Source organism: Eumetopias jubatus, unplaced genomic scaffold (assembly GCF_037043125.1).
Source record: "Eumetopias jubatus isolate StellerSeaLion01/CBP00866 unplaced genomic scaffold, mEumJub1_p1.0 scaffold_11, whole genome shotgun sequence".
Taxonomy (NCBI): Eukaryota; Metazoa; Chordata; class Mammalia; order Carnivora; family Otariidae; genus Eumetopias; species Eumetopias jubatus.
The window spans coordinates 125,043,388-125,187,566 of NW_028274817.1; the positions used below are offsets into that span (position 1 = coordinate 125,043,388).

Genomic DNA, 144,179 nt, shown 5'->3' on the forward strand with positions numbered 1-144,179 from the left:
CTCAAGGGCGTGGGGTGTCTTTTTGAGGCTGTAAAAAACATTGTAGATTGGGCTGTGCTGATGGTTGCTCACATCCTTGCAAGTACTAAAAACCATTCCATGGTACACTTTGAACAGGTGCATCATAGGATACGTGAAATATATCTCAATAAAGCTGTTTTTTTAAGAAAGCTTAAAGATAGCATGGGACAAACCAGAATAGGGCAGAAAGGTGCCTTTCATGATGCTTCTAACATGACGGTTTCCCCCCGAATTCACGCACTCATTTCTGGACTTTTGTCCTCATTGATTTTTATTTGTGTTCAGATCAATAGCTACTAAGCGCTACCAGGTGACAAGCTAGGCTGGATTATGGTTCCCAATCCTTGACTCGCTTCATTTTATAGAATTTGCAAGGGTGTAACTTCGCTGTGGGTGGGACTCTGCAGGAGCTCCCACAAAAGCAGGTGTGATGTTGTGATTTATGAGAACTGTATATATTTTGGTCTTCATTCCATCCCTCCACCCCCCCACTTTCTGGTGCAGAGTTCCTAAAACCCTTGGAATTTCTAAGTGATAAGATAGGAAGGTGTCTTTTGTTATGTGAATAAGGTGACTTTTGGAATGCCCCAAAGGATGGGGCTGGTTGCCAGGGAAACCAACTGTAGGATTAAAGGGATGGAAATTTCTGTCCCATGGCTGGGGGTTGACTCCATTACCAATGGCCAACGATTTAATCCATTCTACTTACACGATGAAACCTCCATAAAATCCCAAAAGGATGGGGTTCGGAGAGCTTCCTGGCTGGGGAAACAGAAGACTTCCACCTGCCTCTGTGCCCGATCCCCAAGCTCCAAAAGGACAGAAACTCCTTTGCTCCAGACCTCAGCCTATACGAGTCTCTTCATCCAGGAGTTGATTCATTATCCTAATATCCTTTGTTCCTTTGTAATAAACCAGTGGGTAATCTACTGAGTCAACGAGGTTCCCTCTGCAAGATTAATGGAACCCAAAGAGGGGGTCATGGGAACCTCCAACCTAGAGCGGATTCAGGTGCCGACGTGGACTGGAGATTGGCCTCTAAGTTGGAGAAGCAACCTTGCAGGACTGAACCCTCACCCTGCGGGATCTGATTCCATCTCCAGGCAGACACTTGTCGGAAATGAGGTGCCCCGCAGACACCCAGCTGCTGTCTGAGAACCGGTCGTCTGGGGAAGCCCCCACCCAGCACACGTTGCAAATGGCACCAGAATTCTTTGAGCAGGTATAGTCGATACTCCTGAGCCATGATACTGGGTTTGAACACGTTCCTGGCCACGGCCAAAGTAGCACAAACAGGTGACACGGTGCAGGTTATCGTTGTGGCCTCCTGGTTGGCTGTCTCCTTTGCCCCCTTTCACTGCCCCAAGCGAAGGCTTAAAGAACACAGATTCAATGGAGCAAACGTTGGCTTTATGAAGCTACTCACCAAAGGGGCAGCATCCCACCTAGCAAGTAGAGGGAGGCCCGAGACAGAAGGTTTTTGTAGGGAGGAGGGTGGGCAAGGACGTTATTAGCAAAATAAAGGAAAGGCCTGGGTTGGCAAGGTCACCTTCCCTTAGGGGTAAGGGCAGGGGGCTTAATTAGGGACAGTAACTCATCTTCCCTGGGGAGGAGGGATGGAGATGGTCCCTGTGACAGATGGCCTCATTGTTATTTATCAGAAAATTCTTACCTAACTAACCAGTTCAGACTTAATCCCCCTTTTTCTTTTTTGAAGTTTTTTTTATTTATTTGAGAGAGTGAGCGAGCAAGCGAGAGCACAAGCCAGGGGAGGGGCAGAGGGAGAGGGAAAAGCAGACTCTGCACTGAGCAGGGAGCCCGATGTGGGGCTTGATCCCAGGACCCCAGGTTCATGACCCGAACTGAAAGCAGATGCCTAACCCACTGAGCCACCTAGGTGCCCCCAGACTTAATCTCTGGGACAGGTTGAAACTGTGTCAGCTTAGGTATTAAGCCCCAGTTGGTTTGGTGACTTGGCCTAAGTGGCAGGATTTGGGGCTTGTGGTTTTCTTTTGAACAGAAGCATGCCCCTTTACCAGCTTGGAGATGCATTCAGGAGACGGGAGCTCAACTAGAAACTTGGAAACCCACACCCTGCAGAGACGAGGTAGCCCAGCTAAGAGCAGAGTTGATGATTTCCAGATACTTTGCATCCAGTCCTCCTGACTCCAGAGCAATTATTCACAACCCCAGGCCATTTTGCCCCCAGGGACACTGGCAAGGTCTGGAGAGACTTTGGTGGTCACAGCTATGGGGGAGGGAGTGTTTCTGGCCCCCCGGTGAGTACAGACCAGAGACACTGCTCAGCACTCTACTGTGCACAGGACACCCCACAGCAGTGTCCTCCGGCCCCTGCTGTTCATAGCGCTGAGGCTAGCAGTGATTTCACATGCAATAAAATTAGTGTCATTTCTGGGGAAATGAGCCATCTGCAATTTACTTGCGCTCACTTCTGGCTAAGTGCTGTGCCTTACATCTTCTCATCCAGAGATAAAATGTTCGTGCAGTTTTCTCTACCACTTGCCAGAGAACAAAGACCACACGGCACTCATAAGATGCCTTCCAAATGGAGCGTACAAAAATACTTAAAATGTTTAATGCTTAAGCATGCACAATTTAGACTTTTTTTCCCCCTTGTCACTTGATTTGTTGGAAACATTTGATTCCACTCAAACATCCAAACTGTATTTTAGGAAATGCATTTGCGTTTGCAAATATGTTTTTGTAATATGGCTAAGTGCGTCTGAGCAGAGCTCACGAATGTATTTCTCCATGTAAAAATAGATAGTCATGCCTCTTTGTGAAATCTTGGAATTTTTCCCTAAATAGTCTTTTGTCTATTAAATAATTTGAATGAGCTTTGAAAATTCCCAGAAATAAAATATTAGATCCAGACAGTGTCATAGAAGAGAGCAAATACACTTTCAAGAAAAAGGTATTTCAATATGTGGAGAATATTTTCATAAAAGTCAAAATTATTTTATGAATATCATTCTTAGCAAGCTCAGAATGGGAAGGACTCTCTTAATCTGGTAATTTAGTTTTTAAAAACGCAATCATTTTCCTTAATAGGAGAGCCATTAATATTGGTTCTGTTTAACCAATACTTAACTGGAGGGCTGGGCTGGAAACATATCTCCGTATCACCTGGTGATGTCCACGTGACCTAGAACACATTCTGCATGGGGCTACTAACGTTTCTTCAAGTTAACAAAAAAAGAGAGAGTGTCTTAAGAATATTTAAGAAATGGTAGAATGAATACTGACATCCCAATAATTTCAGAAAACTTGAGAGGATAAAGCCTCAACACGGGGTTAAAATTACAGTACGTTTCAGTCAAGGCAGGCGTGTTAATTTTAGAGGTTAATTCCACAGTGACACCACCACACACCTCACCTACCCACGTCTTAATAAAAGTCCACTTAAATAGCACAGACTTCAATTATACACTGTTTTACAATCGAAAAGTGCTTTATTACAATTATCAACATAATAACCATTATTCAGTGCTGAACTTGAAAGCCTTATGCTTCTTCCTTTTAAAAAAATATGTTTAAGCAAAATATTAAATGAATATAAGCAGCAATGTCACTTTGCTCATGGAATTTGGGGATGCTTTTTCAGTTTGTTTCATGTCCATGTGTTAGAAGGACCTTCAGGGTCAATAAAAGGCAGACGAATGAGAATGAATCAATGTTTCCACTCTGTGTCACATTGAGGTAAGTAATCCCGTTAGTAACAGTCAAGGCTGCAGACACAAACTACCTCAATGACCAGGATGTATGCCCTGGACACATGATCCAACTGGAGTCTGTGTCTACAGACAAGCCCAGAATTCCATGGGATGAACTTGACTTTCCCTCTCAATGAAGTCCCTCCACTCATACCCATCCAATCATACATTCATCTATCATATCTGTCTATATATCTCCTATCCATCCATCCATCCATCCATCCATCCATCCATCCATCCATCCACTAACCCATCCATCCATTAACCCATCCATCCACTTATCCATCCACCCACCCATCCATGCATCCATCCATCCATCCATCCATCCATCCATCCATCCATCCATCCACTAACCCATCCATCCACTTATCCACCCATCTATCCATATCTGTCTATCTTCCATCCATCCATCCATCCATCCATCCATCCATCCGTCCATTAACCCATCCATCCATTAACCCATCCATCCACTTATCCATCCATCCATCCATCCATCATGTCTACCTATCATCTATCTATCTAAATATCTATCTATCATCTATCCACATCTATCATCTATCCAGCCATCATAACTATCTAAATATCTATCTATCCACCTACCTACCTATTGATCCATCCATCCATCCCTACACCTATTATGCTTATATCTATGTATCTATTTATCTACCTATCATCTATCCAAAAATATATATACACACACCCACACATATAAATTATGTCTATAATCTGTGTTGAATATAAATTATACATTGCGCTTAGACAGTGGTCCTCAGTTTATAAACACACACGCACGCACACACACACACACACATGCTGAAGAACATGGATGTGTCCATGGGTGCAACAGGGTGATCAGGTCACACATTTTTAAACGTTAAGCACACAATCTCAGCTTCAACGTCTAAATAGTCTAAAGACTATTCATTATCTTGCCTCCATTTAATGTTAAGATGTTCATTTATACAAAGCAATTTCACCACAGAGGCAACATGTATTTGTAGCAAATTGTTATGTTGGAAAGAGGACTTTCAGGGTTTTCTACCTGCTAGTCCTGGAGCAAAACCACACTTGGGGATTCCTTTCAAAGATGTGTTCTTAGATCTGCGTTGCTCTACTGACATTGTAAGGAATTACTGATATGAGCTTGAGATCATAGAGGAACAAATCATACAAGATCATTGAGGAACTAGCCCCTGAAGTTTGTCTACCTTCTCTAAGAACACCAGGAAATGCAAGAAATTCCCACAGACGCAATGTTGTAATCATGCTACCTACATGTATAGGTTTAAGTAGCATGATTAAAACATGTATGTATCAATGAAAATAGCTTAAAATAAAAACAACTCCTTATGCTTACAGAGCTTTTATGGCTTAAAACAATACTAATGTGACACAATTTTTTTTTTTTTTTTTTGGGTCATCACTGTGATGTCTGCATTGGACTTCTCGTTATCCTATTTTCTATACAAATATAATCTCAACTTCCCAGAATGGAGTTTTCTTCACGGAGTCACAAGGCCAACAAGAGTCTCACAACTCATACTAGTCTGCGTTATCAACTATACACTTTAACTGTAAATTGCTTAATTAGGTATTTTGTCATAGGACAGATACCTGGCTACTTGCTAACTTTGTAAGATTATTATTTCTTTTAAGATTAAATGGAAACTAATCAACCTTAGGGGTGTTTTCTTTCAATGGAAATTGTGGCCAAATTCAAAAAAATAAATTTGACCCTCTCTACCTATGAAGATATGTCTAATATATAATTAGATCAGAATTTTCTATCTATTATCTGTCTTATCTATCTATATGTCTGTCATCCCTCTACCTATCAATTATCTATCACCTATCCATGCATTCATCCATCCCTCCCTCCCTCCATACATTTGTCATATCTATCTCCCTATCTATGTATCTATTTCTCTATGTATCAATCATATGTATCTATCATCTATCTATCCAAACACATAGTATGCTCAGCCACACATATAAATTATGTGTATGATCTGTGTCGAATATAATTTACAAATTATGCTAAGACAGTGGTCCTCAAGCAGGGACCATCTCCTTTCTGTTCAGAGGCCGTTTGGTAATGTGGAGAGACATTTTCGGTTGCACAACTGGGGGTGGGGAGATGCTACCACCGTCTGCTGAGTGGACACGGAGGATGCTGCTCAAAACCCTGCGATGCACAGGACAGCCCCCTACAGCAAAGAATTATCTGCCCCCAAATGTCAATAGTGTCAGGGTTGAGGGACCCTGGGCTAAAGATTAGGAACTATTCAGCAAGATTCATTAAACAAACATGGATCATAAGCTCATCTACCACCTACCCTACATGAGAACTAACAGAGAAAGTCCCTAAATAACTTTTAATGAATTTTTAAAATAGATGAATGTGTAGTCTTTAAAACTGTGTTTGTAATGCCTAAACACAAGGAATCCCCTCCCAAACCCATAAACCTTAAACCACGCCTTGTTTACACATCAAGGTCGGGTCAAACATGCATCTGGCTTTGTCTGCAGTCCTAAGCAGGAAGTGTTAGGGGTGGGGTGGGCCACTGGTGGGCAGAAGGCTGGGTGTCGGTGGCTTTCAGAAGTCTAGGAGGTGACGTTCAGGAAAGTGGATGAGGTGAAGTTTCTTCTTGCTTCCCTTGTGCAGACTTCATGCGTATTCACTGACTGAATGCATTTTGGGGTACAGTCAGAGTACTTCAAAGAAAGTGAGACCCATCTTTCCACTGTCCCCTGGAAAAGGGCCTGTGAAAGACAGAACAGCTGACCCTATTTCCCAGAGAGGACCTGACATGTCCCAGGCACACACTCTTACTCTGTTGCTCCTCCATTAAGAAGGGGTCTACATGCCTTCCCCTGGGAGTTGAGATGGACTTACCCTGACCCCATGTCTTAGTTTGCTACGGCTGCTGAAACAGAGCACCAAGGGCCAGAGGCTTCAACACCAGAAAGTGATTGTCTCCTAGTTCTGGAGGCCAGAAGTCCAAAATGAGGGTGTGGGCAGGGCTGGTTCCTCCTGGACACTCTGAGGGTGAATCTTCCCATGCCTCCCCGAGTTTCTGGTGGCTTCCGGAGATGCTGGGTGGCGCTGGGCTTGCAGATGTTCCGTCTCTGCCTCCTCCTTCACAGTCTCTTCCTCTGTGTGCATTTCCCGTTTTTTTTTTTTTTTCCCATATAAGGACATGCATCGCTGCATTTAGGGCCCACTTGGTTAATGCACGATGATCTCATTTCAAGATCGCTATTGACATCTACAAAGACCCCTTTTCCAAGTAAGGTCCTATTACCATGTCCCAGGTGGGCATATCTTTTTTTGGGGGGAGGGGGTGGGCTAAGGGTGTGTCACCCTTCAACCAAGTACATGGTCCATGAAACACAAGATCCAGACCTCACGTCCACTGGCCTTGTAGCAATATGGCAGAATCTCAACGTTTTGCCCAAGGATTGGTGAATCCCCGTCCCGGGAATGCAGATTTATCCAGACGTCTTCAGATTCCTTCGTGGTGACATCTTAGGAATTGTAGACCTCCCAGACACATTTGCAAATCCCGCTACTTAGATCTTCACCCCTTGGCCAAGATGGAAGCATGGTCTGCATTGAAATGTCCCCTGTCCTCCCACGGAAGGGTGGATCCATTGACAGACGAGTTTCCCCTAAACTCTGCAGCTCACTTCACCGAACACTGTTGTCCATCTTTGGGAAATCTGAGTCTCTTTTCACATTTTTCTGGACAAACCCACAGAGACCCCTCACTTTTAATAGCTAAAGCTCTGCCATAGGGTGTATAGTGAACTTCGGTTCCACGCATCTCTGTACAGCACCCTAAATTCATTCCTAAATGTGTTTTGAGGTCTGTATTCCTCAGGGATTTCACACCACAGAACGTCCCTATCCCATGAAGGTCTTTTCTCTTTGTATTTACCCAAGCTTATCTGCAACACTTACCTCATCCTGCTTCCAACACACTCAGCAAAACACCAACCAAACGATACCCAACACTTGTCTTGTATAAAGAGCTGCTGTTTATTATGTATGTGCATCATCTTGCTGGGGGTGCTGGTGGCCCCAGGTAAACCCAACTGAGAGGTGTATGAAGCATCCTTCGTGGTTCCATATCTGGGTCTGATTCCAGGCATGAGCTTACAGATGGTCTCCTTCCTCCGGCTATGTGGGATCGCTCTATTCTTGAACAGTGTCTGCATCTTCTCAGGACTATGACCGTATCGCCTAAGGCTGTTCTGAACTGGACTTCTTGGGTCTGATGCTGATTGACTCATTATGGCCCACAGCTGTACCTCAAACAAAAACAAAGCAAACCTCTTCTGTATCTTCTTCCCAAGGACACTCTGTACTCTTCTGAGTAGAACATTATTTCAGACACAGGGACATCTTCCAAGATGCAATCAGGGTCTCAGCCTCCCACCGGGGGCTTAGTCTGGACCCCTGTAGGAACGGTGACCCACACAAGTCACCTCATGCAACCGCGTGCATACAGTTGGAAGGGTCTCCGTGCTGGGCATGGAGCTCCTTACTCTTGGGGTCGTTGGGCTATGGGATCACCTTCTTCATCTTGGACAGCTGAGCTCTTCCTTCAGGCTCTCAAAACAAAATCATATGTTTTATTCCCTCTTCCCAGACCAATTTCTCGTGGGAACTTGGCACCCAACGGACAGCTCCAGAGTTACATTTCTACAGTCCCAAAGCAGCTGTGACTTGCCCACTTCAACCGAACAATCCCGGCTCCAGAATTAAGCAACAAAACCTCCATGCATCAAAGGATGCCAGGCGACCTTTGTGTCCCTAGCTTCAGCCCCAGATCCAATCTGGCAGAAACCAAGTGTTACGTCCTTCGCGCTCTTGCCCAACAGCCAAGCTGGGCATGATCTTTAAAACCAGCCAAGTACATTCCTTAGGAATACATCACGGTTTCTTTTTCCTCTTCCTTACATATCTCAAGGCATTGTAGAGTGAGAACTGTTCTTATAAATTCAAAAATAAATAAACAGTAGTTAGTGGCATGAGAGATTCATAGCCCATAATTTTTAGCCCCACGTGGGTTGGTCTAATTATACCCAAGAAGCCATAAAAAATTGGAGTGGGGAGATCCTTCCCTCTGTCGAATGTGGGGATATACAATTTTCTCAGAGGTTTCATTTTTGGATTTAGTTTTCCCTTTGTCTGTTCGGCCTCCATCAGCTTCTTAAATACGGATTGAACCGTAGGAGCTATTTGTGCTGGGATGTTGTGTCAGCTCTGTTGGGCATCGATGACCTGGATTGCATCTCTCCCGGTAAACAGGTTGTTATAGGATTTGTGTCCCTTAGAGCCCACGGTTCTTGCTCACACCGCTTGGAAGAACGAAGAGGTAGACCAGACCGAGAGTGGTGGGCAGCAAAGCAATGTTTATTGAGCAAAAGTACAAAGCTCCCAGAAAGGGAGCGAGACCCCAGTGGGTTTCCTCCCAAGTTTCTAAGTTTAGGGTTTTTATGAGCTCTTTTGTGGAACTATCTTAAGCAATCAGGGTGTGCTGAGTCGTGCCAATCAGGGCTTTGGTCATGTATCTGTCTATTAGGTTCATGTCCACATGCTGACGTTTGTTTTTTGTTTTTTGTTTTCTGACATCTGGGGGCTTGGGTCTTAACTGCCCCTTGCCCGTGATATTGACAAATGCTTTTATGGTTCATTGTCTTATTTTAGGACATTTTGCAGAAGTCATTGCTGCAAAGGCGGCAAAGCAGAATGTCAGTGTGGTCCTGTCTAAGCTGCAAAATAGGACGTCAGTGCTGTTTGGTCTTAGCTGTCCTGACTCTATATTTTCTTTTTGGGGACCCTGGCGCTGACTCCCTAACTGTCCAACTCGCTGCCAACAAGGTGACTGCCCCAGCTGCCGGGGTGGGATGGCTTCTGAGCTGCTTTTCCACTGAGGGTGGTGTGTTCCTTCTTCCTCAGCGCACTGGGCCCTCAACGACCATATGACCTTCAGCACGTCTTGGAGATGGCCACAGAGGGGGTTCCACGTACCCAACTCATGACCTTCACTCTCCTGGCGGCCAACACAATTAATGTATTCTACTTTTTTATTTTGTTTTGTTTTGTTTGATTTTGTTTTGTTTTGTTTGATTTTATTTTGTTTCGTTTGACTTTATTTCGTTTTGTGTTATTTGATTTTATTTCCTTTTGTGTTGTTTTATTTTGTTTTGCTTGATTTTATTTTGTTTGATTTTGTTTGATTTTATTTCGTCTTGTGTTATTTGATTTTATTTTGTTTTGTGTTGTTCTGTTTTTTGTTTTGTTTTATTGTATTATATTGTATTGTATGGTATGTTTTCAATCAACATGTTTTAATACCTGATATCAAGGAACATCTCCTGTTCAGAAAGTCAAACTGCACACAAGGGATGTAATATGATCCCTCCCATCATCCTGAATTGATTTACCCTCTTCATCGCAAAGCCCTGTGTTTCGGGGATCCCTTCTGGAAGGTCCGCGCAGAGCGTCCATGAGCCCCCAGAATGGCATATGGTTTCACATCGCACAAATACATCCTATGAGGCAAGGTGTTCCTTATCACATTACTCTGAGATCTTTCCCACAAATATACATGTACAGATCACCTTCCTTTATTGTTTTTTTGTGGCTATGACATAGTCTGTTGGAAGGGCATGCCTTGATTTATTTTTTTATTTTGTAGAATAAATAGACGTCATTGCTTGGAGCCGTTTCAGGTTCACAGAAGCATACAACACAACGTGCAGACGGTTCCCACGTCTGCCTGCCCTGCAACCCGTTTCCCCTCTTACAAACATCTCCCAGAGCTGTGGTACATGCCTCACCGTTCTGAACCAATATCAGCCCATTAGCACCCCAAACCCACAGCGTCCATCAGGGTTCACTCTGCTGGTGCACAGCCTCTGGGTTTTGCAAAACTCGTCGATCCCCCAAGAGGGCATTCCGCAGAGGTGCCCCACCGCCCTACCAGACATTAATTCATCGTGTCACTGCTATTTGCCGCTGCAGAACCCCAGAAGCCTCCACTCCCCACCCCCACCCCCAGGGCTCTCGGTCCTCAGCAGAATCCCTTGAGGAAATAGGAAAGGTGTCTGTGCCTGGGTGTTTGAGCCCCCACCCCGAGACATGCATCAGTGGGCCTCAGCTGGAGCCCACACTCTGCAGGGTTTTCCAATGTTTCATGGACTTCTCCCCGAGTCTGGGCTTCTGAAGCTTATTGCCCACTCAGCAGGTACACGGATCCTTTTATTTATTCTTATTTATTTATTTAAAAAAATATTTTATTTATTTATTTATTTAAAATTTTATTTATTTATTTAAGAGAGAGAGAGCACAAGAGGGAGGGGCAGAGGGAGGGAGAGAGAGAGAGAATCTCCAGCAGACTCCATGCTGAGTGTGGAGCCCGATGTGGGGCTCGATCCCAGGACCCTGAGGTCATGACCTGAGCCTAAGCCAAGAGTCGGATGTTTAACCAACTGAGCCACCCAGGCGCCCCAAAAGCATTTTATTTATTTAGAGAGTGAGTGCAAGCTAGGAGAGGGGCAGAAAGAGAGAGAATCCCAAGCAGATGCCACACTAAGTGCCAAGCCCAACGCGGGGCTTGATCTCACGACCCTGAGATCATGCATGACCTGAGCCGAAATCAAGAGTCGGAGGCTCAACCAACTGGGCCATCCAGGCACTCCTGCAAGGATCCTTTTAATATTGAGCCTGGCAGGTGACTTTCCTGCTTACAATTTGACATCAGTGCTGCATTTTGCTCGGAGTTTGGGTTGCCAAATAAAATACAGGATACTGGCGGAACTCAAATTGCAGATAAACCGTGAGTGATGTTTTTAGCGTAAGGACGCCCAAATATTGCATGGGACATATTTATCCTGTCAGAATTATTTGTGTTTTATGTGAAATTCAAATTCATCTGTGCCTTTAATATACGTACATCCCAAATTGTGCATGGGATATACTTATAATAACAGAATTATTCATTATTTATTTGAAATTCAGATTCACTAGTTGATTAGTGTAAGTATATCCCAAATATTACACAGGACTTATATATTTTATATATACTTATTATAAAAGGATTTGTTGTTTATCTGAAACTCAAATCCATCTCCACATTTAGTAAAATTATGTCCCAAAGATTGCATGGGCCATACACTCAAATTCAAATTCAACCAGTGGCCTAGTCTGAGTATGTCCCAAATATTACATGGGACATACTTAGAATAAAAGAATTATTCATTATTTGAAATTCAAATTCAACTGGGTGTTGAGTGTAAGTACATCCCCAATACAGAATGGGACATACTTATGCTAAAACAATTACGTATTCTTTATCTGAAATTCAAATTCATCTTGGCGTTTAGCCTAAGTATGTCCAAATATTACATGGGGACATATTTTATACTAATATATAATATATATATATTAAATTTATGCATATATATACTACCCATATATTTTATGGATGTATGTATTTTATATATATATATCTGTGTGTATATATACACACACACAGACATTGTTTATCTGAAATTCAAATTTCACTGGGCATCCTGCATTTTTTTTAAAGATTTTATTTTTAAGTAAAAATAAAATTAAAAGATTTTATATTTTAAGTAATCAGTAATCCCTACACCCAGCGTGGGGCTGGAACTCACAGCCCCGCGATTAAGCCCCCCACTGACCGAGCCAGCCGGGCACCCCTCATCCTGCATTTTTATTTGCTCAATCTGGCAATCCTACCTGGAGGAAGGGGCAAACTCATCATAAGGGCTGCTAGGGCCCTACCCTCTGCAGCTGGGCCTGCTACACTCAGGCCACGCTGTCCCCGTCCCTTCCCCAGACACGCGCTCCCTGGCTCCGACCCTCCTTCAGGTCATTGTTCAAATCCCACCCCCTCTGAAAGCCCTGCTAGACAGGCACAGACGCGCCCATATCTATATGTAAATCATCCTATATCTCCGCATGTACATGTATATGGTAAGGTATAAAATATTAACGTATACTCACACCCATGTAATTATATGTATAGAGTGAAAACAGATAATTACTGCATTCCAAACGCACCCCTCCCTCCAGCCCTCCCACTTTGCTATTTCTGTTTTTCCAGCCAGCACGTCACATCCTCTCAACAACCTGTAATGCTCATTGCCCATTGTTCCCCAGTGGGATCCGAGCCCCAGGAGATGGGGATCTGGGTCTGCTTACCCCTGTTTCATCGAAATGCCCACGTCACGAGTGCCTGGCACTTGGTAGGGTCTCCACCAGTCTTGGCTCTTTCAAACTCTGCTGCAACGAGCTGTCTTCCCCAAATGCCTTCACACGCCAGGGCACATTTCCCCAAACACACCCAGATCGAGCAGGTGCATGTGACCATCATGACGGTCACTTCCTGATAATCCTCCATAATGTTTGCAGGCACTGACATTCTCACTTTTGGGGTCCTGCAGTGCCCGTGGCCCGGAAAGCCAACCTACGTGGGGTGCTGTGTATGGTGCCCATCATGTGGGGTACTGGACACCCAGCTTGGAGCTAAGCTGCCTTCCTCCACGGGGAGAGGCTGAGTAACTTTTCTCAGGGGGTGGCACAGACCCTACAGCCCTACCCCGAGGACTGGCTGGGGCACAGACTCAAGCCCCTGATGACAACCTTCCAAGGTAGCAGAAATAGGAGCATCAGGCCCTAGACGACTATCAAGATCCAGGGCAGAAAGGCCAGATACATATTTTGCACGCTAACATTTGCCTTTAAAATTAGCTTATGTAGTTGTAAATTTTGCATGCTTTAAATGATTATAAATGCACACATCAATATATATATATATATATACACACACATAAATATGCACAAGTGTGTGGCTTAATACATATTTAAGTTTGTATACATATGTATATATGTTTATACACTTAGGTTGATATTTGTATATATGTTTATATATGTCTACTATGTATACATATATATTATATTGTAACATATATATTCTGTATAGAGACACACATATGTCTATATAAAAACGTGTATATATTTTTCCTAGACAATACAAACACAAATATGCCTTTCCTTTATGGTTTCATGGTTTCTTAGAAAATTTTCCCTGCCCCCAAATGATGTGTATATATATATATCTCATTATATATATATTTATATATATTTAAAGATTTTATTTATTTGACAGAGAGAGACACAACGAGAGAGGGAACACAAGCAGGCGGAGTGGGAGAGGGAGAGGCAGGCTCCCCGCGGAGCAGGGAGCCCGATGTGGGACTTGATCCCAGGACCCCGGGACCATGACCTGAGCCGAGGGCAGACGCTTAACCAACTGAGCCACCGAGGCGCCCCTAAATTATATATATATATTTTATAAATGCAGTTATTATGATATGTTTTTTATTATTACCCTTTTAAAGTCCGTATTTGCATTTCATACTCCACGATTTTATTTTAACACACGCATCTTGACATGTGGAGAACTGATTCTGGCATGAAGGAGCCAAGAGGGAATCCTCCTTTTTAGAAACTAAATCACCATCCAGTTATCTGCATAACATTTCCTGGGTAAGCCGTGCTCTCTCCATCCATGCAGATGGCAGGTGCGCTCTGGACTCCAGAGAAATGCACCTCTCGAGGTCTTTTCTGCTGCAATACCAAACTATTTTTTAAAGTGCGGGCTTTATCATAGGAAAACCAAGTTCCCATGTGATGAGAAGTCTCCTTTTCTCAGCATTCTGGAATCCCAGCTCTCATGCGGGCTCTCCCACATCAACCATTCGCCTCGCAGGGTCAGGCTGTGACGTGCGCTTTGGTGGGCTGATGCTGACCCATTCCCGAGGAATCCTACTCGCCAAGCTCTTTCCTCCAAGGTCAGGGCATGACTCTGCTTTTGCTCACAACTCCCTCACTCATGCTTCACGTCTCCAAAAGTTTTCTCTTTACAAGTCTTGCCACGATAAATACCGATGCCTCACTGAAAATTATCTGGTTCGCAGATAAGACTCCGTAGATGTTCTCGTTCCCCTGTCCTGGAAATGAAGATTAAATGCACAACCACCGGCTTTCTAGCAAGACCTGACAGAACTCTCAATCCAATCTGTCACGTCACAGAAACGGGTTTCCAAACCTCTTCATCTGTATCTCCTAGGAAATCATTTCTTGTGCTCTGAAGTCAGCTTCCTCATTACAAGAAAATGTATGAAACACCGAAAAAAAAGTATAAGGATTCTCAGAATCCACACAGAACCTTTTTGGCATTTTCCTACCAATTTTTTTTGTTGTTGTTGTTATGTCATTTTGTTAGATGATGAAGATCAGAGTGTGTGATAACACTTGGATTACTGCCTATATTACTTAAAATGTAATCATAACACCCCCCCTTTTTTTTTACTATTTATGATGAGTGCAAACATTTCTGCACACGAACAAAAAAGTAGACACACCCCTCTATCTGGATGTTGAATGTATTTCTATGTTTTTCTCTATCATAAAAACTGCCTTGAATAATGGGTATATTACTTTGCTAGGGTCACTGTAACAGTATTCACAGGACACACATTTACTCTCTGATAGTCCTGGAGGCTGGGAGTCTGAGATCCAGGCGGGGCTGAAGGCTGGGAGTCCGAGATCCAGGCGGGGCTGAGGCTGGTTCCTCCTGAGGCCTTTCTCCTGGGCGTGTAGAACCTGTGTCCTTCCTGTGTCCTCACGTGGTCGTCCCTCTGTGCAGATCTGTGTCCCCATCCCCTCTTCTTATAAGGACCCCAGCCTATGGGATCAGGATCCACCCTACTGACCTCATTTTACCTTAATCCCCTCTTTAAAGACCCCATATCCCAATACAGTCCCATTCCAAGGTCCTGGGGGTTAGGGCCCCAACCTGCAAATTTTGGGGGACACTATTCAGCCCCTAACGATGGTTAACCTTGATAACAAAGCCGTGGATACTCTCCAAAATTTAATTTTGAAAAATAAATTCACAGACATAAAATGAGACTGAAAAGTATGATCACTTCTAACACTGTGAGGCTTCCACTAATGGACATTACCACTAAATGTGTGTTAAGAATTCTCTGGTCTGCATGGGAATAGCTCATCTTTCTTTCTTTTTTTTTTTTAAGATTTTATTTATTTATTTGAGTGAGAGAGAGATCACGAGCAGGGGGGAAGGGTAGAGGGAGAAGCAGACTCCCCACTGAGCAGGGAGCCTGATGTGGGACTCGATCCCAGGACCCTGGGATCATGACCTGAGCCCAAGGCAGATGCCCAAACGACTGAGCCACCCAGGCGCACCCATAGCTCATCTTTCTAATGTTAGCTGGGTTAAAAAAAAAAAACAAAAACAAAAAACGAGTGGCCACTTTTGTTCTTTGATACATTTCTTTGTTACTTATTAGCAACATTTTTTTCTATGTGAATGAAATGTATGCCTTTTTGGCGGGGGGGGGGGGGGGGGGGGGGGGGGTTATTAGTGCATTAATGCCCTTTGACCAGTTATCAGTTTGGCGTTATGTACCATGCACACTGCCCGTCAATGTATTTTAATTTTGTTTATATTTCCGTAACCTTCTCACATTTTTGGGTAGTGGGATCTGTTCATCTATTTACCCCCGTGGTTCTATTTCTGACAAGTTTAGAACATCCTTCCACGACCACACGGGGATTTGAAAACCCGCCCTGGGATTTTCTTCTAGTTTTATTGTTTTGATTTTATCCCCCCTGGACACCTGATATTCCTGGAATTTATTTTTCTCTTCTTGCGACGTCTTCCCGGTATTTTTAAAGACAATACAAGGTGAGTATCTAAGTAGCATTTAATCCCAAACAGGTAACAGTTTGGTAACTAGTGTATCATTTACGATGGCTGGAGAAACACACAACCTGATTTGAGACAATTTTTCTCATGTTACTTTGTCAACCTCTTTAGTCACTTAAAAGCTTGAGAGCCTAGCCCAGGAGACAAAAGGAGTGGAAAAGCTTATCTGACCCCAGTGATAAGGTCAGGGCACTTGTTTGCATTTTGCAAAGTGTGATGCAACCGTGTGCATTCAATATCAGGGCTTAGATTTCCCATAAACCTCTCCAGCATCTGAGAAGCACCACCTCTTGGGCATCTCTTGGATGAAGAGTAAACTCAGCAAAGTCTAATTATAGGCTCGTCTGACCCAGAAAATGCTACCCCCATCAATGCTTCCCATATGGTTTTCTTTGAAATCAAAGAAAGCCTCCGAGTAAATAGGCACGTTTTGAAGCATTATTTTTAGAAGTCAGCGCTCCATGCACAAATAAGCATGTCCGTCTGCCTTGGGGGATGTTTTCAGATTTTCAAAACTTTAACTCGGCGAGACAAGGGAGCCTCAGGGTTTTGCTTGATTTTAGTGATTGATGACTCATTGATCTTACTTCAATCTGCAATTATTTGAGGACTCCTGTTTCTACCCTGGGATGACTTAATTGTTCTGAGCCCATTGGAATTTATGACCTCCCCACCCAGGGCGCTGTGTGTGGTGTCTCTGTGGTGAAAACTTCCTTTGCATCACTGGACACGGCATTTAGAGGTCAGCCTCACCTGGTTTGAACATGTGCTGGGTTTTGTTTTTTTTTTTTTAATTGGGGTCTTTTTTGAGGGGGAGATCAGGGCATTTCTAAAACAAGTGGGGTTGGAGCAGTTTGGAACCCGGATCCCATTTGCATGAAAATATGGCACCTGGTGCCCACATACACTGCTGTGCATGGGGGTGACTCAGCGGGGCTCACACTGGAGCAAGGCACGGACTTGTGTGGCTACACGTATAATTATAAAATAAGTTTCATCACCTCCGATTACTCACGATGGGCCTGGCTCCATCCGCAAAGGCCCAAGCGCCCAGCATTGTCCAGAACGTAACCCACGAACTAGGTGACCATGAATTCCCTAACACACTAAACCCACGGGGCCGTCCCGTGACCAAGAAGAAATGGAAACCACAAGCCTGCAAAGCTGGGAACAGTGTGCGCTGCTCAATCTTGGAATCACTCCTCGCTAAGAAAATGTGCATCGGTGATCAACGAAAACACCCAAGCCCCGATAACTGCCCTTGAAACAGCTCGTCTGAGAAACTGGGAGCAAACACACTAACCACGGAAAACCACCCTGTTCTATTCCTATTACACAGGGGGCACCCAGTAGGGAGCTTTGTATTACGGGGAGATCTAAAGAGTGAAGTCTGAAACCCTTATCCTGTAGCTAAACACCTACCAGAATTTTCTGCCTGCCTCCAAAGACCAAATCCTAAGTGGACAGATCATCTAGCATGCAGTGATTAAAAAAAAAAACTCCCATCCCTGGCTGAGTCCAGATTCAACGCATTGCTGCATTGTTTGAAGGATCGCTTTCCAGAAGCCCTGGGAAGGCCTCTTCTAACAAAGTATGGAAACCCACCCATGTATATTTCCAAAGTATGGGTTTATCTCACTGAGGGACAATACACAGGGATATATTTAACTAAAAATATATAGGGGTGCCCGGGGGGCTCAGTCTGTAAAGTGTCTGCCTTCGGCTCAGGTCATGATCTCAGGGTCTTGGGATGGAGTCCCGGGTGGGGCTCCCTGCTCAGCGGGGAGCCTGCTTCTCCCCCTGCTTATACTCTCTCTTTCATAAATAAAGAAAATCTTTAAAATATATACTTATATTTTTTCATATATAAACATATGGTTATAAATATAAATTGTAATGTCTGCAAAGGCAGCTGAACATGTCTTTTAGAATATATATATTAGAATTTATAATAACATATATTAGAATATACATTACAGAATGTTGGAATATACTATATATGCCTAAAAATATATATATATATAAGTTGTAAAGTCTGAAGGCAGCTGAACACCTCTTTTAGGCTATACATGTTACAATTTATAATAAAATATATTAAAATATATTAGAATATATTATGTCACATATCATAAAATGATATGTCAGATATAATCTACATATCATTTTATGTATATATAAGTTGTAAAGTCTGTGAAAGCACTCTTTTAGAATATAGAAAGTAAGGGGCACCTGGGTGGCTCAGATGGTTAGGCCTTCGGCTCGGGTCATGATCCCAGGGTCCTGGGATCGAGCCCCACATGGGGCTCCTGGCTCGGCGGGGACCCTGCTTCTCCCTCTCCCTCTGCCTCTCTCCCTGCTCATGTTCTCTCTCTCTCTGTGTCTCAAATGAATAAATAAAAAATTTAAAAAAATTAAAAAGAATATAGATAAAATATTTTAGAAGATATATTCTAGAATAGAGTAGAATATAATGTATATAATATATAATATGTACACATTGTAAAGCCTGTGAAGGTAACAGTATATTTTTTAATTTTAACTCAGTATCTATACGCTTACATATACACACACATATACATTTATGTGCACATACATTTGTATATATTTTTGTATGTGTGCATATATATTTGCTTGTATAATATATACACACATATGCACGCATATATACAAAATACATATGTATTCGAAATGAAGAATTCGTATACCGGGATTGTTGTGTGTTGTTTCGCGAGTCACAGGCTGTGGTTTCTGAAGAATTTTTATGATCCTTCCAGATGAAAGCTGCTTTGTACACCAAGGTGTTGCAAAACCTGCCCAAGATATTTATAGGAAGAGGTAGGTATGTGGTCAGTCTCGGGGGCCGGAGAGGAAGGAGTCGCATCAACTCCGCAACCCAGAGTTTAATTCTGAAAGTTTGTCCCTAACCCTTTTCTGCGTAGGTGCCACTGGAAGGAAAAAGCATGTCCTAATTGACCTAGTCCCGACCACTAACGTTAGCTACCTAAGAGCGTCACAGTGGCAAGGGAGACGGGGACGTGCCCCCGAGGACAGCCCTGGGTCCCCCCAATTGCTCAGCAAGGCCTGTCGGTCCGAGCGCCTCCCTGTTCCAACCCGGTGCACGCGGCCTGCTCAGGGCACGCATTTTTTGCATTCCAGCTCAAGATTTGGCAACAAGCAGACAGCCAGGGGCCAGAAAGCCGCACCCCGAGCCCGCATCTGATTTCCTGGGGCCCCCTCCCAGTTGGCCAAGCCAGGCAGACGGGGCCTGGGGTCTGTAAAAATACAGCCCCCGCCCAAGGGCGGAAGGGCTAAGAGGCCTCCAAACGAGGTGGGAGGCGGTATGTCCTCTCTTTGGAAGCTCAAAGTGTGGTCCGCGAGGCCGCAGCTGGGAACAGCCCTTCCCAGCCCCGCGTTTTAGCCGGATGCCCGGGGACAGGGTGGCCAGATAAAAGAGAGAACGTCCAGTTACATTACAGTTTCAGATACGCACTAGTCATCTCTTGTGTATAAAAGTATATCCAAATACGGCCTGGGACCTACCCTGCGGGGGTAGGGGTGGGGGTGGGACTCTCCTTGGGTATCTGAAATTCAAATGGATCTGGGGCGCCCTGCATTTCTTTTCCAAAATTATGCCAGGCGTGTTTAAAACAGCGACCCATCCAGGGGCACGCGTGGCGTTTTGGTTTTTTTTGGGGGGGTTCTCTCTCTTAAACCTGTGTCTCCCTGTTTTTCTTTAAAAGATGGTTCTCTGGAAACAGTCATGGATCCGTAAGAAGGTGCCCAGAAACTGGAGGGAAGGGGGAGCCCGGCGCACTCGCGCGCCCGCCCCCCACGCCCCTCCTCCCTTAGCAAGCATTTTGCATCACCATGGTCCCCCCGAGAAACCAGGAAGCTGACACAGGCCGGGTTTTTATTCGCTAGACCCGGCAGCCGCCTTCGAGAACGCGCGGGCACCGAGTAGCAGCCACCCGAGCGTCCCATTAGCCTTCAGCTCCGGTTCAGTTTGATTTTTTAACTTTTGTTGGAGCCACGCCCTCCCCGTGCCCAGCGCGCCCCGCCTCCCGCCCTTCCCGGCTGGGGCGCAAGGAGCGCGGTGGCCGGCCCGCGCGTCCCCCGGGGAAGCGGGGCTGGGCTGGGCTGGGCTGGGGACCCCACCCCCGGGGCGCCCCCGGCGGCGCAGGGGGCACGGCCACCTCCCCAACGCCGCCCGCCCCCGCGCGCCGGCCTCTCGGATCCGGGCCTGGGGCGCGGCGGGGGCGGGGCGCGGGGGCCCCAGCGACACCCCGGTCGGCGGGCCGAGCCCGGGCGGGCGCCGGGGCGGGCTGGAGAGCGCGCAGCCCCGCCCAGGCCGCTTCCGCCCGGCCCCCCAGCAGCGCGCACGCAGCGCGGGCGCGGGCCACGAGGAATGAACAGGGAGCCGGGCGCTCGCGGCCGGGACCCCGCCTCGTCCCCGCCAGCCCCGGCCGCGCCCCCCGCCCCGGCCGCGCCGCCGCCGCCCCCCGCGCCCCCGCCGCCCCCGCCCCCGCCCGGGCCCCCGGGCCCGCCCCCCGAGGCCGCCGGCTACTCCCACCGGCTGTTACTGCTACTGCTGCAGTGAGCGCCGCCCCGCGCCCCGCCATTGTCCCCGCCGCTCCGCCAGTCGCGCCGGGCCGCGGACCGGGAGGCGGGGAACGCGCATGGCTGGGCGTCGCTGATGCCGCCGCCGCCGCCGCGCCGCCCTCCGAGGCTGCGTCCCGGGAAGCCCGGACCTCCGCGCTCCCCGGCCCGGCCCGGCGCCCCGGACTGGAGCGCGCGCCCATGGAGGCGCCCGGGCTGGCCAAGGCGGCCAAGGCGGCCGCGACGGACCCCGAGCCTCAGGAGAGCCGTGGGGAGACCCCCGACGGGGCGCCCGCGCTCTGCCCCAGCCCCGAGGCGCCCTCGCCCGAGCCGCCAGCCTACCGCCTGCAGGACTTCGACACGCTGGCCACCGTGGGTGAGTAGGGAGCGCGGGGACCCGGCCCGCAGGGTTCCTCGGCGCCGCCCGGGACGCTGGCGTCAGACAAAGGGCCGGTGTGCCGTCGCCCGGCCGCCTCCCTGAGCCGGCCCTGCCCGGTCCCGTCGGCTCAGGGCGTCCGCGCGGGCCGGCCGTGCGCCCCTGGACGCTCGGGCGCTCCCAGAGTTGGAAGGGTGTTCCCCCCACCCAAGCTCCCGAGAGCCTCCCCAAGTGCCCGCGCTCTGCCCCGCGCCCCAGGAGGCTCCTTATTCAGAACTCACCCCCCCTCCTCCCTCGATCCCCCTGGTGTCTGTGCCACCGGACGTCACAAAACTTCCTGGGGGTCACCTCATACGGGGGACCTGGCCCGCCCTCCCAGCCAGGGGCCCCTAGGGACAGAAGCGGCGGCCCAGAGGCACCTGCGGAACTCTGCTTGGCCAGCCTCCCTCTGCCCAGAGGCAGGATGCTCCCGCGTAGACTTTAGACCTCGCCAGGGTCTTGGCGGGGACAGGTGTCTTGGGGCGCAACGGGGGCGGGAGTGGGTGGGGGGGGAACAGCCGGCGCTGCAGATGAATTACCCTTCCCCGACACGGCGCGAGCTTTTCATCTCGTGCATCTAAGTTGGCAGTGTTGATCAGACACGGATTTGCTTTTGTCCTCTCCCCTTTGAGTGTGGTCGCAGTTGGGCGTCCAGAAATAGTTTCCAGTCTCCCCCCCAACCCCATCGCGCCTGAATTCCGAAAGGCGCTGGGGTATTAGGGCCCCGCCCCGACGGGGCTGGAGAATCCCCACCCCAGGTCGGAGCTGGGTTCGAGTGCTGGGCGAAACCCGCTCTAGCTTCTTAGCAAGTCTTTGTTGCACCCGGGGCGTTTCGGACACGGGTTGCTTTTCGCCGAGATAAATGGGGCCGGGGACAAGCCACATGTCATCGAGGGGTTGTGGTGCTGACGGACTTTTCCTGGGTCCCCTGCCCCTCTTCTGGAAAGGAGGAAGCTGCGCAGGGAATCAGGAAGCCGGGGCTCAGGGTCACGGCCTAGGGTTGAATCAGACCGAGAGGCACGGCCAGATTGGCATTGTAACCAACCGTCAGCAGAGAGGGACACTTCTCTTTTCGGTTCCTGGTCTCCCTGTGCTTGGGAGGGAGGGGTCTTCAGGAAACCTGATGCGGGAAGGAAGGCATGCATAGCAGGGCACCTTCTCTACCTCTGTGCTTCTCTCTCTCCCTGTGAACCACCTCCTTTCCCTTCTGTTTGTCTATGTGTCCCTCCCTCCTTCCCTCCCCCTGGGAAGCTGGGGCTGATGGAAAAGCAGGCAGTGTTTTGCGGGGCTGCAAGGTGGGACAGAAACCCAGCCCGTGCGGCGACACTGGGAGTAGATGGAGACGCGAGTGAACAATGGAAAGTTGGTAGAAGACCCGCCATGCCTTGGCACACAGAACCTCCAGTTGTATTTCTTTTGGGCGCACACATGGGTCTATTGTCAAAGGTGCCAGGGCTGGAGGCCAGGGTGGTCAGCAGGGTGTGGGCAGGCTGGTGGGCCGTCGCCGTGACCTGATCTGGTGCCTGCAGTCACGTGGGGCCCTGTGGGCGCTGCCAAGTGGGCACGGGGTGGCCAGCCACTCATCTTGTCCTTAAAAATAGAATGCCACCGCCTCTGGGGACTGAGAGGGGCGTGCAGGGGAGGGCGACTTCTTCCACTGGTCTTTGCCTCTTGATGAAGAGGATGTTTGTTCTCCAAGGATAACTTCCTGTGGGCTGTAACGGGAGAGCCAGACTGTGGACGTTCACCTTGTTGCAACAGCAGGGTGTAGACGTGTGTGTGTGTGTGAGAGAGAGAGAGAGAGAGAGAGAGAGAGAGAGGGAGAGACACACACACACACACACCCAGGTGTGTATGCAAGAGACAGAGACTAAGCCTTAAGGAATCCCCAGCCTTCCCGAACCGTCCCAATCCTGTGTCTGAGCCACAGTGCCCACCAGCTGCAGGTCACTTCCTAAGGTGCAGTGGGTCCCAGAGAGGGGCCAGGCTGAGCTCTGCCCCTGCAGTTAGAACCTGGCCTCCTTGCTGTCCCCCGTGCCGGCCAGGCACCCATGGGTCCCGCGTGGTCCAGGGACTCCTGTATGCGCTTTTCCAGTTGAGCAATGCAGCTCTCCTTGACAGGAACCCAACCCTCACGCAGAGCAAACCCACAACATGCGAACACCCTGAACCTCTCTTGGCTTTTCTTTAGTAGCACCTGCGCCTCGGAACCTTCGATCCAGGAGGGGTGAGGGTGGAAGGAGGCCCCTGGGCTTCGTCCTTGCTGCACACAGTCCTACCCGTGTGTTTTGCTGTTGCCCTCGCCCACTGGTGCACTTTTGTGGTTTTCATTCCGCACTTCTGCCTGTGAGCTGGGCACGGAGGGGAGGCTCCCGAGGGGCAGACATGCTGAGTCACAATCGCAGACACACGGTTTGTGGTGATGTGGGTATTTCAGCGCAGGTAGGACGGAGCCGGTGAAGACGCTTGGGCTTCTGCCGGATTTACCCATGCCCGCAGTGGCTCTTAGACAGCCCACCTGTTGGGGAGGGACCCTCCGCTCAAGACCCAGCTGCAAAGGGGCGGCCGAGTCCCCGGGGCGGCCCCTGGAGATAGGAGGAGGGGGAAAGTTGCACACTGGGCGTCTCTGAGCATTCTAGATCAACCGATTGCCCAGAAATCCGGATAGTTAGGAAGAAATCTCAGCTTAGCGTTGCTGCAAAATCTTCCAGAGCAGGGAAGCCACGTTGGGGGGTGTCTGGGCTGAACTGTGATTTCCTAGCTTGAGAAACACGGGCTCAGAGCAACCGGACGGCTCCCCGGACGGGAAATGGTGTACAAGCCCATTCTCCGCACTTCTGGTCCACACGACCATGCTTGGTTTATTCCCGTGATGACGGACAACGTGCTGCTAAAACAAAGCAATAGGTTTTGAGATAATTATAGACTCCCAGGGCATTCCAGAATCTGTGCCCAGCGTCCCGTGCACCCTTCACGGAGCTTCCCTCCGTGGCGACATCCTTGGTGACAGTGTCAGAACCAGGACGTCGGTGTCGGTACCATCCTGCTGAGAGGCCACAGACTGTGTTCGGTGCCCCTTGGTTTTTGCAGGCTCTGCTCTGAGTGTGTGTGGGGGGCTATAGCTGCCGTTCTGTGCAGTTTTATCTTGTGCCTTTATTTGGCAGCCAGCACCCCCAAATCGAGGGCACAACTAATTCCCTCAACACAGACTAGTGGCTTCGGCTTCTCACCTGTTATTTACTATTGCATAGAATGCGTTGGGCAAGTTGCATTTCCCTCAAGACCCATGACACCTTCCTTCACGAATGACTAATTATAGATGGTTCTCTCTCAAGTACTCGTAATCGGTTTCCTCCACAGTGATAGGGTTTTCTCCTGTGTTGTCCCCCTCCAAATTGGCCGTGGGTTCGCTCCCTCTGACCTGGGCTCTTATTTGCCCCCAAATATCACACCAGCACACCTCCAGAAGGAGTGGACTTGGGAACCAGTGTGGTTTTGCCGGGCACATAAATGAGCGGTCGGTCATACGGGCGGTGTTGACATAAGCCATTTTATAAGGAAGTGCTTGTTGCTTAACAATACACAGAAAATTGAGATTACCCTTTAATCTGTCCGTCCATCAGGGGCGCGGCAGGGTAACTTGAGAACGCACGCAAGCGGTGGTTTCCATTTGACAGCATTACGGGAACTTCAAAAATGAGATGACATATTAGGAAAGAGAGTCTTCCCAAGGACAGAAGTCGTACACGTTGTTGCCCTCCATTTTTAAAAAATTGAGATAAAATTTACCCAACATAAAACAGACCCTTTTTCAGTGAGCCATCCGTGTGAGTTTCGTATGTTCAAAAAGTTGCGCGACCAGCACCTCTGTCTACTTCCGAAACATTCTTGTCACGTCCCCACAGGAGACTCCATCCCCATGAGCTGTCACTCCTCGACCCATTCCCCCCAGCGTCCGGTGACCAGGAATCTGCTGTCTCCATGGACTTACCAGTTCTGTGTACTTCATTCTACGAGTGCTTTTTCTTTCTCCCTTGCCATCTCCAAGGGCATGAGGGTCCAGTGGGAAGAGAAAAGAGAACATGGGGAGATGCAGAGCTCAAATTTCCCTGATCAAGAGGTAAGAGAAAAACTCACCCAAAAGATCAGATGGACAAACCGGGAATAAAAAAATGTGCAGCGGGAATGATGAGCAAACACATGCACATAACCTCTACTGTCCTGGGGTGAGTAGAGTCCCCCCCCGCCCCGCGAATTCACGTCCTCCCTCTCAGAACTCAAATGGGACCTTACTTAGAAGTAGGCTCCTTGCGGTTGCAGTTAGTTAAGGATTGAGATGAAGTCCATTGTACTAGGGTGGCCCTAAATCCAATGACAGGTGTCATTGTAAGAGACAGAAGAGGAGACATAGATACAGAAGAGAAGTCACGTGAGGACAGACACAGAGTCGCGGACGGGGTCACAAGCCCAGGGACGCCTGGAGCCCCAGAAGCTGGAAGAGGCAGGAAGGACCCTCCCCTGGAGCCTCAGGAGGGAGCATAGCGCCGCCCCGCCTGGATCTCAGCGGCCCTGCCCCGTCTGGATCTCAGACTTCTGGTCTCCAGAGCTGGGAGGAGGGCATCAATTCTTGTTGTTTTAAGCCACCGGGTGGTGGCAGCCCTAAGACACCTAATTAGAAAACTAATACACCTGCCAGAGAGGATTGCAGAGCTGACATCTAGGCTGCTTTAGACCATGGTGTCTTAGGTCCACGAATTGGTTTCCCCAAATCCTTGGAGGTGCACAACATCCAACTACAAGTTGGACGATGCTTTCCATGGGCGGCCTAATCCTAGAGATAGCGTGCGGATGTGGTTAATACAGGGGATCCATGTGTTTATTTTCAAAGACGGGGCATCCGGAACTCACTGCTTGAGGATGGTCATCCCCGGAGCTAGATGGAATAGAGCCAGGAACTTGCTCTTCTTCTGCCTCTACTTCTGCTCCATTGCAACCATCCCCTTCCCCCCAGAGAGTAGCCAGGTGAGGCTTGCACACGGTGTCTACTTCATCTCATCACTCCCTTTTGCAAATGCATGGCTTTCCCGCATGGCCAGACCAAGGGGTGCCATCTTGAATCAGTTTTGACCTTGGGCAGCCATAACAAAATACCATCAACCAGGTGGCTCATAACACAACTTTATTTTTCAGAGCTCTGGAGGCCAGAAGTCTTGAGGTCAGGTTGGCAGAGCGTGGATGGGTTCTGGTGAGCACTCTCCCTGGCTTATAGGTGCTTTCCACCTTGCACTGTGTGCTCATACGGTGGGAAGGGAGATAGGAGAAGCAAGCTTCCTTGTGTCTACTGTAAGGGAACTAAGTTCATCATAAGGGACCCCATTCTCGTGGCCTCATCTAATCTTAATTACGTCCTAAAGACCCGCTTGCACGTGTAAATACTATTATATTGGGAGTTAGTGCTTCATTGTATGAAACCGGGGAGGGGGGCGATGGCACAAACATTCAGTCCACAATACTCGGTTTTACTCCTCGTTATGTGTTGTCCTGACTTCCTTCTCCTGGTCTCCTACCTTTGGGGTGCAGGTGGCTGCCCCAGCAGCAGACTTCCCTCGTCTCATCCTGGAATCTGCGGGGGAGGATGCCTCCCTCCCCGTGTCTGTCAGCCAACCCTCCTTGTCCCTGCTTGTGTCACCCCCGTGGGTGGGGGCATGGCACCCTGATGGTGGTCTCAGATCTGCTTCCTGGGTGAGTTCCTCCTCAGCTGGGGACAACCTGGGAGGCTGCCTTTGTCACTGGGAGACGTGGACACGTCCTGGGTGCCAGCAAGCCTTGCCGCCTGGTTTCACCGGTGATGACGCTTCTGACCACAGTGTTCTTTCTGAGAGATTAACATGTTACGATTTCTCTGAAAATGACTTTCAGTCTCTGGGAGGGACACCGTGGGGCTCTCTCTATATTTCCCCCAAGGTTTTTTTTCAGATGACCACAATGTCATGACCTTCACCACCCTTGGGAGACTCATCTTTTCCTTTTTTTCTTTTTCTTTTCTTTTTTTTTTTAAGATTTTATTTGACAGAGACACAGCGAGAGAGGGAACACAAGCAGGGGGAGTGGGAGAGGGAGAAGCAGGCGCCCCCCTGCTCCGAGCACGGAGCCCGATGTGGGGCTCGATCCCAGGACCCTGGGACCATGACCTGAGCCGAAGGCAGATGCTCAACGACTGAGCCACCCAGGCGCCCCTCTTTTTTTTCTTTGGAACTCTATACCCGCTGTTTCTTGCTGGGAAGGGGAGTAAAGTACTGGATAACCAAGGTTGGCGGCGTTGTGATTGTAGATGGGGTGGGGGCCAGGCAGAGTACTGTCCTCTCCCTTGATCTCACAAGGATGTGCACGAGGGGAGCTGGCTGCTGCGTTTGGGGGTTTCTGCACCCCCTTCTCGGCACTGTCCGCTAACTGTCGGCAGCACGGTGGTCCCCTGCCCTGTGTGGTCCTCTGCGCAGCAGGGTGGGGGCGGAGACGTCTCCGGGGCTGTTTGCTAGCTGGTGTCTTCTGGCAGGGGTCGTCCCTTTCCCCAGGATCACGTGGCTCGCGATGACATCGCAGTGCCTCGCTGCGGAGCTAATGGGTTGTATTGTGTTCGGCATGGCCCGTGTGCCATAGAGGGCGGCTGCCTGTAATGCCATCATCCATTCATTTATTCACTCATACACAGGCCAGTTGGCGTGTCCCCACTGGGCCGGGACCTTCCTGGAAAGCCTGAAAGTCCCCCGTGTTGGGAAATCCCTAGGCCCAGGCACCTCAGGATGGTAGTCCCTGCTCACACTGGATATTGGGGAGCAGCTACTGAACGCCAGCCTGCTCTCTGGACGTGGTAGGTCATGGGGAGCTCAACACAGGGGTTCCTGCTTCTTGAGTTTATGTTAGGCTGAGAGAGGTGGACGGTGGGTTCGGGATGTGACACATGCATTTGGTGGTGGCTTCGAAGGCTGTCAGAAGTCTGGGGGAGCACGGAGCAGCGCCATGGGGATTGGAGCAACAGAGAGCCGAGGAGGGGTCAGGGGACACGCAGAGGGTGCGGGGTCTACACTTCCCAGAAGGAGAGGTTTGGTCAAGTCCTGGAAGATGAGGAGGGGGCTAGCCGTGGGGACACCCGGGGAAGACTGTGGGCACAGTGGCTGCTCCTCAGCCTTGAGTGGCAGCAGTATCCCCTGAAGGGCGTGTGTGAACATAGATGGCCGGCCCACCCTGTCAGACTTTCTGACACCCCAAGATGGAGGGGGGCCTGAGACTCTGCATTTCTAACCAGCCCCCATGCTGCTCCTATTCTGCAACGTGCTTTGGAGCTACGGGGTGACCTCAGAGCCCACCGGGCATGTGCTAGCAGCTCTCAGAAGGTTACTGTGGCTGGTGTGGGATGGAGCAAGCAGAGATGTGAAGACGCAGAGCTTCCCTGCGGGGCCTGTGGGGTGTGTGTCCTCCGGTCGGCTTTCCTGGAATCGGGTGCAAGGAGAAAGTAGGTGGGCAGGGGGAGGGTATGTTCTGTGGTGTGTCTCCTTACAAGGACACTTAGAGGTGGTCTGTAGGATGAGGGCCCCACCCTGATGACCTCATTTCACCTTTATTCCTTCCTTGGAGGCTCATCTCCCTTCCAAATACAGTCACACGGGGATTTAGGCCTTCAAGGCATGACCTTCAAGGCATGAATTTTTTTGCAGGGGGCTGGGGGCAGATGGACACAGACATGCAGTCTGTAACGGTGATGTATTGAACAGTCATGTATAACTCCCAGGTTTTTGGGTTAAATAATTAGGAAACCAGCACTGCCATCAGGCAACATAAGGGGGGCTCTGGATGGAGCAGTGTTTGGGAGAGAAGATCCCCACATCATCACCGTCACCTTTATCCATGTCTCTCTCTTCCACCTGCCCACATTCTACCTCCTCTACCGTATTGATCATCTTAACCATCGTCATCATGACCATCATCATCATTATCAATCACCAAGGTCGTCGTCATCAGGACCATTGTGACCACCTTCATCACTACCTTCCATTCAACGCCCGCCCACATCCTACCACTCTACCATCTTCAGCATTATTTCTACCATCATCATCACCTCTGACACTCACTTTTTCTTTGAAATTCACATAACATAAAATTGTTATACAGTGAACAATTCAGGGGCAGTTAGCACATCCACAATGTGCAAGCATCCCTTCCATCTAGTTCTTTTTTTAAAAAATTTTTTATTATGTTAATCACCATACATTACATCATTAGTTTTTGATGCAGTGTTCCCTGATTCATTGTTTGTGCATAACACCCAGTGCTCCGTGCAGAACGTGCCCTCTTTAATACCCATCACCAGGCCAACCCATCCCCCACCCCCCTCCCCTCTAGAACCCTCAGTTTGTTTTTCAGAGTCCTTCGTCTCTCATGGTTCGTCTCCCCCTCCGACTTACTCCCCTTCATTCTTCCCCTCCTGCTATCTTCTTCTTTTTCTTTTTTCTTAACCTTCCATCTAGTTCTCAAACACTTCCATCAGCCCCAAAAGAACACCCTGTACACATTACACCTGTGAAACTTTTAATGCATCAGAGATACTTCTGTCCCCTTGGAGCTCCCATGATGCGGTAGTCTAGCGTCACCCCAGCTGGATTTGACTCATCAGCTCGGAGGATCCTTTTATGACAAAGGACAGAAGACTACGGTAATAGTGTGAAGACCATCTCTCTGCTCATCCTGGCAATACCTCTCCCTCCCATCGTCTTGTGCATCACCACCCACCCATCACTCTTTTCTTTCTCTCCGGTCAGTTGTAACTGTCACAAAAAGGTGTTGGGACTTAGATTTAAGCAATGCCCACCAGAACCCATCAACTCAAAAGTTTCTTTGTTAATTCAAGTAGCACCTTTCCCAGACCTCTGCATGGGCGGTGGGCATTTCTTCCTTCCTTGAAAAGGGAGAGCCCCTGCAGATGAGAGGTGTTGCTCATTCCTGGGGATGCTGTGTGCAGCTCCTGGTGCCCGGATGCATCTGGTGGATTACCTGGGGCGCTGCGCGGGTCTCCTTCATGCTCCATTGAGAAGGGAGACCTTCCATCCCATCTGCTGTGATGCCTGTGTGACTGGGTGTATGCAGCCGGGTCCCTCCGTGTCTCGGGAAGTCACCTTTGGTGACCATTCTGGGGGGTCAGGGAGCCCCACCAACTTTCTAATTCTGTTTATTTTTTTTAAGAATTTTTTAATGGTGGTGATAATGACATAAAATTCACCATTCTAATCAATTTTAAGTGTACACTTCAGTGGCATTAAATAATTCACACTTTTGTGTGACCATCACAACTGCCTACCTCCAACACTTTTCCGTCACCCCAAACCGAAACTCCACACCCATTTGGAAGTCACTCCCCGAGGCTCTAGTGTCCTCAGCTTTTTTCTCTCCCTATAGCTCATCCCTGTTTCATGACCTGCCTTTCTTATTCTTTTGCTTCTGGAGGCTGGTCCCCCCATCACAGCTCAGGAACAGGGTCTGAGCATTGAAGAACCAACATAGTGTATGAGGTTGGCACTCAGGTTCCTGGATTGAGTGACTGGGACAGAAACCCTGCCTCTTGGCCATCTCTGTGTTCACGAAATGGGGCAGGGCTTCATGATGCATGTGGACCTGGCTTTCCATCCCGCCATTTTCCCCACACAGTCCTTGAGGAGGCATCCGTGAAGGGCTCACACCCACAGTGGTGGAGGTGGTCCTTCGCCACGATGTGCTTCTCCACGTACCTTGGCAGGTGTGTGTTGTGTTTTATTCCGTCCTTTGAGGATGAGTGGGGAGCTTCAGCCCTGAGCACCTGTGCCTCCTGTCCTCAGTGCATCAACCAGGAAGTAAGCACGCCTCACCAAAGCAAGCTTCGCCATCATCATCAGCATGATGACCATCCAGTCCCAAGCATAGTGGAGGTTTCATCACTCCAGGGATGGATGGTGGTGTTAATTGCTTGGATTTGGAGCTTATTCCATTCAGTAGACCTAGAGTCTCCTGGCTAGGCTTGTCTTGAGGCTGCTGAGAGCCTTCATCGTGCACTCCACCCCTGCATAGGACACCTCCTTCTGCTAGCTCCGGGGTTAGGGAGTCGGGGCGCAGGGCAGGGTCCCAGAGGCACTCCACTGCAAGGTCACCTTCACTTGTTCTCCTGCTGTGATCTCCCTCATGGACTTTTTCCCCACATTACTCTCCTATGGCTGCTCTAACAAATGACCCCAGGCCTAGTGGCGTAAAACAACGTGCATTTTTTAAATCCTGCAGCTCTGCAGGTTAGGGCAGTGGGTGTTCGTGGGTTAACATCAAGGGTCAGCAGGGCTTCGTTCCCTTCCAGAGGCTTTGGGGGTCCTTTCTTCCTACAGCTGCTAGATGCCGTCTGCCTTCTTCGGCTTAGGATGCCTTCATCCTTCTGTGGGGACAGCAGAGTTGGGTCAGAACCTTCTCATGCTGCCATGTCTCTATCTGTGGTTCTTTAACCCCTCCCTCTCGTAACACTTGTAAGGACTCACCCACCTCACCGAGGATCATCCCCCTATTTCAAGTCAACTACTTAGCATTTGTGAGTAGCACCTGGAACGTTGGTTCTCCCTTAAACTAACATTCACAGGATCTGGGGGTTGGGATGTCGACGCCTTTTGGGGGGGAGGCGTTATTCTGTCCATGGCACCTGCTTCCTGTGTGTGCTGTGCGTGCCTCACCTTAGAAGTGGCTTCTAAGAGTCGGCTTCAGAGAGTGGGCTTGGGTGGGGTGGGGTGGGGAGGGCGGCTGCACCCGGCTGTGCCCCGTCCAACTACACTGGCTTCCGTCAACGGACAAACCACATTAACGATAAAAAGCTCTTCCATTAGGAGGGGAGGTGCTAGCTCTGACTAGCTATGCATACCGCTGTAAGTGTGTGTGTGTGTGAGAGAGAGACGGAGACGGAGACGGAGACGGAGAGAGGTGGGAAGACAAGTGATTCGTTGAGTTAACTGAGCAGCTCACACCTGTCCCCTCCTCTGCCTGGCCGGAACCCTGTACAAGGACTCATTGCCCCCTCTCTGGGACCCGTCCGCTGCAGTGGGCAAGCAGAACCAGTTCTCATGTAACAAGGAGCCCCGGACATGGGATGGCTCAAAGCTGGGAAGACACAGCTTTACCTTCTGGAAGCTTGAGTCTGGGCCCAAATGCACGGTCAGAGGGGAGGCTCTGAACCGGCCTCAGGGTGCTCTGTCCAGGTCACCACATGGCATCCCAGAAGAAGAACTTGTATCCACCTGGAGGATCGAGATAAGGAACACAGACACAGGATTGTTTGCAAGGAGTCTTGAGCTTGTTGATTAATTCGATAACACATATGCTTTTTTTTTTTTTTTTTTTTGTAAACTTGGCAGGCTCTTTTTTCCGAGAGAGCTCCTACAAGAATAATAAAACCAACACAATGAAAGCTTCTAAGCAGCTCATTCGGGGAGCGTTCTCCCTTGCTTCTCATGGGTAGGGATCTCTGATTGTATGCTGGGCGGGGTGGACCAGAGAATACACTTTGGCTTCACCATTAGGGCACTTAGATAGGAGTCCAGTTGGCATTTGGAGTACATCTGAATAGCACAAAACATGATAGATACGTCACCACCGATGCATTTGAAGTTGTCCAGTGAGTTCTCCACTGAAGCATCCTGAGTTTCCAAGGCAGAGCGCCCCGTATTGAGGTTGGAAGTGGATGCATGTTCCGGGGGTAGAGTCCTTCCTCCTGCTCCCCATGTGCCCTGAGGAGGCCAAGTGGAGATTCTTCAGGGTGGGAGGCCCCCACAGCCCTGAGCATCCTGTGTCCCTGTGTAGGAGTTTCCTGTAGGACACGTCTGGGTAGTCGTTCCGGCCCCTTAGCTCAGCCCAGGTGTCCAGTGGCCACCCCCCCCAACACCGGTTTGCACCTTCCCACCCTGTTTGGTGTAGGCAGCCTGCCAAGGCTAGACCCCAGGCGTCCTGGGACTCTGCCTAACTGGGCAGTTCCGTGTTTGAGAGAAACATGCACCTTGGGCACAGTGTCTTCCGTGTTGACCTTGCTTATCCCCCCTTCCACACTAGGAAATCCATACTGGTTTTTTCAGCAGGTAACAGGAGAAGGGGACTGTCCCACAGACTCCTTGCTGAAATGCACAAGGTCCCACCAGGTAATCACACCCAATGTCACGTGAGCAGGTGTTGTGGGCAGGCGTTGAAAGTCCTTGTCTTGAGGTGGTTGGTTTGCAAACAGTTCTGATGAAGCAGCTCATCAAGGATGTTTGCAGGGCAACCTCTAGAGAGTTTTTTAAAGTGGTTGACAATTAATTTGGTGGATGATTTCATCCCGCTGGATCATTATCTTGGGAGCCACTCCACAGAACAAAGGACTGTGCAGATGTGGGGCTGGGTGTGGCTGGGCAACAGCCCGGGCTCTGGAGAAAGAAGGTCTTTGTCATGCCTGGGCCCCCCAGGATCTGAGGGGGGAGGGCAGCCAGAAGCGGGGCTGGGTGTGTTCCCAAGTGTGCATGTGTGTGGCTGTGCGTGCTCATGTTGAGGGATTGTCACTGGGCAGTCCCCCAGGAGGATACTGAGCCAGCTGAATGTTTGGGGACAACTCCAGAGGAGGAAATCATTCTGCAGAGATCCGAAAATCCAGGAAGGGCATTAAGAAGGCAAACTGCCTGGAATGTTCTCTTCTCGGGCATTGGACTCCATTATCATTCCACCTTAAGAAAAAAGCGATGTGTGTAGAAAAATAAAATCAGTAATAATTCCTATTCCCTGCACACTCAAGCATAGTTGTTGTCAAGTGATTTGACTTAGGAAGACTTCTCTTTGCTCGATCCTTAAACAGTTCAGTATTTTATTTTGATGACAGAATCTGGAGTGTCCATTGTATTGATCTTTTCAAGGAACCAGAGTCTTCTTTCTTTGATTTTTTTTTTTTTCTTTTCTTTCTCCTCTGTCGATTTCCTGTTCTTCATTTCACTGATTTCTGCTTCCATTTTTGGTCTTTCTTCCACTTGCTGGTCTGGTCTTTCCCAGATTTTTCTTCCTACAGTGTGTGAAGAACACAGGTCACCAGTCACCTGCTCCAGACGTGTGTCTCCAGAATGCACTGCATTTCAGGATGGCTGCTCTGAGTTCTGGGGGCTTGTCTTCCTTCAAAAGGAAAATTTGGGGATGCCTGGGTGGTTCAGTGGGTTAAGCATCTGCCTTCAGCTCAGGTCATGATCCCAGGATCCTGGGATCGAGTCCTGCATCAGGCTCCCTGCTCAGTGGGGAGTTTGCTTCTCCCTCTCTGCTGCTCCCCCTGCTTGTGCTCTCTTTCTGTCTGACAAATTAATAAAAACTTAAAAAAAAATAAAAAAGGAAAAGTTGAGTGACATTGCAATGCAGATTGAGTGCAGTCTGGGCGTTAACTAGAGAATGCCACACAGGAGTTGGGATGCTCTCGGCAAAGCCATCAGTGGCTGCGTGGTCTGGATTCTTCACTTCCTGTATCATCAGGTGGGGGTTCCCGACCTTTGTGAGGGTGAAAACCTACTTCTTTTTTTTTAAATTTTTTATTGTTATGTTAATCACCATATATTACATCATTAGTTTTTGATGTAGTGTTCCATGATTCATTGTTTGTTCATAACACCCAGTGCTCCACGCAGAATGTGCCCTCTTTAATACCCATCACCAGGCTAACCCATCCCCCCACCCTCCTCCCCTCTAGAACCCTCAGTTTGTTTTTCAGAGTCCATCATCTCTCATGGTTCCTCTCCCCCTCTGACTTACTCCCCTTCATTCTTCCTCTCCTGTTATCTTCTTCTTTTTCTTTTTTTCTTAAAATATGTTGCGTTATTTGTTTCAGAAGTACAGATCTGTGATTCAACAGTCTTGCACAATTCACAGCGCTCACCATAGAACATACCCTCCCCAATGTCTATCACCCAGCCACCCCATCCCTCCCACCCCCAACCACTCCAGTAACACTCAGTTTGTTTCCTGAGATTAAGAATTCTTCATATCAGTGAGGTCATATGATACATGTCTTTCTCTGATTGACTTATTTCACTAAGCATAACACCCTCCAGTTCCATCCACGTCGAAAACCTACTTCTTTATTTACTGGATCACTTACTCTGTGGCATGCTTTTCTCCTTGCCTTCATTAGTGCATGGGACGGGTGCACGCAGTAGTGAACGGAACATACACAGGTGTGCACACACCCATATACAGTGAAAGGTGTTTTGGCTGTTTGGGTGGCAACCCTTGAAAACACTTGCAAACACTATGATTCTTCAGATTTTGGCACACAGTGTGCTTAAACCTGAGACTGGCTGCCATGTTGTATGGGAAAACAACCTCTTCTTCCAAAGCTTGCTGCCCGCCCGGTGTTCTTGATGAGTGCGTGAAACTGCTAATCCCCAGCTCTGCTCCAAAAGCTGGTTTGTCGATTATTCCTCTGGAACGTCATTGTTCCAGAAACAGCGTCACACACCACACTTGGGGTTCCAGGCTCCTTAATTTGTTAGCATAGAAAAGATGCCTTACCTGTAAGGAGCATCACGTGGTCCTAGGAAAACGTAAAACACGATTCTTGTGAAAGTAGCGATTCGGCAAAGGGATAACTCAGTTGTGGGAAAAGCAGCAGTGTTGGATGTGGATGGTTGACAGAAGGCAGATTTCCCACAGAGGAGGCGATAAGACAGGGGGAGCGGTTCATCAGGACTCTTGAGGAATCTGGATAGTGTCTCTTTATTGACTTTATTTTTTCTGGCGTTGAACTTCACGTCCCAAAGGGGTGGCGTGTAGTGGTTGCTTGATACGGGTCTGACTTTTCACGGACCCACCGTGATCAGGCTTGTGTGGAACTGTGCCTTGGGTCAAGAACATGCTGTGTGGCTCCAGCCAGGTGAGAGTCAGGCACGGGACGTAGCAGATGGACCCTTTCCTTGTTTTCTTGGTTTGTGTTGGGATCCCAACGCGCTTGCCCCGTACCTGGCTCCCCTGCATGATGAGAAGATGAAGGATGGATTCTTACCCTAATGTAGGGACATGGGGGATAGTTTCCGATTCCTCTCTTGGACCCTCAGGCCCCTTCCCTCCCAAAGCCTCCTGGGGGATGATGCAGGAGCGCGTAGTCATTGGGGAAGGAGGATTGAGCGATGGGAACTGGATATCCCTGGGGATGGGGAGGGAAGGGTGGAGGGAGATGGTTAGAGGGAGGCACATTTTCATCATGTTGTCCAGGGGTGCCTTGGCTCCTAGAGGAAAGGTTGTGGCTTAACGTGGGAACCCTTAGGAACACGGAAAGGAAGGCTTTCTACATCTGACTGATATATCTGGGAACATGTTCTTCACTCAAGACTTCATGATGCCTGGATTTAGTACATGGTGCTGTGACATGATCACAGAGTAAGCACCATACGGGAATGAAAAAGGCACATCGTACAACCTTACAAACTAAGTGGTTGTGTCCTTTGCAGAGCAGAAACTACAAACACGCTAAGCCGTTTTCGTCGTGTTTGCAGAATGGTGCCATGTGCAAAACACTCCATTTAACGCCTCTTGAAAGACCTTGTTGGTTGCCTGATGGGTTGAGACAGTGAGCTCATCGCTGAGATCCAAGTAGTTCTCCAGGTGGGGACCGGGGACCCACGGCATTCCCGGGGAACCTTCTGGGGTCAAGTGTCCTTTTGTAGTACTATGGAGATATTATTTGTCTTTCTCTCTCTCTCTCTCTCTCTCCCTCTCTCGCCCTCTCTCGCCTGGGCGTGTGGTGGTTTCCGGAGGCTCCCTGAGCTGGGACGGTATCACCTCTGACCATCAGTGGAGTGTCCTTGCTCGCTGTTGGGTTTTAGACATTTCTGCTTTCCTTGCTAATATGGTTACTATCTCCAGAGAGTGACGCCCACAAGCAAACAGACATTGGTTACGATCCTCCATCTGTGTCTGAAGATCTGTGCCAAAGAATCTTGAGATCAGGGAGTTTGAGAACTGCTGTTTTAAACCAATGACCTGGTCTAAGAGGGTCTTGATTGAGCACCGACAGTGACTGATTCATGGTGATTCCTGTATCCAGAGGGTCTTCAGAGAATGAACTGCCTCATTGTGCCCTGAGAACGAGGCTTGAATTCTCATTTTTCATCTTACTCCACCCAAGTGAAGTGGTCACTTTGTTCAAAATTGAATCCTACTAATTGCATTGCTTCTTTGGAACTCTGGATGTCCCCATCGCAGTGGGGGTTTGGGTTAGCTTCGCAAAGGCATCATTTAGGCTGTTCTGAAAGTGGTTATTAGCACGTCCCATGTGCAAGGAGCTGCAGAGTTTATTTGGGGGACATAAAAAGATAGGATGCAGTTTACATTTCCAAGAATCTTAGTGATACAAATAACTAAGAAAAGGTCAGTGTGTTAAAGATTGTAATCAAGGTGCCAAGAAGGAACTAAGATCTGATAGCAGATGTTCCAGGCTGAGTAGGGTTTGGGTAAAAACAACTGGGGAGGAAGCATGCAGCTTCTGGGCGTTCCAGGACCTGGTTCTCCTAATGCTTTTGCTGTCAGAACCCCCAGCCTCACTCACATACGGAAACTTTCTCAGTCATTCTTTCTGGTATCCGTCTCATTCTTAAATGGGAAGAGACCACAAACCCGGTGTTTATCAGGAGGTTACACTGTGTGAGGCATCGAGATAAGTAAAGACATGTGATCCCAGGAAAAGCAGATAATTCAAGGTGCCTAAGAAAAGACTGATTAAAACAAAAAGAGGAACACAGGAGACATTTAAAAAATAAGTCTTGCTTTGAGTCCTGTTTTCAGGGAAGTTTGAGAAGATACCGTTCCCATCGACAAAAATAGAATGTGACAGCGAAAGAGAAACAGTTTTAAATGGGTTTGCTGAAAATGTAAATAATTAAAAAAGAAAATTCCCCCAAATCAAAGGGTTCCCTTGTTCATGCTTGTGCCTTCAGTTATCACCGTGGAGGTATTGGCTCCCAGATGCACAGCTCAGATCTAGACCTTTCTCTTGAGTGAGCGCTGGAGGGCATGTCTCCAAAGCAATGCCTGTTGGGAGGTCCATGTCTCCCTGAAAGCTAGGAGGCCCGTTGTCATACCTTCCTGTGGCTGTCCTGACAAATCTCTGCAAATCTAGTGGCTTACAAGAACAGAAATTTATGCTCCTACAGCTGTGGAGACCAGAGTTTGAGATCCAGATGGGGCAGGACCACTGAGATCCGGGTGGGGCAGGGCCATCCTACCTTCCCAAGGCTCCAGGGGAGGGTCCTTCCTGCCTCTTCCAGCTTTTGGGCTCCAGGCGTCCCTGGGCTGGTGATCATTGTCCCTCCCATCTCTGCCTCTGTCTTCATGTGGCTTCTCCTCTGTGTCCGTGTCTCTTCTGTCTCTTACAAGGACCCTTGTCATTGAATTTAGGGCCACCCTGATCCAGGATGACCTCTTCTTGAGTCTTTGACTTCATTACATTCTGCAAAGATGCTGTTTCCAAATAACACCACATTCACGGTACTAGGGTTCAGGACATGGACATACCTTTCTGGGGGGACACAATTCAACCCCCTACACCCTTCATCCTCAACACGCCCACAGGGTGCCACATAGAACTGTTGAACCTTCTTCCCCCAAACCAAACAACTCAGCAGATCCCTTGCACACCTGCCAGGGTTTCTGGTCACTAACTGCTCAGATGCTGAGTACCCGCCCCACCCCCCGCATTCTTGTCCACCCTCCCTCTCCTGGTCTCACCCCACTCATCTTCTTGGCTCTGCCTCTCCCTGTCGCCACCCACTCTTCACCCTTGGCTCTAGCCTCCGTCCTGATTGGTACCACAGCCCCCACACTGCCCTGGCTATTCCTTGCACTGGCTTCTCCCATGACACGGACATCTTTAAAGAAAAACAAAAGCATGCAGAACCCAAAGCCACGCACACAGGCATTTCCTGGTGTCATTGTGTGATTTCCTGCTGCCCTTGGCATGAAGAGCTCACTCAAAGGGTTTCACAGTGCCTCCCTTCTCTTGCTCTGCTCCCTAGTATTTTCTCCCCGCTCCAAAATCCCAGTGGTCTGTGTGGCTCCTGCCTCATATCCTTTACTTCTTCCAATCACCCTACAAAGTAGCCTTCAGTCTGCCCCACTCTCCAGTGTCCATTTGAAACTTCCTCAAAAGGAAATGTCTTGGTCACCTGGGTGGCTCCATAGGTGAAGCATCTGCCTTAGGCTCAGGTCATGATCCCAGTGTCCTGGGATCAAGTCCCACATCGGGGAGTCTGCTTCTCCCTCTGCCCCTCCCCTCCGTTCATGATCTCTCTCTCACATAAATAAAATCCTAAAAAAAAATGTCTTTTCTGACCCTTAACATACTCGTTTCTTCCTCTATACACCTGTCTTACGAAGTCATCAAACCTGAGCAAGCTCATGAAACCCAGATGAGCTCATCAATGTTGTTAGAGCTATTATAATTAATGCTTACCTATAATTAATGTCTACCTTTCCGGCCCGATTGTAACTAACCACAGGGAATGCGAGAACCAGCCTTATGTTGTTCATTGCTGCTTTGGAGCCATACAAAACACCTGACACACAGTCAGATACCAATAGCGGGGGGAAAGAACGCCGAACCTCATTAGATTGACTGGGTCTTCGTTCAGAGAGTGAGATCATACTCATTCCACCAACTGCCTAACTCATTTGTGGTCAAAGATGGAGTTTTCTAAATATTTCTAACCTGGCAGTTGACCCTGATAACAAGAACTGAGTGTGAGCTGAATGGTAGAACTTAAAAGCTGTCCAATATGGTAACCCCTAGCCCCATGGAATACAATAAGGGTATTGTCTCAGGAGCTGCACTTCAGATCCTTAGGAGCCCCCTGTGAGCGTGTGCCTACTGTAGAGGACAGCAGGATGTAGAAGGTTCCTGCCCCATGGGAAGTTCTCCTGGGCATTGGGTCCTAACTGGGGGTGATTCTACCCCCACTGGACACTTGGCAATGTCTGGGCCTTATTGATGCTCATAACTGGGGTTTGGGAGGCCGGGATGAGGGCATTTGGTGGAGTAAACTCTGCCTTAGCAAGAGAGATTCTCTCACTTGTCTGTCCATCCATCCGTCGATCCGTCCCTCCATCCCTCCACTCATCCCTCCATCCACCCACCCATCCATCCATCCATCCATCCACCCATCCATCCATCCATCCATCCACCCATCCATCCATCCATCCATCCATCCATCCATCCATCCATCCATCGGTCATCCCTCCACCCACCCATCCATCCATCCATCCATCCATCCATCCATCCCTCCATCCACCCATCCATCCATCCATCCATCCATCCATCCATCCATCCACTCATCCCTCCATCCACCCACCCATCCCTCCATCCATCCATCCATCCATCCATCCATCCATCCATCATCCATCGGTCATCCCTCCACCCACCCATCCATCCCTCCATCCATCCATCCATCCATCCATCCATCCACTCATCCCTCCATCCATCCATCCATCCATCCATCCATCCACCCACCCATCCATCCATCCATCCATCCATCCATCCATCCATCCATCCATCCACTCATCCCTCCATCCATCCATCCATCCATCCATCCACCCATCCATCCATCCATCCATCCATCCATCCATCCATCCATCCACTCATCCCTCCATCCACCCACCCATCCATCCATCCATCCATCCATCCATCCATCCATCCGTCCATTCATTTATCCATCCATCCATCCATCCATCCATCCTTCCATCCATCCTTCCTTCCTTACTTCCTTCCCTCCATCCATCCATCCATCCATCCATCCATCATCCATCGGTCATCCCTCCACCCACCCATCCATCCATCCATGACAGATGTCAATCATCTGTCATCTATCATCTGGCTGTGTATCTATGTTCTAGCAATCACTTGGCAGTGGTTTTCAACCAGTGGTATTTCTGCTGCTCAGTGGACACCTGACAAGGTCAGGGGACATTTTTGGTTGTCACAACTGGGTATAGGGTTGCTTCTGGCATGTGGTGGGTGGAGACCAGAGACGTTGCTCAGCGCCCTAGATTGCTCAGGATGCCCCGCCCTGGAGAGTCATCCAGCCCCAAATGTCTGCAGCACTGAGGTTGAGACACCCTGATCTAAAGGGCAATACATTCTGGGGCATTTCGAGGGTGACTGTGACATTCCATCCCATCCTGGATGCAGTGTAGGGCTTCATCTTTAACCTGGCCAGCGTTTCTTGGGAACGTTTGAAGACCCACCTTTGTTCTTGGTGAAGCCTCACGGGAGTGACATTCAGAGCTGCAGATATCGTGCTTATAGGAACACCAGAGCTGAGCCAGGAATTCCAGGCATTTCCCTTGTGGGACATCTGCTTGTGCTGGGGGCGGGCGGGAACTTCCTGTGTTTCTTTATTCCTTCGTGATTATCCATTCTGTATCTTTGATAGGGGACGGGATAATTCAGTAAATAACTTGTAAATAGGAGAATTGTGCTTCCAAAATGTCTCTTCTATTTTTATCTTTTAAAACAGGACAATGTGAAATCGAATGTTGCTTGACTCAGCGAAATTTTGAGGGAGTTATTTGTTTAAAAAAAACAAAAAGCCATCTAGATGAGGAAACTCACAAAACAGCCCCCCTCCCACCCAGGGCTGAGTTGAATTAGGACCAGTTTTTTTAGCTGATCTTTGAAGTAAATATTCCAAGTTAAAAAAAGAATCTTAATGAGATTATCCAAACCTTCTCTTCTGTAACTTTTGCATATTGAGATATAATTCACGGGTCATAGGATTCACCCTTTCAAAATGTCCAGTTCTGTGTTTTAAGTTCAATCACAGAATTGGCACACATTTTTTTTTTTAAGGGCCTTTTTCCCATAAAACAGAACTTGTGTGCAACAAGAATTTTAAAAACTGGCTTTTGGAAGGAGGATTGCATGCATTAGATATTTATTATTTCATACATTGTAGCTCATAATCTTTTCTGACATTACCAGGATGGGGAAATACAAACGAAAACAAGTGAGTTTTACAAAGATATATTCATGCATTGTGGTATAGTGACGACAGTCGAGTCTTGAACAACACGGGTTTGAACTGCGAGGGGTCGCTTATACACGATTTTATTTTTTTTACAATAAATGCAGTACGGTACTGTAAATCTATTTTCCCTAGAATTTTATTAATCACCTTTTCTCCTCTGTAGCTCACTTTATTGTAAGAATACAGTAAATAATACATAGAATATACAAACTGTGGGAATCAATTGTTATAAGTAAGGCTTCTGGTCAACAGTAGGCTGTTAGTAGTTAAGTTTGGGGGGAGTCAAAACGGATTTTCGACTGCATGGGGGTTCGGCACCCCTAACCCCCGCGTTATTCAAGCGTCAGCCGTATTTTGCCGTAATTCCTTAATGCATCAATTTCATTTACTAGATCACATAAATTTCGCTATTATATAGATAAAACCCTTCTATATAGTTCACAGATTTAAAAAAAATTGTGAAAATTATGCTGTGAAATGCATCTCTGTTTTTGTCTCCTGTCTTGTCCCATGACCCCGCCCCCCCCCAGTATCCATTTTAGCATTCTGTATCTTTTTGCAGAACATCCTTTCAACACAGAGGAACGACTCTCGCTATGAAGAGGGGACAGATACTGTAATGACCAACAGAGCGCATACTTTTGGCCTCCTTAGGAATTGCATGTTTTTCAGTTGCCTTAAACATTTCCAAGCTAATTTCACCTGTCCAGACAGTGCAGGAGATAGAAACCCTTGGCCTTGGTTGGATGGGGGGGAGAACGGATTCCGGAGAGCTTACAGCCGGGGGGCTCCAGGTAAAGGAGGGTGCTTGCGAACACTTGGACCCCCCCTTCACGTCTCCCCCTAGATTTCTCAGGATGTCCAGGTGACTCACCTGAGTCCTAGAGCCTTCCCGCTGTGTAGCAGCCTCCCGTTAGGAGTCCGCTGAATTCTTTCAGACCACATCGAGCACCTGGTGAATGCAGGTCGTGTCATTTTCCACCAAGTCATGCACAGTTGCTGCATCCGGGGCCACGGGGGGGGCGGTGAGGACGGGGGTGTACGATCCTCAGGCAATCTTGGGTCCGAAGCACAGTCCAGATCCCTTGGTAGGTAGCTTCTTGGGTGGGGGGTGTCACCCAAGAAGGGTTGTGGTCAATAACTCCTCGCTACAGACCCCCTGTAGCACCTTCTGCATCTTAATATGCCACGCCATGTGGAAGGAGGAGGAAGGAACATGTTCCCTGGAAACCCAGTACAGACCACAGTGGCTGGCCAAGCAGCAGGCCGGAGGGGGCTCTGCTCACTTCTGGGGGTGCCCCCTTTGGTGTGTGGTTCTCTACAGTCCCGGCACGCATCGAGAAGGCATGCACCACGCCGTTCCTTTCCCACTTCTCTGTAGCCCTGCTAGGAAGCTCTCCCGGAGATTTCCCGTGCACCGTTGGCCTGATGGCTGTCCCCTCTCCTGCATTTCAGGGGGGACAGGGTCTCCTGCACCCTCCGTCCCTCCCCTGGACCTGGCCTGCCCTGTTTCCTTAACATCTGGGATGCCCATGGGATAGCACAGGGAGCATCCTAATTCAGGAGACACTGCAGGTTCGGAAGAGGTGCAGGACGGGGGTGACGACCAACTGCATGGGTCTTTAACTCAGACATGGCTGTGCCGTCCTTGCATGTCAGGAGGGATTCTCACTTCCCTTTGTAGCAGTAGCAGTGGTATTTTTAACTGCTGTTGTTTGCATGTTACGATTCTACACACACATGCGGTACTGGGCTCAGGCTCTTGCAGGATGGGAGGTGCACACGGGCTCAGTCTTGCTCTGCTTTCTTGTTTTTTTCTCGGTGAGCCGTAACTCAGGAGTAGTTTTGACGGTCCCAGTGTTGTGTGGGCTGTTACTACATGAAGCAGGAAATTAATGTTACTGCCAAGTGGGTTTTGATGAAGTTTTACTTTCGGTTTGGGAAATAGGCTTAAAAAGTAAATTAGTCTCTGTCTCTCTGTTTATAAGCTAGTATCTTTCTGTCCATCTCTCCATCCAGCCATCTGTCCATCTCTCTCTTACCTGTCTCATTTATCTTCTCTATCATCCATCAATGTATGTACCAACCACCTATTTATTTCTCTGTATTTGTATCGGTTTATCTGCTGGCTGTCTTATCTTTCTATCCATTCGCCGACCCTATCCATGCATTGTTTATGCCATCTATCATACTTATATCAACCGTTTATCTGTCAGTCATCTGCCTGTGATCTCTGTGTCGGTCTGTCTCTGTCTCCGAGCTACCTATTATCTTTCCCTCCATGCATCCGTCCATCTATTATCTGTTTTATTTATGTTATCAATCCATCCATCCCTCCATCCATCCCTCCCTCCCTCCATCCCTGCCTCCCTCCATCCCTGCCTCCATCCATCCATCCATCCAGCCATCTGTCCTTCCATCCATCCATCCATCCATCCATCCCTCCGTCCATGCGTCCATCTGTCCATCCATTCCTCCATCCATCCATCCATCCAGCCAGCCATCCAAACATCCCTCCATCCATCCATCCATCCATCCATCCACCCACCCATCCATCCATCCATCCATCCATCCATTCATCCATCCATCCATCATCTATCTATGGATCTGTGTAGCTATCATCTGACTGTGCATCAGTCTGTCTTTAACTCCTTTTGCCCTGGAATCAGAAACACAGTTTCTCTGTTACCCAATCAGAGTCCATTCTGTGGCACAGAATAAAGCCCTAGTGTCATATCTGGATTAAATAAATAAATGAAGTGGGATTTTATATTTTGGGTATGCCTTTGGGGAGGAGGTGGGAGTTCTGAATACAGACACATTCAAATCAAACGCAGTATCCATGTCTGTCTTTGTGTTTACTTTTTCATTTTTTTTTTTTACACAAGCACCACACCCAGCGTGGAGCCAATGTAAGGCCAAGCCTGAACCTAAATCAAGAGTCAGTCATACATACGCCTAACCGACTCAACCATCCAGGCCTCCTCCGCCTTTGTCTTTGTTTAAATAGAAATGCCTTCGTAATTATTTGTTTACATGTGAATACTTTTATATAAGGCTGATCTGCCAGGGGTTCTTTAGTTGGGATCTGTTACTACCTTTTCCTTATTCTTCTCTTGTTCTTTTCCATTCCACGACATGTAAACGGGGAGGTCGTGGATTAGGTATTTAAAATCCTGTGCTAGGTTTGAATGCACTTTTGGACCTGGGGTGTGTTGTGGTTCTTGTGTGTCCATTTGATTATGAGCGTCTTAGGAAACGAGAGACTCCCCCGTTTGTAGTTAGTTGTACGTTTATAGCGGAAGACATTGTGGGGTGCCCATCTGTGGGGAAACTGCGTGAAGGGAGGCTGGTGAGAGGCACCGTTCTGTTTCCGGGAGTGTGTGGTGTGAGTGGGGATGGGAGACAGAATTTCATTTCGTTCTAGTTTCTTCATTTTCGCAGTTCCCTGCAGTCAGTCAGGCTCAGGGGCACCAGCTAGGATGGACCCATCAATAAGTGGCACTTGCTTAAAAAACTTACAGGGACAGCAGGAAGGACATCATGAGGAGTCTTTTACAGGAAAGTACAGGAAATGCCTCTTTTCGCCACTGTCAAAAAACGGTGAAGTTATTGAACTAAATTTAGCAGTAGACTGAATGTGTGGTGAAAAAAAAAAAAAACAAGGAAAATAAAAGTTAAAAAAGAAAAAAATTAAAGTAACCTAAAAGAAACTATCCAGGAGGGAAAGAGTCATAGCAGCTGACTCAGAATCTTGTCCCTCCTTTTTTTTTTTTTTTTTTTTGTGGTAGCAAAGGGAAGGTACACTCAGATAAGAGAAAAGGAGGCAGGTGACTTGCTCCAATCACCTCTGACAATCACTGGACTTCCAACTCATCAGACTGAACAGGTGATCTCGGAGCAAGAGACGTTTTTTACAGATGCCTTTAGCAGAATATCTGTGGTCAAATCCTGCATCTGTGGACTTAGGCGATACGGCTTCTTCTTCTTCTTTTTTTTTTTTTTAAGACTTTATTTATTTATTTTTAGAGAGAGAGTGTGCACGGGCTGGGGGGGAAGGGCAGAGGGAGAGGGAGAGAGAATCCCAAGCAGACTGCATGCTAAGCACAAAGCCAGATGCAGGGCGTGACACGGGGTGTGATCCCATGACCCTGAGATCATGACCTGAGCCAAAACCAAGAGTCGGATACTTAACAGACTGCGCCACCCAGGTGCCCTGTGGTAGGGCTTCTTGAAGATGATAACATAGGATACTCGACTAGGGTGTAAGATAGAGGTGATTTTTCCTAAAATTGTTTATGTGAAATAATGTGACTATTAATAATTTAAGACTCACAAGACGTTGTAAAATACTACACAGGAGAGTCCCCATGTGCCCTCATCCCCAGAGATAATAACTTCCGTAATCAGAGGACATCCATACAACCAGGAACTGGCTTCTCTGTGATCCTGTTAACACCTGTGTGGGCCTTATTTGGATTACACTGGAGGTCCTTTATGTATTATTATTATTATTATTTTTTTTTACAAATATATGGAGGTGCTTTAAATGCTCTGTGTTGCATTCCCTTTGAAATCTGAGATATTTAGGGCCAGAGGTGTTTATGCCAGGCAGGAACATAGGACCGAGATGCCACCCTGGGATCCAGCCTTCTCCTCACTCCTGCTTCTCAGTCTGTGTGGGTTTCTCTGACTGTGCCCACATTTACAAAAGGACCTCCATTGGCTTAGGCAAGAGATACTCTGCTTGCTACTTCTATTACATGGATCTGTCCATTGGTGTATCCATGAATTCATTCATCCGCCAATTTATCCAACTGACACGTGCCCAGGAATTAATCACAAAGGTATGTTAAACATACTTGATCTACAGAACCTACTGCCACAAGTTACAAACCAATCCCAATGTGGACCAAAAAAAAAAAAAAAAAATGGCAGTCTCTGATACTTTGGAAGTTGGTGTGTTGACTGGAGCACTTTTGTCAGCCCTAAACTTACAGAAACATTTTTCCCATGGTTCTCTAAGCAAGAGCACTTGGTGCACCCTGGGCATTTCTAGTTCTCCTTGGTCCTTCCAGTGCCACCTGTAGTCTTTTGTGACTTAATTTGCCAGGTGGAGTTCCATTCCCTGATATTACAGACATGGTGTAGGGAATCTGCCTCAGAACATGGTCGACCTCATAGCATCTCTTTTCAGATGACGTTTCTTCAACTGCATGTTTGCGGAAACTTCTTCATACATACTTTTTGCACACGTCAGACTTTGGAATAACGGTGATAAAGTGGGAGTGGAGGCCTCGGCCCTTCTCTGTGCGCCTGTAGCAGTAGATGTGTCCCGAGCCCCCACAGTCCCTTGGGGATACTTTCCCCATTGGGGTATGTTCTGCCTTTCAGTCAATGGTTGATAGATGTCTGCATCCAGTACCCCAAAGAATAAGGAGTAGAATCAAATGCCAACTCCGTTTAATAGAGCTTACTTAAAAAAAATCTATCTCACCCTAAATTTTTTTGGGGGGCAGTTAATGTTCTTGATATAATACACATGCAACAAAATCCATGCATTTTACGTGTTCCCACTGATGACTTGTTGACAAATGCAGCGTTGTGTAACCACCATCACACAGAACATTTATGAAGCTGACTTTCATTTTACGCTGATGGAAAATTCATTTATTACCTCAGCTGAGATGCCGTGCGATGGGCTTTGCATGTGTTATTTTATTTAAACCCTGTTGGGGTTTAAAGATTTCCTCTTTTCAGTTTTAGTGAGATATTATTGACACCATTGTGTACGTGTAAAGTGTACAGCATAAAGACTTGACAAATACTTAAATATTTTGAGATAATTACCACAATGTAGTTAACATCCATCTCCTTAATATAGTTAAAAGAAAGGTTCTTTTTCTTGTTAGGACCTGTAGGCTACTCTTTGAGCATATAGCAGTGTTAACTGTGGTTGTCAGGTTGTATGGTAGTGCATCCAAAGGGCTTAGAACTATCTTAAATCTGGAACTTTGTACCTTTTGACCATCTTCATCCAGTTGCTCTACTCCTGTACTCCACCTCTGGTAACCACAAATCTGAACTCTTTTTCTATGAGTTGTTTTTTCCTTTTTAGATTCCACATATAAGTGAGATCCTACTTTGCCTTTGTCTGACTTACTTTACTGAGCATAATGCCCTCAAGTTCCATCCATGTTATTGCAAATGGCAGGAACCTTTCCTTTTTTTTTAATGGCTGAATACTATTCCATTGTGTGTCTTATTGGGCAGAGGTGGATCCTCTGGTCATCCTTACCTGCAACAAAGCTAAAAATGGACTTTTCTGCTTTCCGAAGGGAGTTATTCAGAGCTGGGGGTGTACATTGGTGAGCCTCCCGACACCAAGCGGGGAAATCTCTGCCCATTTTCCTTCCACCGTCTCGATGCCTTACGACCAACACCATGAATGTTGTCTTGTGTTCTGTGCATTTAAGCTGGCTGAGCTGAAAATTGCAGCGTGCTGGTTTCGTCCACCTTGAACGAGACCGTGTGGTCCTGTCATCTGACTGTGGCGTCCAGGGACTCCCCGCATCCCCCAGGGTAGCTCAGGCTCCAGCTGCCGTGCATAAGTAACCCGTTTTGAGTTCTGCATGCTTAACAGCTGACGCTGCTCAGAGAGAGCTTGAAAGACATTGCTGACAGAAACGTGGAAAAATCTGAGTCATGGTTGGTGCTGTCTTTCACGTAGGCACAGGGAACATCCAGTTGTAGGTCAAACACTAGGGCTGAAAAGACAAACTATGATGTAGTAAATGCAACCTGGTGATGAAGGGGCTCCTTCTGGGGGGCGGTGGAGAAAGATGATCAGGAGGAACGGTACCCGAGAGAGAAAGAAGGAGGAAGGCATATGGCCTTCCTTCTGTCTCGAGAATCTGACGACGTGGGCGCCTGGGTGGCTCAGTTGGTTAAGCGACTGCCTTCGGCTCAGGTCATGATCCTGGAGTCCCGGGCTCGAGTCCCACATCGGGCTCCCTGCTTGGCAGGGAGTCTGCTTCTCCCTCTGACCCTCTTCCCTCTCGTGCTATCTCTCATTCTCTCTCTCTCAAATAAATAAATAAAATCTTTAAAAAAAAAAAAGAATCTGACGACGTGGCAGGACTTATATGTTGCACTTCATTCTGTCCTCTCAGAGAGAGGACTCATGTGTTTGCCCCAGTTCACAGATCAAATAAAAAGCAAAACCTTTCACCAGATGCTGGTGTCCCCGTTGTGTGCGCCTGACCCTATGGAAACATCAGTGTCTGCATAAAGACACCTAAACTTTGCCAGTTCACCCTCCTTACAGCCTTGCCCCCCTCCATGCCTCCTGGTTGGGATTTGATGCCATAGCATCTCGCCAACACGCGACTGCCTTACCCCGTTACAATTCTGTGTTTGCTTCCCAGTGACCTTCCGATGAGACTATCCCTCATCGTTTGCTTCTTCTTACACAACACTTGCTTTTCTGGGTTTTGGCCGCTCCCTCTCTGCTCCTCTTAGGGTAAAATATTCATGATCGGAAACTCCACTTAAAAGCCAAGGTTACTCATCGTTGCCCCGCCCCTACCACTGCCCGAGGAGGTGAGATTTATTTCACAGCTCAGCAATTCTCATTTATGGAAGACACTAAAACAAAATGTTTTTGCTCGAGTGCGACTCTGTGCTCCTCTTTCTCATGTTACCGAGCGTAGGTCCAAACCCTGCACAAGAAGAAAGGACACCCGTGGCTGTGTGGTTGTGTTGGGAGGGAGGAGAGCGTCCTTTGTCTTCTCCAGCGCTCCCTGATTCCTCTCTCCCTCTTGTTAAAGTTAATTCCCATTTTTCCAACCAGAGAGCCCTAACTGTTCACCGTTTTCCATGCTTTCTTGCCCAGCAAGACCCCTTCACGTGCATCACTGGTTAGACACACAGTGATGGAAAACACAGCCGCCATTTATGAGCCCACTGGGCGCCAGGTACCGCGAGGCTCGCACGTACAGATTTCCATTTTTCTGCCCCCCTACTTTACCTCTTCTCTAGCCACAGATAAAATTCCTTTGGATCTTTGATCTCACATTTGCATTAAGTGGTTGCCAGCCTGTGTGAGGGGTGGAAGGTGGACACCATGCCCCACGCGGAGGCTCAGAACAATAGGACCGCCCGGTGGCGGAGGGAGAGGATGCATTTGGGTTGGAAATGTGCCACCAGGGTACAAACAAGGGTTGGATTTCCTTGCATATGTATAGTGGTTGCAGTTTTTTTTTTTTTTAATTTTTAAATTTTTTTCCAGGCTCTTTTTGTTTTATTGATTTTTCCATCACCGAAATTTCTAGTGGAAACGAAACAGGTGGTTCCACATTGTCCTCTGAGTTACTACAGTTCATTGATTCCAGGACAAGGGCCTTTCTCCATTCTAACATCTCTCCATTTGGAATGCGTATTACAATAAATGTCATGGCACAGTAAATTGGTAACATTTATTTTCCTTCTCAGTGGTGCATAAAGTAATGGTATGTCTTAAAAGTGTTGGCATCTTAGAACTGATAAAATTTGAGAAACTTGTAGTGGTTGCAATTTTTAAACTTCACCCCAGTCTCAGCCCTCTGTCCCTTTATATCCTACCCGAATAGGTATCTATTCCCATATCATATTGGGGTATATCCCATTTTCCAATCCTTAGCAAATTTTAAAATACAGACCCAAGTGCTTTGAGCAGGCATTAGCACGTTAAAGAGTCTTTTTCATGAGCATCTCATGCCTGATACCTTCGTCTTTATCTAGAAACCCCAAAGAGAAAAGCCACATTGAAGAAACGTCTGCCATACTTTCCCATTCTAGCTGTCCTTGGATGCATGCGTGCGTATGCGTGTGGTCTCTACGATGCCTCCTGTGTACAAATGATGGCCAGCCCTCCCTCCAGTTAAACGTTGCAGAGGCAGGTGATTGTCTTTGTTGACGTGTGCATTGTATGTGCCCTCACCTGAAACTTCCAGAACAGAGCTTCTCGCAAATACTGTCCCCGGCCATATACCAGGCCTGGGAGCTGCTGAAGCTGAGAGTTTCTCTTAAGGTCCTGATACAGCCTCATGTGCTGTCTCCCCTCTAGGCACCGGGACGTTCGGACGGGTGCAGCTGGTCAAGGACAAGACGGCCAAGCATTTCTTTGCCCTGAAGGTGATGAGCATCCCCGATGTCATCCGCCTAAAGCAGGAACAGCATGTACACAATGAGAAGTCGGTGCTGAAGGAAGTCAGCCACCCATTCCTGGTCAAGCTGTGAGTCCCTCCCCACTGTCTCCTCCTGGTCCTCATCCCCTCTTGAGACCCCAGGCGGGGTGGAGTGAGCTCACTGCTGACCCTCAGGCTGGCTGGGTCCAGGGAGAAAGGTGCTGTTGGGACCAGCGCCTCCCCCGGGGCCTTGCTTCCCTCCTGGCTGAGCAGAACGTACGTAAGGACGGGGGTGGTCCCACCAGACACTCTGTTCTTCCCCTCGTCCCCTTCAGGGTCACCATCACCGGCTCCTGTTCAGTCATCAGCTCAGCCTCACTCATGCAGGCCACTCCTTGGGTTTCTCGCGCATGACTATGTGTCTCCATTTAGATGCACCACAGATGTGTCTGGTTGAGGGTGCCCCGCACTGAACAAATACATCCCTGTCCTCCCACACTATTTGCTGGTAGAGGGAAGACCATTCTGCACCCAGGTGCCAGAGACAGGATGCCCAGATAGGGCTCTCTTTCCCTGTCCACGGTGTGGGTGCCTTCCAACCAGGGTCCCTGTCTCCCCTCCGCCATCTTCTTCTCGTTCTTTCTCATTCCCACCCCACAGCTCATGGCCTGATCTGGGGCCCCCTCTCTCTGCCCTCATGTTTGACCCTGGCCTCCCACCTGGTGTTCCCCTCCCAGCCTTGCTTCCTTCCGAGGCATTCTTCACCTTCCAGTGGTGGTGGTCCTCCCGAAATGCCTGTCTGGTGAGCTTCATCTGTACCTACAGATCCGCAGGGAATTGTGAGGTACCCAGAACCCAGCCCCAGCCACGTGGGGATCGTTGTGAACGGACCCCTGGGTTTACCTTCTGTTCGCTCTCTCTTTCCCTACACCCCGACGCCCGTTGTCCCACATCAGGGAAAGCCGCCTGTGGCAGGAGGGGGCAGGTGCTGCCTCATGATCCCCTGCCTCTCGTGGGCCACCCCTCCCCTGCAATGCCTCCTTCCTCTGTGTCTCTGCACCAGCCACCCCTCCCACCAGACCACCTCCAGCCCTTCTTCTCTGATACACCTGTCCACACGCAGAGACGGGAGCCCTTTGTCACAGCTCTGGAACATCTGCCGCGCACACGGACTCTGTGAAGGACGCCTCTAAATGCAAAGCTGCCAGAGGAGCCCTCCCGTCCTCCAAGCCCGAAAGGGCGTCTCACCCAGAGTCCCTACTCTGTTGCATGTTTAACGAGGAGGGGAAAGGCACAGGCTGCATTTTTTGTGGTTTTCCTTTCCTCTTATGGAGCTGCAGGTGATCTTGTGCCGATAAGGAGGGGTCAGGTGCATCTCAGGGTTTCAAGTCATGGAAACAAAAGTAGCTGGTGATTTGGGACTCCACGCTGCTCACTCACCACATGTGATTCTCCCATTTGGTCCACGGTGGAACAACACTTATGAAAATGAGTGCATTAGATCTTCCTCTGGAATTCAGGAAAGCTTCTAGTTATATCTCTTGGAGGAACTAAAATAGTGATTCTGGGGAGGATCTTTAGCTCTCTAGGGTTTTAAATAAATACTGTCTACGGGAGACCTGGACTCCTTTATGATATTGCCAAATTGTGGTGACATGTCTCTGGCTTCCTTCCAAAGGCAGGCAGTCTCAGGCCAACGATTTTGTGGTTGAGAAGACAGAGCCGACCATGTGTCGACGCATGATGGGCTTTGTGATTCAAAAATTGGAGTGCAGGTCACAGTCGAATGTAGTCTTTTTTACATGTCAGGTTCACCGAAGGGTGTGGATGAGAAGTAGGAGTGTTTCCTCATCATTAAATCTACACGGAATTTGAGGAACAATTTGATAGCCTTCTCAAAGGGGGGATTATACTCACAGGTTTTGAGAAAACGTGGCAGGACCTCATTTAAAAATCTGTACTAATTTTGAGCAATTTTTGGTTTTTCCCCCACAGTACTGAGCGCACGAAACGAGGCACGTTGTTGTGTCTGTTCTCCTGAAATGCTCAGGATCTAGGGAAATTATTATCAACAACAGATCCTCTGAAGACTATAAATTTCCAGGTGACCTTTGTCCAAAAATTATGGGAAATAAGTTTTTCCACTGGGGATGCCATAACCCAGTACCATGGAGTAGGGGACTTAAACAACACACATTCATTTCCCATAGTCCTGGAGGCTGGGAGTGTGAGATCCAGGCGGGGCCGAGGCTGGTTCCTCCTGAGGCCTCTCTCCTGGGCGTGTAGAGCCCGTGTTCTCCCCGTGTCCTCACGTGGTCGTCCCTCTGTGCGTATCTGTGTCCTCAACCCCTCTTCTTCCTCTTTTTCTTTTTCTTCTTTTTTTTAAGATTTTATTTATTTTTTTGGAGAGAGAGAGACAGAGATAGCACAAGCAGGGGGAGAGGCAGAGAGTCCTATGGGATCAGGGTGTACTCTACTGACCACATTATACCTTACTCCCCTCGTTAAAGACCCCGTCTGCAAACACAGTCCCCGTTCTGAGGCCCTGGGGTTAGGGCTTCAACATGTGAATTTTGGGGGGATATAATTCAGCTGTAACAGCTACTTAGTGACTTGCCCAGAGTAGATCTCTCAGAGCACGTGGATCTTACTATAATATATTTCTAGCACTTGGGTTTTTTTCTGTGCATTCTCACTTCAGTGACCAGGTGTGTCTAAACACTGGGTATAAGTTGAGCTAGCGAAATCAGGCTCTGGAAGTTCTCCGAACATCGCACGGAGAGCACACTGTATGCGGATGGGAGCCACAGGGTGTCCAGGGCCACATGATGAAGGGCACGCATTAATGGGAAAGACCATCAGTGAAGAATGTATTTAATCCCCCAGCTGTGCAGTTTGTCTTGTGAATGGAGGTCGCTTCACCCAACATCTGCTTCCCATACTATGTGGAAACAGGGAGCTTCCCATACTATTTGGAAACATGGCCCAGGTTTTGCTTGTGTTTCTTGAGGCCACGTGGAACACTGATGGTTCCAGGTGTCAAGCTGAACCACCATTACTTGGAGTTTGAAGTTGGAGTTGAGTGACTTGGCAAGTCCGCCGGTACCATTACCCGAGTTCAACATGTGAAGTGCTCCTGTTGTATTTTTGTGAAGATGCCAGGGCATTCATTAAATGCGCATTTGAGTGCACGTTCTGTTCGGGGATAAAGCCGTTCCGGAGGCCAGCTCACCCCGTGGAGATAATTTTAGAAGAGTTGGGTGGCTTACTATCTGGGGTGCAAAATCAGGATTTCTGTGGGGCAAAGGCTTGGGGTCTGCCCAAACCCCAGCTTCCCACGTCTGTTCGTTGCCCTTTGGGCATATATAGAAATTGCTGGTGTCCTAGAGTTGTCTGACCCCAGAACAGGGGTTCTCCACCTTGGCACTATTGGCCTCGGGGAACCAGATCATTCTCTGTGGTGGGGTGGCTCTGTGTAATGTAAGAAAGTTAACAGCATCCCCGTGCTCCCCCTGATCGGGGCCAGTAGCACACTATCCCCAGTGCTGACAACCAAAAATGTCCCTAGACATTGACAAAAAAACCCCCTAGGGGGTGAAATACTCCATAGTTGCAGACCACTGCTAAAGAGCAATAGACAGATGATCGATAGTAATACATTGATAGATTTGATGGAAGGATGGAGAGGTACGTGTATAGTGGATTTGATGGTGGGATGGATGGATGGAAGGAGCAAAGGAAGGAGGGCAGAGAAGGTAGATCCATAGAACAGATAGATGACACATAGATAAATGATGTGTAGAGATCTGATACAGATGATAGAGACCCGATAGATAACAGATACACAGATGGTAGATATGATAGATGTATGGATGGATAGGTAAATACGGATGGATGGATGATGGATAGACGGACTGGATGGATGGATGGATGGATGGATAAGTAGATAGGTAACAGATGGGTAGGTAGATAACAAACATACATACATAAACAGATAGATCGATATAGAGAGAGAATCTCCTATGCTAAGGCAAGTCTTCCCCACTTCAGCACTGTTAACATCTGAGGCTGGAAGACCCTGATACGGGGCATCCTGGGCACTGTAAGGTGCTGAGCAGCATCTCTGGTCTCCACCCATCACGTGCCAGTAGTGCTCATTAGGACAACCAAAAATATCTCCACATTGCTGAGTGTCTCCCGGGGGTTACCATCACCCTGTTGAGAACCGCTGCCCTTGGGAGATTGACTGCCACGAGCCCAGGTCACCACAAGGTGATGGGTAAACCAGAAGTCTGGTTAGTCAGCATCCAGGAAGACAGAATTCTGGGGAGGGTTGATTTCCCTGCACCGTAAGTGGCATCAGCAGATCTAATGGGAGCCGCAGTTTGTACGGGGCAGCCAGCCTGGTGAGACGCAACTCAAGGACATTAGCTTCATGCTGACCGGCTCCGTGCCACCATGTCTGCTTGGGGAGGCACCTCGTGAGGGCCAGACAGTGCGGCCAGGCTGGCCTGAGGCTGCCGCCTGGTCCTGCATGTGCAGGGAGCATGGGTCGTCCACTCCTGTGCTGACTCTCCCAGGCCCCCCACGTATCCTTCTCCTCCACCCTGGCTCAGGGCGGACTCCGTTGGGGCCGTGAAAATGGCTTCCCGTATGGTGTCTATAAGTGCCCTTTCTGCAGTGCCGTGACACTACTCTAAAAGTAAGACATGATCGTGTGTCTCAGCCCAGAACTCTTCTGGGACTCTCGATGACCAACCGAGGCAGGTCAGGGACTGTAGGACCCTCGTCCCCTGCCTGTTGCCCGCTTCGGCATGAGCAACTGTTGCAGCTCCCCGCTCGCCATGTTCCCAGGGTGCGCTCACCATCCTCACCGTCCTTCCTGCCCCTTCCCTCTGGCCAGTGCCAGTGCTTGCTTCCAGAGTTCTCAAGTCTCCGGAGCAGAGCAGCCTCATCAGACCTTCCTCCTCGCTCACGTGCTTGCTCCACCAAGAAGCTTCCAGCCCCAACTGGCCTGGGTGGACCCCCAGTGGGGGCCTTTCGTATCCCTACTGTGTACCACCTGCAACAATATGCCCCGGTGCCTGTATTTCAAATAGAATTCTAGTGAAATCGTTAATTCTGAGAAACCAGGTTAAACCAGGGAGAAACCCAAGTTAAACCTGGGACTAGCTTAAAAAGAGAAATAACTTGAGAGAAGTCAATGGTTATATAAGAAATGCAGGGGGAAACTGCATATTCCCTGCTTGGGTGGTGGGCAGACTCCTCAAACATGTGTGATCCTATAGAGAATTCAGCGTTATTAAGTAGTTCACGGCTAGCTACCCACCTCCCATGTGCTGGGCTTCTTGCTGGGAGGTGAGGTTGCTGATGTCTGGCTCTCTTAAAGCTATCGAGGGAGCTGACCTACATGCAAACAGGCGTAAGTGGTGGAGTTCCCATAGGGTGGTGTGTAGGGACACTGGAGCAAGGCTTGGTCATCCTCCTGAGGAGCCCAGGGAAGTCCTGCACACTGACACGTGGAGGGGAGCCTTCCCCAGACCCTCTTCTTCATCTCTCCTGTGAACATCCATCCTGCTTGCCTGTGTACTGCTAGAACACAAACCCACAGAGGTCGGATCCCACTGTGCATAGAAAGGTGTCTGGCATATGGTAGGTGTTCAAACTCAAGGATGTCAAGTCCGGGGATGGGGAGGGAGCATCCTGGGTACATTACACACCACGCTCCAGACAAGGAGAACAAAGAGAGTTTCAGGAGCAGACTTCCGTGATTGTAGGGGCTGCCAAGTCTGAAGTCTGTGGGATGGGCCAGGTGGTTCGAAGCTCAGGTAAGAGCTGATGTTTCAGTCTTGAATCTGAACTCTGCAGAACCACCGGGCAAGCTGCTGACTCAGGCACAATTTCTATATGGCAGTCAAATCCAGAGGCAAAATTCCCTCTTCCTTGGGAAACCTCACGTTTTGTTTTGTTTTGTTTTTTTCCCCCAAAGATTTTATTTATTGAGAGAGAGTGGGAGCAGCAGAGCACACGCTGGGATGGGGGAAGAGGGGAACGAAGAAGCAGACTCGTCACTGAGCAGGGAGTCAGACGCGGGGCTCAATTCTAGCACCCCGGGATCACGACCTGAGCCGAAGGCAGGGAGTCAGACGCGGGGCTCAATTCTAGCACCCCGGGATCATGACCTGAGCCGAAGGCAGGGAGTCAGACGCGGGGCTCAATTCTAGCACCCCGGGATCATGACCTGAGCCGAAGGCAGGGAGTCAGACGCGGGGCTCAATTCTAGCACCCCGGGATCATGACCTGAGCCGAAGGCAGGGAGTCAGACGCGGGGCTCAATTCTAGCACCCTGGGATCATGACCTGAGCCGAAGGCAGGGAGTCAGACGTGGGGCTCAATTCTAGCACCCCGGGATCATGACCTGAGCCGAAGGCAGGGAGTCAGACGCGGGGCTCAATTCTAGCACCCCGGGATCATGACCTGAGCTGAAGGCAGGGAGTCAGACGCGGGGCTCAATTCTAGCACCCCGGGATCATGACCTGAGCCGAAGGCAGGGAGTCAGACGCGGGGCTCAATTCTAGCACCCCGGGATCATGACCTGAGCCGAAGGCAGACGCTCAACCGACTGAGCCGCCCAGGCTCCCACATTTTTTTCCTCGTTAAGCTGTCAACTGATGAGATGAGGCCCACCCATATCATGGAGGGTCATGTACTTCTAAAGTCAATCGATGGTAGATGTTAATCACATCAAAAAAAAAAAAAATGTCTTCACGGCAACATCGAGACTCCTGTTAGATCACATGTCTGGGCACCTCGCGGAGTTGATCCATAAAACTAGCCATCACAAGGGACAAAAGCAAGAAAGCTTGAGCAGAACACCAGAGCCATTCCTTCATAGGGCACTGGGGGCACTGGGATGGGGGTGGGGGGCAGCTCACCGAGGCTGGATAATGACGCGGGGCGTATTACCTGCAGCCACGGAATGCAGGTCCTGAGCAGCATCGTGGCCAGAAACCTCACTGCACACTCCTGCTCCTGTCGCCAGCCTTCAGGAGCTGTGTTCTCACGGAAGCTCGTGTAGATTCCCAGACCTTTGCTTGCACTTTATCCCAGGACTGGGGAGTTTTATCGCTCTGTTCTCCCGGCGGTTCCCCCGTCTTCCCTCCCCGGGGGTGGCGTCTTTCAGGCCCCCTTTCATGCACCTCCAGGTGACAAGGGCTCATTCTTGTCGCTGCCTTGTCTTGGACAGCCTGTGCTCAGCTATGTCCGCGGCCACCGCAGTCTTCCTCAAACCCTCTCTGTGCTGTCGGCGGGTCGTTCCCCATGGGCTCAGAGGGCCTGCGGGAGGCCAAGGACAGGTTCACCCTGGCATCCCCCCGCACCTCTGCCCACGTCCCCCCCTGCACGTCTGCCCACGTCCCCCTGCACCTCTGCCCACGTCCCCCCCCGCACCTCTGCCCACGTCCCCCCCTGCACGTCTGCCCACGTCCCCCCCTGCACGTCTGCCCACGTCCCCCCGCACCTCTGCCCACGTCCCCCCCCGCACCTCTGCCCACGTCCCCCTGCACGTCTGCCCACGTCCCCCCCCGCACCTCTGCCCACGTCCCCCCCCTGCACGTCTGCCCACGTCCCCCCCCGCACGTCTGCCCACGTCCCCCCCCGCACGTCTGCCCACGTCCCCCCCCTGCACCTCTGCCCACGTCCCCCCCCGCACGTCTGCCCACGTCCCCCCCCGCACGTCTGCCCACGTCCCCCCCCCGCGTCTGCCCACGTCCCCCCCGCACGTCTGCCCACGTCCCCCCCGCACGTCTGCCCACGTCCCCCCCTGCACCTCTGCCCACGTCCCCCCCCTGCACCTCTGCCCACGTCCCCCCCTGCACCTCTGCCCACGTCCCCCTCCTGCACGTCTGCCCACGTCCCCCCCCGCACCTCTGCCCACGTCCCCCTCCCGCACCTCTGCCCACGTCCCCCTCCTGCACGTCTGCCCACGTCCCCCCCCGCACCTCTGCCCACGTCCCCCCCCGCACCTCTGCCCACGTCCCCCCCCCGCACGTCTGCCCACGTCCCCCCCCCGCACCTCTGCCCACGTCCCCCTCCCGCACCTCTGCCCACGTCTCCCCCCGCACGTCTGCCCACGTCCCCCCCCGCACGTCTGCCCACGTCTCCCCCCTGCACGTCTGCCTCCAGTCCCTCCCCCATCTCAGCCCTGTCTTATTTCTCGTTTCTCCTAACCATGCTGGGTTGGTTTTTGTTTATTTTTCCAAGATGAGAAAATACCACGTGTCCTCGGGATGCTTCTGGCTGGTTGTTGCCATTGTTCTGAAGGACCGAGGGTGGTGGTTCTTCACCAGCAGCTTATTCCCCTTCTTCGGTGTTCGGGTGCGCGCTTGCAAACTTTGGAGATGGAGTTGGTTTTCCTTAGAAGCAGCCATTCCCACGTGGCAGCCGCTCTTCGGGAAACGGGCGAGGTGACCGTTTCGCTAGGGTGACCCCCGCCCACCGTCCCGCCCACGGTGTGACCACAGGTGATGGATTTTCCAAGCAGAGCCCAGTGACTTTACCTTGCGTCTTGCCGGGTTGGTGGTGGCTCCTTTCTCTGAGCGGGGAGGACGTGGGACCACTATCCCTGGTCACTGAGCAGCGACATTTTGGATGGCACCTCTTGGCATGTTCCAGGTGTGTTGTTCTGCCTGCTGCGGGGCGGAATCAGTCAGGCTTCCAGTGCAGGTAATGACAGTCACAGGCGGTGATCATGCTTTATCAGGGCCATTCCGGAAGCCTGCTTGTCATGCTGACATGATCTCCACGGGGGCGGGGGGGGGGGGGGTAGGAATGCATCGCACACCTGCACGGCTCCGTCCACCTTTACCTCTTCTTACTGTGAACTTTGCCTGATGAAGTTGCTCCTTCTGGGTTTCTCAGCCTGGGCACTGCTGACGTCTGGGGCTGGATGCCTCGGTGACGTGGGGCGTCCTGGGCGCTGTAGGATGCTGAGCAGCATGTCTGGTCGCCACCCTTAGATGCCAGGATCTCGATCCTTTCTCAGTGTGACCACCGACATAGCTCTGAGCATTTCCAGCTGTCCCCTAGGGGGACGGAACTGCCCTGGCTGAAAAACCCAGCAGTGAAGACAGAGTCACACACAGTAAGTGGGTGTGCGTGGGGTCCCGCTCTCTCTTTCTGGACCCAGCCTTTGAGCCAGGAGCTCCATTTCTGTGTCACTGATGACCGGCCCGTGGACCCCACCACGGTCCCTAACCCCGTGCGCCTCATTGCATGCGAGCAGAGCCAAGCTAGCGCTGCTGTGGCCTCAAGCAAAGATGTCTCCGTGTCCACCGGCTTGGGTCTGCTCTCCGCAGTTGGGTAGTTGGCAAAGCTGTTCCTTCGTTGCCCTCGTAGTCAAGGGGGAAAGAACACTGTGTTCTGACTTTCTCTGCACTTCTGTCCATTTGAAGCTTAAAAGCAAAAATGCTGACAATGTGTCTTTGAGTTTTGGGGCTCAGGGAGTGGCTGGGGTGCCGGCATCCATGCTGGTGGGCAGTGGGGAGAAGTGGGTGGGAAACAGGGCAGCCAGGGTGCCGTGGGGTGTGGGGCTGGGAATGCGAGAGCCCGGGCACATGTTTGCTGGGCTCCCTGTGCATTCACCAGGTGCAGGGGTTCCAGGAAGCATGAGGAGGAGGTCATGCTGTTCCCGCCTGGCACAGCAGTGTATTTGGGGTGGTACATGCCCCCAGCAGGTGGGTGGGAGGTGAGGTGGATGCCCTGAGACGGCTGTTTCTGGAGGGAATGGGTGCACAGCCACCAGCTAGGGGCCGTCAGAGAGAGCCACTGAGGGTAGGCATGGGACCCTTGGGGGCAGGAACCGGAGAACACCCTGGGGTGGGGGATGGAACAAACCAAGCGCACCTTAGGGCGGATCTGGCTGTCACAGAGCCAAGTCGCAAAGTAGAAGGAATGTTCCAGAGCCTCAGGTTGCACCAAGAGGTGAGCAAGAACAGCTAGGGTGACATCCACGGAAGGTCTCTCGTTCTCTTGTTTTAAGGGCAGAAGCCCTTCACTGCAGCATCGGGAGAAATTATGACGGACTCTTTAAATGAACGAGGCTTGATTTTTGAGTTAATTCCCCACACGTTCGGGTAGGAGCCCTGCCACAGACTTTGCAAACAGAAAGACAGCGGTCACAGTGTTAATGGCAGAAAGCACTGCTCTGAGCTGAGGTCAGGGACAGGTGGGGCCCAGAGTTGGAACGTCCTGTGTGTTCCTTGTCGCTGAAACCTGCAGCCCATTTGTTTGCTCTTCGTAGGTTCACAACTCGAACACATTTAAAAATGTTAATTTTCTTATTGCAGTAAAATGCACCTGAACATACAGTTGGCCATTTTACCTATTTTTAAGTGCATAGCTCAGTGGCATTGGGCACATTCATGCTATTGTGCAACCGTCCCCACCACCATCTCCAGAACTTTCCATCTTTCCAAACTGAAGCTCTGTCCCCATGAAGCAGTAACTCCCCGTCCCTGTCCCCCAGCCCCTGGCCCCACCATCTACTCTCTGTCTGTATGGACGTGACTCCTAGGGACCCCGTGTATGTGAAATCAGGCAGGATTTGTCCTTCTGTCTCTGGCTCATGTTCTCAGCACCATGTCTTCAGGGTCCATCCATGTTGTAGCAGGTGCAGAACATCCTTCCTATTCAAGGCTGAGTCTTATTCCATTCTATGCATGGTCTACATGCTGTTTATCCATCCATCCATCCATCCAACCACTTATCCATCCATCCATCCATCCATCCATCCATCTGTCCATCCATCCACCCACCCACCCATCCATCCAACCACCCACCCACCCATCCATCCATCCATCCATCCATCCATCCATGGACACTTGGATAGTTTCCACGTTCTGGTTCTCGTAAATAATGCTGCTAGGAACCTGCAGTGTACGGGTGTCTGTTCGAGTCCCTGCCCCCCTTAACTGCTTGAGTGCATTTTCAGTCTTGAATTATATCTCCCTCCTATTCGTGGAGGGACTTTAGATTTTCTCTTCTTGGTTTTTCTTTTCTTCAGGTTGTCTCATTCAGGGCTTTCCGATCTTCTTCTCACCCTCCCTCATCACCGGGTCATCCCATAGACAGTCTGATATGGATCTGTGTGTCCTTAAAAGTGTGCATGAACACAGACACACAGACACACACACACACACACACACACACACACACACAGGGTTTGGGCATCGTTGCAGTATGTTATACATACCCTTCCCTCTATTTCTGTCTTAGCTGCATGGGGATCCCTCATGGGGGGTTTTGGGAGGACGCATTGGGGATGTTGCTCTTGGGACAGGTGTGTGTGCGGGTCTGCATGTGCTCCAGAAACCCTGCTCTCCTCCACCAGTCCCACTTGCTCCTGGTCCGTCCTGCTCAGATGCCTCCCCGACAGTTCAGAGTCCTTCTGTCCAAACACGAGTTCTTGACCTCCCTCTTGGCCTCCTATGCCCAATCAGCTCTTCCTTCCGACTTCCCCAAATGGCCCTTCAAGCCCCCCGGGTGCCATTTTTGATCTGCTTTTCTTTGCCTCTGTGTACACTCCAGCCCGGGATCCCGCCCTTTCCTGTTCTAAACCACGTCACCAGATCCGTCAAGATCCGTCCAGTTCAGTGCCATCTTCAGAGAAGCTACTGCAGCTCACCCACATCCCTGGCTTTCTTCGGAGCGTCCGCTCCGGATACCAGGCTAGGGCTTCCTTCTGATGGGGACACTGGCCTGCGCCATTCTTTGCTGTCAAATCCCATGGTAGGGGGAGGTTTCCTGTGTGCATACGATAGAATGCAAGCTCTTTGGTGTCTCAGTTTCCAGCCTTCTTGGATGTCCCACATCTCTGAGGTCCCAGTGTTGGCCTGGTCTCTCGGTTTCCAGCTTTCTTGGATGTCGCACCTCCAGCCTCCTTTGACCAGAGGTGCATCCTGCCTGTGGGTCCCGCCTTCCCCCTGCTCTTGACTCCCCCCGGCCATCCTGTGTTCCCTATTTATGCTCAGCTCCCCAACTAGCCCGCAAGGCTCAAGACCATCAGCAAAAGAACTGCCCTTTCCATTGTTGTGTATCCAGCTCGTTGCCTGGCATACAGTGGGTCCTTGGTCAAAATTTACCCAGTAAGGGCACCTGCGTGGCTCAGTCGGTTAAGCGTCTGCTTTTGGCTGAGGTCATAATCCCAGGATCCTCAACGGGGAGTCTGCTTCTCCCTGTACCTGCCCCCCACCACTCGTGATCTCTCTCTCTCTCTCTCTCTCAGATAAATAAAACCTTAAAAAAGAATTTACCCAGTAAATGAAGCAAAGAGCAACTTGAGTATGGATGTGGATAGATTGTGTTTCATGAGTCGTTGACCCGTGGTGCTTGAGCAAGACTCCTAATACATACTGATCCAGAAATGCCTCTCTTTCTCATACCACTGGTGGCAAACCCGCGTACGTCCTTTTGCCCTTGCGTTTTGTTGTTTATAGACTCCAGGCAAGGGACGGAGTCCTGCAAGGAATGGGAATGAATTAACCAATGCATTGGCTGATGCCATTAGTCCTGTTTCTCATTTTCTAAACTCAGATTTTAATTCTATGGCCATCCAGACCCCTCCCCTCCACCCACAAGCCCCAAGCGATGACTTACTGCTTATAAATGTTTTTGTAATAGTAACGTCAGCATCTCCTCGAATATTTTGGTGCTTATTAATAACGCCCAGCACGTTACACATTCTCTCCATATAAGAGAAGTCTTATTCATGTAAATTTGAAGGAAAGATGTGTCCGTGGAATTTTTTTTCATAGGATATTTATTTGACTTGCAGACGGACAGGGAAACCTGGGCCCTCACGAGTTTTTTTTTTTCATAGTCTCGGTTTTTGAGTCCTCGTGGAGTACCTTTATTTGGAAAGCCGTTACTTCTCAAGGGTGCTAGTGACCGACGGCACCTGAGTGTGCTGTTGTTAGGTAGGATTGACAGCCCACTTGATAGTGTTCTTTTTAGGTTGTTGTTGACGCTCTGTTGGATTTTATTGAGAGATTTGTGCAACAAATGTGCTACAAATGTATATCGGTCTAGTTCTTCCCACTCAGTCATTTGTGTGTGACAAATATTTGTCACTTGATAATGTGATTTTTAAGAAGAAATAGATGTTTCGTCTTTGTCCTTGGCACTGAGCTCTTAAAATCCTTGGAATTTCCTCAGTGATAGGAGTGACAAAGGTGGCTTTTGTTATGTGAATGAGGTGACTTTGGAAAACACCCTAGGGCAGGGGCTGGTTGCCTGGGGAACCAATCCCGTAATTGGAGGGTTGGTATTCTCGGTCCCACCCCAGATCTGCCAGGAGACCAGAGGGGCTGGAGGCTGAGTTAATCCCTAATTGCCAGTGGTTTAATCAACCTTGCCTTCATGAAGAGCTTCCGTGCAATCACAGAAGGGCCCGGTTTGGGCGCTTCCAGGGTGGTGAGTTTGGGCAGATTTGGGGAGAGTGGCTCACTTGGAGAAGGCACGGAAGCTTCCCCACACCCGGTCCTATGTGTCTCTGCCATCTGGCTGTTCCTGAGTTTTATCTCTTTACAATAAACCAGTGATCCAGTGAGTAACATGTTTCCCTGAGCTCTGTGAGTACCTCCGGCAGATTAATGGAACCCAAGGAGGAGAGTTTGGAACCTCTGACCTACAGTGGCTCTGCCAGAAGCACGGGACCTAGACTTGTGATTGGCATCAAAAGTGCGTGTGTTGGGGGGGTGTTGTAGGATTGCACCCTTAAGTGCGGGGTCTCCTGCTGTAGACAGTGTCAGAATTGAGTTGAATTGTAGGACACGCAGCTGGTGTCACAGAATTGCTTGGTGGTGTGGGGAAAAGAACAACAACACATGTTGGAATTGGGAGCAGAACGGTAGACACTAAGTCCCAATTTTTATATATATATAAACCTAACCGTGGGCGGAATTTAACTCACCTGGAACCCAGGTGACAGACTCTGAGATCTTGACCCATTCCTTCTGCCCGGATCTCCTGGTGTCCACCCTTCCGGTCTTGGGGGTTGACACATTCCACTTGGTCGATTAATCCCAAAAGTTCCCTTTCATTCCTTACAGGCTGACTCGCTTGGCCCCGTTGTAATCTCCCCCGTTGTGAATTATCTCCCCTGCCTTTGAAGGGTGAGACTAAGTTGCATTGCAACATGGTGGATGCATTGTTCTCAAGAGCTAAGAGAGAATCTGTGTAGATTATTATCCTGGCTGTGGATCAATAGGAGTGCCTATAGAATATATCCAAAGAATGAGTGCCTACCATTGGTGAGTGTGTACGTGTGTGTACGTGTGTGTGTGTGTGCGCGCGCATGCATGCACGTACTTAGGCATCTGAGTGGTAGGGAGACAGGATATTGCATATTTCCTACCTTTTCACTGAAATTCAACAACAAAACTGTGGAAAATGGTAGTGCTATGAGTTGGATAGTTTTGGCCATCTGGGGTCGATTCAAGAGCTCCGTGCTACCCCCAAATTCTGGAACACCAGGCGTTTTCTGGTGAGTTCTACCTAAATTGGGCACTCATCTTCTTCTGGAGAAATCTGGAATGTCGCCAGCCTACATAGAGGTTCATTCTACAAGTTCACCACTCCAGTGTTATTTGGATCCTAGACCATCATATTTCCCCACCAGAATGGTGAAGTCATTCTTGGATTCCAAGCTCCCCCATGAAAGCAGAGTGTGGCCGCCATATACATTTGAAATACGAAGCGATTATATTGAAACGTCATGGGAAGGCATGTTCTTAACCATACTAATCACGAAGTAGAGCATGTGGCCGAAAGGAAACACTCCTCTGTGCTTTAAATGGTGGAAAGAATGTGGCTGGTTGGGGAGTCCGTGTAACTGTAAAAGACTTTTCCAGGAAGTGACAATAGCAGCCCAAACCCCCAAAACACTGTTCCTGCTTCCTGTATCCGTTTGTGCCTTCGTACCGCAAATCTTGAGCCTTCTGAGCTGTGAGAAGTGGGAAGGGGAAGCAGGACACAGATGCACAGCCTTCAGTAACTGAAAACAGGGACCTCCGGCAAGTCCCCGTGGTCTCATTGCTGGTCGCAGCTCGGAGACAGGATAGCATTTGTGCAAAGCCCATTTGTGGGTACGTGTTGTCGGGAATGGCACCCTCACTGCAAAGGGTCTGCATGTTTCCCCCGTGTATTTTGTGAAAGCTTTTTGTACACATGACCTGTGTTTTGCTAATACCTGGAAACACCATGAGTAGCAAACCAAACATTCTTTTTTAAATGCTAGCGGAGTTTTTCATTTCTGTGATTGGGATTTTTTTTCCTCTCTTCTGTCACATGTTTTTCTTTCTTTGCCTTAACTCATACTCTCCTGACCCGCTGTATATGCTTATCCCTTTGTGATTTTCCTTCGAGTTAATCTTCACGTCATGGCAATCTGTCCCCCCCCATTTTACTTTATTTCACTGGAATGGCCCATCCCGGCAGGTGAGACCCTCTGGTAGAGCAGGTGTGCTGAGCGTCCTCCCGAAGGGATGGCCAGTTTTCCGGGTGTGATTGTATCTTTGGCGAAGCCCAGTTGGATGCAGCTCATGGGGAGACCGCTCTGCAGGGAAGCACCGTATTGTCCTGATCACAGAAGATGCAAGCGGGAGCCTTGCGGTATTGACACCCTAGCGTGGCCGTGGTTAACATCGTCCTGTACGTCTCCCATCCCGGCAGGGTGGCTTTTACTGGGGGACTACTCTTACTGCTGATTATGTCATACACATCCTTGTACTTCCTACGTCCTCGCAGAAATGCAGAGCGTAGTTCCAAAGCTCGTTTCTCTTCTTCCCACGTCTCCTCTATGAGAAAATAGTCTTCGTCCATCACTGCTGATCTCCCTACAATGTGTTTTTTATTGTTTCCTTTTGTCAAGACTTCTCCTCGGAAACAGACAGGACCTGGCGTCTTCTGTCATCGCTCCTCCCCCACCTCTCCTTCCAGTAGTAGAATGCCCTTGTAAGGAGGGCGCGCCTCTTCTGACTCTCTCCGACATTTTTAATGGCCACCTTACCCCGGCAGGTGTTTGGGAGGCAGCCAGTTCATTTACTGTCACATTTCCAGTCTCGATTACAGGGCCAGCTGGCCGAACCAGGTGTGATCCCCGAAAATGTGTCCACTGTGCATGAATTTGCTTTGGGCTGTCAGAACAAATCCCACAGACTGAAGGGCTTGAACAACACACATTTATTTCCCATAGTCCTGGAGGCTGGGAGTCTGAGATCCAGGCGGGGCCGAGGGCCGCTTCCTCCTGAGACCTTCATCCCTGGTGTGTAGATCCCATGTTCTCCCCATGTCCTCACGTGGTCGTCTGTGTGTGTCTGTGTCCTCAGCTCCTCTTCTTATAAGGACCCCAGTCTTATGGGATCAGAGCCCACTCTCGTGACCTCATTATACCTTAACCCCCTCTTCAAAGAGCTTATTCCCTCACATGTTCCCATTCTGAAGTCCTGGGGGCTAGGGCTTCCACATGTAATTTTGGGGGGCACAATTCAGCCTGTTGGCCAAGATTTTTTTTTAAGATTTTATTTATTTGAGAGAGAGAGAGAGAGAGCATGAGCTGGGTGGGTGGGGCAGAGGGAGAAGCAGGCTCCCCGCCGAGCAGGGAGCCCAACACGGGGCTCCATCCCAGGACCCTGAGATCATGACCTGAGCCGAAGGCAGTCGCTTCACCGACAGAGCCCCCCCAGGCGCCCGCTACATTTTATTGGTGCCACATCTTAACATCCATCTCTAACAGATTTCCACACCTGCCCACCTGCATATTGTAGCATCCATTCCTCGGCATGAATACCCTCCCGTCGACGTAGAGGGCATCCTGCATGTCCGTCCCCCGCAGCACAGCAGGTGTCTGGGGCTGACGTTCGTCGGCGGGGACCCGCGGCACCGCGCCCCGCGCTCACTCCCGCGCTGCCCTCCCGCAGGTTCTGGACGTGTCACGACGAGCGCTTCCTCTACATGCTGATGGAGTTCGTGCCGGGCGGCGAGCTGTTCAGCTACCTGCGCAACCGGGGCCGCTTCTCCAGCACCACGGGGCTGTTCTACTCTGCGGAGATCGTCTGCGCCATCGAGTACCTGCACTCCAAGGAGATCGTCTACAGGGACTTGAAGCCGGAAAACATACTGCTGGACCGGGAGGGTCACATCAAGCTCACCGACTTCGGCTTCGCCAAGAAGCTGGTGGACAAGTAAGTGGCCGCGGTCACCCGTGGCCGCGTCCGGCAGCCGCCATGCTCCTCCCCGCTCCCGCGAGTTTGGTTGTGTTGGGATTCCACGTGTAAGGGACCCCGCGTGCCGTGGTTGTGTTTCTTCTGTGCCCGACTTACCTTCCTCGGCATAGTGGCCTCAGGGTCCATCCACGTTGTCGCCAGTGGCAGGATGTCCTTTTTAAGGGCGAATCGTAGCCCATTGTGTGTGGAGACCACATTTCCTTTGTCCGTTCATGTGTGGCTGGACACTTAGGTTGCTTCCATGTCGTGCCGCTGTAAATAATACTGCAGGGAGCAGGAGGGTGCAAGTATGTCTTTAAGGCACTGTTCTCATTTTCTTCACATAAATACCCACGTGTGCAGTTGCTGGGTCGTAGGGTAGCTCCATTTTTACCTTTCTGAGGACCCTCCGTGCTCTTCTTCACAGTGGCTGCCCCGGCTTCCATTCCCACCAACAGTGCATGACCATTCCCCTTTCTGGGCATCCTCACCAACGCCTGTCTTGCTTGTTTGATATTAGCCATCGGCAGGTGTGCGGTGCTATATCTCAAATGACTCATTCTTTTTATCAGAATTATAGGGTTGCACTTCCTGTGTGTCAAGGAGCTCCCTCCTCCCCCCCCCCACCAGCTCATTTCCACTCTCAGCAGAAGACTGCTTTCAACACTCGGGTTGGCTTGTTCCGTTTTTGTGGTCCAACTCCTGGGACAGCTTCCAAAATTTTGATCCTGCTCTCTGCTTGTCCCTTCTGAAACCTCATGTATTATGCTTTCTTTTTTTTTTTTTTAAGATTTTATTTATTGGAGAGAGAGAGAGACAGCACGAGCTGGGCAGGGAGGGACACAGGTGGAGGGAGAAGCAGGCTCCCCGCTGAGCTGGGAGCCCGATGTGGGGCTCCATCCCGGGACCCTGAAATCATGACCTGAGCCGAAGGCAGACGCTTAACCCACTGAACCACCCAGGCGCCCCATGCTCTACACTTTTTAAAAACTTCTTCCTGTCATTCCTCATTGCCTTTTGGGAGGGAGCAGAGGTGGATATGATCAGTTCACCATCTTTGACAAGAAGAGATTATGCACGAGGTCATCTTGGGGTTGTTTTAAAGTAATTTTCTATCTTGCTTCTTATTTCTGAAGACTAATGAAACACTGAAAAGGTCCTCTTGCCGAACAAGCAGATTATCCGTTTCAGTATTTTTCTGTGTAAATGAAAGCCCACGGATTTGTATGTCCGCTGAATTCTCTTACGTCGATTTCTAACACCGGGCTCACCGGAACAAACGTTTTCAGCATCATTGGCACTGACGTTGATCTCATCACGAATAGTCCTATAAAATGAAACCTTAACGTGGTCAGGCATAAAATGGCTTCTTCACGTGCTTCGCCCAATGATCCAGACTGCCCCATGCTGCTGGGAAAACATTTACAGCGCATGTGTGCAATTACAGAGTACGTAACATAAACAAGTACAACATTCTGCTTCAGTGAGGCTGATGTACTTGCAAAGCTGGTTATTTTTGCTGTTTATCCCCCCTACTAAAAATGTGAGCTTTCTTTCCTATATTCCCCGGTTGGCTCATTGGTCGCTTGGTACAGTTAGGCATGGAAGAGAGTCACACACCCAGACAGAGACGGAGGGAGACAGGGCTGTCTTTTGCTGATACCATCACACCTACAGTCCTAAAATATTCCATGGAGAAGGATCAAGGTGTATGTTTCGTTCCCCTGGACACATTTAGTAATTTATGCTCCTAAAATTTCTCTCTAGTGCAGCCCTGTCCAGTACAAATACAACACACACCTCATGTGTGATTTAAACTCTTCAAGAAGCCTTGTTTTTAAGAAAGTAAAAATTTTGGGGTGCCTGCCTGGCTCATTCGGTAGAGCGTGCGACTCATCATGGGGTTGTGAGTTCGAGTCCCACGTTGGGCATACAGCTTACCGAAAAATAAAATCTTTAGAAAAGAAAGTAGAAATTTAGTAAGATAGCCTATGTAATTCAGTATATCTCAAATCCCAGTATTTCAACATATAATCAGTGCAGAAGTTGAGAGGATTTACATGAATTTCTGTTGCTAAGTTTTTGAAATCCCTTGTGCATCTTATCAGTGTGGTGCATCCCAATTAGGGTACTATATTTTCATCAGAAATACTTGATCTTTATTTAACGTCCAAAACGTTTACAGTTGGAAAAATAAGACTCACATGCCCAGGCTTTCCAAAAACACTGGGAACTTTCTCAGTAACTGCATCGAGTATTGGTTTTTAGATTTAATTTCAAATTAAAAGTAGATTAACATCTTAATTCCTTAGTACATTTTAAGTGCTCCTGAAGTACATGTGGCTGGTGGCTCCCATACTGCACAGGCCAATCTAGAAAACACACCTCTTAGGGGTACCAGCCTGGCTCAGTCCGTGGAGCTTGGGACTCTTGAACTCGGGGCTGTGAGTTCGAGCCCCACACTGGGTGTAGAGATTATTTAAATAAAAATAAAACTTTGAGGGGTTCCTGGGTGACTCAATGGGTTAAGCATCTGACTCTTGATCTCAGCGTGGGTCTTGCTCTCAGGGTTGTGAGTTCGAGCCCCACACTGGGTGTAGAGATTACTTAAAAATAAAAACTTAGGAAAAAATACATCGATGACGTGGGGTTGGCTAAGGTGATAATTATATTTCTTCGTATTGTGGAAACAGCTGCATTTATGAGAAACTTGATTGTGCGGGGGAGCAGCTTTACATTAAATGACTCATCTCTGACGGTTCTTAAGAAAGCGGCCATCCTGGGAACACTTTGTGATGCAGTTAAATTCAATCTGATTTTCCCCTATAGGATTTCATCTATTACCTTTCTAAGAGGAAAGCACATAAAAATGAAGTGCTTTTCCATAACCTTAATGAACAAAGACCTTCTTAACACAGGATAATTTGTTTATAACATTGAGGCTGCCCCCTATTGGCAGCACGTGGTATATGGTATATACTTCTCTCTCTTTTTTTTTTTTATAGTCATTTTCTTTGGAAGTCTGATTCAAACCCACCAGATGTAAAATATTTCACAAATTCACTTGATGATAAGTTTGGAGAGCCATGTTCCTCTGCAGTAAATCTAATATGTGCATTTAAGGGTAAATGGATGATGGTGGCTTTGTACATAACATCAAACAATTAATTTACTTAAGACGTTGAACTTTGGGGCGCCTGGGTGGCTTAGTCGGTTAAGCATCTGCTTTTGGCTTGGGTCATGATCCCGGGGTCCTGGAATTGAGTCCTGCATGAGGCTCCCTCATCAGCGGGGAGCCTGCTTCCCCCTCTGCCTCTCCCCCTGCTTGTGCTTTCTCTCTCTCTCTCTCTCTCTCTCAAATAAAAAAAATCTTGGGGGAAAAAAAGACATTGAATTTGGAAGATAAGGCTTCATTACCATCTTGATATATCGGTTTTTAAAATAAATTTTCATTTTATTTTATTTTTTGATATATTGCTTTTACAAAGAACTTAATTTTTTAGCCATGGACTTTGTCGATTGCAAAAACACTTTCCTCCCTTCTTTCTGTGTGTTTTTCTCGGTTTGCTTGATGAGGTCTCTCCCTTCTGGGCCAGCTCTGGAGATGTGATGCTCATGGGCGTGTGTGCACGGCCTCCCTTCCCGTTCAGGATTCTGACAAGTGACGGTACTTTTGCATAAACATGGAGAGAAACGTCCCCAGGGATCACTACAAAAGACATGGAACCAAACAGAGCTTCATCTCCAATAATATTTTTGAACACGTAATTGAGAAAAGCGTGTTTCTCCTATTTTTTTTTTTTTACAGCACGGCATACAACATGGTTAAACGTGTTGTAATTCGATATTCTTCCCTCTACCCATTGTATTCTCATTTGTTCATGGAAACTCCGAGTCTCAGACTTTCCCTAGGTTCTCAATAATGGATGGATTTTTCCTCTTCTACCGTAATCTTACAGAACTCTTGTTTAATTATAGTGATAGTTCTTTTTCTGTACAAAAGTCTTTGGCATACACACTTGCTGTTATGCAGGTAGGCTGCCTAAGAGAATAAGGGACACACTAGGATTATTTTTCATTCTCTAAAATGATTAAAACAAAAGTGCTGATACATTTAATTTAGTTATTCTGTTGTAGTTTTTAAAATTTAGATGTGACATTGAGCGCTATCCTTTGGGTTTTCATGCCCTGCCTCTTGGCTAGGGATAAATAATATCGTACCCAATCTTTGACAAATGTTACTTAATGTTCTCAAACATCCACAAAAGCAGAGAGAGCAGTTAACCTTAAATCCTGTGTGCCCATCACCCAGATTCAGTAGGCATCAAAACCTTGCCACCTTATTTGACTTTTTACCTCTCTCACGTTTTCATGCCTTGTATTATTTTAAAGCAAGTGTTCACCATGCTCTCTGCAATGGATAATGACTTAAAAAGAAAAAATAGCATCAGTGCCATGATCACATCTTAGAGAATAAAAGAAAAAATTCCTTAGGAGCATCTAACTCCCAGTCAATATTCAGATTTCCTCCACATCTCAAAAATGTCTTTTTCTTACCCGTAAACAAGGATCTGACCAAGGTTTCTACATTGCATTTGGCTGTTTTGTCTCTTAGCTCCATTAAATCCATAAGTTTCCCATTTCACCTCCCCCCTCCCCCCAGCTGTTACCATTTATCTGTGAAATAACCTGGGTTAAGCCCCGTAAGGAAGCCCTGTGATCTACATTGGGAGGGTTGTTTCTTCATGGTGTCATTTGCCTTGTTCCTCTGTCCCCTTTGTTTCTTGTGAGCTGGTGGTTACATCTTTGAACTGGATTAAATTCAGGCTCATTGGATCCTCCCTTCTGTTCCTTGCTTTCTTTTTGTCTTTTGAGGAACAGATGGTGCTGGATTTTTTGTTATTGTTCCTTTTGCCTGGTAGCAAGAAGCATACAGTAGGTGCTTGTCCTTGCATATGTGGGTCCAAGGGTTCCCTGCCCGGCCTCCCTTCCCACTGTCCACTCTGTCACCATCACCGTGTAACCTGTGGGCTTAGGGCCCACCAGGGGCGCTGCTTGCTCCCCCATTCCGTGAGAAATGACAAAATGCTGATGCACTCTCTCGGTCAGTCTTTCTGCATTTCTCAGGTGGAATTCTTCTATAAAGAGCCTCTTTCCCTCATCAGCCATCGGGTGACCTTCAAGTACCATCCTTCATGAGAGCAGGGAGGCAGTCCTTCATTCAATCAGTTCATTTAAGGGTTTCCAGAATCATGACCTGGGCCCTTAGTGACCTCAAATGGGGCCATTGCATTTTTTAAAAAAACTTATTGCTACCACTCAGAAAACACATGATCTCATGTGTTTTTAATGCAAAGCAGTTTTTTTTTTCCCTCGGTGCTTGAATTGCCCTCCTCTTAATAGGGAGTGACCACATAATGGGCTCAGACTCTCCTTTTGAGTTGATGAAAATGTTTTCGATCTAGACAGGTGGTGGTCGCTCAACATTCTGAATGTACCAAATGCCACAAAATGGCTTGCTTTAAAATGGCAAATTTTGGGGGGCCTGGCTGGCTCAGTCGGAAGGGCGCAACTCTTGATCTCAGGGTTTGTGAGTTTGAGCCCCACGTTGGATGTAGAGATTACTAAAAAAATAAACTTAAAAAAATTAATAAAATGGCAGATTCTATGTTCCGTGAATTTTGCCTCAATTAAAAAAGCAACAACAGCCCCATATTTGTAGGAGCCCCTTGAAGCTGCCACCTGTATCTTTTTGTCAGCATCCCATTGGCTTTGAGAACGTCCTTGCTTTCATTGACTAGAGGAAGCCCTAGGTCCCTATACGTGTCTTCTCTCTACCCTGGAGTCAGCCACTTCTTTAAGGAAATCTGGACCCTGTTGGTGGGGAAATAGTACTTAAAGACCCCTTGAGGGGTGCCCTTTGCTGTGGGGGTTTCATTGCTTCTAAGAATTCTTGGGGGACAGAATTAAAGAACGTGTTTTTATTTTAAAGAGAAAAGCAAACGATGAGTCCAAACTTGACTAGTTATATTTAAGACCACGGGTTTTTACTTAGTTTTTATGAGTTATTCTTGTACCTCTTTGCTTACCCTGAAACTCTCACCTACCCACTGCATTTGTTCACAGAACCAAGACCTTGCAGTACCGCACACAGCTGACCTTGGTATGTGACCCTGTAGTTGAAATGTTCGGGCCCAAGATATGGGTTGAAATGTTTTAATCCCTTTATTAGGCAACTAGGGCCAGAGAACCAAGCCAAGTTAAGTTGTGAAACTGGTGAGGGCCTTTGATTCATGGAAACGAAAACCAAAGCTATAAAAGATTGAGGGTTAGATGAGAACCAGGCTTTGAAATCCATCCCTCTCTCTAATTCTTTCCTCTACAACAGGGCTCGGCAAACAACAGCCTGTGGGATCTGGCCCACCACTTGTGTTTTCTAAATAAAGTTTTATTAGAACACACTCACCTAGTTTGTTTACATTTTGTCTACAGCAGCTCTCATGCTACAGGAGGAGAGTTCTGTGTCTGCCACAGAGACTAGATGGCCAGAGACAATATGTAAACGAATGCATGTGGCTGTGTCCAGTAAAACTTTATTTATAAACTAATTGAGGGGCTTGGGAGTAAATAGAGCAAGAGAGTGACACTTGACAATGCATACCATTTAAAAAATTTTTTAATTTCAATTCAATTTAGTTAACATATAGTGATTATTAGTTTCAGAGGTAGAATTTAGTGATTCATCCATTGCATATAACACCCGGTGCTCATCACATGTGCCCTCCAAATGTTGATCACCCAGTTACCCCATCCCCCACCCATCTCCACTCCAGCAGCCCTCAGTTTGTGTCCTAGAGTTAAGAATCTCTTATGATTTGTCTCCCTCTCTGATCTCATCTTACTTTATTTTTCCTTCCCTTCCCCTGTGTTCATCTGTTTTGCTTCTTAAATTCTACATACAAGGGAAATCATATGGTATTTGTCTTTCTCAGATTGATGTATTTTGCTTAGCATAATACCCTCTAGTTCCATCTACATTGTTGCAGATGGCAAGATTTCATTCTTTCTGATGGCTGAGTAATACTGCATTGTGTGCGTATATATCACATCTTCTTTATCCATTCATCTGTTGATGGACATCTTGCCATAGTTTGGCTCTTATGGACAGCAGTGCATACCTTTTATTTTTATTTATTTTATTTATTTGTTAGAGAGAGAGCACACGAGCAGGGGGAGTGGCAGGCAGAGGGAGAAGCAGGCTCCCTGCTGAGCACGGGGCAGGATGGGGGACTCGATCCCAGGATCCTGGGATCATGACCTGAGCCGAAGGCAGACCCCAACCGACCAAGCCACCTAGGCATCCCAATGCATCCCTTTTAATACCGATTTAGTTTCTGTGCAATGAAAATATGTTACCTATTCAGTATATTCACCATCTGGCCATTTCCAGGCACAGTTTGTGACGCCCCCAAACTAGACCGTCTGCTGTGTGAACTGGTTAAAACCGACCAGAAGGTATATTCATACCATGGATGGTCATTCAGCCACGAAAAGTAACAAAACCCCATCAGTGAACCTTGAAAGCAATTATCCCAAGGGGAAGCCAGACGCAAAAGGCCACATATTGTATGAGTTCACATATATGAGGTACCTCATGGTGTCATATTGTAGAGCCCGAAGGTAGAGTGATAGATGGAGCCGGGTCCGTGTCACCATACCGTCCTGAGCCCAGCCTGTCTGCTTGTGCTGCACAGTGTTGTTCTTGTCTCCCCTGGCACTGGTGTGTCAGAAAACCCCAGTTTACTCCCAGATGCTGTATAGACACAGCAGGGGTGGGAAATGCTAAGGATCCTGGAAGCGGTCACAGACTGTCTGCCTCTCTCTTTCATACAAACACACACACACGATATTTTAGAGTTTATCCACCCCACATCTTCTTGTACAGATGAGAAATCAGCAGCACTGAGCGGGAGATGACTTGCCCACATTCCCACAACTGCCGAGTGATGGTACCTTGTGACTTCCAGGTCACGTTTCTTTCTCTTACCATCAGCCTCTGTTAATGGGTGCATCACAGAGAGCAGGGATGAGGAGTGAAGAGGGGAGGTGTGGGGGTACTTGCTGCTGTTGGACCATGATACTGTTAGGCTGGTCAGCTTGGGCGTGTTAATTGCCTCTGTATGCCTTGCTTTGCTCGTCTGAGAAGTGAGAATTGTTCTTACTCTAGCATTGTTGCTAAGAATGGGTGGGTCTGCTAATTGGAAAGTACATCCTTAAAACAGTTCCTGGCACATAGTAAGCATTGGGTAGACATAAGGTGCTTCTGACTTTATTATCTCCATCATCAGTATCCCCATCATCACCACCATCACCACCTTCACCACCATCACCACCTTCACCACCATCACCACCTTCACCACCTTCACCACCTTCACCACCTTCACCACCATCACCACCTTCACCACCATCACCACCTTCACCACCTTCACCACCATCACCACCTTCACCACCTTCACCACCTTCACCACCACCATCATATCACTGTCACCACCGTTGCTATGGACTGAATTATGTCCATCCAAAATTCATGTGTTGAAGCTTTAACCCTCCCAAGGCAACTGTATTTAGAGATAGTGCTTTTAGGAGGTAATTGATGTTCACTGAGGTCAGGAGAGTGGGGTCTTAATCTGATAGCATTGACAACCTTATAGGAAATTGATTTGTCACAGTTCTGGAGGCTGGAAGTCCAAGCTCAGGGTGCTGGGCAACTTGGTTGCTAGTGAGGACTCTTGCTGGCTTTTACATGGCTGCCTACTCACTGTGTCCTCACATGGTGGAGCGAGATCTCTCAGTCTCTCCCTCTTACAAGGACACCGGTTACTGAATTAGTTCATCTTGATCCAACAATAGGACATCATCTTAACTTGATTACATCTGCAAGACCCTATTTCCAAATAAGATCACATTCACAGGCTCTGGGGTTTAGGACTTTTGGGGGGAACACAAAAAGCCCCTGTACAGATGCCCTGGCAGGCGATGAGAGTTTTAAGAACACATGAGCAATTAGAATACCATCTTTCTTTCATTAACACGGTCTCCTGCCCCTGCTGCGGTGGAAGTGATAACAGTGAGCACACTGAGAACGTCAGGTGTCACCTTGCCTGCTCTCCAAGAGCTGGGTGAGCAGGAAAGAAGACCGGGGGCATGGATAATTCACAGCCTGGACCAGCGGTCTCTGAATAACATCCAGGGCTCTTTGTCTCATCTTTACATGTTTACTGCTGTCTGAAGCTCCCTAGCAGTTTATGCCTCTGTGTATGTCCACAAAGCACTGGGGCCGTTTGCAGGAAGGTCGTCTTCTAAAGAAGTGTCGGGCTACCCAGGGCAACTTAGAAACTGGAAATTTATACAGCCTTCCACCTGTGCCTCTTACCCTAGAACGGAGCCAGAAAGAGACTCACCTTTCCAAATGCAAGTGGAGACACTGTCCCTGATGCATATATAATGACCTGCGGCCACCTCCACCTGGTCTCAGTAAGAGCTGAGAGCTCTATTTCCAGCTAGCTTCAGGCAGCCTTGGGCGTGCTACCAGCCTGGGAGTCCAGCACAAAGGGCCCCATAAGTTGGCAAGACGGGCACGGGTGGCCTGGAGGTGTGCTCAAGGTCTCAGTCGTTAAGTGGAGAACCCCACACGACATCATCCCTGGTGGTAGAGCACCAGCCGGACACCGCTGTCTCTCTAGGGTTACAAATTCCCAAGCCCTTTCCAAACCCAGGCTATGTCGAGCCTCTGCCGAGGTCCTGCTTGCCTTACCTTGACTTTGTTTCTCAGACACTTGTTTTGGCTTCCTCCCTCCTTGGAGGACACCCTGCTCCACCTGGCCTCTTCAGTCTCTGCATGTTTTATAAAGATTGTGGCAAAATATACTTAGGATAAAATTGACCATCTTCCCCATTTTTAAGGACACGGCTCAGTGGGATTAGGTGCATTTGTCATGTCCCACAACCGTCCCCACCATCCATCTGCAGAACTCTGCCTCCTCCCCAAATGGAGCTCTGTCCCCGTGAAACACTTACTCTCCAATCCCCTCCCCCAGCCCCTGGCACCACCATCTACTTCCTGTCTCTCTGCATTTCCCTGCTCTGGGGAACCCATACACGTGACATCCTACAGTATTTGTCTTTCTGTGTCTGGCTGATGTCACTCAGCATCATGTCCTCGTGGTTCGTCCACGTCATTAGCAGGTGTCAGAGTGTCATGCCTTTTTAAGGCTGAATCCTATTCCATTGTGTGAATGGACCCCATTTTCTTTATCCATTCATCCATTGATGGGCGCTTGGGCTGGCACCTGCCTTTTGGCCATCGTGAGTCACGCTGGTCGGAACATGGGTGTGCAAGTATGTCGTCAACACCCTGCCTTCCGTTTCCTTTGGGTATATACTGGGAGGCATAGTGGCTGGATCATACGGTGATGCTAGGTTTCCCTTTTCAAGCACCCGCCATACTGTTTCCCACAGTGGCTGCACCCGCTTGTGTCCCCACCAGCAGTGCACGAGGGATCCCTGTTCTCCACATCCTCGCCGACACTTCTGTGTTTTTCACAGCCATCCCGATGGGTGTGAAGTGGTCTGCACTTTCGACTCTTTCCTTCCTGCGAACCAGGGAGCAAAGCCACAAGGAGGACCTGAACTTCGTACTCACGGAAGCCCCGTAGCATGCTCTTTCTGAGCCGCCGCTCCCCGCCTTAGAGACGTGCTCTCATCTGTCAGAGTCTTAGTGGGCGAGGGGTGGTCAGCCATCTAGAGAGACAGACGTGGAAATCAGTATGGCTATCTTCTTGACCTCCAAAGTTGTATTTTCAGATGTCTGCCATTCCCCACTGTCAATTAGCTTCCATTCCATTAGACAACAGTGTGCCATACAGAATGTGCGGGGCCGAGCCTGCAGGTGCTTTAGAAGGAAGGTGAAGAGTGTGCGTGGCCGGTGTGGGGAGCACGTGCCTTTCCCGGGGCTGCCGTAACAGCACCCCGACCAAGGGGCTTCAGACAACGGTATTCTCCCGCGGTTCTGGAAGTTGGAGCCCTGGAATGAAGGTGTTTGCAGGGCTGTGGTCCCACAGTAGCTCCCGAGAGAAGGATCTGTTCTGACCGTCTGTCCTGGCTTCAGGTCACCTCATGTGGTTCCTAGAGTCCTCTAAGACAACATTGGCATCTCTCTCCAACACCTTTGGAGTGTCCAGGGGGTGGGGATGGGGCATCGTCGTGATCACCGACGTCATCGTCGCATTTAGTCCTGAGACGCATGCATTTGCCCAACACCGCTAACTTCTCTTATGCCCTTCTCTGTCCCCAGGACGTGGACCCTTTGTGGAACACCCGAGTACCTGGCCCCTGAAGTTATCCAGAGCAAAGGCCACGGGAGAGCCGTGGACTGGTGGGCGCTCGGCATCCTGATATTTGAGATGCACTCGGGGTGAGTACGGCTCCCGTGGAGAATCAACACATACTCTCCGGTACTTCCCTTCCCTGCTTCTAGAACGGTGATTTTTGGTGGCAAATACCCATGATGTCCTCCCGTGCCAGTTTCCCCATGCCAACATGGTAATGGGGACCCACAGTTAAGTGTGCTTTCATAAGAGCAAAAGCACATGGGAAGCACCAGCATTTGGGACCTTCTCCTGTTTAAGTATCCCTGTCTCCCATGAATATAATATTCAGTCTTCTGCATGGACTCTTTTGGAGCAAGGCAGAGAGCTAAGGCCATGACCGTACATGTTGGATAAAGATAAATAAATCGCAATCGCATACGGTTTAGGACTTTATGAATGAGTTGCATGCCAGGAAGGAGAGTGTGTGCCCATACTTGCTTGTCATGAGGCTTGCAAGGTTCCATTTTCCCCGCATCCAGATACCAGAGGTGTTGAACAGGTACCGAGGTATCACCGTGAGTGAATACTCTAGCCTCGCGGAGGCACGAGACAGGTGTGATGTTCCTCTACCAGAAATGTAAAGCAAGCATCCCCGCTTAGAAATCATAGACATGGGGATTCCTCCTGGTCCTACAGAGGACCTCTTCTCTGATGGTGTAGCTGACAGGCAGCTGGTCTGTGAGGTGCCCGGACACTGGCCGGGGGGCCCTCGGACGTGCGGCCCCTCTACCTCCTTCCACCCTCCCTGCCCCGTCCTTTGCCCTCCTTCTTCGGGCCTCTTTCCCGCTGGGGAGCTTGGCAGGTGCTCAGAGGTTACTCCCAGTTGAACCCCGAGCCCGATGCAGTTCCACAACTGATTCCCTGCAGGGCAAGTCTAGAGCTTTTTGCCTGGAAGCCTTCCCTTTCAGTTGGAAAGAATGATGGAAAAGAGGTGTATTTCTGCACTGAGGGTGTGGCCAGAGTGGAGTCTTGTGAAAACCTGTATTTATTTGTCTGCATGTCTATTACCTATTTATCAACTATCTACCCGTGTATCTGTCATCTATGTGCGTGTCCTCCCATCACTTACCTCTCTTTATCGGTCTATCCTATCCATCCATCACCTGTCCATCCATTTGTCCATCCATCCATCTATCCATCCATCACCTGTCCATTCTACCTACCTGTCTTTCCATCCATCCATCCATCCATCCATCCGTCCGTCCATCCGTCCGTCTGCCCATCCATCCATCCATCCATCCATCATATCTCTCAATCTCTCCATCCATCCATCCATTCATGCATCCCTATGTCTGTCTATCTGTCCATCCATCCGTCCGTCCGTCCGTCCGCCCATCCATCCATCCATCCATCATATCTCTCAATCTCTCCATCCATCCATTCATCCATCCATCCATCCATCCATCCATCCATCTGTCCATCCATCCATCCATCCATCCATCCATCATATCTGTCAATCTCTCCATTCATCCATCCATCCATCCATGCATCCCTATATCTATCTCTCTATCTATCTATCTATCTATCTATCATCCTATCTCCTGGGCTATCCATCTATCCATCATCCATCCATGCATCATACCTCTCGATCCATCCATCCATCCATCAGTCCATCCCTGTATCTATGTATCTATATATCCATACATCCATCATCCATCCATCCATCACTTTATCCACCCGCCCACCCATCTATCTATCATCTATCTATTCTCTTTACCTGTCTGCCTATGTATCTCTTCATCCATCCATCCATCCATCCAACCATCCATCCATCCATCCATCCATCCATCCATCATCTATCTGGTCTCTTGTATTTTTCCATTACTCTTCACCCAGACGGGTCTGGCAAATCAAACAGAACCGAATTTCTTAATAGACACCCCAGCCCATGAAGTCCCAAGCAGAGCAGAAGATTAACATGAATCACGCATAGGTCCCATCCATTGAGAAGATACCACAGTTGTGAATATTTATGTGCCCATATTCGTCCGATTCCCCTCAGATGCCCTGCCGCACATTTCCGTTCCTTAACACTACTGACCACTAGAGGTCAGCATTGTTTAACGATAAATGAACCCTGGCGGCCAGGGCTTAATAGATGAGGTTCACAAGCTCTGTTTTCTCTGTATTACTACAGTACGTTCTAGGAGGACATATTCTATATATAGAATATAGTACTATGAGATATTATTAATAGATAACAAGTTTGGAAAATAATATTGGTGGAATATAAGAAAATTATTGGAATTAGAATAAAATTGAATAAAATTAGAATATATTAGTACGTATTAGAGTGAATATATTAGGATTATTGTGTTAAAAATAACTATTAGAATGATTAGAATATTATTAGGATATAATCCATTCAAATATTAGAATATGCTGTTTTAGGATATTAGAAAATACAATGTTTTTAATATTCTCATAGAATATTAGCAATAATGTATTTCCACTATAATATACTAGAATATGTATGAGTAGTATAGAAAATAATGAAAGAGGATCTAATATGTTATGAGGCTCTTATTAGAATAATTGATGATGAATCATTAAAACCCACTCCCAACCAAAACACTCCGAGTTGACCTTTGCATTTCATACGAGGCAGGACCTATGTGTTCATTGTAATGTGTTTTCATTTACACATTTGTAGTTGGAGGGGGTCCAGGCTTTCTGGAGGGATATCTTGAGAGACACGAGTCCATGTTGTTGCCACAAGCCTCACCGATCCCTCCTGCGCATTCCTGGGCTCCCTCTGCAGTTCTGCCAGACTTGAGCCTTCCCCTGGACCACTTCTGAATTTCCTCATTGTCCCCTGCACCTGCTTCCTCTCCTGCCCATGTTTCCCTGGTAGCAGCTGGAGATGTCCCGCGGCATCCATGTTCAGATCTGTGGTCGGGGTGGAGGGGGGGGAAGCGCACCTTCCCAAAGCTCCCCGATGAGACTTACGGAAACCTAGGGTTCCGTGGGAGCCCACATTGAGAATCATGGCCATCACACTTCAGACAGGGTGTCCCTGGCACTCTTTCCTACTCTACACTCTGCCCTCCTCCTGTTGCACAGCCCGTCCCTTTGTCCTTGCCACTTTCTCAGAAGAATACAGGCTTTATGTTTTCTACGCACGTAACCAGAGGAGGGGGTCTTTGAGGAAGACGTCAAAAACGGTGACCTGGTAGCACCTCCCCGTTCTGTTTTCTTTACAAAAACTCTTCCTTCTTTTCCTTGAACCCATGTCCAAAGTGCCCGCCTTCCAAGGCCAGCCCCTCCTATGGTTGTGCAAGAGGGTGATCAGGAGCATGACGTTACCACCACAGTGGTGCCTGTTTCTGGACAGTCCGTTCTCCTGGTAGCTGTAGGTGGGGAGAACAGATATGTCCAAGTCATCATGGCGAGATGATGGAAACAGTAGCAAAGTTGGCGTGACCTTGGGAGAGGAAGCTCTTGAGCTTCCTCCATGCCCACGAGCGGGTCGTCCTTTGGAGCGCCACTGGGTCCCTTGATACCTTTAGCTCACTTACATAACGAGCTCTCAGTGCTTGTTTAAGAACTGTAACTATTCTGTTGGATTAAAGAGAGATTTGAAGATTTCTTAGGGTACTTTCCACATGCGAGGGCAGGGCTCGTTCTCAGATTCCCGTTCTCTCTGCTTCTTCCTTCGGGCAAGATCTGGTACTGCTCATTTATTATCATTTTTTTCCGCTCGTTAAACTACTACTAACATACCTTCCCCATGATATAGTCATATAACGCCTGCTTCCTGAGAACACTTTATTTAATAATTATTGTCCATAAATGTTGTTAGGTATGTATGACACATTTTCTCCTGGTGTTTAACGCGCTGTTCGTGAACGTGCGCATTTCCCCCGATGAAATCATACAGCCAGTTGTCCTCAGATGGGGCCGCCACCCAAGAAAGGAGACCTCCCCAGCCATTGTTAGACAAAGCATCTGGCCGACCAGAAACGGTTGACTTGGGAGCTATTAACTTGAAGGCGTAGTCGGCTGGCGCGGACCCGTTGAGTGTCTGTGTGCATATAGACCTTTCCTCCCGGGCCTGCCCTGAACAGTGGTAGCTCGTAACTCTAGAAGTAACAGTGGGCCAAAGTACTTGTAGTTATGAAACCCGAATAACCAGTGGCTCAGAGATTCCGCTGAGCATTGAGTCTCAGCTCACTCCAAAGTGTATCTGAAATGTCACGTAAGAATAAAAGCTGTTTTATGCCTTTATCACACATGGCTACCCTTTCACGTTTACTGAGTGTCTTCCATTTTCCTTGTTCGCCTACCTCTTCTCCCTCAACTTTCCCATTAATTTCCTTTTCTTTTGTATTTTATATTCTATTCTTTAGTTTTTCAGCTTTTCACTTCTCTATAATGTATGTGCAGAGTTAAATGTGTCTGTTCTGTATGTTAGTAGCTGTCAGGACAAATGGCTAAAAACATGGTGGCTTACAACCCATTTTCTCTCAGGCCTGGAGGCCAGAAGTGGAGATCTAGGCTGGGCAGGGCTGCGGAGATCCAGGCGGGGCAAGGGAGGGTTCTCCCTGCCTCTTCCAGCTTCTGGGCTCCAGGCGTCCCTGGGCTTGTGGCTGTGTCCCTCCCATCTCTGCCTCCGTCTTCATGTGGCTTCTCCTCTGGGTCTATGTCTCCTCTTCTGTCTCTTACCAGAACACCTGTTGTTGGATTTAGGGTCACCCTGATCCAGGATTAGATCATGTCAGCATCTTTCACTTAATCCCATATGCAAAGACTCTTTCTCCAAATAAGCTCCCATTCACAGATTGTCAGGGTAAGAACATGGATATATCTTTTTGGAGAACACCATTGCACTCAGTGTATTCTGGTTTTTTATTCGTTTATTTTTTTAAACGTCAGAAATTGATTTGAAATCAACAGGAAGTTTTTTTGCCTATCGAAAGTTGTCATCTTCCATCAGGATATCATTTGAAAACTCCATTTTTTTTTTAAGATTTTATTTATTTATTTATGTAGAGAGAAAGATCACAAGTGGAGGGTAGGGCCAAAGGGAGAGAGGCAGAGAGAGAATCTCAAGCAGACTCTGCGCCGAGCATGGAGCCCAGTGCGCGGCTCGATCTTATGACCCTGAGGTCATGACCTGAGCTGAAATCAAGAGTCGGACACTTAACTGACTGAGCCACCCCATGAAAACTTCATTTTCTAAGATATTTCCAGTGCTTATTTTAGTGAATTAGAAGTCCTATTTCTTTTTTTAAATTTTTATTGTTATGTTAATCACCATACATTACATCATTAGTTTTTGGTGTAGTGTTCCATGATTCATTGTTTGTGCATAACACCCAGTGCCCCACGCAGAACGTGCCCTCTTTAATACCCATCACCAGGCTAACCCAGCCCCCCACCCCCTCCCCTCTAGAACCCTCAGTTTGTTGTTCAGAGTCCATCGTCTCTCATGGTTCATCTCCCCCTCCGACTTACTCCCCTTCATTCTTCCTCTCCTGCTATCTTCTTCTTTTTTTTTTTCTTAACATATATTGCATTATTAGTTTCAGAAATACAGATCCGTGATTCATCAGTCTTGCACAATTCACAGCGCTCACCATAGCACATACCCTCCCCAATGTCTATCACCCAGCCACCCCATCCCTCCCACCCCCCACCAGTCCAGCAACCCTCAGTTTGTTTCCTGAGATTAAGAATTCCTCATATCCGTGAGGTCATATGATACATGTCTTTGATTGACTTATTTCACTCAGCATAACACCCTCCAGTTCCATCCACGTCGTTGCAAATGGCAAGATCTCATTCCTTTGGATGGCTGCATAATATTCCATTGTGTATATAGACCACATCATCTTTATCCATTCATCTGTCGATGGACATCTGGGCTCTTTCCACAGTTTGGCTATTGTGGACATTGCTGCTGTAACATTGGGGTGCATGTACCCCTTTGGATCCCTACATTTGTATCTTTGGGGTAAATACCCAGTAGTGCAATTGCTGGATCGTAGGGTAGCTCTATTTTCAACTGTTTGAGGAACCTCCATACTGTTTTCCAGAGTGGTTGCACCAGCTTGCATTCCCACCAACAGTGTAGGAGGGTTCCCCTTTCTCCGCATCCCCGCCAACATCTGTCGTTCCCTGACTTGTTAATTTTAGTCATTCTGACGGGTGTGAGGTGGTATCTCATGGAGGTTTTGATTTGGATTTCCCTGATGCCGAGCGATGTTGAGCACTTTTTCATGTGTCTGTTGCCATTTGGATGTCTTCTTTGGAAAAATGTCTGTTCATGTCTTCTCCCCATTTCTTGATTGGATTATTTGTTCTTTGGGTGTTGAGTTTCATAAGTTCTTTATAGATTTTGGATACTAGCCCTTTATCTGCTATGTCATTTGCAAATATTTTCTCCCATTCTGTTGGTTGTCTTTTGGTTTTGTGGACTGTTTCTTTTGCTGTGCAAAAGCTTTTTATCTTGATGAAATCCCAATAGTTCATTTTTGCCCTTGCTTCCCTTGCCTTTGGCGATGTTTCTAGGAAGAAGTTGCTGCGGCTGAGGTCGAAGGGGTTGCTGCCTGTGTTCTCCTTTAGGATTTTGATGGACTCCTGTCTCACGTTTAGGTCTTTCAACCATTGGGAGTCTATTTTTGTGTGTGGTGTAAGGAAATGGTCCAGTTTCATTCTTCTGCACGTGGCTGTCCAATTTAGAAGTCCTATTTCCAAAGGATCCAATTAGCGGTACCCTTTTGAGTTCAGGGTCTTTGCCTTCAGCACTGCGAGCAAATACCAAAATTACAACTTGTGCCTCAGGGCATATAGGAGGTATCTGGCATATATTTATTAACTTTTCTATTTTCTTGGATTTTTCTAGCTCTTTGCAGTTTTAAGTATATTTCCTATTTAGCTTATTTCAGATTTTTTTTTTTTTCTATTTCAAGGTATTAGAGAAGACACATCTGTTGGTTTCTCTGCTAGGACTACAATCTTTACTTCTGATAACTATGCCATAGACAATAATACATAAGTAAGTGAGGATGGCCACGTTGCCAATAAAACTTTATTTATAAAAATGGGCTGCTGGCTGTAATGTGCTAGATCTTTGTGGCCTAAAGGTACAAGTTAGGAACCAGCCTTGCTCTCACCCACCTCCCTAAGTGTGACCTATGTGAATTCATCTACTATGGAGATTCAAATACTGGCTGCTTATAGAGGTATAGTCTACTCGAACCAAAAAAGAAAAACAGGACACAGTGTTACCCATCCTCTTGCATGTGCCCAGCTCACATTTATCAAACACCTACTATGTGCCACACAGTGCCGTAAATGTGAAGAATACAGAGAACTTCGCTCATGGTCTGAAAGGGAGGTGACATTTTGAATGTCCTGCTTGCATCGAGCAGAAACAGTGTACTCACTACAAAGCAGGGATTTTTTTCCGTGCTTGCTCTCTGCTAAAAATAGATGTTTATTTTTCTTACAGGTTTCCTCCGTTTTTTGATGACAACCCATTTGGCATTTATCAAAAAATCCTTGCAGGCAAAATAGATTTCCCGAGACATTTGGATTTCAGTGTAAAGTAAGTAAACCGTTTCCCTGATCGTCGGGGGTGTTTATTTTTAAAATCACAGACAAGAAATCACAGAGCAGGCAGCTTACTGCCGTTCTTCCTGCTCTGTGTTTCACGTGTTCTGGTCGGTCAGCTTTTCCACAAGATGGGAGAAGGTGGTCGTTATTCTACTGTAATGAGACTTAGCCTTTTCATGACTCTTGGCCAGATTTTATGCGTCTCGAGAGAAATGACATTTACAGTTAGCCAGTAAAGGCACTTGTGAATCACACTGAGTAAGAGAGCCGTTTGGGTATTTGACGAAAAGGGTCCCTCCCAACCCCCTACCTCCTTTAGCTGGTTTTGCAGTTGGTGGGCATGTTGATGGCTTTAGCAGGCTGTCTCTTTTTCCTCCTGCTTAAATTATTTTCATTCTTAAATTCCTTTTTCATGCTAAAATTGAGGCTGATGAACACCTGCTATGAGAACTTTTCTCCGGCTTCAGTGTTAGTAACTTTGGGTATGCAGTTCGTTAAATTTGGGGTAACAGTGGGGAGAAAAGTTTTTAAAAATCTCAGAATGCTTTTGGCAGTCCAGTTACCTTTGTCTATCTGGTCACCTTATAGACATTTTTGTACCATGATTTCTTGTTCTTTCCCTGCATTTCCCAGGTGAGGTGCTGCGTGCACCAAGCCCTGCTGATCACAAGGTGGTTAACTGCATTTAGTCAAGAATTAAACTTTTCTCTCTCTTTGCTATTTTTTTAAAGTAGCCCATGGGCAGCGAGTTCAGAGAAAACTGGTTTCATGACACTGGGTCAGCTGCTGGGACTGCTGGCTGCATCCAGTTGCTTTTCTGACTGGTGAAGGTCATCTCACTCCCCCCAGAGGCTCTCCGTCCAAGTAGAAGACAGTGTTTCTCTGGGCTGGTTGGGCCAGAGGTGGTGTGTTTGACACACCAGACAAGTTTAGAAGACTAGCAAAAAAACTAAGTTCCATTAAAAATAATCACCCAGAAGGTGGGTACTCTGTCCCGTGAATGGTAAGACAGGGAGGTGCAGAGGGAGATCGAGCAGTCAAAAGTTTATTTACCCTAGAAAGAAATGAAAACTATCACATAGAATTTCTCCTCCAGGGTCCAGATCCCATTGGACTTGAGTGACATTTTGTCACATGGACTTTTAAAAAAATTTACCTGGGTATATGCCAACAGTTTACCAGTGGTTTACTTGGATTAAAATCTACTCACACCCATTGGCAGCTTGGCCAATGGCTGACTTTAGACCATTGACATTCTGGGTAAATCTAGGGGGTGTGAACATCTGCTGCCTTGCTCTGGATGCACACTGGTGGAATCCAGCCTGAGGTATATGTGGCTTAGCTGTTGCTGTTGGTGTGCTTGGTCCAGGTAAAATGAGCATGGACTGTCTCTTGCATTCTCAAAATCAGCCCCTTGTGGAGACCCCCTGAAGGTCTTAGGCTAGGCAAAACCTCAGAGAATGTATTCACTTCCTCTTGCAAGGAATGACTTCAGCTCTTCCTAGAGACGTTTCCCCAGAGAAGGGACGATGCATAAATTCGGAGATCATTTCTTCCATCATTGGTGGCAAGGGCTCTTGTCAGTCATATGAAATATTGAGTAAGTTTACACCGTTCCATGGAAAAGAATGGAATACAACAAACGTAAGTTTAATCTATGTCTGGTGTCTTGCTACCTCCGCCTTTTTTCCTTGTAGTCAGTTCTGAAGAGAGAACCAGCAGTGTCAGCGCTCCTATCCTTTGGTCTAGAATGTTCCTCATTTTAGCAGCCCCAGGCTCCTCTTCTCTCTTACCCTGGGACCCCCGTGTTCCCAACGTGAGGGCTTAGCCAGAGCAGGAACCTGGGATCTTTGGATGCGGTTGCTGATGGCAGATGGTGGTTGAGAAGAACCTCACTTCTTCCCAGTGTTGCCTAGATCTTCCTGAGTTGGCTGAGAAGCAGGACCCTCGTGAGGCTTGCATATCCAAATCACTGCCGTTGGGTGCCGTCTGGTGGTGGAATTTTGACTTTCAGGTTCTCAAGGTCTTCTGTTGTTGGTTCTTACAACCTCGGCATTTGGCTGTGTCACCTTCCTGCCTGAGCACTTGTGTCTTTGGATTGACACTGAGATTCCTTACAGGAGCTTAGACAGCTGACAGGACATCAGCGCTTTGGGGCTTGTTGCCAACTTGGTAGACCAAATACCTAATCAGGGTTTCTTCCTGTCTCAGTGGTCAGAGAGAAGCCAGGCAAGATAGTGAGTAAGATCTAGAATTTCGCGTGCTGTGAATAAAGGAATTGCCCACAGCTGCAGAGCCCGTCCTAGGATTTCAGGTCCATCCAGAGTTCAGACACGTCCAGAGATCCTACACGGCTTTGCCATACCGGATGGTCCCTTTACATCCGTACCCTTTGCTTTTGGGGCTTGTGTTTTGTAAGAGTTTGAGTTTATATTTTAAATAAAATGTCACTGATTTAGAACCCCAGAAGAGACAGCTCTAAGTATATGCACTAACAGGGCTGACAGGGCTGTAAATAGTAGGGAAAGAGAAGGAAAAAAAAAAACACATTTATTTGGGATTGTTTGAGGAGTGTGGTGTTTGGTGATTCACAGTCTAGACATAAGGCACCGGGGATCTTGGGACCCTGGACCTTCACATACATCACCACGGGCCTTGGGATCTCAACTTTCCCAGCTGGTCACAGACCCCACGCTGTGGTGTGAGTCTGGGGGTGGGCATAAGGTACATTGTAGTCTTGTAAAGTTGTGTCATGGCTTTCTTGAAGCTGGGCCATGGGTCTTTTGATTGGTCTGGGGGATTTCAATTTATATTTGAAGTCTCTAGATACTACTATACATAAGGTATTCTTTTTATTATGTGCAAAGACATACACACACACACAATTTTTACTTCTTTACCTTTTACTCTTAGAACTAGCCTGTCTTCTGAGTGTCTTGACACTCCTCTTAACTGTCAGATCCTAATTGGCCTGGCCTAATCCTAAGGGGCCTGTCTGTATTCTGACACAGCCTGCTATTTAGGAGGAAGGAATGAGCGGAGCAGCAGGGTTTAAGGGACTCACAGAAGTTTGTATGTTATAGGAGAGCAACCAGCATACGGCCAGAATCCCATAAATAAGTAGACCCTTAGGGCAAAGCGTGGCCATTCATTTTGGTAAAAGCAGATGTCTTCTCTTTGGCAAGGACAGCCTCGTGGGTATATTTTAAGTGAAATATCGCTATACTTGGGGCAGGCACGTAATCTTTTCGCATGTTCTCTTGAAAGGCTCGTTTTCTGCACAGTGATTTAATGAACCTTTTCCCCTTCGCTCTGTCGCTCTGTGTAGCCAACCCCGCTTTGCATAAATTATTTAGAAATGAATATCGGTGAAGAAACAATTGAGAGAAAATGTTGAGGCAAAATGAAAATTGATCCTCTCTCCCGATACATAACGTGATGGGCAGATTTTATTGCTGTTGACATGCTGTGTTTGCTTGGGTCCGTATCAAGATGCATCTTTTTGTCTCTTTCCCGCAAATAGAGACCTCATTAGGAAATTGCTTGTTGTTGACAGAACCAGACGCCTCGGAAACATGAAGGTCAGTGTTCGTTTTCATATGTATCATCCATTAGACACTCCCGTCACTTGGCACCATACGTTTCTATTAATAGAAACAAAGGCACGGCGATCGTGTTTAATTGTTGGCTACATTTCAAATCTGGGTGTCTGGGCATGCGAAATCCACCTGGGTCTATACTGCATCCGTTCTTCTCTGCAAACGTTTAGACGACTCACCCATCATCAATAAGATGTTGGTATTTTGCTTATTTATTTCGACTGTTCAAATAACATGATTGACCTGTAAATCACAAACCGTACATGCCTCCCCATTGAAAGTGTGCAGTCCAAGAGCTTTTAATAGGTTTCCAGAGTTGTGCGGCCATCCCCACAGTCAGTGTTAAAGAACGTTTCCTTCATCTCAGAAAGAAACCCCAAACCCTATGCTATTGTTACCCGATCCTTCCATCTCTCCTGCCCTGAGCAACCACTAATCTGGCTTCTGTCTCTGTAGAATTCCTTGTTCTGGGCTTTCATGTAAATGAATCACACCATAAGTGATGTTTTGTGTCTGGCTCCTCCCACTGAGCATCATGTTTTCAGGGTCCGTCCACATGCTAGCAGCTGTCAGTGCTTTGTTCCTTTTTATGGCCGAGTCACGCTCATGGGTAGACCCCATTGTGCTTACTCACCCATCCATCGATGGACATTTGGGTTGTTTCCCCCTTTTGACTGTTGTGAATATTGCCATAACCATGGGTGTGCACATTTGTGTGTGAATTAATCATTTGAGAATGTGTACATAGTGTATGATTTATCCAAACTTTTCAGGTGGAGGGGAATACATTTAAGAGATTGTTGCATAAATGGTATGATATCTTATATGCATGTTTTGGTTCTGTTGTGGCACCACTGAATCTAAGAGAATCTGGGAACGTCATCTTAGCTATTTCCAGTTCTGGACATCCATGGAGGAACTTAAACATGGGCAGTGCATTGGTCTTGTCTGCTGTAGTCTTGGGAGACACAGTAGACCTGTGTGTGAGGTTTGGTTCCCACCAAGCTCTCAGGACCCTCTGTTGATTTGGGTATATTTGTGTCCTGTGGCTGCTCTAACAAAGGACCAGAGTCTAAGATCCAGGCGGGGCAGGGCCATGCTCCCTCCAGAGGCTCCGGGGAAGGGTCCTTCTTCCTCTTCCAGCTTCTGGGGCTCCAGGCATCCCTGGGTTTGTGGCTGCATCCCTCCCATCTCTGCCTCCGTCTTCACGTGGCTTCTCCTCTGTGTCTCCTCTTCTGTCTCTTACAAGGACACCTGTCCTTGGATTTAGGGCCACCCGGATCCAGGATAAGCTCTTCTAAGATCCTTCGCTTAATCGTATCTGCAAAGACCCTATTTCCAAATAAGTTCTTCTGCACAGGTTCCAGGTGACATTTCACAAACTTTGTTATATTCGGATCCATTGGCTTCTTCCTGTGTCGCAGAATTCATGTGTTTTCTATCTTAACAACTCCCAACATTAATAGACTAAAAAAGTTGCTCCAAGGGCCATTAAAACGGAGAAAAAGGGTAGGGTCAAAGGCTGAACACCTGGGAGGGATTTTCAAAGACCATGATGCCATTGGCATCTGCAAGTTGGCCGTTGGCATCACCCTTGAGAAGGAAGCAGACAGACCTTAACACACCGTTACTATTACATGAACACACTGGTACTATAATTGGAGGGTTCTGCTGGGTAGCTGCTCAGATCTCTGAAGTTGGACATCATGGGTTCGAGTCCTAGTTGTGTGATTTACTAACATCACAATAATTAGCCAGTTACACCATTTAGTGAACCTTGGTTTCCAGGTCTGTATGATGAGTATGCTAAATACCAAAGAAAACTGTCAAGATGAAAACAGGTGGCAGACTCAGGAATGACCGTGTATCTGTCTTGTTTTATCTCAGGAGCCTGAGCCATAGTCTTACTTTTATGTGTGGTCCAGAGTAGTAATGACGGGATTTGTTTCTACTATGAATTAAAGTGAACAGAACAAACACCTTCATTTATACGTTTCCCCTCCTAGCTCGCGGTCCAGGGACCATTACTCAGAACATAGCACATTGTCTAAATTTGATTTAATTTTTTTAATTCTATGCTGAGTAGAGATTCTCTAGAATATTTTCTTCCCTGTCCTGTCAAAATTCTGTCTACTGATGATGCCTGTTTCTTTTGAAGAATGGAGCGGATGACGTGAAGCGACACCGGTGGTTCCGAACTGTGGATTGGGAGGCGGTCCCGCAAAGGAAACTGAAGGTACAACATACGTACGCAGGCGACTGTCAGCTCAGCATCCTTTACCTGTCTTCGGCAAGGGGCAGAGTCTGAGTCTGACTTGTTTATTTATGGCTGATACATAATTAATTTGTGTAATACAGCTGATCATCTCAAATCGTTAATAAGCCAAGATCCCTTTACAGTGGAAATCTTAGTGCTACAGAGACACCTAGAGGTAATGGGTTAAGACCCCACATTTTACCGTTGGATTTTTTGAGACCTGGCTCTGTCCCTCACTGGGACTATGACCAGGATGAGTCCCGTCCCACCAATTTCTAATCGGGAATGGTAAATGGTGTAACACAGATCAGGTGTTTGTCCAGCACTTATGGATATTGTGCAGTGATGGTGGTAGATTAGATGGAGAATATTTTCTAGATCACCTTTCTTTGAACTGAATATATATACATATATTGCATATATATATATATATATATATATATTTAAAGATTTGGAGAGAGAGAGAGAGAGAGCATGCGTATGTGAGCAGGGGAGGGGGAGAGGGGGGAGGAAAAATCTCAAGCCAACTCCCCACTGAGACCTGCTGGGGGACTTGATCTCATGACCCTGAGGTCATGACCTCAGCCGAAATCAACAGTCGGACTAAGCCACCCAAGCGACCCAGAATTGAAATGTATTTTTGACATGAGTCTTCCTAATGACACTCTCAACTTCGGCCTTTTTAAAGTCAATGGAAAGACTTTAAAAATGCTTATACCTGGCCCCCAGCCCAGAAACTAGGGTCCGGCCCAGACCACCAGTGTCTCAATGAGCTGCTTTTAAGTGTTTTATTGTATTAAATGACTTACTTTTTAATTGACTAAACAATATATTTTCATTGTTCAAAAACCAAATCAGTATTAGAAGGTTATGCATTACCGTGTGTTACTCTCTTGCTCCATTTCCTCCTGAAGGCCCTTGCTTTTTTTTATAAATATTTTTTTATAAATTTTATAAATTTTTATATATATTTATAAATGTTTTTATAAGTTTTATAAGTTTTATAAATTTATGAGCACACGGCCACCTGCATTGATTTACATGTTGTCTGTGGCTGCTTTCGCCCTGCCGGGGCAGAGGCTGAGTTGTCAGCACAGCAATTCTACAGCCTGCACAACCAAAAATATTTACTGGCTGGCCCTCTACAGGAACCTTTGGCTGACCTCCTTTTCAGTGCCAGTGACCTCATTTTATCGATGCGGGATTGAGGCTTGGCTTCGGTGATACTAACACTGGAGCTTTTTCTTGACATCTTTCTGGGACTTTCCAAACTCTGGCCACTGGACCAGCTACCGCAGAATCACTCAGACCTGGGCAGGCCTTGGAATCTGCATTAACAAGGAATCTGGGTGGTTCTCCACTCTAGAATTTAAGAAGCAAGGGCTGGCTACCATCCTTCCTCCCTTCATTCCCCTTACTGCACCATTGGTGGAGAGCTTATTGGCAGTATCTCCAATTCAAAGCTTTCCACGTTCATAAACAAAGGAAGGACAACTTCACTGTTTTGTGCTTTTTCCCCCCAAATCATCTCCATTTGTATGCAAAGTCGTAGATATAAAATGATGCACGTCCCATCCAGGTACACACCATTCCCTTCTGACTGTGCCTTTGTGTCTTGCCCTGGCCCTGCAGCCCCCCATCGTGCCCAAGCTATGCGGCGAGGGTGATACCTCCAACTTTGAAGCGTATCCCGAGAATGACTGGAACACGGCCCCTCCAGTGTCACCGAAAGATTTGGAAGTCTTCAAGAATTTCTGAGGACAGGAATCCTCATCTGGAAGGTATATCTTTAGTTTTAGTAATTACGCATTAGTGAGGTTGACGTGTCCTTACCTCAAGGGGATGTTGCGTTGTTGGAGTGGGGCTTCCCTCATCCGCTGGAACTCGAGCAGTGGGGCGGAGCTAGATGGAGTCCTTCCTAGCATCAGCTTCATCAGTGCCCGGGGGTGTGTTACTCAAGACATGTAATGTGGCCCAGAGACAGCACTGCCCCCAACATCCCACTCCCCAGACACACCTGCTGGGGGCGGGTCTAGGGCTTAAGTAAGACCCCTGTGAGAGGCGTGTGTGCCTACACATTCCAGGGACACAGCCCCTTTCGTAAAAATTCCTGACTTCTTGTGTTTTGGAAACCCTGAGTTCCACACCAGCTTCTTCTTAGATACCTACCAAATATTTTCGGAAGGGTTTTTTTTAGGTCCCCTTTTCACTAAAAACTGATGACAGCAGTGAACACCTCCTATGGAATTTGCTAAGCTCCATTTGACATTTAAAAGAATGGATTTTTGAGTCTCTCATTTCTTGGAACCTTTGAAGGTCTGTGACTCTGTGTTTGTGGAATCTATGACTTGATGACTTTGAAGGATTTTTGAATGTGCATAGTAAAGACCTTTCAGTTACTCTAGTTCTGTGAGGAGCTCAGTGACATAACACCACTTAAATCAGGTTTTTCTTCTCACGACAGCCAGGCAAGAAAAATTGCAGGAAGAGAAGCGCAAGATATTGCCGATGATATGTCTACTCCTTGACTTTTCTTGTTTTTTTGCCTCTGTCTCCCCAACAGTACTTTTGAGGAATGGGAGAAATAATTGCCTGGTCAATACCATGTGCAAATTGACACCATTATAGAGCCCTTGAAGGGAGGGAGTCGTGGTATACCAGAAACCTCTACTCTCGGCTGGTATTGCCATGCAGATAACGAGAGGAAACCTGCCTAAAAGTTAAAACATGGAAACAAAAATTCAGTAAGAGAAACAGGTGGCTGTGTGGATGAGAACGGAACATGTCTGCTTGATGGGTTTTAGTCTTTTCAACACATAATGATCGTTCTCCTCAGGTTTTCTTAAAGACTCTCTTTAGCTTTTCCAGCTTCTGCAAACCTAGTGAAGGCCAGTTAAAGAGTTTTAAAAATAGAAGGGGTTTCTAAATTCGGGTTTTATTTTCCGTTCTCTTCATTTGCTTCAATTTTGAATGATTTGCCCATAATATTTTATGCGCTGTTTTTATCCAGTCATCTTTAAATGATGGAAGACATGGTATGTTTTCTAGTGAAGGACACTTCGTTGATAAGTCAGAGGACTGGGGCCTTTTTGTAACAGAGATACCGTTAAATTTACTTAAGGAAACACAAATCTGCCGTCCGATGGGGTTTGTTGCGTACTTAGTGGATAGTTTTCTATTCACGGTTAGGAGTTGTACCCCCAGCTGCCCCAGCTACCTTTTTAGCAGATTCTGCAGGTAGGAATAGCTTTTTCAAGGCGGTGTGTATCCTTGGGAACCGACTGAGCCAACCTGGCATCTCACTGCTTAATTATTTTATTAAGCATTTCCCACCCCTTAGAATTCATGCTTGTGGGTCTTTGCAAGAGGAATTTCAATGGAAAGTTGGTTTTCCTGTGTGTATTATTGAGTAATTTTTGAATTATTAGTATGATTATTACAAAACTTACCCAGTTATTCTGAAAACTAACAAAATTCTTTATTTCGTGTTGCAAACAGGATGATTTGAACCTGCACATCAGAGTGGCATATCAGCCCTGAAGAAGGGTTGTGTCCACAGAATAAGGACATTCCATATTCTATAAGTCTGGGTGTATATAAAGAGATTGGATATCCGTACAAAGTCATGGACCTGGCATTATTTAAGCAACTGGAAATTAAGCATCAATAAGCAACTGGAAATCTACTGCACAGTAGGACCTCTTGGAAAATTGTTTGGTTGTAGATTTTATCTTATCTCTTAGTGTGATGAACCTACTGTGATATCTTGGTTTTCCTCATAGACTTAACTTTATAAGTTTGAACTGAACGTGTTCGGTTATAACCACAGATGGTGTGTGTGTGTGTGTGTGTGTGTGTGTGTGTGTGTGGGTGCGCGCACGCACGCACGTGTGTGTGTATAAAAAGACCATATGTCTGGTGCACAGGAATTGTACCATGATGTAAATCTTCATACTTGGCAGAGCCTATGATTTTTATTTTCCAAATTGCTCTTTCAAGAATCTGTTTTTCTTGGGGACAAAAGCTAAGACAAATATGATGTGTGCATTTTTTATCGTCTGATGTGCATTTTGTAGCTTGTGAAGAAAACATCATGTGATGGTCCACATCCCGTGTCTTTAGTGCTTCATGTCTGGTGACTTTAGGTCTTGAAACCAGAAGGGAAGAGAAGGGTGTATCAGTTTGAATTTGAGTCTGAGAATACCAGTGGCCATTAACATTGTTCAAGGAATGGAACACAGTCCAGAAATTCCCTGCATCACATCCAGAAATTTCATACTCCATGGGTGGGGGGGGTGGAGGCAGGTGGCTACCTATTAAAATTGCAGTTGAGCTCTGTATCCAACAAAATGCAGAGTTAACAAATGACTGTTGGCTCAGTTGCATGGATGACCTTCATGCAAACGTGTTTTTTTTTTAACTTTCTTTTTTTTAACTTCCATTGTGGGAAAAATAAGACGCAAATGAGCTATAGGATGTCAGTCTTCAGCATAGTAGAAATTAACCTTTCTTGTTTCTATCCTCGTAAATGTTCAGTTGTGGGTGTGTCCAGCACACTCTTGTCTCGTAGGTAGGGCGTGCTTATCAGTGGCTGAGATTTTGTCTTCCTCTCTGGACCTGATCGTGAAGATACCATGAAGATCACCCTGCAAATGCTTTCCCCTTGGGATTGACATAATGCAAGGCGGATGTGGAGTGGGCTCCAGTGAGTGTGTTGGCTAGTTGTGGATCCTCCCAGAAAATGGGGCGTTGTAAAGAGGTCCTAGGGGTCCATGCTCTCCGTGATCTATTGCTTTGTCTTGTGCTTCTCTTCCTCATTCTGAAGTTCGCTGTACAAATCTCAAGGGGTTGGCCATTCTCTGCTGACTGTGACTCAGCTGGACAAACAGAGCTGCTCATGTCTGCATTGTGTCTGGTCGTAGGGCTCAACTGTGAGCTTCTGCAGGGACGTCTGTGCGCTTAACTAGTAGGTGCCAGAGCCTTTGGTGACCGCAGAGGGACACCCACACAGACCTCCAAGACCCCTTCTGTACCCTTCCTTTCTTCCCAGGGTTGGCCCTGAAAAGTCCAGCTCCTTGGGCAGTGGGGATGGGAGCAGTGCTTGCCCTGGGCGGTGTGATGGTGAGATGGGTGCAGGGAAGAGGCAAGCCTGGGCACCCTATCAGGGCTTCTCCAGCTCACATGTTCTTGAGTCACCTTGTGGATTCTTGGCCATCGTAGACATTATTTTCCAGTGCTGTGCCTGGGAAGACCTTTTCTTTCCATGTAGCCCTTTGTACTTCTCTTCTGCAAGCATGTCTGTGGACATGGAGAGCCGCCACATGGCAAAGTCATACATCTCTTTAAGCAGCAAAATGTCAAAGGCCATGCAGTTGCCTACCAGATTTGGCCAGATCCCACTCACAAGTCCGAAGCACACAGATGTGCTGGAAGGTGGAATGAAGAACGTGTGCACCCACCCAAGCTTTAAAAGACACTGAAGTCGAAGCCACGTTTCCCCCTTTCTTGTGCATGACCTGCTCTTCAAATACAAATCCAATGAGTAAGGTCAGAGTGACTACAAGATTTAGTAAAATAAACTCTTTATAATGAGTAACTCGAAGAAAAATTATTTTTAAAGGGTGTGCCGTATGGATGGATGTTCCAACAGAATGGTGTTTTTAGTCTGTACCGAGCAATCCCTGTGCTGTTTGCATTCAGTAGGGGACCAGAACGGGCAACATGTTCAGCCTGAAGTTTCTTAACTGTTTCATCATTGACTGTTACAAGGCTAAATCAGCAAAGTGATGGTGCCCTGAGATATAAACCCATGAGGGAAAGCAAAGATCTCACATCGTCTGACTTATAAAAATAGATTACTATTATTTTGGAGCCTTGTGCTTAAGAAAATAAAAATAAATGAAACACCTTTCTTGAACATGATAAAGCATTGTATGTAGACACATTGACCCATATGCATATTTTCAGGTTTAGTTCTCACTGTCCCGGATTTAATATAGGACGTGAAAAACAGCCTCAAGAAAGCATGAAATGCAATGCCTTAATTTTGGACAGATATGCACACACACACTCACAAATGCCAACATTGGAATGCACAGATCACATGGTTCTTTAAAAACATTGTCATCGGCCATCAGCCATGCAAAACAAATTAAAAACTAAAAGGAATTCCAAGAATACCAGATGGTGTTAAACTCAGCCTTGCCATTTCAATATTCGAGGTGGCACACGCCATGTGTTAACGGCCCGTGGCTGGACTGAAATTAAGCAGAGTGACGTAATGCAAAGACTGACTTAATCAAAATGAGTCCCAAACACATGGGACACTCACTGTATATAACTGAAAAATAGTTTACTCGGTGGGGGCACTCTGAAATTTTCAGGTATCTGATCAGATATCTACGTGCAAAAGTCATGAGAAGAAACGTCATGGAAATATTCGCAAAATTCGCATCAGAAAAAAAAAACGATAGACTCCTTTTGTTCTATGCAATTTTATGAGTTGGCAATATTTTCTCAAAAACAAGTACCATTTTAAAAAGATCCTCAGGAAACGCATGTTTTGCAAAGAAGTATGTTGGGGCCGGTGGTGTTTTTCTAAAGGAATTATCACCCACCCCCTTGAACACATATCTTCAAAGCTAAGAAGGAAATTAAATTGCATTTGCATTAGCCAACTTCCAGTTCTTGCAGAACATACATTAGAACCCTGCCTGGCACAAACGTACCCGCTTTGGTGCTGGGCACATCGCGATGTCTACTGTTGACGTGACGATATGTCGAGAGAGAGCCCGACGACAAGATGCGAGTGCCCAGCTCAAGTCCTCGTGATGCTTTCACACTCCTCTTCCCAGCCCTGTGCACCCACCCGTCCGTGAGCATCTGGTACAGTGTTCTGTTTCATTCTGTGCTCTCTACCTAAGGACTCCCTTGTTACCAACGACAGAATCACCAGTACCACTAGACAGTCACGTGACATGGGATACATTTGCCATTTCTGTGTATGACCTAAGCTGCCTCTAGATTTTGGACCACTGGAACTGTGAAAATACGCTATCAAGGAAAGACCCCAGTGCCCCCACTCTCTAGGCACTGAGCGCTGCCCACCCCTGGGGAGTGCTTCAGGCTGCATCAAATCCTAGGACCACATCAAAATTCTCACTCTAGCCACTTGGTTATTGTAGTGCAGGAAAAATACTTGGTTGGATTCCCCCCCGCCCCAACTGATTTTTACATCCCCAAATGAGTATGTTCACAGAAGCCCCTAAGGGCTTCTGTGGTGGAGCTTGAGAATGTGATGCATGAGTTCTTATTTTTCCTGAGGTCCGTCCACTGAGAGTATGGGTTTTATTTGCGTTAGACAAGTCCTGTGTACCTGTACCGCGTGTCCCTGTTTCTTATGGAGGTGAGAAGGCCTTCTCTTTACTTCACCTTCAGTGGACGATGTCCACTTACCAAAAACAAGAAGACAAGCACATGAACTGTTGTGTTAGTAATGTATTTGGGTAGTTTGATGTGTGTGTGCATGACCGCGTTTGTGTCTTGGTGGTGGTGGAGTTCGGGAGTGGTGTTTTGCCAAGTGTCACATTTACCTATCAAGTTTGCTTTGCAGACCCCGTGGGCTTAACAGGCCTTCGTAGTAAAAGGGAAATGCTCTGTCACCGTTTCCTATAAGTTATTGTGCTGTAACGCATTCTGTTGTGCTTTCACTGGCTCTTCCCTGGTGGACACCTCTGTTAATTTAAAGTAAAAGTCATTATGTGTGTGTGTTAGCAGATGGGATTTCAAGCCTTTTGACACTCAGGGCATCTTGTCCTCTGAGATGGTTCTTCAGCTCTGCAGAACGGTCTTAGCGTCCTTCTTCCTTGTGCTGTGCTACGGGCAGCCTGGCCGGGTGGCCCCGGGACAGCCGTGGGATGTGGCAGACACGAGACGGAGTGCCTTTGCAGGTGCGGTGCGCCCCGGCGAGCCAGCACTGGGGTCCCTGTGGGGTCGTCCCAGCTTCTCATGTGGAAAAAAAAAATTGTTGTTAATTCTTTCAATTCTTGCACAATGAAAATCACTGTGATTTGTATATATACCCTAGGAAGATTTTACTGCTGCCTAATTTATGTAATAATACTATTCATTCCAGGTTTGTTTAATAAAACTTTGTATCTTTTAAGACATCTGATTCTGGTCTGCTTCTTCGGTTTCGGCACAAGCTTGTCTTCATTCAGTCTAGTTGAGGGGTCAGCAGTGTCTCTTAATTTTTAGCTTTTTTAATTGAGGTATAATTGACATATGGTGTTTTATTAGTTTCAGGTGAACAACATAATGATTTGATATCTGTACATATTGCAAAATGATCACCACCATAAGTGTAGTTAATATCCATCACCACACATAGTTGTGAACTTATTTTTCTTGTGATGAGAATTTTTAAATTCTTTCTTCGTAGCAAGTTTCAAGTATGTGATACAGCATTATTGTATCTTTTTCTGCAAAGGGCCAGATGGTAAATATTTCAGCATTGCAGGATACACAGTGTCTGTCAAGACCACAAAAGCTTCCCTACACAGTATGTAAATGAACAGGCTGTATTCCAATAAAGTTTTATTAAAAATACAGTTCAGGGGCCGGATTTCTTGCTCAGGCCCCACTTTGCCAGATTTTAATCCAGTGCCTGAGGGTGACTTTGCACAACGCCTTTGCAACTTGTTAAAAATGTGCCGTCCTCTGGGCGCCTGGGTGGCTCAGTTGGTTAAGCGGCTGCCTTAGGCTCAGGTCATGATCCCAGGGTGCTGGGATCGAGCCCCGCATCGGGCTCCCTGCTCCACAGGTAGCCTGCTTCTCCCTTTCCCTCTGCCTGCTGCTCTGTCTACTTGTGCTCTCTATCTCTCTGTCAAATAAATAAATTAAAAAAAAAAACTTTAAAAAAAATGTGCCGTCCTCATCATTATCAATAAATAAGTTATTTGATGGCACATTCTCTTTACTTAAATAGCTTGACACCCAGCTTTCCAAGTCACCTGCTGCTTGCTAAAAATATCCTGCCTTTATCACTCAGGTCAACCTGTCTAATCGATAACACTGACAGTGCTTGCTACAGCCTGATAGCGAGATGTGGTCCTACAGGAGCCTGTTTACCTGGTGACCAAGCTCATCCACCTCTCCTCCTGGAAATCCCTTGCAAGAGGGAATCTTTCAGGGACAGGCAGAGCAACTTCGGGTCTGGTTTCAAACCTTCCGGGTAGGGACAGCTCCAGAATTTCTGTAGAGTAGGTGCTTAGGTGGTGAGATTCTGGTTTGGGAGAGGGAGTGATGTGTGTGTGTGTGTGTGTGTGTGTGTGTGTGCACGTGCATATACATTTTGGGGGAAAACCAGAGGGTTCTTGAAAGGACTGATAAAGATGATCCAGGGAATGTGTCCTTGACTTTTTTTGGATGCCCTCATAGGGTTTTTTCTTTTTCCTTTTTTTTAAACCACAGATTCTGTTCATGCAGGTCTCTCACACCCCTGGAAGCCATGGTCATTTTGCATTTTTGTTAAAAGGATCTGATAACCTTGTCCCCAAAACATTAAGGAAAAGATTTATATGTAGTAACAAATCTTTTTTATCCACTCATTGACTGTTTCCGTATCGTGGCTGTCGTGAGTAGTGCTACAGTGAACACGGGAGTGCAGGGATTTCTTTGAAAGACAAATTGAAACCCCAGTGGGACGTCATGTCACCCTCGTTAGACTGGCTGTCATCGAAAACTACGAGAGGTGACAAGCGTTGGAGAGGATGTTGAGAAATTGGAACCCTCATACACTGTTGGTGGGAATGCAAACTGGTGCAATCACTGTGGAAAACTGGAGTTTCCTCAAGAAACTAAAGATGGAGCTATCATGGTCCGGCAATTCCATTATCATCTAATACTTAAAAATACTGCCAGGGGTAGGGTACCTGTCCACTTTAAAGGTAGCAGAATGGAGCCTGAGAAAGACTCAAGTTACTGAGTTGAGATCTCACAGTTCATACATCTCAGAGCCCAGATTTAAGCACCATCTGGTTCCTGCTCACTCCAATGAACCATGTGATGTTTCCATAATAAAACTAACAAGACTTGGTTAAAGAAACTAAGAACCCGATTCTCTGTGTTCCTTCTGATGCGAACATTGGATGCCAGATAAAACTCAAAACGCTGAAGACCTATGGTGACTGTATTCATGGGAGAATTTGGGATTTGATGCTTTGCTTTAGGCAGAAAACTATGATCTACTTAAACTCCACTCAGTCAGCCCATCCGAGGGTCTATTTTAACAGGCAAGATGCCTTCCAAAAGTTCATGCAAGAAACCATCTTACGAACCCTGTGAAGTTACAAACTGAGATAAACTTTTGTTGTAGCGGTAAAGAACACATGATATGGAATCTACCCTCAACAAAACGTTCAGTGCACATTACGATGTAGCTAACTATAGGCACGAAATATCTCTGAAACATAATCTTGCAGAACCCAGACTTCATGCCCGTCGAACAACAGCTCCCCGTTTCTCTGTCTCTCCCATAGCCAACAATTGGCCAAGGTGGGGACCTGCCCACCTGAGTCTTGAATTTCACCCAAAATGATCTTAGTTCTCAAAGACATCATGGAGAAAAGACTCAGGCTTTAGTATCTCGTTATAAGCATCTGGCTTCGAGCCCAGTGCAAAATCAGCTCTTAGAGTGCCCTTGGGAGCAATGTCTCGGAAAGCCACTGGCCGAAAAACAATTCTTAATAATGAATCAGAATTTGTGTGCAGGCTGCTTAAAACCAGTGCCTTGGAAAAAGGGTGGCGGGGAGCCCCACAGAAGCCAAAGGTTAAAAAGCAAGGTCAGTCCAGTAAGTGGGAAATGCACAAAGGTCACCTGCCTGTCAGAGATGCGAGTTCTTGGGGTTATTCTGCACCATGCTGAGTTTTGCTGAGGATGAATAATGACCCAAATGTCTGAAAGGCCAGGATGGACAAATTTGGCATGATGATAGACGCATTTTAATGCCCTGGAAATACCCATTTCACTGTCAACAGATGGTTAGATGCGTTTTCTTTCTCTTGGCTTCCTTTGTTTCTCCAACCCACTCACACTATCCCTTGTCTTAAGGGGAGTGGTCCCTGAGGATTGAATTTGGGAAATCTCTGCTTCTCTTCAGGATATAATGTTTTTTTAAAAAAGATTTGAGTATAGTTGACACAGAGTGTTACACCATAGTGACTCAACTTTTCTACATGTTATGCTCGCCTAACGCTGTGCTCACCCCAAGGGTAGCTTCCATCTTTCCCCATATGACGCTATTACACTTGTATTTGACTGTATTCCTTGTGCTGTGCCTTTCATCCCAATGAATTATTCAGTCCTTAACTGGAAACCTGTGTCCCCCCCTCCACTTCTCCCATTTTATCCATTTCCCTGCCTTCCTCTCTGGCAACCACCAGGTGTTCTCTGCATTTATGGGTCTCTCTGTGCTTTTTTTTTTTTTTTTTGGTTTCTTTATTCATTTGTTTAAGATTCCACATATGAGTGAAATCATGGTATTTGTCTTTGTCTGACTTAAGTGAAATGGATTTCTAGGTCCATATATGTTCGCTCAAATGGCAAGATCTCATCCTTTTTTATGGCTGAGTAGTATTCCATTGTAGACACACACCACATCTTCATCCATTCATCTATGGATGGACACTTGGGTTGCTTCTGTATCTTGGCTCTTGTAAATAATGCTGCTGTAAACATAGGGGTGCATATATCTTTTTGAATTAGTGTTTTTGTTTTCTTTGGGTATATAGCTAGTAGTGGAATTACTGGAGTATATGGTAATTTTATCTTCAATGTTTTGAGGAACCTCCATATTGGAGTGGCTGCACCAGTTTGCATTCCCACCAACAGTGCATGAGCGTTCCTTTTTCTCCACATCCTCACCAACACTCATTGTTTCTTGTGTTTTTTAAAAAATTTTAGCCACGGAATATAATCTTGAACATCATTGTGGCTTAACATGAGATCCTATAAGCCATGATTTTCAAACCCTCACTGTGGCATTTGGCAGAACTATCTAGAACTCCCACACACAGACACCCCTGAAACCAAAGGTGAGCAAGACACATTTTTTAAAATTTTATTATGTTAATCACCATACATTACATCATTAGTTTTTGATGTAGTGTTCCATGATCCATTGTTTGCGTATAACACCCAGTGCTCCATGCAGAATGTGCCCTCTTTAATACCCGTCACCAGGCTAACCCATCCCCCACCCCGCTCCCCTCTAGAACCCTCAGTTTGTTTCTCAGAGTCCACAGTCTCTCATGGTTCGTCTCCCCCTCCAATTTCCCCCCCTTCATTTTTCCCTTCCTACTATCTTCTCTCTCTCTCTCTCTCTCTTTTTTAAACATATAATGTATTATTTGTTTCAGAGGTACAGGTCTGTGATTCAACAGTCTTGCACAATTCACAGCGCTCACCATAGCACATACCCTCTCCAGTGTCTATCACCCAGCCACCCCATCCCTCCCACCCCCCACCACTCCAGCAACCCTCCGTTTGTTTCCTGAGATTAAGAATTCCTCATATCAGGGAAGAATGAAGGGGAGTAAGTCGGAGGGGGAGACGAACCATGAGAGACGATGGACTCTGAAAAACAAACTGAGGGTTCTAGAGGGGAGGGGGGGGATGGGTTAGTCTGGTGACGGGTATTAAAGAGGGCACGTTCTGCATGGAGCACTGGGTGTTAGGCACAAACAATGAATCATGGAACACTACATCAAGAACTAATGATGTAATGTATGGTGATTAACATAACAATAGAAAATTTAAAAAAAATTCCTCATATCAGTGAGGTCATATGATACATGTCTTTCTCTGATTGACTTATTTCGTTCAGCATAATACCCTCTAGTTCCATCCACGTCGTTGCAAATGGCAAGATTTCATTCCTTTTGATGGCTCCATAATATTCCATTGTGTATATATACCACGTCTTCTTTATCCATTCATCTGTTGATGGACATCTTGGCTTTTTCCATAGTTTGGCTATTGTGGACATCGCTGCTATAAACATTGGGGTGCATGTATCCTTTTGGATCCCTACATTTGTATCTTTGTGGTAAATACCCAGGAGTGCAATTGCTGAATCATATGGTAGCTCTATTTTCAACTGTTTGAGGAACCTCCATACTGTTTTCCAGAGTGGCTGCACCAGCTTGCATCCCCACCAACAGTGTAGGAGGGTTCCCCTTTCTCCGCATCCCCGCCAACATCTGTCGTTTCCTGACTTGTTAATTTTAGCTATTCTGTCTGGTGTGAGGTGATATCTCATGGAGGTTTTGATTTGGATTTCCTGGATGCCGAGTGATGTTGAGCACTTTTTCATGTGTCTCTTGGCCATTTGGATGTCGTCTTTGGAAAAATGTCTGTTCATGTCTTCTGCCCTTTTCTTGATTGGATCATTTGTTCTTTGGGTGTTGAGTTTGGTAAGTTCTTTACAGATTTTGGATACTAGCCCTTTATCTGAAAATGTCATTTGCAAATATCTTCTCCCATTCTGTCGGTTGTCTTTTGGTTTTGTGGACTGTTTCTTTTGCTGTGCAAAAGCTTTTTATCTTGGTTAAGTCCCAGTAGTTCATTTTTGCCCTTGCTTCCCTTGCCTTTGGCGAGGTTTCTAGGAAGAAGTTGCTGCGGCTGAGGTCGAAGAGTTTGCTACCTGTGTTCTCCCCTAGGATTTTGATGGACTCCTGTCTCACGTTTAGGTCATTCAGCCATTTTGAGTCTCTTTTTGTGTGTGGTGTGAGGAAATGGTCCAGTTTCATTCTTCTGCATGTGGCTGTCCAATTATCCCAACACCATTTGTTGAAGAGACTGTCTTTTTTCCATTGGACATTCTTTCCTGCTTTGTCGAAGATGAGTTGACCATAGAGTTGAGGGTCCATTTCTGGGCTCTCGATTCTGTTCCATTGATCTATGTGTCTGTTTTTGTGCCAGTACCACACTGTCTTGATGATGACAGCTTTGTAATAGAGCTGGAAGTCCGGAACTGTGATGCCACCAGCTTTGCTTTTCTTTTTCAACATTCCGAGCAAGACACTTCTAACTTATGATACTAGTAGGGTAGAAATAGTGTTTTCAAATATGCTTTAGTAATGTCTAAATAGAGCACTGCTTTGTTTCAAGTTATTTTTAGTACTGGTGGGGATGCACCAAATTGAATGCATGACCCACTCTTGCATCTTGCTTGGTGTTAGAAAAAGTTTTCTATGCAAACCCCCGTTGCCTGCTCTGAATCTCTTTACTTTTCCACGTTAAATCGGAGCTCAGTATTGGTGATTTAAGGAGGGATTGAAAGCCAGCTGGGGTCGAGAAGAAACCTATTGCCGTCTTTCCCATGACATCTATGAATCAAAAACTGGAATCCATTTTTTTTTCATTTCATTCCCATTATCCCACATGGCACACACCAGCCTTCTGGCCAATACATGAGCATTTTACAGGGCAGATATTAATGGTCCGTCATTATGTAATATTTTCTTTTCTGCAGCTCTTATTCCCAATCTCTGTAAATTTGTACTTTGACAGAAAGTTGGTCCAGCTTTTTTTTTTTTAACAACTTTGTGTCAAAGTTGCCATAGTCATTGGATATTGCCATTATGTTTTACAGTCTGCTTTGGGAATCCAGTTGGATAGATTTCCGTTCTTAACGGTGGTGGAATATCTTTGTCAGCTCCTGGTGGCTGGTGATGGGGCAACCAGCCCCTGCACTAACCTTCCCTGATCCTTGTTGAGGATCTGCATAGGCATTTGGAGTTCTCGATACACCGGTGTGTTCTCTTTTTCAAGGAGAAAGAGGTACTGGTGGGTCTCCACGTGTTTGTCTTCACTCTTTCAAAGCAGAGGTTTGACTTTTGTGGCTGAAGAATCCAGCCTGTCCATATCAGGATGGAAGACCCTGAAATACTATCCATCTCCCTGTGTCTTAACCCCATACTTTTATTTTCCTTCTTTGATCTCATTTGGCGATTCCTGTTTTCTGTGCATTGGTCTTCACTGAAAGTCAGCTTTTGCGCTTTAAAAAACATTCTTTAAGGGGTTCCTTTAAAAAACATTCTTTAAGGGGTTCCTTTAAAAAACATTCTTTAAGGGGTTCCTTTAAAAAACATTCTTTAAGTGGCTCAGTCAGTTGGGTGTTTGACTCTTGATTTTGGCTCAGGTCATGATCTCAGGGTTGTCAGATTGAGCCCTGCATTCGGCTCTGTGCTCAGCGGGGAGTCTGCTTGAGATGTTCCCTCTCCCCCCTCCCGTTTCTCTAAAATAAATAAATAAATCTTTAAAAAAAAATTCTTTAAGTAATGATAAATAAACCTCATGGTAGGGTTTCAATACAGTAGTAGATTTCGTTTCTTCTAGCCAGGCAGGATTCATGTGGATAACCCATTTTAAAAATGCTTTTTCTTCTTTTTCTTTAAGAGGCACATGGTTCACTCAAACTAGTAATATTCAATATTTAAAATTAATTTTTGAAAAACAGTTTTAATGTTATGTAGATAGCATAATATTTAGTTAATATTGTAAATATTGTACTATTAAGGAGTAAAAGGATAATTTTAAACAGTGCGCCTATGTCTTAAACATAGCACAGAAACAAAACCTACTTAACCACATAGAGATTCACACAACTATGAATATCTATGTTGAGCCTTTTTCCGCGTGTCTGTGGGCCATTTGTAGGTCTTCTTTGGAGAAATGTCTGTTCATGTCTTCTGCCCATTTCTTGATTGGATTTCTTGGAAAACCACGGTCTTAAAGAATATTTTGATGTTGGGGAGCATTTGAGGGTTGCTTGCAAAGAAGGCAATGCAAAGAGAGAACAAAGTTCATTTCAAAATTTACAACAAGATTGATCTTGGTGCCAGAGCAACAGCCTGAATCATGACACGTTGAAAGCTAGGACATGTCGTGCCAACGAGAGTGTGAGCTCGGCTTGTGCAGCCTTCCAGTTGCATGGAACTAGAGACACGAGGTAGAAAAAATTGGAAACCAGTTTATACAACAAGAGCTCCCAATGCAGAGATAGACAGAAAGTGCACCTGGGCAAGGAACTCAATGGGGGAGAAAAGAGGTGTTGAAGATGCCCGTATGGAGTCTCCATATTGCAGTGGGCATGCAAAGGGCATTTTCTGATGGATTCCATTTCCCACCTCTGATTCCGTCTTGGACTTTTCTTCTAAATATCACCAGCGTTAGATCTCTTGCAAAGCTGAAAGTATTTACAAGAGCACTGTGGGGAATCGTGAGCAGAAGGAGTCAGGCTGGGTGGTTCGAACAGACCTGGGTTTGAGTCCAGGTTCTATATCTACCTGGAGCCAAGATGGCGGGCGAGTTAGCTGCCCTGCACTCCCATTTACTCATTAGTGATGGCAATTATTCATGTGCATGTCTTTCTGCTCCAAATGCTGGAGTGGCTCTCCATTGCCCTCCAAGCAAAAGACAATATCCTCACAACATGTGGAAGGCCATCTGTAATCTGCCCTCCAGCATATCAGACTGGTTACTCCACTTCCAGATGCCCCAGCCTCTTTGCTCATGTAGAACATCCCACAGCAACTCCTGCCACAGGACCTTCGCTCTGCCTCTTCTTTCTCTTTTCCCTGCTTTTTCCTGAGTCCATCTTTTCCCTGTTTATAGAAGACTCCCTGTTTTCCACATTCCAGCTTCCCACCGTACCCGAGTCTGACTGTTTGCTTCTGTGAGTCTGTCTGCCAGCCCGATAGTTAGCTTCTCTTTTCTTGCAATATGTGCTTTTAAGTGGAATCACGTCGTGGAGCCAACGTTATAAAGAAATCGTTATAAATCACTCTTCACCATTCCTTCCACTTCTGAACTTGGCCACTGATCCCCTAGTGAGGGGCTTGCTTGTTATTTTAGGTTATGAATGCCAAATAAAACTTTTATTAATTTCATTTTTTATTGGCGGCCACTTTATGTTTTGAGTTCCATCTGTGTGTAGCGTTGGGAGGTGCCTTCACCTGTGTGGGCCCAGTGTATTTCTGGACATTTGAAAGTAAATCAGCAGAGGGGCACCTGGGGGGCTCAGTCGGTTAAGCGTCTGCCTTTGGCTGCAGTCGTGATCCCAGGGTCCTGGGGTCGAGTCCTGCATTGGGCTCCTTGCTCAGCGTTGAGCCTGCTTCTCCCGCCCCCTCTGTGCTCTCTTGCTCTTTCTGAAATAAATAAATCTTTTTAAAAAAAACAAAAAGACAAAGTAAATTAGCAGATCTTCTGAAAAACATTATTGTCTTTCTTGGCAGTTGTTCTAAACAACAGGGAGGTTGCAGTGGGCTGAATTTCTGCATTGCAAATGTTCCTATTTTCAGGTTTACCCGTCTGTTTTGTGTCTAAGTAGAAACTGGCGGTGGAACGCATGTTTCTCCTCAGTTTACGTTTACGCTATTGGGTCTAGTAGCTTACTTTGAGAACATCCTGGTAGCTCAGAATTTTTCCTAGAGGCATTCCAGATTTCCATTGCACATTCATTTTTGCACCTGTCACCCCCACCACCAGTATATCCCATTCACACTGTGAAAACCAGTTTGTGGCTTGCAGACATCATGCCACCATATGCTTCGCTTGAAACTCTGTTGCAGGTTGGTTTAGGTCTCCCGCAGTGATGTGCTGGTAAGCCAGTTACCCCCTGGGAAAATAATGCCCAGACTTGCAGCTTTTGCTCATTTCTGTTGTGTAAAGACTCACCCCTGCCGTGATTGGATTGCAAGCTGCCAACAGTTTGGCTCACACAGTCCTGCAAGATGGCACAGTCCCGTTTTCGAGAGCTAGAGCAAGCCAGCGCTGGAAGTCAAAGTACAGGAAGGAGCACAGGTCCTGGATGGGTTTAGTGTCCCCTTGGAGGACGGGAGCGTGGACAATGCCTCCGCTCTTCCTCACCTTCTTCTGGTGCATCTGGTAGCTCACGGGGCTTCATTCAGCGTCTGTGTGCTTTCCCCGGGGCATTGGCAGTCCTGCCGGAGGAGGAGGAACGGTGGGGCCAACGTGCACCTTGCACCCTCACGTGGGGAGTGGCTTCCCCACCATTCCTTTGTCTCCCTGCCTCCAGGATTTTAACTTTAAACAGTCACACACGCATACAAAATAGAGAAATGCCCACCCCTTCTCCTCTTCTTCCTCCTCCAAATGTCCTCCTCATAGATGCCTATCAAATTTTAGCCAAGATTGGCTGATGAACCTCCAGAAAATATTCCTTTTGTTTCCACTCAATGGACTGGTTTTTTTTTAAAGTTTTCCCCAGACGGTTGTTAGACTCTTATACTTAAAAATTGTTTTTCGTTTTTTTTTTGCCAGTTTTGTAGGCAAAAACTCTTCCACCTTGATTGGTGACTTTTTAAAAAATTTTGTGGCATTTTTAAATTAACCAGTTCACCGTCCCTTATATGCTACTTTCTGCGTGTTTTTAAATTAATTTTTTAAATTTTAATGCATTTAATAACATATAAGGTACTGGTTTCGGAAGTACAGGTCTGTGATTTATCAGTGTTACATAACACCCCGCGCTCATTACGTCACATGCCCTCCTTAATGTCCATCACCTGGTTACCCCAACCCTCCAACCCCCTCCCCTCCAGCAATCTTCAGCTTGTTTCCTATGATTACGAGTTACTTTCTGCATATTGCTTTTAAGTGTGTGAAATGTTTCTTTATGTTATCTGCCCACCCTGTAGGTTATCTTTTCTTACTGAATTATATTTGCAAGGCAAGCATGGTAAAGAGATAATGTCCATACACTCGAGTTTTCTTGCCGTGGGCATACATCCCTTATTGAAACAAAAGGGCAACAGAAATTTCTCTGTGGCGGGATTATCAGATCCTTTGGTTTCTTTTACTATTCTTCATGAGAAGTACTAAGCAAGTAACCGAAACAAGAATACAGCGGCTTCAGAAATAACCATCAAGTTAAGGCAGAATTTGAAAATAAACCACAGTGCATCCACTACACAGAGTAAGCTATAGTTGTAAAAACACGAAACAGAACAAAACAAAACAAAAAAACCAACATGGAAAGACCTCTTTTTTGGGTCAGGGGAGGATTTCTATGACATACCGACATGTGAAAAAGTGACTCACCAAATTCCAAGGACATCGTGCCTGCTTTTGGGGAAAGAGGGCGCACGCATAGGAAACGTACATCTTCCAGTGTGCATCTGGGGGACCCGCATCCGCAGAAAAGGTCTGGAAACACACGAAGCAGGTGGCCGTGGAGGGAGATTGAGGCAGGTTGTCGAGGAAAACTTTTAACGGATTCTCAGTTCTGCTCCGTTGTGTCAAAGCCCAAGTTCAATACCCCCACCGTCCACTGGTGTGCATGGCCACCTGGGCAGAGCCCTGTGTCTGGGGCATTTCTGGAGCAGCCTCTCAAGCCCTGTACATCCCTTGCCATGTATCATCATGCCGGCTCCCTCTATTAATGTCGGAACATTTATTCACGGGTACCGTTCATGCCTTCCACGACCGAAGACTTTAGATCGAATGTCCCAGTCCTTCCAGCCGTGTCATCGCCCTTGGGGCAGGTGCAGGCATGTGGAAGGCAGTAGAATCACGCACTCCGAAGGAGACCGTTGGAGAACGATAAATTACACTTCTTAGAAACAGGTAGAGGAGTCCCCTTACATCAGAATAATTGGAAAATTACAGTTAGGCAAACATTCCGTCCATGTTAATTCTACATCCCACGTGTGCGTTATGCAACACTTTTTTTTCCCCTACCAACCAGGTAACGACAGGTTATGGGGAGCCACATACTTTTTTCATTTTGGCTCATTAAAGGGAGAATAGTTATTGTTGTGTATCTTTTCGTGGTTTCTGTTTTTAATAGGGCTTATCAGATCTGAAGTCTGCTCGTTATTTCATAAACGCCTCAAGCCACATCATTTCAGAATTTTGGGGTTATAGGGTGGTGCCTGTGGTATCTAACAAACTCGTATGTTTTAATTTATTCCAGAAAGGTGCCAAGAGTGGAAGGCACCTTTTATTTCAAAAATGTATTTCAGGTCGGGGTGTCCTGGCTGGCTCATTCGGTAGAACATGTGACTCTTGATCTCAGGGTCGTGAGTTCAAGCCCCATGTTGGATGTGGAGCCTACTAAAATTAAAAAATAAAGTATATTAAAAAAATTAAAAAAAAATTCAACTCCACGGCAAGTCTCCACGCATGTGCTTAAAAGATGTGTTCTTACTTTTGTAGTATTTGGAGGCTGGAGGGAAAACTCAACACTGGTTTGGGCTCCAGAGTATTCTGCATCATGCACCTCCTCCAACGAAGGGAAACAGCAGTGCTGAAGTGTAAAAAAAAAAAAAACAAACACTTTCGACTCTGAGTTAATATTCCCTGACATGCACGAATACCCCTGTTCCATTGGGCCAGTGCATTGGGCCAGTGCATCTAGCGTTAGGGAAGTGGGTCCACATTTTTCATTTTATTTGTGAGTCAAGTCCTGCTGAACCGTGTCCCCGCCGGGAGACCATTCGCACACAACTTCAGATGAATACTATTTAGCCACACGCGGAATAGACTGAGCCCCGTTTTGGACAGTTTGTTGACAGTGTCTTTGGTTCGTCATTGCTGATGAGGTCAAACACGTTTGTCAGGGACACGGATTGGAAACAGTACAGACCAAAGATCAAGGACAGAGACCAGAGCTGTGAGTTTAGGAAGAACACCCTGTGTATGTGTCGTCTGCACACAGAACCACTAGGAAGTGGTCTCGGTGGTTGATTGTGGGAGTGTTTGCTGTCGCCAAGGGACCAGTGGGAGGAAGGAGCTCCCTCCCCCGCGGCTGCTAGGGCAACATGATGTAAATAAATAATTTCAACATCAACAGTAGATCATATAATTATGTATAATGTCTTAAGTTTAATGGTTGCTTTCCAATGCTTTTGAGGTCCATAAAGGCAGACGCCGTATTTCTTCCATTAATGATGATAATCTTAGCAAGTCACACACACACACACACACACACACACACACACACACACACACACACACAGTTATGTAAAGACTATAAAGACACATAAGCCTTGTGTCTCCTACATTATTCAAGGATCTGCTATTTCTCATTGGTTACGGTTCCAGAAAGCTGGCCCTTCTCATGCCAAAAGCAATTTTCATTTCTGTTGAGGGCCTCTTAGAAGTATCTTATTACATTTCCTTGACCCACCACAGAAATACACTGAGAAAGAATTTAATTTCTGTTTGGACCCAAAAAAGACATTGGGAACCAAGGGATATAAGTCTTATTTTCTCCTGGCTTGGGTCAAGCTGACCTCTGGCCACTTTTGTTCCTTAGATACGTCTCCTCCGTGAATGGACAGCAGTGCTGACCAGGCTCACGGAGACAGGGTGATCTCCAAATCCCTCTCTCTCTCTCACGTCATCCCGCAGGAACCACTCAGAGAAGAGTGTCGTCGGATGTATTTTCCGTATTGCATTCCTCTCGAACTCAGGTCTACCAAACTAGCTAGAGTCCAGAATTTCTCCCAGCGTCCCTAGCCTCCACAATGTCCAGAGCCCCAGTGGGGCTTCTTGCCTGTTTACACCCTCCCCAGTAACTGGCCTCCATTCTGCAAAAGGCATGAGTGTTGGACGTTCATCGAGAGACCAAACTTTCTAGAACTTTATTCATTGAAAAACAGCAGATTCCTGAATAATATAGGAGACACGATGCTTCTGTTCCCTCCTTTATATTTTTTCATAACAATGCCTGTGTGCAACTCCTACAGAATCACCCTCTCCATAAACGCTTCGAGCCTCCATGATGGTGCTGGGAACTGGGCAAGCCCCTTTATCCCATCCTAGAGAATGAAAGGCCACTTTTCCAATTTTAATTGGCTGGGATGGGATTGGATGGGATTTTTAAGCTCCGCTCTTGTGAGTTTTCCATGAGTGTATCTTTTGATGATGATGGAACACAGTGGTGCTCTGAGCCTGCTCTTGTCTGGGACCAGCTCAGACAAGCTTGGGCAGAAGTTGCCAGGGGAATACAAAGCGGGGAGGAGTTAGGAAATGAGGTATCAGGAGTGTAAGGCTTGACCTAAGTATAAACACATGGGACGGCCATTTGCTGCCGTGAGAGATTTTTTTCCCCCTCTTTTCTCTTTGTGGGCTTTATCCTGGAGAATTTCAATGGCTGGCCGTCATCATAATGCACAAGGAGTTGGTCACACGTTTGGTGACTGGTGTGGGCTCCCAATCCTGCAGATAAGCTCTGGAGCAAATTGTCCCTGATGGGCAGTGAGGCAGACTTAAGACAACATCGTATCTGACTTCCAAAAATAGCTTCAGAAGGACAACGTTTAAATATTTCTCCCAACACCAAGGTGGTATTATAGTATCCTCTGCTACTTAAAAAAAAAAAAAAAAAAGCTGTAGTTTCTGCTCATAAAGGTAGGTTTGCCAGATAAAATATAGGAGGCTCACTTAAATTTGAATTTGGGATAAATCATGAATAATTTTTTAAGTAGAAGTATGTCCCAACTTAAATTTGAACTTTGGGTAAATCATGAATTATTTTATTTTATTTTATTTTTTTAAAGATTTATTTATTTATTTGAGAGAGTGAGAATGAGAGAGAGCACATGAGAGGGGGGAGGGCCAGAGGGAGAAGCAGGCTCCTCGCCGAGCAGGGAGCCCGATACGGGACTCGATCCAGGGACTCCGGGATCGTGACCTGAGCTGAAGGCAGTTGCTTAACCAACTGAGCCACCCAGGCGCCCCTAAATCATGAATAATTTTAAAGTAGAAGTATTTCCCACATTTGCATGGAACATACTTCTACTTTCAAAGTTAATTACTCATTTTTTTCAAACTTAAAAATCTTTCATTATTCTCCCCAAATTCTAATTTGACTGGTTAATGTATTCGTGGTAAGAATAAGTATGTCCCAGGTAATATTTGGGGTATATTGGTACTCATGGGCATCCTGTATTCTGGGGTGCCAAACCGGCGGCCATCCACAAAGGGCATTGTTGCAAATTGTTTGTGACAGATGGACAGTCATCCTGTGATCTCCATATGCTTTTACTCAGAAAGAAGTCTAAATAAAATTGACTTAAAACAAATCTTAACAAATACTATAAAACAGCCCAAAGAATGACACCATAAGTTAATCCACCCAGGATGCCCTAATTGTTCTTTTGCTAATAGTGCAAAATTTTTCCAGTTGGCTTTTATCCCAGATTTGGCAGTGCTCTTAGAGTTGGAGAGAGAAAAAAAATACATTGGACTTCTAGGTCTCTAAGGGCTGGTCATTCTCTGCAAGCATATCATGCTACCCACAAGGAACCCTAAATGATTCTGGCATTACGTAGAGTAACTACCAGACAAGGTATTCTGTGTGATTTCATAAATGTTTGATTATATCCTTATCTATTCAGGTTCTCAAGCTCGTCCTGCCATTGCCGTGGATTTAAATATTAATTGGTGTTGAAAAAATAAACAAGAGAGTCACTTCCCACTGTCTTTAAGGCTTTACAATAATAAGTAAATGGTTCTTTCCTGGCCTTCTCATATTTATACAGGTGGGCTCTATTTCTCTGGGCAAAGGAAAGCATTTTGAATTAAATTCAGTGGCTTTCCATTTGCCGTGACATTTTGTTTTGGTACAACAGTGACCTAGAAGGCAAAAGTCTATATTTAATCCAAGCATGGCCGATGTGAGAAGGGCATACCCGCTTTCAGTGAGGTGGTTTTTGCTTGAGACAAACACCCAGCATAGTTACTGCAGACTCTGTAGGTGTGCACGAGCACTGGCAGAAATCGCACATTATGCAGAAAGTGTGCGCGAAATGTGCTTTGCAGATGAAGTGGTTGCGACAAATAACAACGTGTGCATCCACAGAGCATGGAGGACAACTGAGCTTTTATTGAGATTCTAGAAAAGGGAACAGACAAGCCGGAGGATGTCTCTTCTTATGGTCACCATGGAGACATCTGGATTGGATGGCTCCAACGCACAAATGTGGTTTTTATTAAAAAAAAGAAGTTTGGACAAGTAATAATGGTACAGGTCCTACTTTGGGTTACCTTAGATTTATGCCATTTCTGGACCAGAGGACGTGGGGTTTTGGAGTGTTCACTTACAATACTTTATTGGCAGGTGGGGCCATGAGCTGTAAAACAGAAGTGAGTCATCAGAAGGCTTATCAACATGGGTCATGGAGGAAGGGAGGAAGGAAGGAGATGACAGCGACACTAAGAGGTGACCAGATGGATTAGGGTGCTAGAGACACAAAGAGCTATGTGTTGGCAACAGGTGTATAAACAAGACAGAAGAGGCAGAATCAGTGAAGCCTACTGAGGAGGACATGTGAGCTGTAGACGTGGGAGGGGTGATCCACTGTGATTCAGTGGATTTTACCTTGTGCTCTGGCTTTTCTTCTGTCTGTTCTTTTTTTGGTCTTAGCTGATGCCGTTGCGGCCGAGGCCATGCTTCAAAAACCAGCTACTCTAAACCTCTGTTGTGGGAGGAAGGTAATAGTAAGATTACGTCTTTGTGCTTTTCTGAAATAGCGTAGGGGAGAGAACACACGCTAGGTTCACATATTGGAGGAAGATGTGGTATGATTTCAGAGTGATTTTAAAAAAACTAAGCGAGTCATGTTTAATGTGTATCTTAGTAATAATGCGTATTTTCTGTATTGTGTGTGTGTGTGTGGTTCTACAAGAGTATGAAAGGCTCCTCTCTGTGTGAGAATACAACAGTTGAGGTCCAGCAAAACCTGATTTCCAGAACTTCAGTGTCCATAGAGGCATGTGAGAAGAACAAGGAGTGAGAATGGATTGGCCCATCTGTGCACTTGGGTGACTTTGGCTGAGCTGTGAAATGCTTAGAGGAGAGGGACACCCTGGGAACTCTCACAGAACACATGGTGGTTACATGCAGTGCTCGGTGATGCGGGGAATTTGTAGGAAAAAGGAGTTAAAACTTCCCCAACTCCCTACTCATCAGTTGAGTGCTGTGTGCTACATCCAGAGCATCGCCTAAGGGACCAGATGGGGTGGGGTGAGATGCAAGGAAGGCTTTAAAAGGAGGTAATACCTGGACTTGGCAGAAAGTGTACAATCCGTGGCAGAAACCACTACAATCTACCAGATGTTCCACCCCAAAGGGACCCATCATGGCGATGGGCAAACCAGTAATGCATCCTGATGCTGGCGCTTCCTCCTCTGCTTTGTCCCTCCTGTTCTTCATGTCTGCTCCCTGGGACCACAGCCCACAACAATGTGCCCACACGTAGCTTATATCTCATGCTCTCCTTTTGGGGCACCCCCAAGCTACCTTATAAAGAAAATCATTCTTTCTCAAATTAATGAATAATCCACATACGCTACCAATGAAGATACTGATTTTTGCGCAATTGTTAAACTAGTTTAAAGGATATGAAAAAAACACATCTGAAACAAGCCAAGTCCATCGTGAGAGAAAAGGTAAAGAGTGAGGATTTGTCCCACAAGTATGGTGCCCCTAAATTTCAAAGCAGCAAGAACACATAGGCACTGATAGTGAGGGTGGCAAGAGAAAAATGGGACACGGGAGTTCCCCCAAATTAGCGCTTTCTCGATATGGCCCTTTAATGCTTGAGAAGTAGGACCTTGTGCATTAATAAGCACAGTAAGTGTGGGCCCGTACCTTCTCAGTGCGTACAAAGATGACCCCTAGGTGGATTAAACACTTACGTATTAATGATCAAATAAAGTAAAAGGAAATGAAGGAGAATATCCTTTTGGCCTTGGAGGGGGCAAAGATGTCTTAAACAGGACCCTGAAGGCAAAAATCATAAGAGGAATTTTACTTAATTGAAATGAAGGCTTCGTGTCAAGGGCATCATGGAGAAGTTTAATGAATGGTTGAAAGGATGGAAGAAATTATTTGTAATATCCAAATATAAAAAAAGGAAGTCTTATCTAGAATATAGGTAGGACTCTTGCAAATGAATCAGAAAAAAAGCCCTGGAAACCCTATAGAAAGAAACAGGCGAAGTACAAGAACAGGGAATGCAAAAAAAGTAAACCCTTTTAACACGTGACTGTTCATGATCAGGGAGTTGCAAATTAAAACAACAACGAGAGGCGTTTTTGTACGCTTTGGGATTACAAACTATATAAAACAAGAACACACCAGCTTGTTTCCAGAGTATGAGAAAATGGGAGCTTTCCTGCCCTGACAGTGATAATCAGTGTGGGGGTTGATATTATGAAGAACGTTCTGGCCACACTCTAGATTTTTGCTAAATAAGTAGACACCTCATGATGCACCAATATCCCTTGTTAGGTATGTATCCCAGAGAAATTCCTACAGAAGCGTGTAAGTGACACATCCAGTGTATTACACGTGCCTTTAAGAAACCAAAGGCGGCTTAGGTAGCCATCAGCATGTAAAGTTCATAAAACACGGTCGACGCATGCTGCCTGGAGATGTACAGCAGAATAGTCGGAAATTCGGCAACATGATTAGGTCTTAAAAACATTTTGTTACGTGTTTCAGAAACAGAATGAGAATTATAGCACAGTGCTATTTAAATAAGTGAAAAACACATACTTGCAGGGCAATGCAATGCGGCATACTTTACAAGCCAAGGGCATAGTTAAGGGCAGACGTCAGATTGCACGGTGTGGGGGTCGGGGGATGTGGGTTGCTGGGCTGGGAGCAGGGCTGTGGGTGAAGGGGAAGACACATCAATAAGGGGAGATCTTGCTGAGGTTGGTGGTGGCTGTAAGACCGATGATTAACTCACCTCTTTGTACGGAGGTCTAAATAAGAATATCAACAACGAATCTATATAAATAACCAGAATGTAGGCAGGAAGACACACAGGAGTGGGGAAATGTGGAAGAACCAAAGAGATGTTGGAAGTTGAGACACCATGATGAATTTAGTTCAGGGTTTCCCCATCTTGACACAACATTCGGGGACTGGATCACTCTATGGGAGGGTGTCCTGTGCATTGTAGGGTGTGGAGCAGCGTGCCTGGTGTCCCCCAACAGATGCCAGGAGCATCCCCAGGTGTGCCATTCAAAAACTGTCTCTAGGCATTGCCCCTTGTCCTCTGGAAGAGGGGGTCACAGTCACTCCCGTTGAGGATGGCTTCTGGAAGGGAAGGGAAGGTGGTATGGGGGAGGGGGTGGCTGAAGAGGAGACTTGGGTCGTGAGTGGCTTACAAAATACCTGGGGTCATCTCGAAGCCGTCTGCAGAATCCAAGAAGAGAGTCCCATCAGATGGGTCTTGAGAAGTCTCACGTAGATGCTTCGAGCTCCCCAAATGTTGGATGTCCCCCTTCCCTTGGAAACCCAAGTAGAAGAACTTTAGCAATCCCATTACAATGAGGGTTCCTGGTGTTCTTCCCCGTGTTTCTGAGGATATCTGGAGGCGAAGGTGGGCGGCGATGGTGGTTACATGCTCCAAGTTATGTCTTCTCAAGATTTCTGCACTTCTGTCCTTTCTGCTTCATTTCACCAGTGGACAGAGTCCCCCCATTATCACGTCTGTCGTTCCTCATTATGCCTCCCACGTCAGAGCTGTGTGTGCTCTAGGCGTCGCAATTGTGAGTGACACCGGGAGAGGAGGAGACAGCTCAACACAGAATGTTGGACCCACAGTGGAAACCCTTAGCCATGTTCACCAACAGGACCTCCCCCAGGCTCTTCCTCCTTGATGCCTGGGTTAGTATGGGATTCCCGGTCTCCCTATTGTGGCTTCTTCCCTGCTTACCCCTCCCCTTTCCAGGACTGCTACCATCTCACGTAGCTGGGCAACGGTGCCCAAATTCTGCAGAGCCGCTTGGCCCCTTCCCTGTGCATTTCCTAACGAAGACATCAGCGTACAAATGCTAGGTTTATCTTTGTTCCCTTCCCTCCTTGCTCTGCTGGCCCTGGGCTTACCAGCTCAGGCAGTAGAGGGAGATGCAAATGGAAGAAGCCAAGGGGAGAGAGAAAACATACGACGCAGAGAAAACAGAAGAACAAAGGCAAGGCGAGGGGGCGTGGTTGGAGGAGGGGGCTGAGCATCCCCCAAATTTGAGGAGGCAGCTGGGTAGATTGGGGGTTACGATCCAGTTGTTATGTGGGACAAACGGGACTTTTCCAGGCTGTGTATGTGGCCTCCAGAGCGTTTAACTTTGAATTTACTGACAGATTTTGGATTATAGAAATGACAATTAGGCATTATAATTCTGCATTATTATTTTATTTTATCAGTATAAGTTATAATATAGTATGCTTTGTAAATTATAAGACGGCACCTGCAGCCAGCATCTGAGCACACAAACTCTCATCTGGAACTTACCCAATGTGACTTAGCAGACAACTCCAGGTCTTAACATTCACATCTGCGTCTCCGTACCGCCACCTGCTTCAGTCACCAACCCGCCCATCTGGACCCAGTGGGCATTCGAGGGTGCAGACTCTTAGAGATTCCCATGCCTCATCCAGGTTTTCCTGATACAGGCTTGTACACTAGGCATACCTATTTTATACTTTTATTTTATTTATTTTTATTATTTTATAATTTTACATATATTTTGCCTATGAGCTTTTCATTGTGGTTACTTTTGTCATTGGAATTATGGTTTGGGATTAATGGAGTATCTGATTTCTTTAAATTCAGCGAACTTCTTTCATCTGTTGACTCAGGTCTTTTGTGTTAACTCAGAAAAGTTGTTTTTCGACTTTTCCTTCTGGGATTTCTTTTGCTCAGACAGGCTTGTCTTCTTGGATGCAGTGAATCTTCTGTGGTTTAGCTGGATCTCTTCTCTGTATTAGAACAAAACAGCCACCACAGTCCATTTTCCCAGCATTCAACATTTGCTCTGAAATTTGCCTTGATGACCTTGCTTTCTGCTTCTCGGACTTGTTGTCTTGCAGGTTGTGATGCTAGATTGGGCATGTCCTGAGAGCCAGTATAATTGGTTCCTTAGCCTGGCTTTTGGTGTCTACACACTCTGTCCTGATTTCAGAGTGTGTGTCATGCTTTTGCAGTAGATGCTCTTCAGAAAGATCCATTTCTCCTTCTTCCTCAGGAGTCCCTCCTGTGGATGGGTAGTACTTTGTCCCCTGTTTACAGAAGTGGTTGAGAAGGAGGCTCCATGGGCTGGGGTTGATTCCACTCAGAGAGTCGACCCCAAGATGGCAGCCCGCAGCTCTGCTCGGTCCTTACGTCCACCTTCCCCACGCCACCTCCATGTAACCTTTCTCTGCCAAATTCCCAGCACTATAAATTCTTCAACATTTTGGTAAAGTTGTTGCATTCTGCGCAATACAATCTTTGGAGGACCTGTGGACTTACCAACCCAATCTCACGTGTCCATTTTAACTAGAACTTGATGGCTATTTCTTTATGAATGTCACCTTGTATATATTATAAATGATGTTATTTTCTGCCCTTCCATTTATTCCACACTATGTCTACGGTATAGGAAGACTCGATAATTATTTGTCTCCGAATGCAACTTAGAAAAGGCAACCTTCTTCAATAATCGTGAACAACAGAGAAAACAAACAGGAGACTATTCCCCTTTATCCTTGTACTAAAACAAGGATAAGCTTTTGATGAACTCCTTCTGAGTAAAAGTTGCCGACGCTCATAAAAACAAGGAGTAAAATTACTTCGGCAAAGACAGTTGGCTAAGGAAAGAGGAAAACCAAAGACAGTGTTTTTTGGAAGGGTGGTCTTTTATTTTTCTCCAAATTGCTCCAATATAAATGTAAGTTTGGATGTCGAATTCAGTGACTTTTGTGGGCTGGGGTATTAAAATAAAGACTGGCCCCTCACCTTGAGAAAATCCGCGGCAGGGAAGGAGCCCTTGGAGGATGATTACGGATGTATCAGTGTGGTGCCTTTAACCACCAACAGCTGTCTCTTGCAAACTGCTGGACGGTGGTCATCACTCTGCAATCTTAGGTGTGGCTCATCCAGGAAAAACCATCATGCTGACTTCATTGTAAACTAGTCTCGGGAAAGGATGAAGGCCATATGGAAACAGACCCAGTATCGGACGCTGATTTCAAGCATTTCCCCCACTTTGCTTTGTGTGGGTTGCAGCGACGTTGCATCCAGAGGGTGCCTCGACTCACACCATCCGTTCCCCCATTGGCAGAAGCATGAGGGCATGAAGCCCACAGGAGTCTTCATCCGATGCTGCAGGAAAGATCTGTGGATCCCCCACCCTGGGAGATGTGGGTGCTCATCTGTAGAGAGACCCGTGCGCAGCTAGATGCGGGGCACATGCAAAGTAAAATTCCCTAACATGTTCCAAGAGGCCGCTTGTAGTGGGGTCTAGATAAACCCGTTACCGAGAATGTTTGCTTTGGAGATGGAAGACCTTAGTTGGCCTTACAATGGTATGCATTGCTTAGTTCTTTCAAGAAGGCAACATTTGCTGAAGACTTTTAATTAGTAAATATTTTAACTATGAAAAATCTAGTTTTAAACAGCCGATCTTAATGGGGTTTTTGCCCATCTACTCTGTAGGGCATGCCTTTGGGGTTGATGGTAGCCCGATCGGTCTACCCAAACAAATAGGTAGGGCATGAGTTTCCAAAGGGACAATTGACCAGAGCAGGGCTTTATATAGGTAGAAGGGGGATATTTGCTTCAAATGGCATTGCTTTCCGTTAACATTTCCACAATAGCCCAGTTTTGGTGTATGGTGTGCTAAACCCTTCTGCTCGGATGCTTACTGACACACAAGAGCCATTATGTTAAGGCCAGAAATCAGAACCACAGCACAGCCATGCCGAGAATGCACGTTCTCAGCTCATGGAGAACATGCACTGCTGTTTTTGCACAACTCAAGGCACGCAACACGCATCTGTCACAAGATGAGCAGCCCCCATTTCTAGCTATGTATGCATTGACTCCTAAACCCACAAATCTGGAAGGCAATTGTGCAAACATATGAGCCAGCCTCTTGCAAGGGTTACAGTAGCAACGTTCACTTGACGTTGGCATGGGCTCCAGTTGTGACTTTGCAAGTTGGTTTGCCCTAAAATGATAGAATCGAATATATTTGCATAACTTTACAGAACCGCCAACAGAACCAAGAAGAATCTCGGCAAAAAGAAACTTCTCCCTAATTCTGTGTAGGAATATGGGCATGGATCCTATAATGCTTGGAACCTTCACGGTGTCATAATAATGACGTTTACTTGCGACTTTGCATGTGGACCTGGATGTGTGGTCACCCCATGCCTCCTTTACACGGTGTCTCATGCATCCAGAATGATCCGGCAGAGGTCAAAACACAAGACAAAGCAAAAACCCGCCTACTATATGATAACATCCAGCGTAGAATTAATATTTAAAAGCACATTAGGTGCCAGAAACACTGGAAAGAGATTAATTTTTTGGACATTCATAAAGTCACGTTAAGGTTTCAATTGATAATGCTTTGATGGCTTCCATTTTCAACAGAATCGAGCACGTACCTCCTAGTCTTAGTGACAGAGACCTTACAAAAGAGTCCCTTGCTACAGGAATTATATTTGTCATTACTGACTGATTGTTCCAGTAACTTAGCCTCTGTAACACCCAAATGAAGGGGTTTGCTTTTCTGTGCACCCGCCTCATGCCTTGGTTGGTTCACAACATGAATTCATGCATACTATTGGTTCTCCACACCTTTGTGGACAAATAAAACCCAATTTTCTGCACCAGGCATCATTGGATGCTCCTCCATAGACATTTCTTGGGTTCTCTTCCCAGGAAACCCTTTCTTTAGCTGCCATTGTGTGTCCCGCATATCACCTACCAGCTCGGAGCAGCTCTTCTGCCTCTTTCCCCATAGACTTCGAACCCCTACATATGCACAAGGAACAGGACAGTGACGTGACGCCAACTGAAGCCATTTACGACATAACCGGTATCTAAGAACGTTCTTTTAGACACGTGGTGCCCAGATGCATCTGTCCCTTGCACTTCCATTTTTAAGATTCGCTTCCACTGCAGAAATTAACTCTCACATGGTGGAAGCTTATGGGGAGCCTGTTTATAGCCCACAACATGGGTCCAACTATAGACAGAGATGACCTAACTCATTAAACATACGCACATCCCCCCCAACACATGAGCTCAGGCAGGCAATATCATGTGTGGCAGCTGCTGGATCCCACCCTGCCACGTGGAGGCTCTTTCCTGGACAGCCACATCTCTAGCCTCTTAGAGAGAAATCCCTGTTTATATCAACAAAATATAAAATATTCCTTCTCTTTTCTCTTTCAAGAACTCTGTGGGGGTTTTTGTTACATTTTATTATGGGATTTTTCTCCCTGTTTGTAGCATAATGCATGTAAGAGTCAAGGAAAAGATTTATTGAAGAATACACTAAAAATCTAGACTAGAATGTGTGTTGTGTGTGTGTGTGTGTGTGTGTGTGTGTGTGTGTATGTGTCTTGAGCAAAATCAAATTCTTCATGTCGAACCACCCTGCCTCCATATTCGTGACAATTGTAAATTTAATAGAGTTGGTGTGATTAGGGCTGTACAAATTTTGATGGAAAAACCACAAGGTTCAATCGTGACTTCAGTGTGATTTCTTCCACAGAGCTTCCCAGGCAGGGCTAGAAGCCTCCCTTGGTTTTTTTTCAGAAACTCCTACCTTTCTGATAAAATCTTTCCCCCACAACACTCTGCTGCTCTCCTGTTCTTCTATCGCTGGTTATTAGTTCCGCCCCTTTACTTTTGCTGTAGGTAGAATAATGGTTTCCCCGGCAAAGGTGCCCACATCCTAATTCCCAGGACCTGTGAATATTTTTGGTTACAGGGCAAAAGGGGGATTAAAATTGCAGATGGGATTAAGGTTGTTCATCCACTGACCTATCACTTCGGGAGAGGATCCTGGGTTATCTGGGTGGGTCCAACATGATCACAACAATTTTTAGATATTGAAGAGGGCAACAGAGCTCAGACTAACTCTGTCGGAGAAGGGCTTAATCCACCGTTGCTGGCTTTGAGGATGGAGGGAGAGGCCATGAGCCAAGGGATGCAGGCACCCTCCAGGAGTAAGGGAATGGATTCTCTATCAGGGCCTTCAAGATGAACACAACCCTGGGCACACCTTGATGTTAGCACAGGGAGATCTTTCCCAGACTCCTAACCTCTGGAATTGAAAGAGAGTCATTGGTTATGGCAGCCCCAAGAATTGACTCTACAGCTTTGCTATTATGGGAGATGGCGGGCCAGTTACCGGAATCTGCAGAGCACCCGCTTGTTTGTGTAAAGGCGACACCTTCTACCCTCATGGCCACTAGATTGAGTCTACTGTGCAGAAGCCAGGAATGCTGCTAAAAATCCTCCGATGCACGTGACAGCCGCCGATGACAGAGAATTTTCTGACTGCAGATGTCAAGAACGCTCAAGTTGAAAAGCCCTACCTTCTCCAAGATCAGATTATTAGGCACATCCTTATCTTCGAAGTTACTGCAGGCTACCATTGTGGTCTTTCTTCACTACCTACCATAGGTGATCATTTCTTTGTCTAGCTTCCAGGAGCCATTTTCAGTATTATTTTTCCAAACTCTATGCAGCCCTCAGTTTCAAAGCCAATACAGGATGTTTTTAGCTCTTTTTACATGGACCGGCCTGCCCTAGGTAACACTTTCTGGACCAGTTACCTATTTCCGCATGCCAGATCAACTCTAAGGTTGATGCTTCACTGTAACAAACACTGTATTTGCTCATAATTCTTTTTTTTTTTAAAGATTTATTTATTTTAGAGAGAGAGAGAGAGAGAGAGAGCACGAGTAGGCAGGGGGTTAGAGGGAGAGGAAGAAAGAGTCCTCAAGCACACTCTTGCCCTGAGTGCAGAGCCCAATGCAGGGCTCAATCTCACGACCCTGAGATTGTGACCTGAGCTGAAATCAAGAGTCGGACGCTTAACCAACTGAGCCACCCAGGTGCCCCTCCTAATAATGCTATGAATCAGCCACTTGGGCTGGTCTCCATTGGGAAGTCCTTCTGTTGGTCTTGTCGGGGGTCGCTCATGCAGCCGCCATCATCAGGATGGTTTTGCTGAGACTGGGTGGTCTCAAGCCAATTCACTCCCATGCCTGTCAGATGGTCCTGGCCTCTAACCTAGAGCCCTTAGACCCCCATGTGAAGAAGCCAAGGTAGCTTCTTTGAGATGAGCATCCATGAGCGAGATGCTCAGGTGACAGCAGCATCACTAGCCAGGCGTGTGAGTGGATCCCAGGTGGGCTCATCCATCCATCCACGGCTAAACTGCAAGCTGATTGCCTCCACATGACAAACTCTAGACTAGACCAGCAGAAGGACCACCCAATGCAGCCCAGGCCAAATTGCTGACCCACAGAAACATGAGCAAATGAGATGGTGGTCATTTGTAGCTACTAAGTATTGGGGTTGTTTGTTACACAGCAATACATAACTGACATGGGTCCTTAGCAAGCAAACAGCTTATTTCATGGAGATGTAGAAGATTTCATGTCTGTTTTATAATGAATTCTAACATGGCGGAGAAGTTCATCGTTGGTTCTATGGGGCTAGAAGGGACATGATGTAATGGGAAGCCTATGGGCAGGTGGTAGCAGGTTTTAGCTGCAATGCGCTCCTGGGTGGGCATTCTTCCTAGATGGCTTACATTGTGGTCATGGGCCAAGGTCAGCTTGGGTTTCTGAGGGAAATTCCCTTAGAATAGGGGAAGTTGGACACAGTGAGAGCAATTTATCTGTTTCAGATAGGATTTTGTTTGCTGGTCAGTTGACTCGGCTACAGTACAGTGTCTTTACTGCCTAATCCATAACCCATTCCATTCAACTGTTACCCCTTATCTACAATTTCCAACAAAGCCCTGAAAATGTACATGGTCAAGATTCCACCTTGTGTGCAGACGTGATGTCATTTGTTTGCACAGAACGTTTTGACTTTAGTTGGGAGTATTAATAGTGACTCTGAACTGTAATTGAGATCTTTAAATGTTTCTGTTTGGTAATTGATACTTTTTCATTTTTTATCCCTCATCTTCTTAATGCTTCGGTGCTTGTGTAATCTAAGGGAGAATCGGCCTGTTTCTGATTTATTTTATATTAACTCAGTGAATATTTTTTATATGTACAAGAAGTCTTCTGAGAGTATTTAATATACTATTTTGATCTTTCTGTGCTAAAAGCATGAAGCCGTATTTTTTTTTCCTAAGGGTGGAAATCTGGAAGAGATTTAAATTATGATCAAAACAGCAAACTCATGAAGTTTGAATGGTTTCTAAACTTGGAAAAAAGAATTTCTCAAACCTCTTTCCTTTTGGAGAAAATCAGTTTTCAACTCCTGGCATTGCACAAGATGCCCTATATTTTAAAAATTTTTTTGTCAATGTACATAAGATTCAATTGTATGGGATGCACTGATTTTCCTACCAATCGTATTATATTTCACATCATTAAAACATTTCAAAAACAGCTAAATAATCAAGTGATAATGTCAACCTTCTTCTTCTGTGTAAGGAGGAGGTACTTGCAAGACGTATGTGATTTAAACGTGATGATGATTTTTCAGGAACATTTAGTCACGCTGCTTTCAGTAAGAAGGTAGGAAGTGAACGGATTAAGGAGAACACAGGGTGGTTTACACAGAGTCCTTTCTACATACGTTGGTGTGGGGAGCTGCTAGATAGGAGAGGCAGCACGCTCCCCCACCCACAAATATCAGAAAACTCTCCAGGGGTGCTTGGGTGTCCACAGATGTGCGCCACGCAGCATCAGATTGAAGTCCATTTAACTTCCCTCGCTCTGAAATAGAACCAGATGCATTGGAACCACGGTGGGAGAAAGGCTGGCCGCAGTAACTTTCCAGGATGTCAGTTTTATTGCACATGATGCGAAAGGGGATTTCAGAAATAAGTCGCCTCTCACAATGTCCTTTCAGCTGCTTTCTGGAGCTGGACACAAACTCCCTCCTGTTGTTTATTGGATCCCCGGAGTTAAAAATCAGCACTCAGAGTTATAGAATTCTTTCTGCGGGCCGTAAGAGAAACTGAATCATGCATTCAGTTACTGACTTATGTGTATCACTTGGTCCTGATTCCAGTGCAGGTCAGGGATGGGGAGAAATGGGGTGAAGAGTACCTCTGGGTGCCCGTGGTGTGTGCATGTGTGTGCGTGGGATAGACAACCCTGGCTTCCCTGGGGGCCCCTATGAACATGTCTTTGGTAAATCACTAAAATGAACCATTTCTAGGATTTGATGCCCTGGTGAATTGGCTTTTGGAGAACCGACCTAAGGTCAGGTATGATGGGATGAAGACCTGAGGTTAGTCAAAGGCAGCGTAAAGTGGAGAGACAGTGGCAGATGGTCCCCTGGGCTGGGATCCATGGCAGACCTGAGGGTGTGGCTGATGAGACAGACAGAAGGGGTCTTGATGAGAGGTTCCAAGTCTCTTCTGGAACGTGATGGGGACCTCCCATGAACCAATGTGCCTCATTAACAACGTTTCTCTAAGAACGAACCTGCTTCCTGGTGTGCACCACGCCTCAACTTCCCTAAAATTCCAGGTGGGCCCCCTGGCTGTGGTGACAAAGCTCTCATGGCCGCAGTGGCCAACTCCTGCTTTAAAAAAAAAAAAAAAATTGCAATATAATTGACAGACAACATTGTCCAAGTTTCAAGGGTGCAACCTGTTGATTTGATACATGTATATCATGTATGATTGCCCTTCTCGCCTGAGCGAGCGCTTCTGTCACGTCACAGAATTACCATTTCTTGCCTGTGGCGGGAATAATTAGGGTCTAGTGTCTTAGCAGGTGTGCTGCTGAGAAATCTAAAATTGTTGTCTGTAGTCACTGTCTTGTGCATCCAATCTCCAGGACTGACTTATCTACTAGCTGCAAGTTTGTACCGTTCAACCAACATCCGTCCTACCCCCTTGCCCCCCAGCCCATGGTAACCACTCTGTTTTCACAAGTTCAGCTTTCTTTAGATTCCACATATAAGTGAGATCATACGGTATTTGTGTTTCTCTGAGTTCCCTCACTAAGCATAATGCCCTCAAGGTCCATCCGTGTTGTGGCAAATGGCGGGGCGTCTTTCTTTCTCATAGCTGAGTAATATTGCCTTGTATGTATACACCCCACCTTTTTTTTTTTCCTGGTGAAGCCACCTTATTTATTTCTCATTTATTTATTTTTAAATTCCAGTTAGTTAACATACAGTGCAATATTAGTCTCAGGTGTCCAATATACTGATGCAGCACTTTCATATGACACCCGGTGCTCATCGCAGGTGTGCTCCTTCATCCCCATCACCTGGTTCCTCCACCTCACCTCTGCTCACCATCAGTGTGTTCTCTGGAGTTAAGAATCTGTTTCTTGTTTCTCTCTCTCTCTTTTTTTTTTCACTTTGATCATTTGTTTTCTTTCTTAAATTCCTCGTATGAGTGAAATCATACGGTATTTGTCTTTCTCTGACTTATTTCTCTTAGTCTAATACCTTCTAGCTCCATCCACGTTGCAAATGCCAAGATTTCATTCTGTTTTATGCCTGAATAATATATATATATATAATTTTTCTATATATATCTTCTTTATATATATTTATATGTGTTTATATATATATATATACACATATATATATATATGTTCTTTATCCATTCATCACTAGATGGACACTTGGGCTGCTTCCATATGTTGGCTTTGTAGATAATTCTGCTATAAACATAGGGACGCACCCACTGTCTGAGGGTCCTGTCCACTCTAGGGTGTGGAGCAGTGTCTCTGCTGCCAGGAGCACACCTTACACCTTCATTTCGACAACCAGAAATGTCTCCAGACATTGCTGAGTGTCCCTTGGTGAGCGAAATCCACCCCTCTTTGCAAACCACTTCTCTGTACAATATAAGTAATAAAATATTATTTTCTCTCCCTACATATATATGTGAAGAATGTAGTCATGACTAATACAGAATTAACACAGCTGGGTGAGGGCTGCCATATAGGATGCCATTTGGGTTTTGGTTAGGTTTTCCACAGACACAAAAAGCATGTAGAGGTGACCTAAAACTCGAGATCTTTGGTGGTCTTTTCATGAGATTTCCAAACCCCCGACTTTTGAGACACTAGGAAGAAAGATGCGTGCTAGATTTGCTGCCCAGCGTTGTGCCTGGAGTCAAGACTAAAATATAACACACTTAACAATTTGTTAGGAGGGTAGATTTCATGTTAAGTGCGCTCACCAGCATAAAATAAAAATTTTTAAAGAAAGCAAAGATGTTCTCATGCCGCAGGAAGAAGCAGTCGGTGCTTCTTTGTCTTGAGGGTTGGCTACAGCTGCATTATCAACAAAGGGGACATTATCTCATCTCTCTAGGAATCTACTACAACTCTCTTTAGGTTTTACAGAGAGAGAGAGAAAACACACACACACTACAAGCCCATCACCTGGGCCACAGCCACAATGGGTTACAGACTTGGAGTTTGCCCCACATCTGCTTTCCACTAAGTGACAAGCAGCCATAAACCACAACATAACTGGCTTTTTTACCTGCCCTCTGACAATCCAGACATTGGCGGATGCTCTTTTCTCAAGGAGGGACTTGTTTCCATAACACACTCATCCCTCATCCTTCAAACCATTACTCTTCAGGTTAACGGAGTTACTGGTTTCCTTTGCATCTAGCTAGCATCTCATCCTAGATGCAGCCATGAAGAAAAGTCTGTGCCGTTTGGCTTGTTGTATGGGAAATCTTTGTTTCACTGAGACTTGGTTAATTTCCTTCAAGATAAATTTTCATGAAATCAAAATGGAAAGAATGTGGGAAGACCCGTGTTTGTGCGTTGCTACACAACATCATATGGAAGAACTGTATTAAGATGCCACGTCCAGGCACCTGCCGTGAAACCTTTACAGAAATTCCTCCTGTTCTTGAGCTTCCCTCTGTATGTCCTAATAAACCATTTGGCAATCAGATAATCACTAGGGAAGGTAAGACATGAATGTGTGTTTTTCTTTTTTTTCCTTTCCCCCTAACTTTCTAAGACCGCAAGTAGGTTTTAAGATGAAGATCATTTGGCAGATGTTCCTTCCAACATTCCACTTCCCGGTAACGATGGAACACAAAATCAGGTTTCGTTGAGACTTTTCTTAGATCTGCTTCCCTCCGTTTCTTAAGTTTTCAAGAGTTGTATAATTTATGATGTGGCGGGTCAGAGGAAAATATGCGGAGAGCGGATGGGTGTGTGTAACTTAAACACGTAGGGTGTATTGAAACCAACTTGAACCTACAGATAATGTTTTGAGAAAATAAGGAGAGTGCTCTATTATCAGGAATTCAACCAGATGAGAATCTGTAGTTCCTCGTCGCTGTAACAAGTGGGTGGATAAATTTGTGAATGCGTGAAAGAAAATCAGAGCCCCAACTCATCACTGTCAATCAATGTCCACCTGAAATCAAGCCATATGAGGATAATAGGGCCACAGGTGGGCGCATGCGTACTCCTCCACAAGGCTCCCCAACAAAACAACCAGAACCTCTTTTTCAACAAAGTTCTCATCTCTGCTTCCACATGGATGAACCTCAACAATGTGATGCTTAGTGAGAGAAGCCAGACACAAAGGGACACGTCGTGTGTGACTCCGTGGATCTGAAACGTTCCAAAACAGGTGAATTTGCAGAGATGGAAAGCTAGGTGGACACCAGGGGCTGGGGAGGGGACAGGGAGCGCCTGCTAATGGGGCCATGGGGTTGACTCTTTGTGGGGCATGGAAATGCCTGGGAGCGGGGCAGCGGGGTAATTGTGCAACTTTCTGAATGTACTAAGTGCCTCTGAATGGTTTGTTTTAAAATGGTTACTTTTATGCTAACATGGTTTTTGTCTCAATTAAAAAGAAAACAAAACAAAACAAAATACTGTCAGCTCAGTTGTGTCCTCAATCGGGGTTTTGCATGAAAACGAAAGAGAAAGACCTTTTGAACCTGGTGAACTTCCCAGCAAACAGATGGCAACTTTAAGAAAGAATTAAATTGTCCAAGAAGATGCCCAAACTCCAAGTTAGGCTTACGTACCCAGGGAAGTGGGTTTGACGTGAGAATCTCAGCAAATATCCAGACCAAATGCCTTAACGTTACTGGGAATTCAGGCCCCGGGCAGGCTTTGGACTCAGAGACCAGCAGGACACTGTAGGAAATGGGATTGGGATCCAACGAGATGATTCTGGGTGAAAGGCATGGATTCTAGGATGAGGCAGAGGGACAGAGAGCTTCTTAGGGCCCCTGCACTCTCCCTGTGTGAGGGAGACAGAACCAGCAGGATGTATGTGTACAGGTAGCAATAGGTAGGTGATGCACCAACATCTATCCATATCCATATCAGTATCTACATCCATATCCATCCATCTGTGTACCTATTTACCTTCAAGATTTATCTTCAAGAACTGGCTTACCTGATGGTGGAGGTTTGGAGAGTCCAGCGTGCAGGCAGACTGGAGACTCAAAGAGGATTTGCAATTAAAAGCCAAGGGCTCTCAGTTGCAGAAGTCTCTCTTCTTCAGGGGCTGGGGGTTGGGGGGAGCAGGGGGAGGTCGGGCTTTGTTCTCTCTAGGACTTCAACTGATTAGACGAGGCCCACCTACACAGGGAGACCATCTGCTTTATTCAAAGTGTGCTGATTCGAATGTTAATCTCATCCAAAGTCTACTCTCACAGAAATATCTAGAATAATGTTGGAACACATATCTGGGCACCATGGCCTAGCCAAGCTGACATGTAAAATTAACCATCATGTCCTAGGATGGACCTAATCACAACTGCTAGGAACATGAGGTTACAGTTCTGCCTCAATGGTTGTCAGCTGGGGGTGATTCTGCTCCTAGGGGGCACTTGGCAATGGAGATACTCTTTGGTGATCATCGCAGGGGTTAGGGGGTGCTCTTGGCATCTAGTAGGTGGAGACCAGGGATCCTGCTCAACACCCTACAGTGCCCAGGACACCCCAGTCCACATAATTATTTGGCTTAAATGTCAAATCTAGCCATCCATCCATCCATCATATCATCTATCATCTATCTATGTACCCATCCATCCATCCATCCATCCATCCATCCATCCATCCATCCGTCCTATAAATCTGAACAGCTTTCTCAATTCCTTGCACAGAAAGTAATCACTCTTCTGCAGAAGAATGACTCAGAGCCAAAGTATTAATCTTTCCATAAAAGTCTCCCAAACATTTTCTGAAGTCATCCAAATTTTAGGTCATTCGGGGGGATTTCTAAAGAACGGACTTGGGCAGGCATGGAAGGACAGAGAGCTTGCGTGTTCCATGTCACTTTCACGTACAACACATTTGGCTTTAAAACACATTTTCATGGGAATATAGAGCCATTTCTTTAACTCAACATTTTCTTCCTTATTATCCCCAAGTCAAAGATTTCATGCTTTGATGACCTTATCTAAATGTAAAGCCTTAAATCAAAGTAGATATGACAATGTGGAGAAAGGGGAACCGTCTTACACTGAAGGTGGAATTGCAAACTGGTACAGCTGCTCTGGAAAACAGCATGGAGGGTTGTCAAAAATTAAAAATAGAACTACCCTATGATCCAGTAATTCCACTTCTGGGAATACATATAAAGAACACTAACTTGAAGAGATAGCTCTATCCCCCATGCTGAGAGCAGCATTACTTATAACAGCCAAGACATGGAAACAAGTGTCTATCGATGGATGAATGGATAAAGAAGTTGTGGCATATGTATTCCATGAACATATATATATCCATATATATAGAGAGAGAATATTATTCAGCCATAAAAATTGTGACAACATGGATGAACCTTGAAGGAATTATGCTAAGTGGAAAAAGTCAGAGAAAGCAAATACTGTATTGTCTCACTGATATATGGAATCTCAAAAAAAACAAAAACAAAACCAATCCAAAACTCATAAACAAAAAATCAGATTTACAGTCACCAGAGGCAGGGGGTGGAGGGATGGGAATGGGAGGAAGGTGGTGGAAAGGCACAAACTTCCATTTATAAGATAAATATGTACTAGGAACTTGATGTACAACATGATGACCATACGTAACACTGATGCATATATGTATATAGGGCAGCTATTAAGACAGTAGATCCTTGTGATGAGAAATTCTTTCTTTTCTTTTTCTTGTGTCTATTTGAGAAGATGGATGAATCTTCCATCTGAATCTCTTGTGGTCATCATTTCACAATACATAAATCAAATCATCATGCTGTACACCTTAAACTTGCACAGTGATATATGTCAAATATTTCTCAAACGGGACAAAGAACTGATATCACTAGAGAACTTTTTGTAGATAACACATAGATCATTTTATCAAAAACAGCACTGAGGCTCATTTTGTTTTTAATGGGAAGGTGTACTTTAATGACCTGAATTTATCCATGGCTTCAGATTTTCAACAATGAGAACAGGAAATAAATTCACTTTTTTTTTATTTGTATTTTTTTGTAGCAGTTTGAAATGCTGCAAAATTTTTATTATACCCGGAAATAAACGCCAACAGCTACCACATACAGGTGGGGACCTGTACTCCCACCCTCTGCTCCTAATTCACTTGATTCATATTATGCCTTCCAACATTGTTTCTCTAAAAATTTTTCTAGCTCTTTTTTTTAAACAAATAATACATTATGTGTTAATAAATAAATTTTAAAAAATATATTCACTTTTAGAAGATGGGATTGAATGCTTCCATCCAGTTGGTACACCTTCGTGATCTACGGAGAAGAGTGGGTTTGACCAGATGATCTCTAAAGTCCCATCAAGGTGCGTATTTTAATATTCTCATTACAAAGAGCAAACGTCACGTCCTATAGACAGAACCGGCAAGTTTGATGATCCACGAAATGTGAAAATGGCAGCATGTGGGCAGACCCTTGGTACAAGAGTTGAGACAAGACGTGGCTGTTCCATGTTGTAGGTCATGTATGTGACTGAATGCTGTTCGTTTGCATCTCAAGGGCATCCCTTGGGCGGTCTGATGCTGCCTTTATGGGGGTGACATGGAGGGGTGCCACAGACTGAATGTGTGCCCCCCCAAAATTCATATGTTGTTGACACCTAAACCTCAGGTTGATGGTATTATGCGGTGGGGCCTTTGGGAGGGCATTAAGTCATGAAGGTGGGACCCCCTCATGAATTAGAATCATGCCCTTATAATAAGAGGTTGAAAGAAGTTGCCTTTCTCTCCCCACACATGAAGACACAGCAGTAAGACAGCATGCGTGAACCAGAAGACGGACCTCACCAGGCCCCGGTTCTGCCCACACCTGGATCTTGGACTTCCAGCTTCCCGAAATGTGAGGAGTACATTTCTTTTGTTGATAAACCACCCAGTTCATGGTGACTGTAAGAACCACATTGTACAATGGATGTCTAGAATTTATTCATTTTGCATAATCGAACATATTTACTATCAATACACAACTGCCTATTGCCCTCTTGCCTAGGATCAGCAGAACCCACCATCCTTCTCTCTGTATGTCTGAGCTTGACTATTTCAGATACCGCCTATAAGTAGAATCATGCACTATGTGTCTTTCTGCACCAGGCTTATTTCACCGAGCACCCCCCCCTTCCAGGTTCACCCGTATTGCCTCAGATGGCAGGATTTCCTTCTTTCTTTGTTCCGCATGCCCTCACCCCCTCCCCTCCAGCAACCCCCAGTTTGTTTCCTAAGATTCAGAGTTTCTTACGGTTTATCTCCTTCTCCGGTTTCATCTTGTTTCATTTTTTTTCCTCTCTTCCCCTATGATCCTCTGCCTTGTTTCTTAAATTCCACATAACAGTGAGATCATATGATAATTGTCTTTCTCTGATTGACTTATTTTGCTTAGCATAATACCCTCTAGTTCCATCCACATTGTTGCAAATGGCAAGATTTCATTCTTTTTGATGACTGAGTAATATTCCATTGTATATATATACCACACCTTCTTTATCCATTCATCTGTTGATGGACATCTGGGCTCTTTCCACAGTTTGGCTATTGTGGACATTGCTGCTCTAAACATTGGGGTGCAGGTACCCCTTCAGATCATACATTTGTATCTTTGGGGTAAATACCCAGTAGTGCAATTGCTGGGTCATAGGGTAGCTCTGTTTTCAACTGTTTGAGGAACCTCCATACTGTTTTCCAGAGTGGCTGCACCAGCTTGCATTCCCACCAACAGTGTAGGAGGGTTCCCCTTTCTCCACATCCCCGCCAACATCTGTTGTTTCCTGACTTGTTCATTTTAGCCATTCTGACTGCCATGAGGTGGTATCTCATTGTGGTTTTGATGTGTATTTCCCTGATGCTGAGCGATGTTGAGCACTTTTTCATGTGTCTTTTGGCCGTTTGGATGTCTTCTTTGCAGAAATGTCTGTTCATGTCTTCTGCCCATATCTTGCCTGCATTATATGTTCTTTGGGTGTTAAGTTTGTAAGTTCTTTATAGATTTTGGCTACTAGCCCTTTATCTGATAAGACATTTGCAAATATCTTCTCCCATTCTGTCGGTTGTCTTTTGGTTTTGTTGACTATTTCCTTTGCTGTGCAGAAGCTTTTTATCTTGGTTAAGTCCCAATAGTTCATTTTTGCCTTTGTTTCCCTTGCCTTTGGAGATGTGTCTAGCAAGAAGTTGCTGCAGCTGAGGTCGAACAGGTTGCTGCCTGTGTTCTCCTTTAGGATTTTGATGGACTCCTATCTCACATTTAGGTCTTTCATCCATTTTGAGTCTCTTTTTGTGTGTGGTGTAAGGAAATGGTCCAGTTTCATTCTTCTGCAGGTGGCTTCTTCCTTAAGGCTGATTTGTAGCTGTAGTCTGTATATCCCACGTTTTTTGTCTTTATGTGTTCATCTTTGGGTGAACATTTAGTTGGGTTTCCATATCTTGCTTATTGTGAATAGTGCTGCAGTGCACATGGGGCTGCATATAGCTCTTTGAGATCCCGATTTGAATTTTTTGTCTATATGCGCAGAAAGTGGCATAGCTGGATCAGTTCGTGTCTCACACTTGAAAGCAATCAAAATCTTCGTCTGTTACTGAGCAACATGGTAACCCCGAATAGAATGCTTTTGCTCTGATTTCTTTCCCCCTTCTCGCTTTACACTCTTTTTGTCCAGTTTATAAATCTGTTCTTCTTTTCAGACAAATCAGACACGGGGTCACGGGAGGTCCTGCAGGGAATACATTTATATCCTGAGGTGGAATTGTCAGGGGTAAATGTCTGTGAAGGATAAGAGGGGGCAGACCTGACCACAGTGGAAAGGGAGAGAGACAAGAGGAGGGTGGCGGTGGCGGAGTGGGGAGAGCCACAGCCTGCAGCGCAGTGTGCCGAGGATGTCCTGGCCAGGCCTGTGAGGAGCCGCAGAGCAAGGCGCCAGGCCCACGTCAGGCAGAAATGGCCCACACTGCTCCCTGCCCCACCCTATCCCGCCCACCACTCCCTATCAGCGTTTTCCAAAACTCTCCAAGGGGCCCAAGCAATGCATTCACACAGCTGTACATTTTTGCGAATCTTCCAAGAGTAGGATTTGTTTGAATTCCTTTTCTTAAAGATAGCCCTTCTACATTCTCTGAGCTTCACCAGCTGCAAAACCTGGGTCTTCCCTTACACACCCGCAAACCATTCATTCCTGGCGGGGATGGTGGTAGTGAAGGTGGTGGCCATTTTCGATGTCTCAGGCAAGGAGGTCCTGGGGTTATCTGAAACTTTTGTTACTGCCCTGGGTTCAATGCCGAGTTATCCAATGAATGTGTAGAATGTGTGTGACCTTTCCCAGAGCTCACTCCCTATGAAGGGATTCACCCAGTGTACTTACTCACCACCCCCCAACTGCCTGTCTCCCCTTGCATATGATTTATTTTGTTGGCTCAATGGAAAGAATTAGTTTGAAATTCTTTGACTAGGCTCAATGCAAGGATTGCAAAACTCCATGGGTCTTGGAAATATGGTTTCAGTTGCAGACAGATGCAAGGCAGGAAGCACACATGAGCATCTCCACATTGACAATTTTGAGCACATTTTCTTTATTCTTCATCTTTGAAGCCTTAATATCTACTGGGATTCAAGTTTGCAATGCCAGATAATGATCTCTTATTTCCTAAAATAATATAGAATGAAGTTTTATCCATATTTTCCATTTTACAAAGTCACTTGCTTTCCAGTGCAGTCCTCTGGAGCTGCCCTGGAGAATAACTGTGTCTATTTAAAGGAAACTTTCAACTTTGGGAAAAATTGAGAAACAAGTCAGTAGCACAAACACCACCTGGGACCTTCTGAGAAATGCAAATTCTCAGGCCCCATTGTAAACCTGCTAAAAATCAGAAAATATGGGGTGGGACTCAACAACTCTGTTTATCTGACCCTCCGGGTGATTTGACACAAGCAAGGTCAAGCTGAGAACCAACCAAGTAGTTTCCACCCCCTGACCACACATCAGAACCACCAGGTTTCCAAAAGCTGCCATGTTGGGACTCACCCCCAGCGATTCTGACTTAGTTGGTTTGGGGTAGGGTTTGGGCTTGGAGGGCATGACGCTTCTTAAAACCATGGTTTTCAAACTTGACTGCACTTTGGGAGTCACTTAATGACCTTCTAAAAACCTCATTGCCCAGACCCAGCTGTTTGGTCTCCCCAGGTGGGTTTGATGGGCCGCCCTGGCTGAGAACCATGTGTGCTTTGTCCCCCGGGGGATTTGGCTCTGCAGAGGATGTTGAGAATGCATGGTCTGCTTGTTCCCAGACTTTGACGTGCATAGAAATTACCAGGGATCTTGGTAAAATGAAGATTCGCATTCTGGAAGTCTGACCTGGAGAATCAGTAAGAACCCAGCTGCTAGAGGTGCTGCTAGTTAGGGAATGAGCCCTGAGTTAGAGGCTTTCTGTCCTTCATAGGGCATCTTGTCAAGCCTTTCATTTTTTGCATGAAGTCTGCCTTTGCTTTCATTGTCTATTGCTGTTTCCAGGTGGCGATAATGAACGGATCTAAGTCATGGTTACATCAACCTTTCTCAGCCTCACTCAGGGGTTAGATGATCCTCTGTGACAGAGCTCTTCTGTGTGTTGTGGTGTGTTGAACAGCACCCCTGGTCTCCACCCACTGCATTCCAGGAGTACCTCAAGTTGTGACAACCAGAAATGTTTCTGGACATAGCCAAGTGTCCTCTGGGAATAAAGTCACCCTGGTTACAGTAACTGCCACGGATGGAGGGATGGATGGATGGATGGGTGGTTGGATGGATGGATGGTTAGGTAGGTATATAGGTAGGTACATGATAGATAGATAGATGATAGGTAGGTAGGTAGATAGATAGATAGATAGATATTGGGATGGATGAATGGATGGATAGATAGCTGATGGATAGATAGACAGACAGACATCTGGGTGGATGGATGGGTCGACAGGTAGGTAGGTAGACAGAGTCTCTCATGCTAAGGCAGCAAGAGTGACCTCAGCTGTAATGACACCTGGGTCTAGCTAGATAGGTCTCTGGGGTGGGGTGTCCTGTGTACTGTAGGGCATTGAGCCTCACCCCAGGTGTCCACCCAGCAGATATCAGTAACACCAAAAATATCTCCACACCTTGCCGAGTGTCCCTGGAGGTACAATTGTCCCATCCTTGTTGACGGCCTTGAGGGCAGATGAGCACAGTGAGGACCATTTAGACTGTGAGACATTTGCCTCTTCCCTTGTCACCACACCCTGGTCTCCGAAGGGACAACACACAGCAGGAGCATGGTTTCCCTGTGTTGTGCCTTCTGCACGGGCTTCTTCCCAATACTTTGGAAAGTCCCTGGCTCTCTAAGTGAGCTCAGATCTTTCTGGCTCCATGGATTCAACAATTAAGTATTGCCACATTCTTTTCAGTTCTGAAATCTGCTTGTGGGACAAGGATTGACAAAGTAAAATGTCATCATGCAGAATAAGGTAAGGAAGACTCTGCTCCTCCTGTCTGTGGCCTTCAGGGGTCTGCACTTGTTAAGATATTTTCAACAGTTGTTAAACTCTTTAGAAATATCAGGCATTATTCTGTTCTTGCTGGTGGATTATATTGCATGGTGAACCTGGCAGATCTTGCAAAACTCTTTAATGATAAGTAGCCCAGATGGATTCAAACTGACGGATTTGACCATTTAAAAGAAATTATTTTTCATGGGCTTAATCTTTTAAGAGGAAGAAACAATTGACCTTATAGTCACTTGAGCTGCAAACCTGTCCGTCGCTCGCATATAGAATATTTGCCAGTATTGCTGATGGTGGTTTTGTGGATGATGGAGCAAGTATATAAATGGATGAGAAACATTTGCAGATGTATTTGTCTTCTCTCTTTATGCTGGAAACAGCTCATCTATAATAGCCAAAAAGATATTTTTTTGTAATAGGTCAAAGGGATGCTTTTGTTCACATAGTCTCCACGAGAGGGCAGTGGATACCACTTAAAAAGTCTTGTCCGGGGACTTGGGAGGTATTTTAATTTTTCCAGTAGATTCCTCTCATTCAGCTTCAAAACGAACTTTTTGGAAAGTGAGTCTTCTTATTTACATATTATTACTTATATTGAATGGGACCTGTTTTATAGAATAAGGACAATTCACCCCTGTTTGGGGCAGAGCTCATCTTCTCTCCTCTTTCTTCATCTACCATGTTGAATATCCGGCTCTGATGAATACACCAGTCCACCCTTTTAAACAATATCGTGGCTTATGAATTACTTTTCCAGGGAGGATAACCATGCACGGGGAGCTTGAACACCAAGATATGTAGCACATTTAATGACACTTGATCGGTACTCCCCCACTTATGAATGCACTATTTATACGAAGAGCCCAGTTCAGATACGCTCTGCCCAAAGCGCATCTGACGAAATAAGAAATAAAATCTTCTTTGTCTAAGTAAATAACCATGCCCTGCAATGTCTCCAACCCTACCTAATTACCCCCGGGTGGAGAATTTCCACCGGCTCGCACACCTACTTAGAGGTCAGTGATCAGAAACTCTCACGGAGGATGAGTGACTTACAACCAGGGGGGCAGAGTCTCCGCAGACCCCACCTTCCTCATCTTCCAAAGGAAAAGGCTTCACCCTGTGGTCCAACACTCCATTCTGATCATCTGCACTAATCAAAACCTTCATGCCATGAGGACTGGCGTATGGTGGGTGTTCTGCTTTTGAACCCCACTTGCCATTGGAAAAATAGCAGTCATTTCTGGCTTTGTCTGGAAACGCCTGTTGCTTTGGGTTAATGGGAGGGTATGGATGTCTAGGTACTGAATAGGATGATTGTGTCCGTGCATGCACGGCTGATGTGATTCATTGGCCAATTATAACCAGTTAGTGTCTTATCTGGTGAAGGTTGGCTCTTTGAGGAATACCGACATGCCTCCCTTTAAAGTTTGGTTTGCTTTGGATTTGTGTACAGTTCTTCAAGCCAGGACATTTAAGCACAGATGAATTAGCTCTGAAATAAAAAAAATACTTTATGTGCCATAATGCTCAGGGCTAGATTGCTGGGACACAGAAAATGGCAATGGGATCTGTGGAAACGTGCCGTTAGGGCGGCAAGTGGCCAAGCATCTGCAAATCCTTTGGAAGGATGTAGAGCCATCTGATGTGGCTACTTGAAACATCCAGCTCCTGGTTCTGCCTGGTCCATGCAAACCCTGTAGCTAGCTAGCACGGCCTATCCTTTGAGTTTGAGCGTTAAGGACAGCAACAATGTTCAGAAAGGAAATAAGCCTTCAACTTAGAAAATTCTTCTTAAATAGAACTCTGAGAACCTTCCAGAATCGATGGAGTTGAAAATCGGAACATAATACAAATAGATACCTGCTAACTGACCAAGAGCCATAGCCCAGAATTTCAGTTGTCCTCAGATATGAACTTTGCCAGTCAGTGGTTGTGCTGATGTCCTCAACCAACGCACATGATGCTTTTTATTATCATTACTATTTTTGAGGAGGAAGGGATTAGGAAAGATTTTTTAGACACTGCTTAGTTGTTTTTTTTTAATATAAGATATACAAAAGTTTATTTCGGTAAAATTAACAAGAGCATATCTCTATTGATATCTGTGTATCTGCTATGTTTCTGTCAGTATCTCTCTATTCATCCATCCATCCATCATATCTGTCATCCATCCCTCCCTTCCTCCCTCCCTCCATCCCTCCATCCATCCATCCATCCATCCATCTATTTACCTACTTACCTATCTGGT

At 46.6% G+C, this 144,179-nt stretch overlaps 1 protein-coding gene across 1 annotated transcript; it reads left to right on the forward strand.

Annotated features, from left to right (window-relative positions):
- The first annotated feature begins 21,173 nt into the window (after positions 1 to 21,173).
- PRKX (protein kinase cAMP-dependent X-linked catalytic subunit) lies at positions 21,174 to 102,104 on the forward strand. The gene is made up of 9 exons (XM_028114949.2): positions 21,174 to 21,563; positions 51,774 to 51,942; positions 68,811 to 69,074; positions 80,449 to 80,568; positions 87,981 to 88,076; positions 91,608 to 91,665; positions 93,842 to 93,919; positions 95,573 to 95,721; positions 97,439 to 102,104. The coding sequence occupies exons 1-8, from the start codon at positions 21,389 to 21,391 to the stop codon at positions 95,696 to 95,698; spliced, it is 1,086 nt and encodes a 361-aa protein (XP_027970750.1). The 5' UTR covers positions 21,174 to 21,388; the 3' UTR covers positions 95,699 to 95,721; positions 97,439 to 102,104.
- The last annotated feature ends 42,075 nt before the right edge of the window (positions 102,105 to 144,179 follow it).

What these genes read in the sequence shown, in the direction of transcription:
- PRKX (XM_028114949.2), top strand. Translation starts at nt 21,389, where the DNA reads ATGGAGGCGCCCGGGCTGGCCAAGGCGGCCAAGGCGGCCGCGACGGAC. An exon ending in CGACACGCTGGCCACCGTGG is followed by an intron (nt 21,564 to 51,773) that starts GTGAGTAGGGAG and finishes TCTCCCCTCTAG; the next exon opens with GCACCGGGACGTTCGGACGG. An exon ending in GACGCCTCGGAAACATGAAG is followed by an intron (nt 91,666 to 93,841) that starts GTCAGTGTTCGT and finishes TTTCTTTTGAAG; the next exon opens with AATGGAGCGGATGACGTGAA.